Source organism: Sturnus vulgaris, chromosome 14 (genome assembly GCF_052056855.1).
Source record: "Sturnus vulgaris isolate bStuVul1 chromosome 14, bStuVul1.hap1, whole genome shotgun sequence".
Lineage (NCBI taxonomy): Eukaryota > Metazoa > Chordata > Aves > Passeriformes > Sturnidae > Sturnus > Sturnus vulgaris.
Genome location: NC_142256.1, coordinates 2,354,171 through 2,498,349, shown reverse-complemented (window position 1 = coordinate 2,498,349; position 144,179 = coordinate 2,354,171). Strand labels below are relative to the sequence as shown.

The following is a 144,179-nucleotide window of genomic DNA, read 5'->3' as shown; positions in this document are numbered from 1 at the left end:
TTTTTTTTGAGACCTCTGATGTTTGTGTGTTTGTGTTGCACATTTTCATTAAATTCTTAGTTAATTGTTCTGCTCTGGGACTATATAGGAGTTGAGACATCCTTTTTGTTATTCATTCTCCTTCCCAATTGATTAAATTAGGCCTAAGCCCACACATTTTTGTAAACCAACTGTTTAATACCAAATTGTCCCAATAGGTACACTGCTTTTATAGCATTATTTTTACATTTCTCTTGAAATTAAATATGTCTTTCTTTCTAAAACAGTAATGAATCTCTTTGCAGTAATAAACACCTTTACTGAAGGCAACTTTCAAAGGACTGTGCAGTGACAGTATCGAGTTTCACTGTGAAATTTGGGACTGTGGAGCCATCACAGACACAGTTACACAGTAGGTTAGACCCTAGATGACAATCCAGGACAGATAAAAAGTAATCCTTTCCTCTCTTTCTGTCTTTTCCCTATTTTCTTTTTTTTTCTCCTTTTTTTTTACCTTTATAATGACCTGATCATACATAAACCCAGGCTATCCCACTTCCTCACAAAAGTTGCTAGGTTTGTACTCTGCCATTATTAGAAAAGTGACATTAATTTCAGGATTTTCAACCACTGTGTAAAATGAGAAAGTAGCCCAAAGTTAGAGAAACTGATTCCCAAGCAAAAAAATAAATGACTCAAAATAAAATACATGTAGCAAAAATTATTATTATAATAATTACAGATTTACAGCCCCAGTTTGTGATCAAAGGTTTCCAAAGCTGCTATCACATAAAAGCTCTGCTGTGTCATGGAGGAACATTACAGCTCCTCTATTGTTCTCAAACACAGCTCAGGTCAAAGAAGTAGCATAGCAAATCAATTAATGTCCTACCTGCCTCCCTCACTAATTAGAGACTCAGCCTCTCTCTCTGCTCTTGATATTTGAAACTTCTCAGAAGGTGAAGATTAAAGTAGCAGCTCTCAGACTTTTCCAGAGGGTTTCCTTTCTAAGCCTTGCCTTCCCTGACAAGTATGGATTCAGCTGAGGTGGAAGAACATTAGGAAATTTTACCATCTCTGCTGCTTTTATTTATTTTTATTCACCCCCATAAACACAGTCTGTTAAACACTTCCACAAAGGATTATCTTTATTGTCTTACCTCAATTCTGGTTCTAAAAATATTCAGATAATCCAGAATATTGAACCTAATTGCTGTTAAACCTAATTATTTATGTTCCTCCCTGTTCCAGGAAATGTGGCCACAGTACACCTACAGTAAAGGTCCCATCAACATCCCTGGTTTTGTAATCATCTCTCAGATATAAACCAGCATTATCCTTCTTTTTTTTTTTTTTCATAAGAGACATTCTTCAGTCCATGTGTCTGAATTCCCACTGGGCCATTTAGATACATGTTTTCTGCTCTTTCTCCTGGTCATTCCACTCTGAACAATGAGGACATCTATGTTCTGTCATTGTTATTTGGCTTCCCATATTTTCCATATCCAAGATTATGGTCTAGCAAAACTTTTAAATCCCTTTCCTTTTACTCTTCGTTTTTTAGGGACACCAGCCACCAGCACAAGGGATCTAATCCAATGTAATTATCAAATATGCAGGTTTTTATTCCTATTGCACAACTTGTCTGTGTGTAATAGAAGAATTTGCTCACCTTCTTGGACAAGCACATGATTTGCATATTCACACACAACTAAATGTAATAAATGCAATTAAATGGACTGAGCCCTGCACATGTATCACACACAAGTAAACTGCTCTGGAGTGATCAGAGCGTGATGACACCTGCTAAAAGCCTGGATATACCAACCTCAGACAAGCAAGCAGGAGTGTTTTTGCAAGAATTCTGGGTTTGGAAGGGTTAATGCAGGGCTTGAATCTCCTTTGAATGCAGCATTTATATATATTTATATATCACACACCAGACTGCACTTGCAGCGTTCACCAAAGCCAGTGGGAATCGTGGCTTCTTCCAGCAGCGAGCCATGCACACATAAACTGAGATAAAATATATTGTTTACATTCTGCAAACGTAATAATTCACAGAACCCCTGCGAATGTGAATTCACAGACCCCCTGTGAATGTGAATTCAGACTCCCTGCAATGTGAATTCAGACCCCCTGTGAATGTGAATTCAGACCCCCTGTGAATGTGAATTCACAGACCCCCTGTGAATGTGCGTTCACAGACCCTGGCGTGCTACTGCAGGACTTTCCCGCAGACACAGCCACTTCTCCGGAGCTGCTTTTTCACGTCTCGGTAGCAGCTGACCCTCGAAGCATTTTGAGACATAAGTCAGTGTTTTCTTAACCTGCCCGTGCCCTGCTGTGAGCGGGGCCAGGAGCAGCTGCGCTCGGAGTCAGAGCCCTGGGAAGGAGCCGCGCTCCCGGCGTGGCCGAGGGGATTTGGGCGCTGTCGGTGCTCCCTGCTGGGTCCAAAATGTGCCCAGCACAGCCCAGGGAAGGGCAGGGCTGACTCTGCTCTGTGTGCTCATCCTTCCAGGGTGTTCATCAAGAAGCTGGGCAAGAATAGCAAGCAGAGCCCAGCACGGTGAGGATTATTCTTGACAAGTCTCAAATGAGATACTTTATTTTTCTTTTTTCTCAGTTTAGATAATTTTTAAAATGTGTTTTATTGCTATAGGTTTCTTCATTCCTTCCTGATTTCCAGCTATCTAGAAGTTAAAAATTTTAAAAGGACGTTAGATTTAGTCAATCCCTTGCCCCGAATTTATCTCAGCCTGGAACATCTTAACAGGTTCCAATTACCATATTGGTTGTCTGTTAGTTTTATTTGAACTGGATCCGTACTCATGGCAACCTTTAGGAAGGAATTGTTCCCTGGGAGGGTGGGGAGGCCCTGGCACAGGTGCCCAGAGCAGCTGTGGCTGCCCCTGGATCCCTGGAAATGTCCAAGGCCAGGCTGGAGCAGCCTGGGACAGTGGGAAGTGTCCCTGCCATGGCAGGGGTGGCACTGGATGGGATTTGAGGTCCCTCCCAACCCAAACCATTCCGTGATTCTATGAAACTCTCACTTACTGGTCCAAAATGATCTCAATTTATTCCCAGCTGGAATAATACTTTTAAGAAACTGGTGGGGGCTTTATCCATTAAACCACAGGGAACAGTTAGCAAAGGCTTCTATTACCCAATATTTAAGATGAATGATGTAATTGCATCATAAGCTAATAAATAATTGATATCTAGAGCAAAATTCTGACATCATTCTCAAAAATGCAATTCTCTCCAGTTATCTTTCTCTATGAGCAGTTTATAGACAGAAAGGCAAATTTTAGTTCTAGCTTTTCCTAAATCTTTCTTAAATGACACGTCGAACAGTACAACATGTTTTAATAGAAAACAAGTAACTCTAGCAAGATGACTGTATAATTATAAAATACTCTGATTTTCCAAAAGCAGATGGAAAAAGCTTATGCTGAAAGACATGAGAAACATCTCTTCTATGGATTTCATGTTGAAGGAAATACAAAATGATATAATGAAAAAGGACAGAATCCAATTATTCTAATATTTTATTTCTGTCAGAAGCCAATTTTAGGCATTCCAGAGAAATGCAGAAAACCATTTCTGAACAATATAGAGACTCAATGAAAGAAGTTAAAAACCAGAGCAGGTGTTGGAAAATTGTATCTGCCCTTTTTTCTGTTTGTTGTCCAAAAATGCAAATTGCTTTTTACCAGAAATCTTCCAGCTACATTTTAGCTTGACAAAATTTAGCATCTATTCATGCAAGTGCTGAGAGAGAAAGCCATAAATGTCAGCACACAGCAGTCTGGATTTTATAATCACATCTCTCAACATCCTTCTACATAATGCCTAGGACCAGGTAATTACAGCACAATTTTTTAAACTCTCCTAATTAAATAAAATTAGGACAGAAAAAAATAGAGAAGTAAGGAAACTTACATATTGGGGCTGCCAAATATGCATAATTGGCCCCATTTTCTTTAGTAACTGAAATATATAAACGCCAAAGCTATAAAAAGCTAGCAATTTACACTCACACGTAAGATTCTTGAAAATTAATAAAATATCTCTGCTTTGTTAATGGCATAAACAGAGCTATGAAGTCTAGGAGTCTAATATCAAAATTCCTATTTGCACAGTCCTGAACAGAAACCTTTCCATGTTAGAGACACTCTCACCCAGTCCTCCAAGTTAAACCAGCACATTTTTCTCAATTGCTGTGTCCAGAAGAATGAAACAACAGAACTCACATCCTTCAGTACTTTTATAAAAATCCCTGCCCCACCTGACCTCTTCACTGGATATTAACTGCCCTTTGCTTTGTGCTGCTTTGGTGAATTTTAGGTACCTCAGGCAGGGCTCTGAAGTGCTCACATGAGCATCTGATGTGGCTTTGTACCTAAATATCCAAGTGGATGAAAACCAGAACTACCAGAGTGGAAAGACTGGTATAAATCTAAAAGGACCAGCAAAATTCTCTGGGATTTTTTTCTATAACTATGAAATAAGTGGGATTCCTACAATCTGGAATTCACCTAACGTTGTTGCACTGCATGCTTTGACAGATATTAACACAGCACCTGGACAGCATTCCAGAGTTACAAACTTTTCTATAGATTACCCAGGAATTTCAAAAGAAGGAAGAATATTCATTCTATCTTATATGAAGTTGAAGATTTTTCTTGCAAGTGTATTAAATATGCATTTCCCATTCTGGGTACTTTATTTTATTTCCAGAGCTGTCTTGGTTATCCACAATATCTTGCATCCGTTTGGGAATTGTTTGCACAAGATTCCCCTGCTGACAGTTCCCATTAGCACACATTCATTTACACATACTTTTTTTTTTTTTTTTTGGCATTTGTGAAATTCCTTTCTTCAAGTGGATATGAAAGGTTCTTCCTTTAATAGTCCCTTCCCCACAGGTAGATAAGTCTCATTCAAGGAAGCTGTCGCTCAGCATGACCATGAGATCAAAGGGCTGCAGCAGAGTCTCTGAATCTGTGAGGGGTCGCTTGTCCCCTGAGCCCTGGCTGATGTTCACATCAAATGATTGTCCAGGTCCACCCCAACCATTCTGACATTGTGGCTGTGAGAATGGGATTGCCAGGAATGCTGTCTCAGGTCAGCTTACATGCTAATCAGTCACTTCATCAATTAGTGCAAAATGTATTTGATTAGTGTAACCTCCTTCTCCCGGGCTCTAAATCACACAGAAGACCTTGGCTAGGTCTCACCACAGCTGGGGTGACATGATGACCTGCACATTCACGCAAAGTTTGCTCTGTGGCCACCAGCACATCCCAAACCAGAACTGAATCCTGGTTCCTCCGAGGACCAAGTGCTGACAGTGAACTGAGGCAGATCCCTCCTGTACACCTTGAGTTGCAGGAGCTGTGGAAACCAAAGCAGGATCTGTAGGAGAGAGGAGGTTCTAGTTCCTAATTTCTGTGAGAATGGATATCCCATTAAGGTATTCATTTCAAACCTGTGCAAACCTCATTGAGAAGGGGGAGGACTTCTGTGCATGAGATCTGAACACACTGACATACATGGAGTTTTGTCTGAGTGAAAACCAGCAGTTTTGGACTCATTCTGTAATATTTACATTAAAATGTAGTAAAAACAAAAAGTATTGGAAAGGTGGTCAAAATGGCCTAATAACTACTAGTTCACAGATAAGGGTAAAGGATACACTGAATTTATGAAAACTTTCAGTGTTAAAAAAATAAAATAAAATAAAATAAAATAAAATAAAATAAAATAAAATAAAATAAAATAAAATAAAATAAAATCCTTACCTCTATTATGGGGCACAACAATTTCTGTTCCAAAAGAGAGCTGGGCCCCCTCATGAAATGCAAGATCCTGCCTCAGGAAGGAACAGTCTGGAAGCCCAGTGCGTGGTGAACAGCCCTGGCCTCTCTTGTCTTTTCTTGATCACTAGGCAGTGTCCCCCATTGACTTTGGACAGAAAAGATGATACTCACAACATCTTAAAAAGACCTTGGCAAACAGCAGAATTAAGGTCAGACTCTGTGCCCTCAGTATTTTGTGTTATCCCAATTTTAGAGGTCTGTCAAGCAGCAGGCACCCTGAGTAGACAATTCAATTGCCCAATTTGCCTCCAATTTTCTCCTTTCTGTAGCTAAGCCTGAGCTGGGAATTCAGCTGCAAGCATTTCAACATTGATGATTCACTGTTTGAGGGACCTCCAGGGAAGCCCTGCAGTACCTCCAGACAAAGTCCTCACCTCTGGCTTTTCTTGGCTTGCAGGTTTATTACCCACCAGGGAGCTGGGAGGTATAATACATCAAAACACAACCTGAATTCCAGGCTTGTACATGTGCTGATGGACCCTGGAGCTCCTAATTATAATTACATATTCATATCAGCTGAATGAGATCCTAAGTCAGCCTTGATCCCACTCTGTGCCTCTGCACAAAGCCACAGCTGATGTTGATTCTCAACTGGAAGGATGGGAGGGGGTTCAGGAACATCCAGATGTTGTGCATTTGACTCAAGAAATCATTTACTTTCTGATGTGCAAACTGATGAGAATAAAATAATGGAAGCAAAATAATACTCCCCACCCTACAAAAAAATTGCTAATGACCTCAAACCTAAGGCTCTAATGAAAGGACAATAATGGCAATAATAATGGGAAATACTGTTTAAGAGCAAGCCTTTTTTCAATTAATGCACATTTTTACACTTTGTTTCCTCCTTGAAAGTTTGGCCAAAACAAATCTTCCTAAAGTTAATTTGTCTCAGGAGGAAAAGGGTTGATGCAGCACTACATGTTCATGCTCTGGCTTCCAATAAAAGAGTTGTTACCATAGCAAAAAGTATTGTTGCAAAGACAACACATATAACGTAAGATTAAAGAAAAAACCTCCAGAAATATTTACAATGCTCAATGACAACATAGGATACTCTGTCCTAATTACATAAAATGAAACTGTGCTACTGCTGTGATACTGGCTCATTTAAGACCCATTTTTCAAAAGGCAAATCTCTAAATTATTTGGGTTTTTTCAAAATCATATAAATTAATTTTAAAATTATGCACATCATAGTGACCTGAGGCTTGTCAAGGATTGGAAAAAAGACATGTTGTGTAAGATCTGTACACAACTTGTTAAAAAAGGCAGGTCATACCGTATACTCTGGGTTAATTTCAGGAAACAGAGGAATGGAGGGGAAAAAAGGCTGAGGAATATGAATGGAAAGACAAGGCAGCAGAAATCTGAATAGAGATGCTCATGCAGCTTAGCATGCCATCATTGTTCAGCAAGTATTTTGATAGAGAGCAGTCTTTAAAGTTTCAAATAATAAACTGTGAGGTTTGTAGGCTTTCTTAGACACCTCAGGTCACAAGAGAAAGCATGGAAATGATTGCAGGAACAGACTCCCATGTGGGAAAAGCTCGCACTGCTGGAAAGTGAAGACAGCTGTAAATGATGCAGCACCAGCTGAGACACTGAACAAGTGGAAGGGAGAAGAGCAAGACAGCAGAACGTGTGAAATAGGATGAAGAGCCAGGAAAATGATCTAAGGAGCAGAGTTTGAAGGGACTGTGCAAGGGTGAGGCTGCCAAGAGCAAGGGCAGAGGGGAGGGCTCTGCCTTGGTAAAACCTGAGCCCAGAGGAGCCCAGAAACACCTCTGCAAATGAGGGCACCTGGTGATGGACAGGGCAGGGGCTCTGCGTGCCCTGCTGAAGAGACAGAAGGATTTTCCCAGAGCCAGCCTGTGTCAGGCTAGAGAAGAGATGGCCAGGCTGAAAAAGAAACCAAGATCCAGCCTTCAGCAACGGGAGAATGCTGGGTCTGCTGACAGGAGTGAAAGGAAAGGGGAAGGCAATAGAAAGTGTAAATGTGGGGACTAGGATTTGAGGGAAATGGTCTAAAAAAGGGAATAAAACAGCAATGGGTAAAATCGGGGGTGTGAGGGGAGGAGAGTAGGAAGAGTTCACTGAAGAGGGCAGCAATGAGATGGGAGATGGGAACAAGGTGTGGGAGGCACAGGGTGAAAGCTGTAGGTCAATGGCAAATGGCCATAAATGAGCAGTTACACACCCCAAGATATTAAAATAATGTTTAAGTTCTTAATTAACCATCATAAGACCTTTGACTTCACAATGTAAGGATTATTTTAATAGTTTGTAGAGAGAAGGGGGCTATTTATGGACTCGAATAAATCCTTTTAAAAGCTTACACTGCAAATCAAATGTCACGAGGCAGAATTCCACCCCTCCAGGTGGTCAGCCTGCCCAGGATACACAACACGCCCTGCCTGCTGTGCCACTGGAAAGAGATGGAGAAACAAACCTCTTCTCTGGGTTTCAAGTGCAGTGGTGTGATGAGTATAAAGCACTTCTGTCCCTGTTTCTCTGCACTGTCTGCAGAGCATCCTTTCCAAGTATTCACTACTATTTTTTTCCACGTTTTTTATACCCTTGCCTTCCGAAATTCCTTTTGTTTCCTTTACCACTCTGCTCTTGTCCTGCCATTCTTCCCTTCATCCACTGCCCTCCAACTTTTGTACCTCAGCAAGGCAGAGCCATCTTCTTCTCCAGTGCCTTAGCACAAGCCAGGAGAAGCACAGGGAGCTTAGAAGCACCAGCCATTCCTATTTTCATCTCTTCTGACCAGATTTATTACAGCTACAGTGCAACCAGGGGGATGCAAATGCTTGCCAAGGCCTCTCCAGCCCGTGCTCAGTTTGTCTGCAAATCAGCAAAGGTGCTGATTCCACATCGGAGCGCTCTGGTGACACCTCCCAAAAATACAGTTGAAAATTCAAATTATATGTTAAAATTGTCAGTTTTCAGATTCAAAAATTAAGTTGAAGTCCTCACCTCCTCACTGCAGACCATGGAAGCACTAATATTTCTCAAAATTTCTTGTTTCTTACATATACATACACATGGCCATAATTACCTTCATACATACGCACAGCCCTGTAAACATGGGTAAACAGTCTCTCTTTTTTTTTTTTTTGTTCCTAATTCCAGTTGGAGAAATGGCTGAGGATTTTAGAGTGAACTCACAAAACTATTTGCCCAAGGCAGACAACATGGAAAATTTTGGCCAGAATGATTTAAGTTTGGCAAAGCCTTAAGCAATAGAAAACAGGACCTTATAACAGAAAGTGCTGGGCAGCCTCGTGGCAGACACCACGATTTGTGCTGCTTGTAAGACTTCATTTTCATTAATAGGAGCTGCATGGCAGGGCTGGAATACCCTGGGGCTTCCTGTCTTTAATTTCCTTTGAATATAATCGTGGTCTTAAGCCTTCCTTCCTAAATAACCTCTGTCTTTAATTAATTTTTTTAAAGCAAATTACAACTTAACGAGCACATATTCTCGTACGGCAGAGCCTCTAATTATCAAAATGACAGTGCTGCTTAGAATCTGAATTTCACAGTCATTCAGTGATCAATTCCACACGTCAGTAAGTAACTATACACCATCCCTGCAAAAAAATAATTAAATAGGATATTATAATGCATCACTGTGTACACCTACACCTTGCATCACTCGGTCACCTGGATGATTCCTGCAGAGGAGTTTTCTTGAAGAGAGCAGCAGAGAGATGCAGATGTGCAGTCCTAACTGGCCACACAATTTATGAACATTTAGAAGGTGTTTCTCAGCCCTTATTCTGGCACAGCTGTCACAAGTGCATGTTAGAGACATCAGGATGTAGCTCACCACTCATGGGTACCTTAGGCAAAATTATTCGGCTAGAAATAATTTTATATTACTTCTCTTGCTAGGAATACATTTTATATCCTTAGAAAGGATGGTGGTGTTTTGTAGGCTTGGCTTTGCAGGTTTTCTGGACTTGCAGTACTTACAAGTTTCTTCATCCTCTGGTGAGACATAGAACAGTCACTGGTTATGAAGCAAAGGACTTTTAAATATAAGCCAAATTTGTTGCAGAGTCCATAACTCCCCAGTCTCCCAGGACAGTACATTTGAAGGTGGAATATGGCATTTGGAATGCCTGCCAGCTGCTTTGGGCCTTTACTGCAGCATTAGTGCTCAGAAATTCCAGCACAGTTTCTTTATACCCCTTAAAGAAATGTGCCCGGTGCCGACCCTAAATGCCCCCATTATTAATTAATTTCCATTCTTACACACCTCCCATACCTGAGGGGCTGAGATCCAAGCAGTGAACCAAGGAAAAGTGGGCACTCCCTGAACTGCTGGGCACTTCTGAGACCACCTCCTCTCCATGAGCTGCTCCCTCAACCCCCGTTTTTCTCTTTGCTACCACATGTGCAAATCCACATTACATTTAGATCTAAGAGGAAAAGAGCCATTTTCATGGTGTTCCCCCTTTGCAGAAGCTGTCAAGACGGTTTTAATTTCTTGTTCTGGTTGCAGACTGCCTGGGGTGGCTGCAGGCTGCACCACTAAACTCTCCTAACACACTTCTTAGTGGCCAGCAGCCTTCAGTAGTTACCAACTTTGGACCAATGTTGAATTAGAACAGAATATTTCTTCATTCCTATGCCAATTTCTTTAATTTAACTATACAGCTCCTTTACAATGTATTTTTAAGATTATTCTTTGTGTGATTTTAGGGGTTTCTGTATATAAAAAAACCCACATAGCTTTTCTTTAGTGCCTAACAAAATTATACAGCAATATCCTTTGAAAAACAACTGCCAGTTGTTTCAAGTAGTTGTGCAGAGTGAAAATGAGTCTAAAAATCGTAAATCATTCCTATAATTAATCAGCAAAATTATACAACAAAGCTTTTAATCACTGCTTTGAATATGAATGAAAATTCCTGAAATACTTGAGTTGCCTTATTCAAGGTAAAGACCTGACTCAAGGAAAATTGATCCATCTTGAAAGCAAACTAGAAAATAAGAGCTACACACATCTTCATGTGTGTTAAGCTAGTCTAAATAAAAAGATGACTAACATCACCCTAGATTCAACTTTCCACTGCAATTAGCTAAAGTATCTCAATTTATCTTTCCCTGACAGTTTATGATTTTAAGGAAATTTGAGATGTTTGGGTTGTTGGGTTTTTTTTTTTCTTTTAATGGACATTTTAGCACCATCTGCTGGTGTTAAAACTTGCTCTGGAAACTAAACACCAGCTTCCTCCTTCATTTTAACTTCCTTCAGGCCTGTTTCTGGCTCTTATTAGGAAAGGTTAATTGCTTGCTTTTCTACTAGAGATCTCAGGATTGGATAAGTAATTCAGCTGAATGAATCATCCAGATGGAAGATCCCTTCTGAGGCCATAGATCAGTAGCAATACCCTATTAAAGAAATACTTCATCTACAGCCACATCCAAGGGTAAGTACAATTGGTTTTCCCTGTATAAAAATGACAACCAACAGCCCTCATTCTTTAAGAGGTAAGAGAAAGTTTTTTCCACTGATTTATTCTGGGTTCATACTGGTATTTAGACTACAGAATTATGCTGTGGTATTGGAGATTTAATGTCTGGGAGCACAGTCAAAAACTGACCTGCTAGAATTACCTCTGACTGTAGCCAGTTATATAATGATATGACTTATTCCATCTAATTCATGAAATTGCTTTTTTATTTCCTCAGACTGCTGCTGGCTCAAAGCCAGTTCCTCTTTCAGAACCTCTCAGGGCACAGAGTCTGAAAGCACTTCAGGAAATGGTCCCATGAGGTCTCAGCTGCCTTTGTGCAGCTCCTGTCCTGAATCCATGGAACACCTTCAGTGTCAGTTTGATCCCTGCCTGGCTGAAGCCAAGCACAGAGAACTCCTCTCCACAGGACTTGCCAAGTGCCTGGGTTTGAATGACAACATCACAAAGCCACGAGAAACCTGCCATGCACTTCATGGTCTCTGCAGAGGAAAAGAGGATCAGCCCACTTGAGTTTAGGCATGTCTAGCAGGTAAATGTGCCAGGGGAATTCAAGTTGTTCACATCAAGGACTCCTGTGATATGAAAAACTGGGAATAAACCTGGGAGTCATTTTTTCAGTCTTCCCTTTCAATAGTCAGCATGACTTTCAATGGCTGTACTTCAATCTCAGCTCCCAGCCACCACCATCCCTACCTGTGTGTACATCTCCCACATGCCCTGCTCTAAGGAATAACCTCCCTCCCTCCCTCACCTCTCCTCTGCAGCCCTCAGTTTCTCCTCTCAGTTGGCCTTTCTTTGTGCTGGGAACTCCTCCTCACAGGATACCCACAGTTTAAAGCTGAATTCCAGTTGCCTGAACCTTAATAGGACATTGAGAAGCAATCTCTCAAAAAAGTGCATTCCAGATTGCTGTGAAAAGCTGATGTGGAAGCAGCTGACAGGATGATGTGCCAGTTTAGCAGCATGGGGTGTCAGGATGCTATGGGCCAGCAAGAGGGCTGGGAAATGAGTTCCTTGTCCAGCAGCAGGGCTATGGACACCCCTTCCCCTACAGATATCAGTAGGCTCCAGTACAACTGGACCTTGCCATGGTCAACTTTGGCAGCAGTTACCCCATGGAGTCTAAATGGCCAGCAGACAATTAATTATCTTTTGCTTCCAGTCCCACAGATCATATTAATCAAAGCCCAAACCTTGCTAGCCCATAAATCCTCTATCCTAGAGAGTGACTGAAGACTTTCCAGATGGATGTTGTTGGGTAAGTTTTCCAAGTTGTGCTTAAAAGGGTCAAGTCAAAAAATAAATACAGTTATTTGTTAGAAAGTTTCATGTTATACCTCCCACATCCACTGCTTTGAAATGGACCTCTTAGTGTCTGTAGGGGACACAAAACCTAAGGTTCTCCTAAAGTTCCAGAAGGAGGAAGAAGGCTGTGACTTTCAACAATTCTTCTGCAGAAACAGGACCACTTCTCTTTGCATAATGTTTCACAAAATTACCTTGGGAAAAGGGGCAGTGCTGTGAGCTGAAACAATTCCTTAAGACCTGTAAAGAATCAAGGCGGGCCTCGAGTATATTAAATGTATGGATGGAAAAACTATGATCAAGAGACCCAGGCCAGAGATGGTTCCATTTGCAGCACACAGCCTCTGTGGATTGCAAAATAAAGAGGCAAATCTGGTATAGTTAGTCCAATTATCTGTGCCAACAGTGATGAATGTCAATTCAAACCCATTTCTGAATTTACTTCTTTCACATGAATATAATTTCTATCTAATTTCTGGCAATATCAGTGCGATTCAGAAGGAGGTTTATCAAGAAGAGAGTATTTGGGTGGGGAGGGACAAGAAGACTCTCTGCTGTTTCAGCAAAACACAAACTGTGGAAGCAAATTAATTTGGGCAAATTTCCCATTAAAACAAAGCCAAAACCTTTGAAACTGTCCCAATGTCCTTTCCAAAATATTTTGAACAAATGAGTTCCTTTGAATTGCAATCTACTTCTGCTTTTCAAATTTAAATGAACATACATTCAAATAAAAGGTCAAAGTTGAGATGAAAACTTTCCAAATTGCATGAAAAGAATTGCCCTGATCTCCTAGATAGCATTAATGACAGGAAGCCACCACATGCCCTGGAACTCGCTGTGCAGTGAGACAGCAGAGATCTCCTGAGCTCCACCACACTCACACAAAATTCACTCTTTGGGTTGTCAGAACACTTGAAGCAGCTCCACATCACTCCCTGTCCCTTCAGTGTCTGGTTTCATGGTCACTTTGCTAAAAACAAACACCATACTTGCACATCTCATGGATCTTTTCATGCACTGGAAAAGAAAAAAAATATTTTTTTTGCATGTATATAAAATATTTTAATGAAACAACTTCTGGCTTAATTATGATTTTTTCTACCCTAAGAAATACTAAGTTGTAAGTCATCAGTCACTCATCAGAACCTCAAATTGCAGCAAAGAATGTTTCTAAGTGTGACAGGCTCTCTCCCACCCAGGAGTGCTCCAGCCCTGTCCTTTGGGGCTCTGTGCCCTTCAGTCCCCTCATCCTCACATCAGGCTACATGATATACTGCCAAAAAAAAGTTTAGGTGGATAAAACAGACAGTTTTCAGTCTGGCCAAGAATAGGTTTCACTGGATGAACAGAGGTAGTGTTGGATCAACTGCCTAAGCCAAATATCCCGATTTGTGCTCATTCCCTGTCCATGGCTGATTATCAGACAAATCAGGTAATTAATTACCCATCTTCACCTCTCACCTAACATGGGCACGCTTCCTCCATGGCTGTGTTTGCTGCTGCTGGGAGAACACAAATAATCTCCTGTTCAAATCTGATATGATAAATTATGTTTCCTCTCAGAACTAACCCAGCTTCCTCTGGAGGCAACAATAAAAAATCATTAATAAATGATGAGAGCCTTTAACAAGTATTGCTCTGGAATTCTATTAGCTCACCTCTTAATCAGAACTATTGTTCAGATAAAATCTTTTCCTCCAACCTCTCACAACCAAACTGGGAGTTCACTAAACCTGCAGTTGGTTGGTGAGTTAATTAATTAGCTAGTTAGACAGATATTCTGACTGAAGTAACATCCAAATGTTCCATTCACTACAGCAAACCCCTACTTCCAAATATGCTCCTTACCATAAAACTATTTCTTAAGTTGCATTTAAATCAAAATGTAGTTGCAAAACTTAAAGCTGTACTTCAAACTTTTTAGGTTCATGGAGAATCCATGCATTTTTCCTTCCAAAAATTGCCTTTTGTGATCAGAAGAGTTTTCCTCTAAAGCAAGGCAAAGCTTAAGTATTAGAAAAAGGAACTACAAGTACTTTGCAGTGAAGCTGTGCTTAAGGTGACAATGAATTCAGCAGCCACAAAATAATACCTTCCTGAGAGTTTTTATTACCACAATATAACCTGATAGCAGAAAAGAATGGGCTCCCTCCCCCCACTCATCATTATGGTGAAAAAAAAATTAAAATCTTGAGCAGAAATCCCTTCAAACCATCATGAAAAGGTCTGTGCACAGCCTTGGTATAGTGCAATGAAATTAAAAAAGATGTCATGTAGCCATGTCAGCCACATCTGTGACCCATATGGTGCATGTAACAAGAGCATATGTCTGCACCTAAAGAGAACATTATATGCTGGATAAGGCTGGGACAAATGTAAAAGTGAAGTAGAACACCTTCACATTACAAACACAGTTTGTTATTTGTGTCACATCAAAGAAAGAGTCTCTAAGAATTATTGGCCTCTGAAGTCATTAAATTATGATTAAGTGAACTAAGAACTAATGTAAATGGTATTTTATACCCCAGTGAATTAAAGTATGAGATCTAGTCAAGGTGAATAAGATTTACAGCCAAAACTCATGCAACCTTACAGTAATTTCATGACACTTTTACTACTAGCCTAGATATTTTTGTTCTTGAAACAATTAAAAGTACACAAGCAAATTTTATTCTTTGGATGCTTAAAATAAACCAGAGAAAAGAGAATAAGTTGCTTCTCAAGTGGCCCGTGCACTTCTACTTTTATTATAAAAGGAACAGAAATTACGCAGGACAAATACAAACTTCAGATTTTGCTAGAAAAAGGAAGGAAAAAGAAAAATAAGCATAGTAGTATCCTCACGAATCTCTTCCATTTGGACTAAATCTGACACAGATTAAAGTCTCAAGACCCATCTCTGGCTAATCCCAAATACCTGCCTGCTAAAGAACACATTTGTTATGTTGAGACTCTATGCATAATAGAGGAAAGTCAAATCAGCCAACTCACTTTAAAGGTACTAATGGTCTTCTCACAGATTTTTATGGAAAACTGTTCCCAGGTATTTGCCTTCAAATAGAATTAAGAGTGTCCAAGCAGAAGTGCATAACATATCAATGAATGAATAGTTATATTTCACAGCTTTTCCAGCTGGAAGTAAACTCATTTTCCAGTGACAACTGTTAATCCACTCTCTTCGAGAGTGGCTGTTTGAAAGGCTCCAGGTAAGGAACAGAAACTTGGCTGACAGAAGAAAGTGCCAGATGGCTGCTGGGATGGGAAAAAAATTGAAGGGAAGAAAATGGTGAAATGTGAGTTGTAGAAATAAGGATCAAATCACAATCACAATGTAAGTAGAGAACCAGAGCCCTGGGTTTTAACAGGAGCCATGTTTGCAACGAAGCATCTCTCCAAGGCACAAACTGGGCAGCCTCAAGAGACCCTTAAAATGCAACAGAGCATTAACAAATTGCATAAATTAAACAAATAAAGAGTGCTCTTTGAACAGTCTCCTTTGGCTCATGTGGCCATACATTTTTGCACAAACTGATCCCTCGTCCCTCTTACACATAAACTGCGCACTTTTTCAATCTTTTAGCAAAACTTCAAAATTCCCAATAACATATTTAGGAATCAAAGGGATCAAAATCCCCATGCTAAAAAAGTACTAATTTAAATGGCCATGCTGAGGTAGTAGACCTTGTCTTTGGTAGAAAATGGTGTGGAAGAAAAGGAACTGTGGGGCCAAAATTTAGCTCTAAAAATAAAATATGTAACTAACTTAGGAACACCAAAGACAGAGTCTGGGTTACAAAACACAATCTTGACTCACTGATCACTTCCTTCTGGCTTTGGACACTAAAGTTAGTAACTTTAAATCTATCTCATTTTAATTTGCCTTCAGAAACACTGTCCTAAAGGAAGCTACTAATACTCCACTAACATAAGTATCTAGATTTGTATAAATTTTGGATATTTGTAGAGTATCTAGAAGCAGGGGACAAGCAGAGTAATTGTGATATAATCCCCTTATAGAATAGGGCCACCACTGTCAGCTGTGCTGGGTCACAATAGCTCAGGCCCCCATTTTATAACCATCCTGACAAGCTGTGTTTTAGGGGGGGTTCTTCCAAATAGTTACTGCTAAAGCTGTTTGGGAAATAATGAGTTCTGCATTTTCCACAGCAAAGTCAGCACAGTGTGGTTGTCCTGAGCTAGCTCAGATACCCACACTCACCACAGCCACTCTTATGATGCCTTAGGATTTTAGATTTTATATTTTTCATATATTTGGAATCCTGTAATTCTTTAGTGCATAACTCTAAACTTCATATACAGTGCTAGCTACTGTCTTCACATTTTTGTCAGACAAAACAATTCCTCTCTAGGCCTGGGAATCAAGGACATCTCAGTCTCAGACCCCGAGAAATGTAAATAAAAATGAGTTGGGGGGAGCGAACTGGGGGTAAATTACTTCATTACCTGAAGTTGTAATTGGAAGATTAACCCCCAATATGCAGATGGGCCCAACTTATAAAAGTATGAAAACCTGTGACCCATCATCCATTTTGAGTGTAGCCCCTGGGGAGTTTAGTCTGCCTGGAATGTCCATGAAGGCCCTTCAATAAATAAAATTGCTTTTTATTCCCTTAATTCTGTCTGGCCTCTGTTTTTAGGTAGCCCCAAAAGGCATCAGTCACACACTTCTGTCACCTCTTCCCAGACCCAGCACTGCAAACCAGCCTTCCAGAATATCCCCATTTTCCCTCGCCTTTCCTTCCATTAGATGATCCTCAGTCTGACTGGTATGAGAGACTTCATTAAAACATTCCAGTTGAACTGAACTCTTCCTGCCAATGAAATTGCTTTTGTGAAGAAGTCTGTGTAAAAGACCAGCACCTGGAGACAGGAGATTGCTCAGGGGATTGGTAACAGGCTGTGGAATATTTAATCTCTAGGGCACTGGCTCCAATCCAGAGTCAGGACCAAACGAGAAGCATCAGTCTCTCAGGCAGGCTGCCACACGACACCTTTAAAAACCACAGAGCCTCACTCAGGAGAGCCTCTCCAGCCCTCTGCTGAGAAACCTTCTCCTCTCTCCAGCCTGAACCTCACAGCTCAGACAAACTGGAAGGCTTTCATTCAGAAATGTGCAAAACGTTATGCCAACACAAAATAAAAGTTTTAGTGCAACTGCCTGAGCAATGCCATGAACTAGATTTAGTGGTCTTTCAGAGGAGGGCTGTGGAGGCTCATGATTTTTCTGTTCAAAAATAGTCCCTAACAATAACACAAGAGACAAACGACAGAAGTTCTCTATGCCCTGAGCAGTTATGCCAAAAATCTTTCATTTCTTCCATACCAAATCTTTATGGATCAATAATCCAACTAAAAATCCTTAATAACGGCTAAGTACAAAAAGGAGAAAATCATTTTAATGGAAATTAAAACGTAGGGACCATCAAAACTTTAAAAATCACTTAAAGCCAAATGACACAATGGAAGTTGAGTCTGTTTTAAACAAAAGACATTCCCCTGCACCTTTTCCCATACACAGCAGCAGCAGCTGCCTGCTCCTTCTCTGTGATGGTGTTGGAAAGAAAATTCCTGTGCCACTCCTTTCCCCCCTCCTGTGTTATCATTGTCCACAGAAGATTTCTTCACACCCTTCGTTACTCCTGATCCTCTCACTATTCGAGTAAAGACAAAATTATTTCCACTTGATGTTTGGTATCACTGTTCATCTCAATGAAAATCCAGTAACTCCCTCTATTAGTGACTGAGGAGGTCTGTGACTGTACAGTATCAGTGAAAGCACAGCTGGAGAAATAAAACCCATGTAAATAGCTGAAAAGATAGGTAAAAGTCTGGGCAGGGATCCAAAAACACTAAACTACAGACTCCCAACATCTGGTTCAGGGTGGATTCCAAGAAAGACAGAAAGAGAGAAAAAGAAAGACAGAAAAAAAAAAAAAAGAATTGATTTATCTGTAGAAATTTTACATAAGGTTTTCATTTAATTTTTTTAATTCATCAAAAATTTTACTCAATTATTGTGGTTTAATTTCTTCACCTTACTGCATCCTGTTGCTTCACTTCAGAAGGAAGCAGTGCCTTGGACAGGAGTTACAAGCAGCCCTTTCATACTTTCATATTTTATAGTGATAAAAGCAATTACAGGTAACAACCTCTAAACTTATTGTTCAGTCTCTCACTCTTTTCAGCTAGAACTCGGTTTGTGACACATGCATGAGAATCCTATACTGATTTCATGGCCTTTCAGATAAATCATTACAACAGAGCTAAAACCCTGTCAGCTCCTCAGCCTGTCTGAGCAAACCCCCCCTGGCTATGCACCCACCTGGGCTCCACCCCTGCTGTGTGAGGAGCATTTTCTGCTTTGAACACTTTTATTAGCCAAGAGCTTCTGCTGAGGACTTCAGAGACAACATAATTTTCAAAAGCTCGTAGATGACTTAAAATCATAAAAGCCCTCTGTTTTTCAGGGATGTTTCCACTCTTAACCTGAGCCTTTTCCAAACTCCTGCCTCCTGAAGATAAAAGAGCAGATCACCCATCCCACACAGGACTGCCTGTTCTGGCCACACAGAACACCCCAGGCTATCAGTGCTGTCACTGTGCCCTGCTGCAGGCAGGACTCTTCCCTCCAACTGCTGCCAGTGGCATCCAAACCTCAAAAACTGCACCCACAATCATCATTAAATGCACAAATGAGATAATAAGAAGCTCTGAAAAGTGTCCAAACAATTTTGAATTTGCCTACTTTGTGCTTCAGCACTGCCTCACTCAGTGCTGAGCCATGAGTGTTTGTGTGCTTTCCAAGTGTTATTACATACAAACACAGAAAGATAAATAAATTCACATGGGGTAACTCTGTGATTCTCCTGCCTGAGGACTAATTCTCCACTACATTTAGGAAAGGAGTGCATTTTCCTACTTTCTCCTCTCTCTAAACAGAAAGAAGGTTCAAGACAGAGTTCAGGACTTGGCACTGAGCAAGTGCACAGCCAGGCTGGACACGACTCGTCTCTTCACCACTGCTGTGCCCTGGCCATGGACACCCCAGGATATATTTCCACCAGAAAACCTTTTATGCAACAAGGTAGCACCTTCCAGGTAGTACAGACTGCCAGGATGATGACAGTGGGCCACCACTCCTGCCTCTGAATCTGTCATGAGCTTTCCACTCAGGAAAGGAGGCAATGACATTACTGAAAGGGGAATCTTCTTAGGGCAGTGACAGGTAAGGAGGAGATGAATTCTGTCCCTCAGAAACAAAGTCCCTGAGAAATAAGAAAACTACAGTCCTTGAACATCAGTGCAATTTATTCTTTAAGCAGGGAGCCTAAGGGCAAAAATTACACATGCATATTATTCAAACCTGAATTCTTTTCTTGAAACTCTCTTTTAATTGTGCCAGTTTACAGGACCATCTTTTCTACCTGCTCCCAGCTTGCTGCCACAGAAGATCAACTTTGTCCCCCTGCCTGCCCTTCTCCTGCTCACACCCTCTCACTTCCCCTTCAGCTCAGTCCTGGCTTGAAGTGACCCTTAGGAAGCACACTGAGCTCTCCGGACCACCAGAAAACAACTGACTTTCACTCTGAAAATACTTGACTGATGCTCCACTGCCCCAGGCAGAAGGAGGAGAAGAAAGCAGCTTGCTGCATAGTTGACAAAGCATGAGTGCTTTGAAAAATGACTGATGGGCCCTCCACCCCATACCTTTGTGCTACCCACATCAGTCTACCTGTGTATTTTCACACCCAGGCACCCAGATCACACACTGAACTAAAGGAACCGTCCCAACTGAGAGAGGCAGTTTCAAATCAAATAGCATCTCCCTCCGGGATACATTAACACCACTTCATAATAGAAGGGACAGAGAAGCTGCATGAAATGCCCTGCTTCAATCCAACACCTTTTACCCCATTTCCTGCAGTTCTTAGATTCTTCTGCAACCAAGTAATTTGGCAGAAAACTAACTCCAAAACACAGGACAGGACAGAAAGTTTTCACCTGAAGTTGTTTGCAATAGGTGGAAAGTTGGTTGGTTTGGAGATTGCAGGTACCAGCTGATACACAGCTTTGGGTTAAAAATGGGGAGGAGGAGAGGAAAAATGTCTAAATTCAGCCTTCATGACTGGCCCCGTCAGGCAGAATTAATTAAAGAATTTCACAAGTAGTCACATTAGACTAGGTAAAAATCTAGCATTATACAGAATGCATTTTTGCAGCCTACGAGGCACTTGAAAAGATTAATTAAGACAGTCAAAAGCAGATTTATATCCTTCCTTTACAAGGTTCCTGCTTTATAGGCAGATCTCTATACAAACAGGCCAAAACCCTCCCAGAGACAGACCAGCTTCATCCCATGCAATGAAGGCAACACACCAAGTCAGGCAAAAGTTGAAAGGAAGTCCCTTTTTTCTACATCTCAGCCCTTTGGCTTTCCACCACCTGGACACCACTTTTAAAACGATGACCTCATCATTTATCATTTTACCTTTCATTGCTTTACTTAATACATGACCTGCTCAGTAAAATATTTGCAGACTTGGTACTCTGGTGCTTTATCCCATTGCAAAGGCACGCATAACATTTCACATCTCTCTCCTGCAGGTGGTCCTCTGTTCTGACTCAAGGCCAAGCAGAATATAAAGTTAGGCCAGTTCAGCAGTGTAGGGGAAGGGATCTGAGCTGAGGGAGGGGAGTACAGTAACTAGAGATGCCAGTTGTGGCTATACATTTCAAAGATAGCGCTAATTTATTTATTTGACTTACAGTGACCAAATCCATCTGTCCAGTACAGATGATCTACCACAAGATGTCTAAGAATCACTACAAATCAACATTTCTTTTATTCAAATTGTTCACATATGTATCAAGGAGCCACAGAAAGGTGTATTAATGGTCCAGTTCTTTCAGGCAACTCCACTCCATTAAATATTATGAGTACACATGTCTGGGAAGGAGAAATACAGAGGAAAAGAGTTTCCCAGTTTATTTTTAGAGTGTTAAACAGTGCAAAACATAATGCATTTTTAGGCAATTTCTCCTTTTTTTCTTCACTCCAATAAAATATTTCCTGTGTTAGATGATCTCTCTCGCCTAATAGTTCTACAGCAGATGATCTGTTTGCAAGTATCTTCAGACACAGTGATTTTGATTTACAGCCAGCAAACAGAATGTATCGATGGAAATACAGACAGAGGAGTTTCAGTGCAGGCAGGAGGCTTTTCTTTGCAGCTTATTTACAGAACACATTTGCCCAACTGGTTTTGATTTCTATTTATATTCCTCACTGAGAACATAGATGTGAAATTTGGTACTTATGGCACTGAGAGGTCCTGGGATTGTTGCCACTCTCAAAGATGACACCGTGAACTGGGGGCTCAGTGACACACAGGTCCCTCCCAGAGGGATTCTGACCTTTCCAAAAAGGAGCACAGCAAAGAAGAGTCAGGAAGGAGATTGCTTCTGAAGTCCAGCTTTCAGAAACACATCCCTTCAATTCTGGTATAGAAGCTGCCTGAGCAAGGGCTGGCATGAGAGCAAAAGGGCAGATGCAGAGACACACAGGTGACAGAATCTAAGAGTGAAAAGTGCTTTACAGAGCTCTGCATTATGAAAGGCTGCTAAGGAAATTGTTGGGTCCACAGTGACTGACTTCCTATTCTTTCCCTTCTTTTCAAAGCCTCAGCTATTCTGTTCTCAAATTAAGATCTGGCTTCAGCTTTTAGAAAGACATGAATAATAATAAAACCATATTGCTGCACATATGACTTATGATTAAGCAGCTCTCTGGGTTATATACAGAGGAAATGTCTGAAAAGGCACTGGCTGACACTTATCAGAGAATTTGGAAATGGAAATTACAGCAAAAGAAAGTAAATTAGCCAAGAATTTAAAAAGAAACAGGATATAATGATCAAATAGATGACATCAAATTAAAAACCCAGATCAGGAACCAATGCACTGACCTCAGGAAGACATGCTCTCAAGCTGGTGACATCATATTTATATATGTCCTATGTCATTCAGACATTTTCTGGTGCTTTCATTAAAGAGACAAAGCACATGATTTTGAACTCCTGGGGTTTTTGTCTGTGTTGTATATCATCACCAGTTTTCCAGGGCTTTTTAGGTTACTGAAGTAAGTCCACATTCATAATTCTGTTGCTCAGATTCTACTTCATGTCAGTGTCAGAAGGCAGAGCTTTCCAGCAGTTTGCTGATTGTGAAGAAAGAGTACAGCATTTTTCAAGACATGAGTTAATGAGTCACAGTGTTTGTGTTTCCCAAATAAATTAATAACAACAACTAACAATTCATTCCTAAAGTTCCTGCATGCCCACAATTGCAGTGGAAGCCAGAAATGCTCTGCAGCTCTGGAAAGGAAAGCTGTCCTGTGTCCTTTCCAGCAGAAATTTTTACAGATGAATCCAATGGTGGTTAAAAGGGGACACTTAAAATCTTAGGAAACCAAATTTTAAAATTAAAAATCCTAAACTAGTAAAACACAATATGCTTGTTTATAGAACAATCTTCTGAGACTGTTACTCCCTTTGCATGCGCTACCTGCCATTAAGCAGCAACTTCTTTATTTATTAAGGATAATGAATTGACAGCACTATCATTAGAATTGTTAACAATTATTCCCAACAGAATATTGACAGCATGGTTAGAGCAATCCAAGTAGAAAAATGCTCACTTCTATGGAATCACCAGCACCTGGCAAGAAAAGCTGAAACCTGAACTCATGTCCTGGATGAATATTTTAGATGTTTGTAGGTGTTATTGGTACCTGAAGCACATCTGCATGCAAGGATCTCAGAGGTTTGGGGGGCTGTTTGTTTGGGGGATTGCTTTTGGGGTTGGTTTTTTTTTTTTAACAAGCTGAGTTAGCATTTCCTTCTCCGTGGGAAGGGAAGAGCTGGCTCAGGACAGTGCCCAGGTTTGCTCAGCAGGAGCAAAACCAGCAGCAGCCTCGTGTGAGCTCAGCCTTCCAGCACCCAGCGTGCTCCCATCTCCTGGGTGGGCAGCTCTGAGGAGCTCAGTCCAGGAATGTACAGTAACACACAAAGCCACCGTGGCTCCTGCAGCTGCCACGCTCAACTCTGCCCTGAAAGAAACCCCCCGAGCGTGGGACTCTGCTTGGCCACGGAAAGCAGAGCACTGAGCCCGCAGCGCGGCCGTGGGTCCGGGCGAGGAGCCGGACCCAGGGCAGCCGCCACTTCACCTGCGTGGGGAGAGGAAGGCAGGGCAGCCGGGGTTATGTAAGCAAATTCCCGGCTGGAATGTGCAGAATGTACACAGAGGGTGTGCCGGGCAGGCCGCGAGCTGGGGGCCAGGGAAGAGCTCCCCAGCCCACGGGAGGTTTGCAGGTTCCCTGGCAGAAGGCGCCCCCAAAACGCAGCTCGTGGTCTCTGCGCTGGCGGCTGTGTGTGCCCTCGCACTCAGAGACACCAAAGTCTCATCACAGAGAATTATTGAATGATACTCGGATAATCATGAATAAAACAGTCAACATTTCTCCAGTGGCCTCATCTCCTTCCTGAAAGGCAAGACTTCTGCAATTGTTGGCAAAAATAGTGCAGGCAAGATATACAATCAAAGGTAAAGAAAAAATTTCACACCGTTTCCGGAGCAGTCTGGGTTTTAGGCTCTTGGTTCTTTGGATTTTTTCCCATGACTAATTAACACATCCCTCCCTAAAATCTACTCAAAACCCCAAGCAACTAAAGGGAAAAAAAAAAACATTTCAATATTCAATGAGTCTGCTCTAACCACTCAAATGCTCCTTTTGTTTTTCTCCTCAGGTGGCACTTGAAGCAATCAAACCCAACTGGTAAAGGTATTGAAAGTAAGTCTGCTTTAAATTTACAGATGTTTGTAAAGCAAGTACTTATGAAATCATGGAATAAAACCTCATCCAGCTGAGAGACAGATTTATCTGACTAAAAAAACCTAGGGATCTGAGTAAATTTGTGTGTTGAATACATTTACTCTATACTTGACCACTGGCTTTGCAAACCTGCTGTGGGCATCCAAAGTGTGCCTGAATATCCTCTGACTTCAGTACAAAGTGAGTCAGGGGCAGAATTCCACTCCTGCACAGCTCCAGCACTGCATCCTGTGAGTGTTTTGTGACTGCCAACAAGAAATCCGAGTTAAACTATCTGCAGTGGTACTTGAACTAGCTCTACTGATCAGAACTAATTATAAGAAAAGTTCACACATTGAATGTCAAAGATGAATCCACAGAGGAAATATAACACATGAAACACATGTTCCAGACATGCTGTTCAAAACAAATCTGAAAAAAATAAGGTCAAAGCACCTGGAATATTTCTCACAGAGATTCTGCAAGCTAAGTAGTGAAATGGCATTAAATAAATTACATGGTTTCAGATTACTCACTCTGCAACTACAGACTACAGAAGAGTCTGGCTCTTTGGGGTACCTGCTGGAGCACAACAGAAGTGTCTGGAGAAACACACAAAGAAGAGCAGAAATTCTCAGTACTGTGTAACTCTTGGCCATGACTTGCTTTGTTTCATAAACAGTAGTCTCTTCTTCAGGAGCAGGATGTTGGGTGGACTCACTGAGCAGTTCTGTACTGAGAAATTGAGAAGCATTAGCAGGAGCTGGACACAGACATGCTGGTTCACAGGTTTCTCTGAAGCAATTTCACACCAGCTCTGTGCAGAATTCAGTGCAGGACTGGGCACTAAGGTAAATTTAATTTAGAACCAGATGTATTTCCCAGAATTTGGTTAATTTTGCAGGTCCAAAGCTTCACACAATTGTGCGACCACTGTTTCCCGAGGTAACAAAAGGGATTGTTCACCATACATTCAGCTTCTGTTAGAAAAGAGATCTCAGATTCTTCTGGAAATTTCATATTCTCAAGTGCCATTTTTCATAGGAATGGCCTCGTTTTTGAGTTCATAGACAGCGGAAAAAGCAATAAAACCTTTAGATGCGAGGTGATTTGTCATCTTGCTAGAAATACTTTACCACAATTCTAATTCACCACCATCCCAGGAAAGGCTGCTTATAACACACTGAGAGCCAGCTTGGGCTGTGAGCCAGCAAAGCACTCCAGCATGATTTCAGCTTTCACTGTACCACTGCCTGGAGTGAGATGACTTAAAAACCATTACAATTAGAAAGCCTAAATGGGTTGCTAATTTAGAACCTTGGTGTGAACTTCCTAGAGTGAGTATCACAGCACACAGCTACACCATTTTGAGTTTATAAAGCCCTACCACATGGCCCAATCTGAGTAAGGCCCTACAGACCAGCTCCAGGTGAAATTAGATGGGAATGGACAATACTTGCAAAAGGCCTTCAGCAGAGGCCTTTGTATTCAAGAGTCTTTTATCCCACTGTAGGTGAGAGTATACTTTATACATCCCAGGAGGAAAATAACTTAGTCAGAAAGCTCTCAAGGAAAGATAAAGAGTACAGACAGAAAAGCTATTGTGCATAAAGCCAGGTGGAATCATAAGTCTTTCTGAAAATGCTGAAAGAATAAATCCCCCTTCCACAAACTACAGGAAAAGATGTGGTTCCCATACATATCTGAGTGGCAAAGCAACTTCCCACATAGTCACATCTGCCTCCTTTTTCCTCTGTTCCATTGCTTCAATTCTGCCATGAGAGTAAACTCAAGAGGGGGCAAGGGGCTGCATAGGCACCTGGTCAGGGCAAGGAGAAAAGGAGGGAAGAGGATTTGTACCTTAGGTATTTATATATGAATTTGGCTTCAGCCTTCACAGCCTACATGCCTTTGAACACTTTCTGTTTCTTTCTGCATTCTTCACTGCTCCATTTTATTTATTTTCACCTTCTGCTTCTCAGATCTTCTGCCAGATTGCTTATTTAATTCTACTTGTTGCACTGAAAACACCATTGTTGTCATCCAAATTAATCCCTGAACATAATAAAAACCTCAAAATAGCTCAGACAACCAGTTTTCCATCCTTTGGTCTCACTTCAAGTACAGTATAAAAAGCCAGGACTTGGGAGTTCTGACAGTTTACACAGGACCAGTCCTAGGTACATGGCATTTTAGTAGGCACAGGAGGCTTCTCCATCTCCACCAATCTTTTCCTTTTGCCAGCTGAGACTGCTCAGAGTCCCCCATCATTTCCAGCCCAGTTATCCCCTCTGCCCAGGTAATCCATTGCAAGATTTGATGGTTTTCAAATAAACTTGGTACTTTTGAAATACTGCCTTCTGTGACAGGTTAGTTGAGAAGCAAGATAAACTAAGATTATCTTTGCTTTTGGGATGAGAGAAGGGAAGCATCTCCTCAGAGTCTGTGCTGAAGCTGCAGGACACTCTGGCTACAGATTTCCTGCTGGGTTTTCTATGTTCCTCTCTGTTTAAACAGAGTGGGGAAAAAAAATAGGGAAAATAGACCAGGAAAAAAAACGCAAGAAAAAAGAAAAGAAACACGATAGGACCAATATTTTCTCCAAACCTCTATTGCCATTATCTGCCCTCAACCTTTTTCTCTTGAAGTCTTCCCAGAGATGAGAAGGGCTCTGAAAAGACTAAACACCCTTTTTCTTGCTGGCTTTGGCCAGTCTCTCAGTCCTGTGTTTTTAAAAGGATAGCTCACTGATTAGCCTTCAGTGTTTTTAGTTTCCTTGATTTGAACTAGATTGCAAATAAATATCAAAATGTGAGCTTAAACAATGCATCAGTGAGAAAAATGTTCACTTGAAATATAAGCAAAACATTCACACAGGGTATAATTATTTTTGAAGTTGTTTCTAACTTTTAAAGGGCTACTTTAGACCCATTCCTACAGTCTCCACGACTCCCATTTGATTTTTTCACATAGAATTCACAATTATTCCTACCATTTATGTCATCCAGTAGCACTTCTAAATTAGAAAACCAGACTGAAACTTCAGCAGCCTGTCTGAGTATTAACCAATCTTGGCTCCTCTGCTCTGACAAAGCCCTGGCTGAGAGATAAAAAAGAATCACATACCTTACTTGTTAAGAGCTATTCATGCCAACTCTTCCTCTTGCTGCTCTGCACTAATCACAAATTAGAAAGCATTTTCATGTTGTCAACACAGAGACCTTATGTGATTACAGATATGAGAAATAAATCAAAAAAGTAACAAAATCTTTGAACGTATGCTTATGCTTATTTAGCAAAGAATTAATTGGCCAGAATTTATGCAGGCTGCTCTCCAGTCTATGGATATGTAAGATGCTATTTTAGCAAACAGTGTCTTTTTTAAAGTGAGTCTTTAACAACAAAAAGCATGTTAAGTTAAATCCAAAACATTTGAAGCATCCCCTTTTTACAGTCTCTTGATTTTGCCATTCACTGATTTCACTGCAGTTTTCTGCTTCACTTTCTGTTCATACCAGGTTCCCTTTTTAGCTCTGACACTAAACACAGCACGACTGCATTTAAATAAAAACATGCGGTTTTTCCAGGGGTATTGTAGATTTATTTTCCAGCTCACAGATATTCATGCTCATATCAGACTCTGTAAAACACAAAACAAAAAGCCTAACCCACATTTTAATCCTAAAATATCTGCCAGCAGGCCTTTAATCCTGAGAGATAAAACCAGGATAAGATCATTACATGTATGCAGAGCAAAAAGCCCTCCTAAAGCTGTGGGGAGTTTCCCTGAGTATTTTGCCACGCATTGAAATAGCCAATTGCTCCAGGAGGTCTGAGGCACGAGCAAAAGTTCAACACTGACATTTCCAGCCTCAGCAGAAAAATTATTCTGTCATTTGAAAAAGTATTTACCACCTTTTAGCTGCTCTTTACCAGGGCAGTGTTTCTATCCTCTCAGAGCTGCTTAAGAGGGATACTCTTCCTTATTTTAACTTGGCTGCCATCAATAAGGGCTAACTGATAGAGAAGAAAGTAATGTGCATAGCTGCCTCTCCACAGCTCTGGAATCCTTTGAACTAGGAGCCCCTCAAAGCTTTCACTGAAAGGCAGATTTTTGCACTTGGACTGGGGCTGATATCCTTGAAACCATAATATTTACATTCTTTCTCTTTTATATTGCTTTTCCTAAATGCTTCCACGAGACAGTTAAAAATAGAAGGTGAGACACTCGAGCTGCACAGAAGGCAATCTGTGCTCCCCGTGGCTTCTCCGTGCCTGCTCCTTTTTGATGAGTAGGGGAAATACCTCCTGGGTCAGTCCTGCATCTCCTCGTGCTCCTGCCAGGGAAGGTTCCTACACTGCAGCTCTCCACCCTGGCTCATGCCCAGCAGCCTGCAGGATCTCTTGCCCACGTTATGTAATGAAGGATGCTGAGAGCTTCATGTGCTGACCTGGAAAACTCAATTGGCTCTTCCCTGAAGGATCCATTTGAGATCCTGCCTCAGTTTATCTGACTTCCACATCTCCTTGCCTGCCATCCACGCCCCGTGCTGGAGGTTATCTGACACTGCAGCACTTCAGCAAAATTTCAGGACCTTATTCGTTCCTACTGCATGATGTCAATATATTTTTCAAGCAAATTGAGCTGTCTTTTCAATGTCACTTTCTTAAGATCTCCTCGTAGTTACTCATCTCTTGAATACTGAAGTCTAATACAGAAAGAAGTTTCATGCTGTCCTCGGCCTTTCCTTTCAGAAACTTGTGATTTGCTTACCTTGGGGAATCTCCAAACTCTAACCAGTGTGGGAAGAGCAAGACCTGTCACTCATCTTGATGTAAGATACAGCTGAAGGATGATGCACAGAGGGAATGGTTCTTGAAATCTCTAGTATCAGTCACCATTTCTTTATAAATAGTATTGCTATGGTTTACAAAGCAGCAATGTTCACATGCATCTGATGTTTTTTCATTGCAAATGCATTTCTTTCCTATAAATAATCTTTAGATCTGTTTAACTGTATTTCAGCTGTGAAAAGGAAAATGTGATTAAATGATTTAACTGATTTTACTTCTTCCTTGCTTTATTTTGTGACTGATTTTTTTGCCGTTCTTTATGCTTGATTATTCTTTCATTTTGTCTGTCAAATGACCTCTCAATTTAGATTCCTCCTCAAATCCAGTACTTTCTCCACCACTATGCTTTCCTTTAAATGTAACCAGCGGCTTGGCTCTTTTAGGCTTTAAATCTTCTCACTAGGCCTACACTTTCAGTGTTTGTTTGTACAATATCTGATTAATTTGCAATCCTTTGAAAATTCTTACTAATACTTCAGTAGTTTTTTTTTTTTCCCCCTCACACTTAGAAGATGATACAATGTTTGTCTTTTCTGAAGCCAGAGAGATAAAACAGTGATCCATAACTCCGTGGACAAAGCACTGTGGAAAAATTAGGTGGTTTCAGCCAGAAAAACTAACAATCAAAAACTTTTTGGCACGTCTGAATTTTAACTTAAAGCTGCAAAATACATCATTTGAGACAGTTTCAAGTCTTGACCAAATCTTTACTGGAAATTACAGTAGCAAAACAAAGCAGAGTCTCCTGAGACACCCTTACATCTCAGTTAACAGAGTTAATCACCTGGCAGCTTGCAAGCATTTATTTCACGTAAGAGAGAATGTTCCAGATGATTCTGGAATTTGATGGAAAAGATTGTTGAATTCAATAATATTCAAACTCTGGCAGCATTAGCCAGTGTCAAACTTGCTGGGTCCAAAATATGATTTCTCTTCAAATATTATTGCCTTCTCATCGAGTTTAAACTCCGTGAGGCTCCAACTTACTCTTGTTCTCTGCGAGACCAACTGGCAAGAAATTTTACCAACAAAACCCAAACAATTCACCCTGGGGCCTCACCATAAACAAAGTCATATATGAATGCTATTTTTATTACAAAAGCTGTAAAGATTTCCTGGAAGCTCATCTGTGAAGCTGCAGAATGCTACATACCTAGCCGAGGTTTCCATCATACTGCCTCCAACTCCATGGACTTTCCAGGAGACAGGAAAATTTTGAATATCCTATTCCAGCAGTGGTGCTTAGGTTGAAGGAGAGTATCATTAGCCAGAGTTTAATACATTTCTTATTCTGATCAAGAATTAGTTTTTTTTCTTCTGGAGATGGCAGTAGCATCTATGCACAGATCACTTAATTGCCTTTCTGCTTTTTCATCACTTAATTGCCTTTCTGGAGAGAATAATTAATAAGTGGGAGATGTGACAAAGAGAGAGAGACACTTTTGCAACATGTGACAAGCTGGTTTCATTCTCCCTCCTCTCCATTTTACATCCTCAGCACAAGTCATGTCTTCATCTCTTCTCCAATTTGTTTGGCAATCATGGCTGCTGTCAGACACCTGCACACACAGGTCACAAGCTCTGAAAATCAGTAGGTGCTCAGTTACACAATTCTGATGAAGCTGACCTTTTCAAATAAATTGATTTGATTTTTCCAGCTCAAGTTTGTATCAAGAATATCCCAGCAGATAAATATAGCTGAGGAAATAGAGCCCAAACACCATATGGGCAAGCTGCAACAATGCCATTAATCTGCTCACCTGCCTGTCCTGCCTCCTCCCACCCCAGCCCCACATCAACCCCAGATCTTTCAGATGTCTTTAATGTTTAGTTAAACAAAGAAGGTCTTTTCCTCTGTTCCAAGTCTTTCAGTTACTTGCCTAAATAGTTCTAAGTGACAGTTTTTTGCATATAGCTCTCTGCCTCCTTTCCAGCATTATGCAGACCACCCAACACTCAGCTCCTTTGCCCTCCCTTCTCCTACAGCTGGTTGCACCTTGGGTTGAAATTTCTCAGAGGATCAACAACACCACACGTGTTCACCTTGTAATAGATTCAGCATGTAACAGACAAAGCCCTGATCCTAACTGGTCCTTGGATGCTATCAGAATATGAAGTGACACCATATATTTTTGGTTTTAAAATAAGCTTCTGATTCATGCTCCCCCGGTATTGGCAAGGCCACGTGAGTGTGACAGAAATAAACCGTGTGACCTCCATATCAGCAGGGGATCTGCTTCAGGTTGTGCTCAGAGAGCAGAAATGGGAGAAGGGGGAGCCAAGCAGGCAGCACTTCAATCTCTCTCCCTCTCTCTGCTATGCCTTACCCTTCCAGGGCTAAGCTTCCACCCTCCAGGCCTTCCTTCTGGCCTAAACTTCTCTTTGCTTCACAGCGTCCTCTCAAAATATTTCCAAATTCTACAAAATAAGCAGCTTTAGTCTATTTTTCCTTAAAATCTACATCTGAGTGTCAGAGAGCAAGCTACTGTCAAGCAGGCAAGCTCTAAATGTCTTTCCAAACAGAGATTACTTTGTTGAATAAAAAGCATTTCAGAGCCAAGGAATGATCATGTTTATTTTCTTATCTCCTTGATGAAACAGAACTAATTTCTCTCACGTTCAAAGAGATTGTGTTCAGAGAGAGCTTCGTTTTTAGAACTTCAACTCCTAACATTCCCATTAGGTTCTCTGCAGTTTAAACGTCTGCCAGCAAAATACAGACAAATCTGTTGGGTGTGGTCTGATGCCCGTCCAGGAGGTCTCTTAAACCATATATTTCTAATGCTTCTAACCTATGATTAAATCAATCTAAAACAACAAAAGCTGTGTGAAAGGAGAAAAGAACTTTATCTAGGAATGAAAGAAAATTCAATCAAGTGTCATTTTCTGAGATTTAAAAAGTGTTACATCTCCCAGCAGGTGCTAAAGGCAGGAAGGCCTCACTCAGTGATCAGTGCTTTCCCTCCTATGTACAGAGCAATGGGTTCTGCTCCTCATCTACAAACCAAAAGAGCAGTGAGCAGCTCTTCTAGTAGAAAACATGAAAAAATGTGCCTTAAAAAAAAAATTTAAAAAAAATTAGAAAGACAAAATAGACCCTTCCCTAAAAAACCTCACTTGTCCTTTGGAAGCCTTTAGAAATCCACTTGTTACTCTTTTCCTCATGTTCTTCATGTCCAGTTGTAGAAATGTTGAGAATTACAGGGCAGTAGGCAGGTTTGAATTGTGTGTGTGACATGATGCACTCATCTGTGCAGAGCTACAGGTTTACTTACAAAAGAGGTACAGAATTTGCAATGATAGTGTCACAACATTTTAGGGGAATACAATAACATGCAACTGCTGTACCTCAAGTCCTTGAGATAAAAACTACCAGCAAACATGCTTTTCAGAATAACGATGTTTCTAGCTAAAAAAATGATGTACTGATTGCTCTGTAGTGGCACCAAATTACAGCATCCTCATATGGGGATCCTGCAAATAAAATATCCTATACCAGGAGCTCATAATAAGGGAGTAAATTCACAAGTGAGCCTGATATCCTCCCTCTGGGCTCACCTTCCCCTGGCCTGGGCAGTGCTTCCATGGCACCACATGGCCTTTGCCTGGCTCTGCATCATGACAAGTACAGCACCTCTGGGCCCTTCTCTTGGCTCTGGAAGTGTCCTGAGGACACGGCTGTGCCCTGAGCACCCAGCCAGGAGGACAGAGCCCGGTCAGTGCAGAGAGGCACCAATAAACACTCCAGCAGCCAGGCAGCTCTGCTGCTGTCCCTGTGCTCTGAGCCCTGCCCTGCTGCATCCCTGAGGAGCCAGGCTCAGCCTGAGCAGGGAGGTGGATAAAAAGGATCACTGCCTTATTTTGCTCCATCACAGCACATTCCTCGGACCCCAGCCCTCAGGGGCTTTACTGAACTCGCTGTGTGCTACACACACTTGGCTGTCTCATTAAACACCACGTTTGGCAAATCCTACCTGCCTTAGGCCATGTCTACACGGTAAAGCTTCGCCAAAGTTTTGCACACCCAAGGTCAGCTCAGGGCATGGAAAATGCACATCCTGTAGCCGACACTGTTACAAAGGTGGGACTCTGGGGACTTGATATTACCTGTGCTAGCAGCAGAGTCCAGGTGAGTGCACCTTCTGCTGTTCAGAAAGGTGAAGTCCCTAACCCACCAACAAACCTGCTGGCAGAATATGCTGTGCCTCCACGAGGTTGTCTGTCCTGCAGCCACAGCACAATAAATAGCTTTTGCTGGGTGCTCAAGACATACTAATTGCAAGCTCTACCTGTAGACTCCCATCTGGCATCTCTTTGTTCACTTTCTCTTCCTTATACACCATAGAGCTCCTTAGCCTTTACTTTGGAAAAGACTCACAGTTGCCTCAGGATGTAACAGAAATTCTCTGTGAATTTTTCATGTTGTGTTTACAAAATACACAGGTTAAAACATGCTTTTGGAGCTCAGTTTCTTGCAGATATCAATTATACGAAGGCTCTTTTTGTTAAAAATACTACCTACCTTTCACTGAGGGAGACACATTCAATACCAAGAATGCAAACTGATGGGAGCCAAGGGAGGGAGTGATAGGCAAAGAGGGCAAAAACAGGTCTTTGGGATTGTCACTGACACATCATGACAAACATTCCCAAGCAGGTTCTGTGCAAAATAAACTGTGCCCTTCCTCCTTAAAATAAACATCCTTGATATACTTACTGAAACCAGGAATGTGCCATTATTAATGATAATGTAGTGCAGGAGACAGCTTTTCTTAAGGTTACCCAAAATATTTTTGCTGCTTCATCAAATGTATTGTTAGAGCTCACCAAACCCAGAGCTGTGGTGCACCTGTTTTCTCTCAGACACATCTTATTTTTCTTCCTTGGAAGTCCCAGCTGGCGTCCAGGTTTTCTTAAATTGCTACCAGAGCTAATTGCTAAATTGCTACCAGAGCAATGCCCCAGAAGATGGGGAACTGCTTTGTGCAGTGAAAGGTGAACAAATGAGTGCACTCAGTGGACCAGAATGGCCAAGGAGAGACAAAGAGCTGGTACTGAGAGCTGGGTGGGAGGGAAGAGGGGATGTGACAGCCAGGCAGGTAACCACAGCAGTTTCAGGGGATTTGCTTTGGGGGTGCTCAAAGCAGGAACATTTTCAGGAGGCTTGGGGGAGAAAGGAGTAGCTTGGGGCTGGTAAAAAGCTGGCAAACAGGTGGTTCTGTTGGGAGTCGCTCAGCTATGAAATCACAAACCCAGGGAAAATATTTACTGAAGGCCAGATTTGCTCCACCTGAAGGCACAGAAGGCAGTCTGTTTTCTTCATTTGTTTTTTATTTCTTTTACTTGTTTGGATGCTCTGTGATATTATTCCAATATTATTTTTAGGTGGTTTCTCATTTAAGGAGACTGTATTCAGCCTAGTGGAATGGCTTCCCAGCCTCTGAGGCTTCTTTCCTCACAGAAAAATTAATCTCAAAGTAGGAACTGCAGCAAACCCAGCAGTGGAAAGAGCAAATGGCCAAAGCTAAGAGTAGGCAATGGTTTTGAACTCACATCCAGTTGGGGAAGAGAAACAGAATTCAAATCCCTCAGCAAACTCACGACTTTGTTGAAAGTCTTGCAGAGAAATTATTGACCACAAAATCATGTATGATGGTAAAACCAACAATAACAACCACTAATAGCCTGTTCCGAGGGACCTATAATATTAAAATAATAGCGATAATTTAAAAATGTAAGTAAAGCTGGGCAATTGTATGCACACACAATGGAAAAGACTACTTTCCTGTGATATTCATCTCAAGAGGCAATATCAACATTTTCACTCTCTGGCTTCAGGAACCACATCAGGAAATCAAACAAATATTATCCCATGTGTGCAGAGAACTTCTTTCTTCTTGTAGCAAGCAAACAAAAATTATTTTCTTAATAAACATTCAACAGACAAAAGCACTACTGAGAAAGATCATAAGAGTAAGAAAAAAAATCTGTGATATTGATGAAAACAAAACTTTCCACCTTTCCAGTCAGGAGTGGCTGGAATTGACACACATGGATTACTTATGGCTGGTGTTGCACAGAGTCAGCTTTGCAAGATGCTCTGTGGATGGGACTGAGATGAGCCTGTCATGCTGCTGGGGACACTTTGGAAATTACCCACAAGTAACAAATCCAAAGAAATAGATGATGCAACCACACACATATAGGCTCGAAATTCCCAATCAAGGCTAGATAGGATTCTCTTTGGGGATGAGATCTCAAGAAGAAAATGGCTGTGCAGGACAAAACTCCCAGGCTGATAAATTCCAAGGCTTGTCATTTTTCAGCAAATACAGCACTCGAGGGATTTCAGGGAGTACCCCTAGAGAGCCTGGGATGTGCTCCCTGAGTGCAAACCTGCACAGCCTGTTAGAATGTGATGGGTGGTAGAGGGGACACAACTGGATGAGAGCCTCAGTCCCAGCACACTGGATGTAGACTGTGATCTCTGAGAACCTGAGCACGGGCAAGTCATGTTAAACTTTGTCTGCATCGTGTTCCCATTGATTTTACACATTAAAGAGAGGTTGGGATATTGCATTAGCAAGCAAGGAAAACAGCATTAGAGATGGGCTTAAGAGTAATTCTAGGGTGGGTTCTTAAGAGTCTTCAATCCAAAGACCCTTAGTTGCTACCAGAATAAACCACCCTGAAAACAGCACGGGGCAATTGTTGCATTTTTCTGAGCAGAGCAGCATCTCTAGATTTGTATTTGCCAGGTTCCCCACCCTCATTATCTCCCTCATGTTAGGGAATGGAGTCCTCACCACGCAGGATTAGTCTCTCCTATGAGGGTAATTACATTGCCAAAAATAATAAACAAGCAATAACCATTTTAAACTTAGGAAGATTTAAAATGAGATTCAGGGAAATGCTCGTTCCCTGCTTTCATTTTCAGGAAAAAAAAGGAAAAAATCTTCAGGGGAATTAAGGGGGAGAGGGTAGTTCTTCCCTAGAGGTTCAAATATATCTCCCAGGCAGCACAAAAAAAATGTTGGTATTCTGTACCACCCAGTGCCTGCCCACTTCTATGGTTGATTACCCCGATAAATCAGAAAACCTGTTTGTTACAGACTCTCCTTCCATTACAGCTGCTGCTCTGGTTAACATCTTCTGAATCATCCAATTCATCAGGATCACATACATGGGGCTTTAATCCTTTGATTTTTTAAGTTACTTTGTTCTGAATTTTTCGCTTCATCCCCTTACTGACAGAGGAACTGGATAAAGATAAATAAGTCATAGTAGCATTGTTTTTCTGCCCTGCTTTTTATTCTTCAAGGGGAATAGGAAGGGGGGAGAAAATGAAACTGCATTTTACAGTTCTTTAGTGATATCACTCAGTGTTGATGGTGCAGCCTCAAATTTGAAGAGTCTGAAAACCAGTCCTGAACTTCTGAAGTACAGTCAGCTTCCTTGGGTTCTCCCAAACATTAAAATGCTATTTTTTTAAAAAACGTATATTAATAGACAAATAACCTGGTGGTTATTCCAAGCCCTCCATCACTGCTATGCCTTTCAGTACTAATTTCTGTAAAAGGAACAAATCCGGGAATTGAGTTACAGCTGAAGTGTAATAGCTACATAAATTATAGGGAGTGTCAGAGTGGGAAGGGAAATGGGGAACACAGCAGGTCAAACACTTGCTAATGGGCTCTCGAGTCATTCACCTGCTCAAATCAAAATCAGACGTGAGTACAACCCTGAAAGGACACAGGAGAATTTACCTCAGGGCACTGTTTTTCCCAGCATGATTCCAGGATTAATGCACACAAACACCCCCATGCTCATCCCCATGTCCCTGGCAGTCACTCCCAGCATGTATCTGGTCTAACCCACCGGGGCTGACTCCCTGTGTGTGTGCCAAGTGAAGATTATGCTTGAGAGCAGTGACAACACAAACCTGCACCCCTTCAGGAGACTCCAGCAGCAAGGCCAGCTCCTCCCCAGGGAGGGCTGAAGCAAAAACAACGAGATTCCTGAAGGATCCAGCTTCCTCCTCTGCCTGCCCAGCACCCAACACATGGGAATCCCAGCCCCTCAGCATGGCCACAATAGAATAAATCATAATAACAACTGCAACTCGGGGCAACACAAATCTCTAACGGTGTTCCAGTTTTACACAGCACATGTATAACATACACACACGGGAGAAAATAAAGGTGATGACTAAACCTTGGATGGTTCCATGGTTTATTATTGATCTGATATCCTTTGTTTTGAAAATTGGACAGAGTATTTCTTAGTGGAAGTGACCCCTACGGAGGGTCCTGAAACTGAGTTGTTCCAATCTTAGCAAATTTCAGGTAAGATTTCAAAATCTAATACAAACTATTTATGAGAGCAAAAGATGAGAGAGAGAGAAGGAACATCTCTAATATTTTACATATCTCATGCTGGAGAAGCCTCACATCAATGTTTATAAATTCTTTAAGAAGGAAATACCACAGCCTTCCTTTTGTATCTTCCTCAACTGCTTTTTTCCATCTACTTTTTTCTCTCCTTTACTGAAAGGATGGCAAAAACATTATGTCATGGCAAAACATTATGTCATTGCAAGGAAGCATTTTATTGAGCAGAATAATGGACTCAAGATCTGAATTGAAGGGTACAAGTGAAAAGTATCTGTCTAGTCATATTATGTCAGAAGGTACGAGGCCTTAATTATCTAGTTCCTATAATTATGATCCAGGATTTTGCTTCTGAATAATTTCACAAGAGCCATAAGGAATTACAGATCCAAAAAGAAAACTTCATGCCATCAGCAAAAATACAATTTCTGGCCTGTCATACATAGAATAGAGAAAGACAGGCAAAGAAAACATAAATAAATGAAAAAAAACCACATATACACAAGTCTTTCTTCAAAAATCTGGCTGATATTTGCTACAGAAAGATTAAAAGAGCTGACTTTCATTAAGTTTATCTGGTGAATTAAGCTCTCAATCAAAATATTTTGTACTAAAGGCTTTGAACTCTTGTGCTGGTTGGACATAGTTGCACAGTATAAATCTCACTAGTGGAAAATCATAAAATAATCAGCTAAACTTGAATAGGAAGAATTTTGTGAAAGTCTTCATAATCAAAGATAGCAGTTTTTCCACAGTATCTCTTTACCCCAGAGCTTTCACTGAATTAAACAGATTGACAGAAAAGGTAACTGCATTAAAATTACGAGAAATATGGAAATAAAAACAGTAATTTAACTCTCAAAATTCAAGTGGTGGATTGAGAGGACAATATTGGTTTCAGGAAAAGAGAGCACGCTCCTTTTATCAGAAAATGCCACCTACTTACTATTGTAGAACAATTCCCTTTAAAAGAACAGAAAAATCCAAAAGGAGCAGCACCATGAAACATCCACCTCCAGCTGGGGAGCAAACACAGGCCAGGGCCAAATAACAACTGTAAGGATAAAGAAACAAGGCCACACTAACAGAGACAAAAGCAGCACATGGAAAGGTGACATAAATTGTCCAGCAGGAACATTTACCAGACTGTGACAAAGCTTGGGCTGCAAACAGAAGTGGAATTGCTCAGAAAACAGACTGGGGAAGATGACACTGTTTTTTAGAATCACTTGTTGAAAATAAAATAGAAGAAAAAACACAAACAGTAACATCTCTGAATATCTGACTTCAAAAATAGAGATTGGACTTGCTAAAGGTAATTATTGTTCTTTATAAAACAGGGAAGACTTTTTACTTTTAAGTCTATAATTAGACTTCAATGGAAAGTTACATTCTAAGTACAAGAAAATTGCCAAAGTTTTAATATAATGTGAAGAATAGAACAATCTTTATTCAAGGCTGCTCTGGACACATGTTGTATTTTAACAAGTACTTTGCACTGGAAAAGTTCTCAGTCACAGCAAATTTTTAGTACCACTGGAACCAGATATTTCAAAATATGTAGAGAAACAGATCATTGTAAAAGAGACATCAAAAGGTTTACCTTGAAGCTGTCCAAGGCATCCAAGTGCAGTGGGGATAAGAATAACACAGGTCTACCATTGACCCCATGTCCCCCACCCCATGGGATTGCTACTCTTGGAGTCCCCCATGAACGTCCCTGGCTGATGGAGGCCCCAGTGAACCTTGGGTCCTCATCACATCATCATCATCATCATCATCACTTTGTACAGCTGGCACTCTGTCTTGCAAGGAAGTCAGAACACATTCAGCTCAGATATTGAATTTCCTTTCACCTCTCCAGAGTATGGTGTTTCCAGCTCAGGGTTAAGCTTGTTTGCAGTTCCTGGGGAAAAGGATTGCTACAATTGCTGCTGTCTGTGCTGTGCATGGCTTGTGAACAAAGAACTCTGGTTTCTAGGGCTCTTGCAACTCTTTAAATAGTCACTCCCTCAACGAAAATTTCCTGAAATCTAACCCTCAGATGTGAACCTCTTGAAAATAGGGGATGAACAGCCTGGATTTAAGCCCTCTGAATCAAGTACCATGCTTCTTTGGTTTTAGTTTATCCAGACCTCAATTCAGAAGAAACACAGATCTGATTCCAGCATGACCAAAGCAGAGTCTTGCCTTAGCAAATCTCATCCCAAGCTGAAAGGATTCTCCGTGAGGGAGAAAGTTACTCCTGCAAGATTTCTGCCAATTTCTACTCCAATCATGCAAGGTCAAAGGCAGGATTTCAGGAGTCAGTAATCCAGACTCAACCACATCAATCTGAACATGCAGACCCAAGCTAAACACCACCTCTTCAGGACCTCTGCAATTCCACAGCACTGGGAACTGGACATCTCTGCAATCAACAGAGCCATAAGCACTTCATTAAAAATTGCAGTGCTTTCTCCCCTGTTTAAATGCAATTGCAATAATGTTAAGATATTCTTTCATATAATGCACTAGTGCAGACATTCCATAAACACCTAATCCTGCTCAGAAAACCTTTATTAAAGTTTAAATTTAGCTGCCATTCTCTGCTACTTTCCAGCAAGCCAAGGGACTCTCTCCAGAGGCAGTTCTGATTTTCCAGACAGTCGAGGTCTACAGTGGTCAGACAAGAACCTGAACTTCGGGAACTCTGCAGCATTCCCTCCAGTCATCATAAAGCAGCTGTGATGGGTTCAAAAGGAAGTTGTATCAGATGGGACTCGTGGGAAGTTACATCAGACCTTCATTTGCCCAAAGAAGGTCAGCAAGTCAGAGTGTTCGGAGAGAGCATGCAAAACATGGCACACATTGCAGGGTGTGGATAAAAAGGAAGGATCTTTCATAAGAAAGAAAAATAATTGACATGGCATATTTCATCTGACTGCAATTTTTCCCTATTTCCTGGACAAACCAAAGCCCAGAGAAAGATAACAATTTGCACACATTCATGCACAGAGAGTGTATCAGAACACATATCTCTTGCAGGACACATCCTCTCTGTTTCTCCACTGCCTGGAAAGGAATAACTAGAGACTCTGTACTCCTAAATCTCCTGCTTTATGTGTTGTTATTATTATGTTTATGTTTGTTACCTTACTGCCTGAAAACCGAAGTGTTTCTGACTGCTGGTCTTTTTAGTCACAAAGCTGGTTCCAACCAGCTGGGAATTATTTATACCCCAGAGCTGATCTGTTGGTCAGAGACAGACAGGAGATTGCAGTGTGAAGCAGCAAGGCCTCCTGGCTGACTTCCCAAGGAAGAGGTGGATCCTCTGTTGTGGCACACCCAGCACCTGTTGAGGGACACTGATCTCTCAGGGTAGGGGGTGCTGGCCCAGCTTCTCCTGGCACTCCAGAAGGAGATGGCCTCATTACAGATTTGTGAGGGCTGGCAAGTCCAACATCTACTCAGGTTCTTTGCAGTACTGAAGAGTGCAAAGCCCTGCACCTGGATCAAGGCACCCCCTGCTATCAGCACAGGCTGGGGTGTGCAGAGCCTGGGAGCAGCCCCGCTGAGAAGGACTCTGAGGTGCTTATGGATGACAAACTGGACATTCCCTGGCCACGTGCACTGGCAGCCCAGAGAGCCAAGTGTGCTCTGGGCTGCACCAAAGGCAGTGTGGGCAGCAGGTGAGGGTGGTTTCTGCCCCTCTGCCCCGCTCTGGTGAGATCCCACCTGCAGAGCTGTGTCCAGCTCTGGGGTCCCCAACACAGGAAGGACATGGACCTGTTGGAGCGAGTCCAGACAAGGTCACAAAGATACTCTGAGGGCTGGAACCCTCTCCTATGGAGACTGGTGGGATGTTCAGCCTGGAGAAGAGAAAATTCCAAAGAGACCTTTCGGTACCTAGAGGTGGCCTATAAGAAAGATGGATGGGGTCTGACTTTTTAACAGGACAAGGTGCAATTGTTTTAAACTCAAAAAGGATGGATCTTGACTAGAAATAAGGGAGACATTTTTAATGACAAGGACAGTGAAACAGTGGCACAGGTTGCCCAGAGAGGTGGTGGATATTCAAATCAGGAATATTCAAGTCAGGTTGAATGGTGCTCTGAGCAACTCTGATCTAGTTGAAGATGCCCCCGCTCATTGCAAGGGGGTTGGACCAAATGGCCTTTAAAAGTCCCTCCCAATGCAAACTGTTTTATGGGAATAAACCCTGCCAGTCTGCAGGTAACAGCATTAACCATGTTTGACAATGGAAAAGAGATTGAATTATCACTTGCTATTTGTAGCAAGGTATCCTCTTTGCCAGATTTCTATACACTGTCAACACACACCAGAGTTCTACTCTGCCTAAATACTTGATCCAGACTAATTGGCAACAATGGAAAACTAAGCAGGCTTTGACAGCACAGCAGAAGTCACCCAATAATCCTTTCTGACAGCAATACAGTCCCCTAACTGCACACAACTGCCAGGGGTGAATTTTGGGGACAATTGCTCCCTGAGTCAGTCAGAGAAGAGTGGGACCTACAAATCATGCTCAGATCAACACCCTCACTTTGCTCTGGAAAAATCAAGCTCAGCATCTCTGTCTTTCAGCTCTTTTACCTTCCCACTGAAACTACCAATAAACTGGCTTATTGCAGTTCTGCCTATGAATAACAACAACAATTCAAGAAACCGCTGGCATTTGTCTCCCAGAAAACATGTATGTGTTCAGCAGCTCTTTTCACATCAGTTACTGCAACACAGTAGGGTGGTTTTGTTCAGCCAAGAGGTTGAATGGAGGTTCATTAGGGTGAAAACTCACACTGTTACTTAATAACCTCTCTAGGGTCTGAAGGTCTCTTCCTATCTCAGTATCTTTAAAATCCTCTGTAATGTATGTAAGTCTGAATTCTCATAGCACTAGGAAAGCATAGATGAGGTTTAGGGAGACCTATTTAAAAGGAGAGATGAATACACCAGAAATTCTATTCTGCTGTTGAAAGCACACTGACCTTGAGGCTCCCAATAATGTCCAGAATTAGCTTGTCAGCAGCCCGGAGATCCAATCTCAGTTTTCATGGAACTGTTCCCAGAGCAGGTAGATAATGCCCAATCTTCAAAGTAACTATGTCTCAAGTTTATCAAACAAGCAGGAAAAAAAATGGCACACCAAAGGGCCTATTCACTAAAGAGTGGCTTACACGAATCAGCCAAGCATGTGAAGATCTATTTTTCTTGCTTGGGTGACATAAATGTTGCACTACAAAGGGCAAGAATACAACTTGCGAGTAGATCAGGTGGGTTCAGCATGGCCAGAATGAATTATTTCAGCCCAGTCACAAATCTACTTTGAACATCTGAGTTTAGAATTTGATTCAAGTATTAAGTTCAGATTTGATTAGCAGAGACCAAGAAAAGGAAAACTATGGGAAAAAAAAAATCTAATGAGAAATGTACACTATCTCAGCAGCTCGAGAAACACAAATTCCCTTAAGCCAGTGTAACATATGCTGCACATTTCTAATCCATGAATGAAAAACTAGATGCTTCAGGGTTTATTTAGACAAAATTTAAACCTCCTGAAAGAAACAAAAAACTACAGTATAGGCTTGGCTCATATGAAACAGGCATAAGGCCCCACCATAAGCATTGACTTGGGTCCTGCTATTTCTTGCTGTTCCCACTTGGTATAATTAGAAATACTGTTACTGAGAGAAAAATTAAAACCACACAATTCACACCAGCAAACACCAATACAAAGTAGCAGCAGAAACAGACTGGGTCAAAACTGCAGCCTGAATGCATTTGTTTCTATCTGTAATAATAATAATTATTATGGCAACACATTGTATTTAGGATATAAAACCAAAATCCTCTCCCAAGAAATGACTCATTGTCTTCACTCCCAACTATCTACGAGATTCCTTGGAAAGAATTTGAGATACTCAATGCACAACTCTCTTTCATCTCAAAAAACTGTCAGACCCTGCAGAGCTGCAGGGGAGTGTTTCACCACAACCTCACACCTCTCCCTGCACCTCCTGAGAGCCACTGCACCTTTGTAGAAGAGAAAACACCTCAGAGCTTCAGGTTAGGCTCCCAGGATTTCTGAGCATTATGACAAAGATGGAAATTTCTGAACATTATAACACAAGTCAAAGGAACTGAGCCAATACCTATTGAACACTTGTGGAAAGCTTTGCATTAACTTTCTTCATGGTTCACCTTTTTGCACTCTTTTCCAGGATTATTACAGAGATACATGACTAAAAGCTACCTTGTTTCATCACTATCTCTACAATAGTCATTTATAATGATGCCAGTGTTCCAAATGCAATTCCTGGGATACATCCCTAGAAATACAATGTTTTTTCTTAGGCTTGGCAGGTCTACTGATGTTTTATTTGCACAGACCCAGGGTTCACACCACGGCTCAAATCATGCCCAAATGGCCTCCATCATTCGACATTTATTTCATTTGGTGCGTACTAAACCCCTAGAGAAGTCACACTGAGAACAGTATTTTTTAAAAAATAGTGTTTATCTCTCAATTTGAGCATAAAATATAATGTTCAAGAGCCAAAGGAATTACACTGCATGTGCACAGAAAGCAAATTAATGTACCTTCTGAATTTGCCTCTGGTTTCAGCACCCAGAACACCTACAGCTCAAGACTGTGTGACACACTTAATCTCCTCAAGAATATAATTCCTTGAAGGTGGAAAATAATTCACATTTTAGCCTAGATGCACTTCGGTGACTTTCTACCATGCAGGTAGAAAGAAGATCTGTCTTCCCAGGTTTGATATCAGCTCTAAGTACTGTAAAATTAAGAGTATTCAAGTCTTGCTTAGTCTTGACATTGTCGAAAACAAAACTGAAAAAAATAAATACTCAAAGAGAAACCATCAGAAGCAGTCATGGTTTTTACCCATTCCCTATTGTTTTTTACTTGAATACATGGGCCAAATCCTGCAAACCATGTTTATGGCCATCTCTTCATTTTACAAAACCCCATGTCAGCTGCAGCCATTGAAAATGTGACTGAGAACAGAGCAGGTTTAAGGCCAGCCAAGTTGATATTTCATGTAATCTTTCACAGTGATGAGATCATATTCTACTACCAAGCTAAGACTATAATCAAGATAAGTCCCATTTGTAGAGGGACCATGACTGACACATTCCTTCCATCTGCCTTAATGGCATAATCCTGCTTCTACAGCAATCGAGTATCCAATGTTTTTTCTACCATTCATTGGATTTTAAGGGGAAAAAACCCTTATTTTACCATTTCATACAAAAATAGAAGAACTAGCTAATTTAATACATGGAATATTGTTTAAATCCCAGGTCTAGTTTTAGCTTGTGTAAATTTAGCTAATTTTCACAGTGGCCCACAATCTGCTTAACCCTGAGCACGTGGCTGCCTCAATATCCAGAAAAAGATTTTTAAGAGCAGCTCCCTTCCTGTCTTCTGCAGGAGGCTCTGCTCAGACACCCCCTGAAGAATTGGCACTGCAGACCTTTGTGCCTGGTTGAGACTGCTCTACCCAGCTTCACTCAAGCATATTTAGTTGTCAACCTGCAAACAGGCAAATGTGTTTGTAATTAACAGAGTCCTTCATTTACTGTATATAAATCAGGAAAAGGGAAAGATACTGTTAAATGAAGACAGCTATCAAAGGAATTACTTTGCTTCCAATTAGGTTCATAAGGCAAAAGCCTTTTCAATGACCAGTTTCCGTTGGATCTAACGAGATGCTCTCATTTGTTTTGCAGGGGTCCAAAGATTAGCCCTTCATTAGGGCAAAGTTAAGTGAAATGGCTAATTTAAAACTCATTCCCCTACGCCATAGATTCTTGTCTTCCTTTTAACTGAGAGGATTTGCTGGTAGGTCATTTATCTTCTCTGACAGATGCTGCCATTTAGCTCTGATCACTTTGGAAAGTGCACACACACTCAAAAGCAAAAGATTTCAAGGAAATTCTGTGTCATGGAAACAAGAAAAAAAATGAGTTTCATAATGGTGGGGTTTTTTAAGACGTTATCCTGCCACAGTAATTAGCCAGCTATATTCTGCTTGTTACAAACTCTCCTTCATTTTCCTTTTTCCCCTGTCTGCTTTATATTTCAGACATAACACTTAAAACTAAGCAATCACTCCAACAGGCACAGTCAGTATTTGACAGAGTAGATAGATTTTCAAAAAGCCCTTATGAAGCACTCTGGAAATTCAGGTAGGTAGACTTGACACACAACAAACTTTCCTTTCAAAATTTATTAAATGAAATAACTTCAAGTGAAAAACAGTAACTCTCACTATTTCTGGCCCTTAGCAAAATTTTTTTCAGTTGAGAGAGCTCTTTTTTTTTTGTTGCAAACTTTATTTCAGAAGGCTTCAATAACGAAGAAAACAACTACTTCCACAATCATGTATGAAGGAGAAGCTTTCTTGCCCTAATTGGGCACGGGAATTGCTTCCACCCTCCCAGACTTGTCCCACTTCACTTCCTGGCTCCAAGGGCTAAAGCCTGGGTGTTCTCTGCAGAGGCAGCAGCCACACTCAGGTGAAAAAAATAAAGATCTTTCTCCAGTTCTTGAGCATCCTTGCAGGTAAGCCATGCTGTTACTGCATGAATGAACACAGTCAGTGCCATTGGCTCACTCTCACCACACCAAATGCCCTCAATAGCACAGTGGTCACACATTGCCTCTCTTCTCTGAGCTCTGATACAGAGTTTCTCTCTTACCCCAAAGAAAGCTGAGCAGAAAGATACTGATGCTGTTTCACAGCCATGTGCTATTTGATTAAATCCCCATTTGTTGTGTTCCTTTGCCACCCCTTTTCTCAAGGCTGTATCTCTCACACAGCTGTTCCACATTGAGTTGGGGAATTCATTTGGAGACTCAGGGAAGCAATAGCTTGGCAATTCCAGCACTGCAAAGGCAAAGCTGAAATGCCTTCACACAGCACCTGCTGAGGGGACCTTTTACTGCTTTCATAATATGGAACAGGAATTTGGCCCCAAGGGGAGGATCTTGCTGTACACATGCAAAACCCCAGGTTCTGCCTCATTATAGTTATTGGCCTCCCAATTAACTTGATTCCTGTGAGAGCTGGGAGGAAGGCATTTTGCTCACTGAGATTTCAGACTCTACGGTTTGTGAAGTCTTTTGCCTTAAGGACGGTGTATATCCCTAATTGTTTGTCAGCAGCAATTCAAAATACTTTTCCTATGCCAGTTTCTATACACAGCATCACACCCACATTTTACAGATAGGTAAACTGAGGCACGGGCCAGGACATCTCTCCGTGTAGTGCAGCATGTCCGTAATCCAGCCCTCAAGACTCAAGGCACTGTGTGCAATCTGCTTCAACATAGTTTCCCTGATTACTCAGGTATCAGATAACTATTTGTACATGGCTTTATTAAGGAGTGCCAGAAACACCCATTCCTGGAAACGTTCTGTGTTTGAGAAATAACTGGGATGCCCAGTGCACTGTGGGTTTAATCCAGATCATCTAAAATGTCTTTTTGGTACATCATTCAGAGTCATCCATTGGCAATAGCATCTGCAACAATAGGATACTTCACTTGCAATTACATTAACAAATGTAAAAATGCCTGAAATCAAAGTTATCCTCAAAATAAGCTGTGTAAGACTTGCAGACTACTTAATATAAGCAGCATCTGTGATGCAGCACATACCTACAAAGTGTTAAACAGTGCTACTGTAGTAAAACTGTCAGCCTTGATTATTTAAAAGGTGTCTACCTGCAGGCTTTGCTTTCATTCCTTGTTGTTATTAGTACATCCCACATGTCTGACCAGACTGGCCAATGCTATGTTCATATTACACTTGGCCCCTGTTCCTCATTTATCAGCCATAGAGACAAAAGCTTGGCTTCCCCTTTCTGAACAACAAAGATTTATTCTTGATGGCATCCCTCTGCAGTCAAATAAAATCCTTGTATGCATTTCTCAACAAATCCACACCAATGCCATAAACTGACACGAGTGCTACAGCCAAGACAATGACTACTTGTTCTGATAAAAGGTAGGGATCCTGCAAGTGCTGCAGTTGATTTTAACATAGAATAGAGTTGACATTGCATGAGCCATAGTTTCCAAGCTCCCTTGCTTCCTCCTGTCCACCTCCTTCCTTCAAGTCTTTCAGTTCTGTCTGCAGCCCTCATCTCATTCTGCACATCTGCAACTCCCATTTCATCTCATGTCTAGTCCATATTAATTCCTTGCATCACTGAGAACAGGAATACTACCTAGTCAATCTCTGCAGCAGAGTTAAACAGTTTATGCAGCCTTCACACCATGGCAGAAAAATGTTTATGCAGTCTTTGTGTTTCTATAAAACATTAACGTGCACAAAGCGATATGGGCTTATGGTGCCTGGTGGACACGGGGAGTAAAATACTCTTAAATGTTCCAGAATCTGTCCATTCACAACCACTAAAATAACTTGAAATTTTAAAGGGAGCTCTGCCTGATTCAGCAGCTTTTAGCAAGTTTTTTAAAGCAAAACATTAAAATAAATACAGTCTAGATTACATTTGATGTGAACTTATAGGTGAGATTTATATTGCATATCCATATGAATTGGACTAGCCAAAATTTTTCAAACCATTTTGCATGCCTCGGAGAGACAGAAAGATAAAGATTTTAATTTTCTCTGAATGGGCCATTACGAGCTGTGAAATTGCTCGCTGTTATCTACAGCAAAGCTCTTTGTGGTCTAGCTGTATTTGTTCTGCATAATGAGCAGAATGCCAGTGGTTTCCATCTCCATACAGCTCCTCACTCCGGGCACTCCACAGACACGGCTGACTACCTTTGCTAGTTAAAAATGGAGTTACCAGAGGCAAAGAAGATTTAGCGGTCAAAACCCAAGTCTGCGGCAGAGTCAAGAATAGAATTTCAAGCTTCTAAACTATTCCCAAAGGCCTGTTTTAACCACTACACAGCACTGTGCTGGCAGGGTGCAACCACAGGTCGAGCTCTGCGCCAAAGGGAGAAGCCGTCTCTGGTGCTGCGAGCTCCACGCGCGGTCCCGGGCATGTGAGCATTTCCTTCCCATCCCCCAGACCTTTACGGAGCTTTTCGTGTGTGTCACAAGAGAATAAATGCCTGAGCCATTATCTGCCCATTCCAAGAGTTCAGAGAATGTGTATGACATCATGGGCATGACTCCCCCACTAATCACATTATATGCTGTTTAACTTAACACTGCTAAGCTTTGTCTGATAACATTGTAAATACCATTTTATTGCAAATTAGATTATACAAACCTCCTCAGAGTTTAGGTCAGTTCTTGCGTGAGGTCCTTGTTTCCTCCTCCTCTCTACTACCCCAAATTGAATCATTTGGTGCCTAAACCAAGGCATTTCTACAGAAGGAAGCACGAGAAGAAACAATGGCTAAGTCGGCACTGCAGATTGCAGTAAGTGGACAGAAGACTCCACACATCTGTTCTTTTTCTCTCTTCCCTTGGAATAAAATCAATAGGCTTTGTTTTTCCCTTGAAGCTGTCTGGATTTCATTACAATATTCCTGTGAGGTAGCATATATCTGAGATCTATCATTTCCTTCTATCAAGCCTAAGCTGAGTTATACCAGTTGGTAGCCACAGTGCTCTTCTCCTGGCCTTAAGGTTTCAGATTCGTTTATAAAGGAAGCTGCAGAAGTGTTGTTTTATTTTAATTTTTTGCATTTGATTCTGATTTTTCTAATGAGAGAACCAGACTCCAACTACACTAAACCATAGCTCCAGCATGATTTTCAAAGTCATTGCCACACTGATGCTCCCAAGTTTTTGAGAAGGATACTTGAATTTTCATATTTTGACTCATTTAATGCTGAGGGAGATATCTGAGAAATTTCTAATCTTTTAGAAAACTTCAGCAACAGGATTTCCCAACACTATTGCATGAGAAGATGCCCCACATCTTTCTTCCCTAATTTTATCAAGGCCATAAATGTCCCATGCTAATAAAGCAGAGGTCTGAGAATTCAGACTTCTGCTTGTTGCTCAGGACCCTACACATCCTCAGGGTAACTTCCTTGCAGGACATGGAGTTAAGGAATGTTAAGGGAAGTAAACACAATCCAGGTGACTGAGTGCCAGTAAGGCACCGGTTAACTGCACTCAAGGCAGATCCTCATGTCCTTGAGCAAACCACCTGGCTTCTGCATTCCTGCATGTTCCCATCTGGAGGAAGGCAACAGCAACAAACTTTGCACAGCAAACTGCACAAACACAGCAAAGGATGCTGTAAAACAAACATTTTGAGATCTCACATGAAACTCAATCTACCAGAACTGTGATTACTAAATACTGCATTTATGATAGGTTAAAGCTATAGAAACTGAGTTCTGTTAACTCCTGATTTCTCAAGACAGATTTTAAGGAAACTCATGTTATGAAACTCAAGAGGCTCTCCTGAAACAAACATTTCTGTGGGTGTCAATCTGATGTAAGCAGGTCTGTGCTCTCTTTACTGTGTCCTCCCTATACCTTGGCTGTTTGCAGAACTCATCACAAATACACCTTTACAGTGTTTTTCTCAGCCTATTCATTCCTCTCTCCACAGAGATCTAGTGATGAAGCATCATGATTTGTGGGGCAGTTGGTTGCTTGACTGTGGAATTATCATTTCTCTAACCAAGTTTGCAAATGATGTTTTTTTAAAAATGGGAGAATAATGCTGCATCTTAATTACCCGATTCATTAGGGAAAAGAACAAATTTAGTAAGGTATACTGAATTAATATACAGAAAAGAATAATTACAGAATAATTATCAAATCCGGTTATATATGTTTTTCAAGTTTTTATGTGTCTCTTTCTAAGCATTCTATACAAATTAACCCACAACTGTGCAAAGGAACTTGAGTAATGTTACTCACATGAACAGCAGTAAAGATGAAAAGCTTCAGTCACCAAAAATGCACAAACTGGAGCCTCTCAGCATAAGTAAGAGAAAGTTTTTTTGGTTTTATTTTTCCCTTTTTTTGTCCCTCTATTCTTCATTTTAGGATGTCCCATCTAATCATCCACTTTTCTATAATAACTCTGCGTTCAGATTCCTAACTCCACCTCACACACCAATATATTTCAGTTTTAGTCTCCAGTGAGAGAACCAGTGTCATCCCTAAAGACAGATACAGAGATACTGGGCCAGAAGTCCCAAAGCAACTTGACCACAGAAAATTACAGACTCTGTTCCACTGTGTAAATCTGTGCCTCAGTCTGAACTGCCACAGTACCAAGAGTTGCCTAAGGCATTGGAAAGATAGTCCCAGGTGAAAGGGTGATACGAAGGAAACTCAATGAATATTTGTACTGATGTTCAATACAGACACCCACAGCTATATTGTAAGGAGAATGAATTTAAGGCAGCAGCACAGATGAAAATAACACAATGATATGAGGATTAACTGATGATCCCCACAGGCATCCCAAGGGAAATTGCCAGGCCATTAACTTTGGTATGAAATCCAGGTCATGAACAAACCTTACTGCAAGAATGAGAGACTCAGTGACATAACTGGTGATCATAACCAAGAGAAATAAATGTTTGACGTCAGGAATGTCAGTGCTCCCTACAGACTCAGAATAGGGTCTGTGATGTGTCTCCTGATGCTTCATAATCCATAAATGATCTGGAAATGCTGTGGGTAGGTGGCTGATGATACAAAGCCAATGGGTGTTAAAATAGTAAATTTAACTCAAAGTCCATGGATAAAAAATAATGGATGAGGAAAAAGCTATTCTTGCCATACTTTAAATCCTCTATTACCAGTTATGAAAGAAATCTTGAAGAAGTGATCGTTCTCCAAAAAGACCAGCACAGTGTCAGCTGTCAGCATTTCTAAACTATCCTGTTTAGAATTTTTAGAAGAAGAACAAAGCAGAAAATGGTATCATTCTTCTGAATAAACCCACAGTATTCCCACCTCTTCAACAGCAAGCACGGTTCTAGTAATTGTGGAAATACAAAGCCACAGAAAGGGCAAGAAGCACAGTGTACCAAAGCTGCACAGGAGGTGTTAGAAAGTCTTAGCACAAAGAAAGCTTAAGCAAGCCAGAACCCTTCAACCTGGAAAACAAGGATAATAACAATTAAGTTCTAGACAAGCTGTTACAGCACAGAAAAAGTAAACAGCAATGATTATTTTAAAGTATTCTTAACAGAAATAATAGGGCACCAACTCAAACTGGCAGGCAGCAAGCAGGTTCAAAAGCAAACAAAAGGAAGTTCATTTTCACACAATGCCTAATGATGTTGTGGAACTCATTGCCACGGGATGTTATGGCAGCCAAAAATACAAGTGGGTTTTTAAAAAAATGATTAGACAATTTTATGGAAAAAGGTCCATCAAGGAATATCAAAAACAATGATACAGCTGCAGCCTCCAGCTCAGGAAGGTCTCTAAACCAGAAACCACTGGAAGCTGGGAGGGTTTACCAAAGGAAGTATCACTCTATACTCGTCCTGTTTTCCATATACAAGTTATTAACCATTATCAAGAGGCAGGATATGGGGCTAGACAGACCTTTGCTGTGACTCTGTTTTGTATTTGACAAATACTCACTGATGCAAATACAAACACACACCCCACCATGGTCACAAATAATTCCATAAGCTGCTACCGTTAAAAGGTGCACACTTGGAAGAGTAATATCATAAAGGACAGCATTTTTTATTTGAGGAGGACTAGAACCAGTTCTTGTATTTAATTTGATGTGTTCTGTGTTTTCCAGGGAGGAGTTGCAGTGTTAACCTTCTTTTTATTCCCTAATTACAGCAAAAGAGGCAAGCTCCAATTGAGAACCAGCTCTAAATGTCACCTGTTAAGCCTAATGACTCAGTGGTCCTGTAATTCAAGCCCAAATCTCCAGAAAAAAATTACAAGTGGAGACAACAGTATTATGCACCACTTTACCCCAAAAAAGGAGACTTCCCCATTCCTCAGTCAGCATTCAGCACTTGGAGATGTATTAACATGAATAATTTGAGTCAAGATTCGAGCCTGTCCTTAGCCATGCCAAGGAATCTGCAATTTTCAAATGGGACAGAACCACAGCAAAACAACCTACCTGAGGGTCAGCAAAGCTCCCATGTTCATTTGCACATGACGTTCATTTGCACATATTTGTCCCTGACTTGTTTCTCTAAAGACTGCAGATCTCAGTTACAACAATCCTCTTCAAATGGGAGTTGTCATGAGTCAGAGTTGAGCCAGAACAGTTCTGCCTTTTACTGTTAAGCCACACTGGGATAACTAAAATCAGCAGATCCGTGTTTGACACCAAGCTATCAATAACTCGAAGAGCTGGGTACTTCCTCATGTGAAAGTCACATCATTTATTTAGACATCTGATTCCAAGACCCAGGTAGGCAAGTTCAGAGCTTTATCCTTTAGACCCTTACCTTCATTCTGCCACCAATTCTAAATGTGTCAAAACCCCATACTTTTATACCTAATTCAATACCTTGATGGAGATTCTGTTGACTTCCTTCCACAAGGCAGAGCAGTGAGATCCCTCAGGTCAGGCACTCAGGTTTGTTACGCGCTTGTTAACGCAGTATCCAGCACAAACAGGATCTAGGGCCTGGAAGTGCTACTACAAAAGATGATAATAATAATAGTAGCTTAAGTAAAACCAATCAAAGATAAAAGCCAATAAACCATCCTCTGCTCCCCTTAAGAAAATTTGTTTATTCACCCCCTCACAAAGGAGGTTGCCCTATTTATCTGCCCGGAGAGCTCAGACATTCCTTGCATGTGCAGCACAGATGGTCAGCACACCACAAAAGGCAGAAAGGCTCACGGTGGACGTGTCTGGTTTCTGGATATACAGAAACCTGGTCAGAGCTTCTGCTCCAGCAGGGCTGCTATGCATCCAAAATCCCAAACAAATACAGAAAGCCATCAATATCCTTTGGACAACATTTCTTAGTGGAAAAGGAGACCATCCAGGGAAAAGGAGCTGCATGGTGACCTTGGTTGTGAGTCTTAATTAATTAGTGTACATAGATTTTTGTGAGATCCCAAGATGGGAGGTGCTAAGGAAGCAGAAGTATTATTTATTAAAGCTCAAGGCTCTGCTGTTTCTTTATCCTCAGATATTCTTCACGTCTGTTTTTGCATTCATGGCCATTGCTATTTCAAATTATTTCAGCTGTCTTGATCTTTTCTTTACCAAATGGAATAGCCCCAGGCAGAGGATATGCAGTATCTAGTAGCTCACATACTGGGTTGGCTCATTGCAGTTATTTATCTTATTCTTTTCTAATTTATTTACTGTTCTGATCCCAGTCCCGCTCTTCCTTTCATTTTATAGCCAGATACCAAATGTGGCTGCTCTCCATGGATAGAAATTACTCTGACAGTAAATGCCATTAATATTTTTACTACCTCACTAAATACACTTCTACAGCATGTGGAAGGGGTCTGCAAGGTCTGTTTTAGCAAACTGGGTATAAAAATAATTGCTAATTTCTCTGAAAACTGAAAGACAGAGCAGTTTGGCAGTAACCATTTTAGTTCCCAGGGTGGGCAATACAAACTGTAATCAAAGAATAAATTTGGGGGAACTGAGAATCAACTGAAACAAAGCAGAGCAGAAAGTTAATTTTGTAACACTCTGTGTTCTGTGACACAAACTCCACATAAGTTTTTGTCCTCCTTTAAGAAATTACTGAGTGCAGAACTGTACTCTATGTCATACATGAAAAAAATCGCTAAACTTGTTTCTGCTTTTGGAGGAGTCATTCTAGCTTTCAGTACTTAAAATACATCCCTCTTTTTCTTCAAAAACATAGGGTACAAATCTCTGCTTTTTTACTCAGCTTAGTAAAAACATAAATAAACCAGGAAATTAAAGCAAAAAAAAAAAAAGAAAAAAAAAAAGAAAAAAAAAAAAAAGAAAAAAAGCTACCTTTTCCACATCCTGTTGTGCCTAAATAGAACATGTTGTACCAGCATGTATGATTTCTCAATAAAATGTATCTCGGACACTTCAAAAGCTGACCATAATCAGGAGAGTTAAGTGAGGAATGTCAGCTTGGATGGGGATTGTGCTGCTTTTGTTGTACATTAGTTAAGCACGCAGGTTTGTGGGTTTTTACTTTATCTTGGATTTAAGTGTCGTGTAATTGAACTCTGTTACCTTTCTCAGTTTCCTAAGTGTTCCACTAAGTGCCTGTGGATTTGGGTTTAAGGATATTGTAGACAGATCCAGAGGAGACTGAAGTCTGTGGCAGAGGCCTCTGCAGATTTTGGCTAGTCCTCCACTGTGGAAACTAGGTCTTCCTCTCACTTCTTAATCCCCCTGGGATCAGCCCTCAGACATGTGCAGAAATAAGGATTCAAAAACATGAATTAGCTATGGAGCCACAGGCAAACCTCACACATCAGCAAAAACAGGTTTCAGAGAAGAGTGTCTTTGATTGTAGTGGGATCATTCACTTTACATTAATTTTATGCATTAAATTCACAGCCTTTACAGGATCACATCCTTAACAGCAATTCTGGGTTTGGGGTGTCCAGTCAGCTGTGTCTGGCCACTCCCCATCTTGGACCTGTGTCATTTTCACCAAAGCACAATTTATTTCCTTCAGTTACCTCATCACACCTGAGTCTTCATATAGATACTACAGCAGTAAACCCATAATTTTTGCAGTGGGGTGCTTGAACTCCTCAGACAGTGGTATCTCCATGTAACCAAACATGATAAACAAATAGTCAACAAATGCACTTCAGTAGATTTTACTACCTCTGAAACAGCCTATATTTCTATAAAAACCATGAGTTTAGGCTCCATGTGTCAAGTTCTGCATCAACACCCCTTTTATAGCCACAGCTCTGACAGGAAAAACCACCCCAAACCCCATTTAAAAACCAGACTCGTCACCCACTGCAGACACACAGGCGGGTGTTTCACATCACTGTATCACAATTTCCTTCATGGCTTCACAAGAGAACACTGCCTGGGTCTGGGGGAAAGGACCTGAAAGCAGGGACCACTTTAACTGACCCTGGGGGGTGATGTGGGGAGCAGCACCTTACTGAGGGGAAGAGCTCTGCTGAGGGGAGCCCCACCATGGCGGGAACCCAGCTGAGGGGGACAGACTTTCTCCACCATGGCAGAAATCCGCTTTGGGGGAATCCACTGTGAGGGAGACACTCTCCGAGGCGAGAGACCTGCTGAGGGGAGACCCATCAGGGCAGGAACCGGATGAGGGGGAGAGACATGCTGAGGGGAGACCCACCATGGCTGGAACACTCTGTGAGGGAGACACAGTCTGAAGGGAGACACATATTGTGGGAAGACTCATCATGGGATAGACTTGCTGAGGAAGAGACCTGCTAAGGGGACAGACACTTCAAGGGCAGACCCACAATGGTGAGAACCCTCTGAGAGCATATCCACGGTGTGGGAGACAGTCTGAAGAGTGAGACCTGTCATGGCGGGAACCCCCTGAGCAGGAATCCACTGTGAGGGAGACACACTCGGTGGAGAGAGACCCACTGAGGGGAGAACGCACCATGGGATAAACTTGCTGAGGGAAGAGATGCACTGAGGGGAGACTCACAATGGGAGAAACACACTGAGGTGGAGACACTTTCTGAGAGGAGAGACCTGCTGAGGGAACACCCACCATGGTGGGAACCCTCTGAGGGAGAATCCACAGTAAGGAGGATACTCTCTGTGGGAAGAAACCCACTGTGGTGGGAACCTACTGAGAGCATATCCACAGTAGGGCAGACACTTTCCAAGGGGAAAGACTTACTGAGGGGTTAGATCTGCCGAGGGATAGACTATCTGAGGGAAGAAACCTGATGAGGGGATAGACCCACTATGGAGGTGCCCACCATGGCAGGAACCTCCTGAAGGAAAATACATTGGCGGGGAAAGACTTTCTCAGCCGACAGACCTGCTGAGTTCTCCTCCACCATGTGATAGACCGGCTGAGGAGAGACCTACTGAGAGAAGACTTCCTGAGGGAAGAGACTTGCTAAGAGGAGCGAGACACACCGCAGAAAGATCTGCTGAAGTAAGAGATCACGTAAGGGGACAAACCCGCTGAGGGAATACCCACTATGGGGGGACTCGCTGAAGGGAGAGACCCTCTGAGAGGATACCGGCTCGGGAAGAGACCCCACGATGGGGATACGAGAGTAAAATTAGAGGAGTGGAGGGTTGGTCACCGTGGGGGAGACCCGCTGAGGTGGACATCACCGATGCCTCAGCTCTGCACGCTGATGCCACCCGGAGGAGCCGCTGCAGCAGAGCGGGCTGGTGGCTTGGGGGCAGTTTTGGGTGCTTGTGGTTGTTCGTTTGTGGGGTCTCTGTCCCCTGGTGGGGCACGACAAAGGGCGCGGGCGACACTCCTCTCCAGGGACACCACAACCCAGCCCCGGGCCCGGGCCCACCTGGGCCCCCTCAGCACCCGCGACGGGCCCAGCGCCCCCGGGCGGCGCGGCGCGAGCAGCAGCGCCGCCTGCCGGGCAGGGCGGGCACGCTCCCTGCCCTCGCTCCCTCCCGGCCCGTCTGTGCCCGCTTCCCCCCGGTTCTCCCGCTCCGCTCCGCCCGGCTCCGTCTGTCTGCAGCGCGGCAGCAGCTGCCGGCACAGATACGGTGTCTGCGGGCCGGGAGAGCGCGGAAACACCTGTTTCCAACATGGGGAAGGTGGGGAGGGAGAGCGAGCGGCGCTGCCCGTCTCCGCCGCGGGCTCCCTCCCCTCCCGCCGGCAGTAACCCGGCCGTACAGCCCGCGGGATCGCCTTTCAGAAAGATCGCATTCCGATTTTACACGTTCGGCTGAAAAACGCGTCTCGACCCTCTCCTCACGTGTTGTTTTTTTCCACCGTGTCCATTCCGGGGGATGGTGGGTGGGGGGCACGCTCGGGGCTGAGGCGGTGGCCGCACCGACGGACCTGGGGCTTCCGACAGCCCCGGAGCCACCGACCCACCCGTGGGCTCCGACCGACCGCCTCCGGGCCGGGGATCGCGGCTGCGGAGCCGGGAAGGGCCGGGAGCGGGGCCGGGGCTGCCGGCGGTGCGGGAGCGGGTGCGTGCGGGGGCTCCATGATTTCATCGTCGGCTGGCGGGGACCTGCCAAGAGCTGTTACGCCTCACTGCGATGTGTAGCTTTTTCCTGCCATTTTTTTCATAATAAAAGAGGGAGTGAAGCGGGCCCTTTTTTTTAGGGGAAAAAAAAAAAAAAGACCAAATGGATCAGAGGAAAGGGGGGGGGAGGGAAGCAATAGCCAAAGGGGATGCCAGTGAGGTGTGGCTTGCATTTAAATATCCAATATGTCAATGTAAGGGGAGTGTGTACGTATATAAAGTGCAGTTCGCATCCGACGGCGGGACACTGGATCCAGCGATGGGAGGCGCGGGCGGCGCGGGGCCGGGCCGGGGCCGGCAGCGCGGGGCCGGGCGGCCGCAGCCCGCGCTCTGAGCGGCCGCTCTGCCCGCGCCCCCGGGGCCGCTCCGCTCCGCGCCCATGGCCGAGGTGGGCGGCTTCCTGGGCGCGCTGGACCCCGACCTGCACGGCTTCCCCCCCGCGCTGGGCGCCGGGCTGCCCCTCGCCGACTCCCCCGGCTTCCTCAACGAGCGCCTGGGGCAGATCGAGGGGCGGCTGCAGCGGGGCTCCCCCACCGACTTCGCTCACCTCAAGGGCATCCTGCGGCGGCGGCAGCTCTACTGCCGCACCGGCTTCCACCTGGAGATCTTCCCCAACGGCACGGTGCAGGGCACCCGGCAGGACCACAGCCGCTTCGGTAAGGGGCCGGGGGGGTGCCCGAGCAGGTGCCCCGCGCGCACAACTAATTACCCCGCTAATATAAATCATCCCGGGACGGATATAATTGGCCTCCTAAACAAATGCGCTCACTCCACAGCAATGCGGGAGTTTTTATTTCCAATTTCCTACTCTCCCGGCGCTCAGCCTTTCTGCAGGTGCACTAAAACGTGCCTTCGCAAGAGGGGAAAAAAGTAAAAAAAAAAAAAAAATTTAAAGAAAGGAAAAAAGAGGACGGTGACCAGCTTTAGGTGTGCCTCTGAAGTTAGTGGTGAGGGAGGCAAAATAGAGACGTTCCTCGTTGGAATTTCTTGGAAATTCCTAGGTTGGAAAAAGAAATTCCTCGCTTTTTTTAGTTGTTGCTTTTTTTTTTCTTTTTTTTTTTTTTTTTTTTTTCTTTTTTCCTTTTTTAAAAACTCCTCCTTTTTCTGGAGTCTGGAGATATTTGTGAGCTGCTTTCTTTTACATGCATGACTTTGATTAGAAGAGCGTCTCCCCAAAGAGGGCAGGGATCTGGAGGGGTGTCAGGAGCTGGGTTTAGGAAAGTTCTTGGAAAGGAAAGGGTGAAGCCGAAGAGGGAAAAACACTTAGGGGACCTCGGAAAGAAAGAAGATGGAACAATAGGCAGAGCACTGTGGATTTACCTTGCCGCCCGGGATACAGCTGGAAGACTGCAGTGCCTGTATCAGTGGCATACAAGAGCAGTGACCTCTAATGAGACTATATGTAATCTTCAAAAAATGCATCCCAAGCCACAGGCGAAAGAGTACAGTCAGTTTGAGCACAGTAAGAGAAATTCCCGCTACTCCAGCATCTAGTGCAGGTGTCTGTATAAGCTATCAACAAGTCCCATGCCAGTGATCTCAGCTATGTTGTCAACAGGTTGCAAGACGTGCTCGCAAGACTTTTTATAGTTTTCAAGTGATTTAACTCCTCGGTGAAAGGAATTCTTTTTTTGCCTTTACTTGTTTGCAACCAGTCCGTTCTGATAGTCTGGGAAGTGCTGCCGCTGCTATTGTTGGAGGTGTAAGGCAGGTTTTTGGAACAATTGGGGAAGCTTATCTTTCCATAAACACCAGGTGTGTGCATGGCATGTCCCTGCCTAAATCAACAAGAAAGTCATAACCCGCGGGTCAGAGTCAGGTACTAATATGCTCGTGGGGCAAGTGTTCTTTAATTACCTCCTGAAAACACCCATCTTTTAACCTTTCATGCTGCAATACGCGATGGGTTTCCACGTTCAAAGAGTTGAAAGCAAACCCATTGCATCTGCTTGGTTTTAGTTCAAGCTGCCACGTAGTGTTTCTAGTCTATCAGTTCTTTTTCCTTACCTTTGAAAGAACTAAACAGCCAGTTTCAAATGCCAGCGTTTGTCTCAGGTCCATTTTTTAATAAAGATTGAGTAAAACAAATATATTTTCAAACTTGGAAAAAACATGTTAGACATGCTAAAACTTTTCATAGATTTTGCACACTGAAGCTTAAGTCACACAGTGCTTTCAATAAATCTAAACATTGGCATTCCCTAAGTGTTTTAGCAGTCCGCATCCAGCTCCGTAAACTAGACCAGACTTCAGATATTATAGTTTTCTGCTTCAGGGTTTTCCCAGAGGCAGTGTAAAATAAATAGTTATTTGTTGTAATTGCAAGACAAAGCCCCAAAGGATTAGACTGGAATCCTTGCGTTCAGATCAAGTTTGACTAAGCCTTGCTTCAGCAGAGACTCAAAGCAATAATGTATTGGCACACAGTATTCACCATCTGCGTTCAGTAGCCATGAATATTTAAATTCCAATGTTACTGGTATGGTTCATATTAGGATGTCATGTATCGATGCATTCCTAAATTTTGCATGCAACAGTCAGGAAGAAGTGACTTATAACAGGAATAGGCAGCCTGAGCAATTCTGGGGACTCCAAAACTGAGGTGAGGGACACAAAGGTAGACAAGGGGTTCAGGGAAGCACTTTAAAGCTGCCTTAAATCTTGGGGCATCTGCAAAAATACTTAAAAATCCAGGATGAAAGCCATGTGGCTGGAAAGTGCTCGATGGTACCATGAGCAGATAATTAATGTGCTCCATGGATGGCTGTCATGCCACAGCCCAGGCACGTGTCCAGCTGCAGGTGGGATGTAGGGTAGAACTGGACTTGGCATCCTCATCTCTTAATTTGGAAGGGTTTCAGGAATACACAGGCAGTATCTGCACCCTCCCATGTACAGCCATCCCAAAAGCTACCAGATGTGCATGATATCCACATCTTCCAGAGAGGAAAATAGCTAAAGCCCTGCTGATGCAGAACAGAGTCACAAGGTCCCAAATGTGAGGGTTAAAAAAGAAGAGATTCTTTGTACCACAGCATTTGGGGGTGTGACTGTAGGACACAGGGCAGGTACTGGCATCATCCACCCACACTGCCTGAGCAATCATAGGAACTACTGCCTCTTATCTGTCAAGGACTGGAGCCTTCCTAAATCACACCTGTCTTCTGGAATGTGGTATTTTATACTTGTAGAAACACAGATTCTTGCAAGAACAATGGAGTGCAGCTTATTTTTCCTAGAGGAGCTTTAATGCAAAATGTGGAAAAGCCCTCTAGGTTTCTTGGAAGAAAGCTCATTCTCGCAGTACAGAAGTGCCCAAATTCACTCTCTGAACTGGCAGCTCTGGCAAGGTCACCCCCAAAAGAATAAAGTGTTTTCCAAAATGTATCTGTCTCACTGCATCTGCTCAGAACCTTCCTCTACAAAGAAATAAAGGACGATCAAAATCTGGAGGGGGTCTGGACTGACATTAGCACCCCTATGACAATTCTTCTTAGAATGAAACTGAGAGAAAACTGCCAGGAAAATCCCTGCCAGGAGGAACTGCTCCTTTTCTGCCTCACATCTCTTTTACAGCAGCATTAAACAAGTGAACCCAACAGTGCTACTCACTGCAGTGGAGGAGAGAAACAGGCCTTGAGGTTGCACAGCAGACAAATAAAGGCAGAAAACGAAGCTCTTCTGGGGTACAAACCTGCTGATGGATATGTTACACAAGACTCCTAGAGAAGCTGCTGGGACCTCCAGAGAAAGTTTGGCTGTAATTTTGACATTCAGACTACAGTGCACCTGTTGCTGAACAGTTGTTGAGGTTTTTAGCCGAAGCTTTAGGTTTGTAGCCATTAATACAACATCTGATGTTTCTGTACCCCAGCTCCTGAATACAGTCATGTAAGAAGAGACAGGTGCAGGGAGCTGAATTGTTCTTTGAGGGATGGTTTAGAGTAAGGCGAGAGTGTATGGGTCTGGCCATGGCAAAGCTCAGGAGATTATTCAGTGCTTTGGTGGTAAATGAATCCAGTGAGAGTCTTAATCAAATCTCTCCAAGTCTTATCTGGAAAGGCTCAAGGAACAAAGAGAATGAATAATCAAAGTGAGGGAAAAAAAAGAAGCAAGTCCTGGGGGAAAGAAAAAAAGAAAGCAAAAGAAAAAAGAAAATCATGCTCTACCACAAAAACACACCGCTACAATTGGAAAGAGAATTCTTGAGCTGGCCCAAGTGGCCACTCCCTGTGCTGCTGGAGATCAGATGTACGAAGCTGCAATTTTGTCTAGAATTGGAGTGAGTTAAGGACAGGATGGATATCCGCCCACATATTTTCAGCTTCACTCTGTCTCCTGACTTTTGTGGGCTCAAGTTATGTTCTTAATGCTCTTTCAACATAGTCGTCTTCCATGCATGTCTCCAAGTGCCACTCAGAGATCAGAAGAGAGGAGTACTAGAAGGGATGTTGTCAGAAGAGATTGTCATGGGCACACCTTGGAAGAAATTTCATTTGCAAAACCCATATCTACCCAACCTGCACCAGGTGAGAGATGTCTCCTTCCTTCTCAGAGAGGGAAGATGCTGATGCTGCTCCTGGCTTGGTCCTTCCCAGTTCCTTGGAGACCTGGATTCACGTGCATCATAGAGAGCATGTGTGTGGGCATACTCAAGAAAAGATCTGGGTTCCCCTGCCTTAGACATTCCTCAGTTTCTCAACAGAACCAGCAACATTTTCCTGCTTCCCAGAAGTGACAGGAGACAAAAAAAGTGCTGGTGCTGAGGACTGTGTCTATACCTACAGGAAGGTCCATCTACCCTTCTTCAGTTACCTGATACGTTTCACTTGAATATTCCTTTGTCTCCAGCCTGGGGAAGAATCCCCCATTCCTGGGTGTATCTCTGTACTCCTCTTTTACTTCTTACGCTCCCTGTAGTTGTCCATCTTCCCTCACTCCCTTCTTTTCAAAGAGTGGCTGTGGTAATTTCTGGTCTGCGGATGGGAAAAAGCATTCAGCAGTTCAGTAACTCCCTCGTGTCAGAACTGGTGGGTAATGAAGGGAGGAAACCACCCCTCATCCTGCACCTCTCTCCTCCCTGTTTGGGATTCTTTTCAGCTAAGAAACCACAACAACTACCGAAAAGGGCAGAGCCTGTCTGGCTTGGAAAGGCTGCCTTCCCTGCCTGTGCTGCCTGTTCCTGCTGTTTCTGGAAGCAGGATGTGTCCCCAGGCCAGGATGTGTAGCTGGGCATATTTCAGCCTGTAAGATGGCTGCTCTGGTCCATAAAGCATGCTTTGTGGTGTTTGTTTCCCTGTTTGTCTTTAGGACTTGCCTCTCCCAAATCCATATTTCATGTCCCCTAGCACCAGCTGTTTTCAGGGAGGGTTGGATTAGATGCACAAGCCCCAGCCTGGGCAGGGGAAAAGGAGGACAGAAGGTTTGATGGAAGGCAGGAATTCCTGCAGCCAGCTTAGCTGCCAGCACCCCAGGATGAGTCTGTGCTGCAGGAAGGGGGTCAGGGGTGTCTGTCACTGTCTGGGCTGTCCTATACTTAGGCAGTGATGTGGTGTTGTCTGAGAGTTGTCACATTCATGCCCCAGGCTGAGGGGTGACCCAGAGCTGTGGCTGCCACTGAAGTCAGCTGGCTCAGGTGGCCACTTGTCACGCGGTGGCTTTAAACCAAGGCAATACTTTTAAGAGGAGCTCTGGGAGGTAACCCGATCAAAGGAGCATCAATTGCCCAGGGCTGGATGTTTTGGGAGCTATATTAGGAGAGCTGGAGCCACTCTAAAGGTTAGAACAACTTTCCCCTCCAGTCAATGGAGACATGCAGTTGTCAGATGAGATGAGGAAAACCCTCTTCCTTCTGCCTCCCAGCTAATTAATCCTGCACTGGAGACTGGCAAAACTGCCCGTGACCTCTACATAGGTAGTGTGTGAAATCCATAATAAAACAGTCCCACCACTGCCTTCAGGAAGCCTTCCTGGGAAGATTGAAGGTCCCCACCACTTGTGGTGTTGGGTAGGGGCCATTTGTTTTTAAGTGCTTCACCAAAGGTTCTCCTGTTACAAATCTTTCCTCCATTGAAACAGCTGCCAGCTGTGGGGGTGCAGCAGCCAGACCCTGCTATTTCTTTCCAGAGGAAATGAGGCTGCCCCTCATTTTTAAAGCATCTGATACCATCATAGCAGGCTGCAGCCCATGGGTAAAACAGTTGCTCATGCAGGAAGGGGTTCTGGCAGTAACAGTGGCAGGGGGTGACAGAGAAAGGACTGGCAGTGCCGCAGCTCCAAAGGCTGCAAAGGAAGATGCATTTTTACCTGTGTGCTTTGAAGCTGAATTTTATCCCTATGGCTTATATATACATTTTGGGTTGGCAAGTATCCCACTGGAGTGCCAGGATGAAGATGGTCCTCACGAACATCTCTTCTAGCACATTTAATTTCTTTTTACTGAACCCATGACTTTAAAACCTGTGGGACAATCATCTTATTCCAGAAGACAAAATTACACTCCTTTTGGTGAAGAATAAAACCCAGCATGGTAACAGCCTTCTGACATTGCTAGTGGCCAGGCACAAGATTCTACATCTGTCTTCTTGGTGATAATGATGAAAAAATCCAAACCCAAACCAACAAAACCTTGCAAAGCTTTTCTCATTAGCAAAGATAATCCCTCTTAGGCAACTCAAATTCACAATGCTGGGGAGAAGCCCAGACTGGAAATCAGAAGATTGCACGCAGATGAGACTACAGAGTTAAGAACTGTATTGTTACTGGGAATGGCTGGTTTGTTTTTGTTGCTGGAGCCTGATGTTGGTTTTTTTTTTTCCTCTGTATGATTTGCAGTTCTTTTCTTTTTTAGGGATTTTGGAGTTTATTAGCCTGGCAGTGGGGCTGGTGAGCATCCGTGGGGTGGACTCCGGACTCTACCTCGGCATGAATGAGAGAGGCGAGCTCTATGGGTCGGTAAGTTCAGGCTGGGCTGGTTCCACCCTGTCCCACAGCCAGCACTGCAGCCTGTGGCCATGTCACAGGCCCCCCACGTCCTCGGGGTGCCACTGATCTCCATCCTACCCTTGACACCACTGCTGTTTTAACATAAATGATACATAGGAAATTTGGTTTGAGGGAGGACTCACTCCTGCTGTGAGAGCCCCCAGCAGTGCCCAGCCCCCAGACATCACACTGAGGTTTTGCCTTTCAAAACTGGTGTGGCAATGGGCAGATAAAGGCAGGGAGAGATCTAGCATAAAGCCAGGAACTGTTTATGTGTTTTCAGAGCCTGAGTAACACACTAGTTATATTCTCCTCGTGGTCAGGTCTGCACCTATCTGCAGGTCTTACCTTTGTATTACGGCTCTTTAACCAACAGAAGCTGAAATTGTGGCCTTGTGAAATTGGAGTATTACTGTAAAATTCTCTGTAACTCCTTTTAGGAGTTTAGGGCTGCTGCTCATGATTTCCTAGAAGTGCCTTTTTCAGGCTAAAATTTTCCATGTTTTGACTAAAAGCCCCAAGTGTAAACTCGTTAAGTGTTATGACTTACAGTCAAAATGCCAGGTCTTAACAGCTGGGCAGAGGTGCTTCCTACAGGTTCATTTAACTCAGTTCCTAATTATTTAGCTAAATTAAGGGTAGATCACAGTAAAAATAAAATTAAATAAAATAAACCAGTTTTAAACCAAAGCAGAAGGCAGAACTTCCTCTCACCATCTGATAAGCCTCAGTGTATGAGTTAAAACTCATGCACTCTGCACACACATAAACTGTTAGAAAACCTTTGATTGGCAAACAGCAAACCATGAGTTTAGCTCATTTTTCCTTGTTCCATTTCCACCTGAGACTGCCACAGACCCTTCCACCATTTAAGACACAATTGCTGATGTTTATGTGAGATAATTGCCCAGAGAAGCTGTGGCTGCCCCTGGATCCCTGCAAGTATCCAAGGCCAGGTTGGATGGGGCTTGGAGCAACCTGGGATAGTGGAAGGTGTCCCTGCCCATGGCAGGGATGAACTTTAAGGTCCCTTCCAACACAAACCACTCTGTGATCCTCTGATCATCAGGTACTGCATGCATCAATAACTGTTCTTTTCCCACCTCATTTCTGTAACAGGTTCTACCCTGCACAGCAGTTAAATGCAGAGAAAGTGGTTAAATATAAAATGTGCAAAACAGAAAAAAGAAAAATCACCAGGATTCCATAAAACACAAAATCTCCTGAAGCACGCTTCAGAAAGCAGAGCTGGAGCAGCACCTCTCCTGTCAAACTCTAAGGCTGCTCAGCAGCTCCTGGAGTTTCAGCTTTCACTTGTGCCTGCTGGAGAACATGAGCCCATGTAGCCCCCCCTTCTTTGTCTTCAAACCCTGCAGCTCTGATTGTGAATCGAGTTTCATGATGGGTTAATTAAATTCTAGAGCCTGTGTTCATGTTACAACACAGAAACAAAAATAGGGTAACATTTTACAGCACTGAATCTGGAAACAGAATTGACCTGAAGACAGTCATGGGAGCTGTCCCTGCCCATGGCAGGAGGTTGTAATGAGGTGATCTTTAAGGTTGTTTCCAACCCAAACCATTCTGGGATCTTGTGCACCAGGCAGGACGCTGCAGGGACACACTCAAAAGGCTGCTCCAAACTGTGCCGGCGTCACGAGCCAGGTCCCCAAATAACCCTGGAGTTTTAAAATCTGGACACGTGGGTTGTACAATGATGGCTTTTGGAACTCAAAAGCCACTACAGTATTCTTAATTAAAGGTCCATAAAACAGTGCCTGACAACAGCATTAGCATTACAATGGTATTTTGGGAGATCACAGTACAGCGGTATTTTTAAATCTTCAGCAAGTTTATTATTTCCCTCTGTGCCAATTTTGCCTGATGCCTGTGTTGATGCAGCCAGAGCCAGCCATCCCCACAGGACACGTGGAGTCCCCTCGGGACACAGAGCTTTTCCTCCTGTCCCTCTTGACCTCGTGCCAACATTTCTGTAAAGCTTCCCAAGGATTTCAGAAATGCCACTAATACCTAGGGCAGCAAAAGTCATGGGCAGCACCTTGCCTGCTGCCTGTGTGGTGTCAGGTTCAGTGGGGACATCCCGGGGTTTGGAAAGCAATAAATCACACCTTGCAGAGTCACCCCAGACTTGCCAGACATTTTCCACAAACACTGTACTCCAAACTGCCCAGTGGAGCACAGGGGAATGGGGGCAAAGCAGCAGCCAGAGTTCAGCCAGTCATCAGGTTCCAACGTATTCCAAGTAGATGGCATCCGAGAGGAGGGAAAAAACCCAGCCTGTATTTATTGACCGATCTGGGAAGAGAAGCCTGCAGCTCCCTGGGTCTCAGATGGCCAAGGCTGTGGCCTAGGACTTTTGGAGGGCTCACAACTCACCTCAGGCTTTATTTAATTAGCAGCAAAACATTGAAAACAGGTTCTGAGCACAGGTGAGCTGCTGGATTGTGTTACAAAACACATCTACTGCAGGCAGTAACATTTACTGAGCACTCCGTGTGCCACGGAGGGGACACATTCCCTGCCCGGATAGTTTACAGCAGAGGGACAGGGGCTGTAATATTAGAGCTCTCTACACTTGCAGGCTGCCCTTCAGCTGAAAGGGCTCCCAGTCACCCCTGTGGTATGGGATGGGGTGGCTGGACCCTCTGTGACAGCACAGCAGGGCTGGTAAACCCACCTGTGTCCTCGTGGGGCAGAGGGACAGCCTCGCTCCCCACTGCAGCTGGGCACGTGGAGATGGGAGGGAGAGGGAAGGAGCACTGGACATGAACGAGAAGTCCATCATCAAACAGCCACTGCCAGGAGCCCGCTGTAAGGGCTGGATGGGAAGGCTGGCTGTGGCTGTGGTGACACCAGTGCCATCTGTCCCCTCATGCCAGCATGAGTTGCAGCAGCCACACAACCTCATCACGTCACCTATCACCACCCTAAATCTTCCCTGGGGTCTGACATCCCACGTCCCTCTGGCTCTTGTTACATCCTCCCACCACAGCTCACTGACACTCCAGGAGGTGAAATCCTGAGCAATGCTTTCATTCCCATCTCAGTGCATCCAACTGTGTGCCCTGAACTTCCAAAGCAGTGCTTGCTCCTGTTTTCCTGTTTAGACCCTTCAGATGTGCTGCTTGCTGTTTCTCTCACCCAAAAGGTGGGATTTGGGATGTGTGGTACCTTGGAGGGGGCTGCTGCAGGGGCACGTGTCCCTGCCTGGTGGCACGACCACCCCAGCAAACTCAAACTCACACCTGGACAGGTTTGGAGCTTTGCTGTGTGCTTGTCTCATTTATTAACGGAACGCCTTTGCAAAATCCACACCCACCTTCTCCTGCTTTTGTCTCCTTCCTCCTGCAACTCCAGAGGTCCTTGGGTCTTGACTTGGGCCCATTTCCAGCTCTCATCCAGGGGAAACATCCCCGGCAGCACAGCCCTCATCCTCAGGGGAGCCAGGAGAAGGCAGCTGGGAAAATGCTAGAAAAACAAAGTAAGGAAGGGTGGCAATGTTTTCTCTTTTACCTTTTTGACACGAGTGTCTCTTTGTTCCCCTGCTGCGTTGCCCACGGCAGAAGAAGCTCACCCGGGAGTGCGTTTTCCGCGAGCAGTTCGAGGAGAACTGGTACAACACGTACGCCTCCACCCTGTACAAACACCCCGACTCGGAGCGCCAGTACTACGTGGCCCTCAACAAGGACGGCTCCCCCCGCGAGGGGTACAGGACTAAGAGACACCAGAAATTCACCCACTTCTTACCCCGGCCTGTGGACCCTGCCAAAATCCCTGCCATGTACAGAGACCTCTTCCACTACAGGTGATGGTTCCTGCAGTGTCAGTGTACATACCTGGGCTCCCAAGCTTTTTCCCAGAGCACTCTATTAATAGTCATTCCATCATTCCTGTAAGCGTAGATGACCTAGGGAAGCACTTACATTGAATTCAGACACTGCTGTTCCTCCTTGTTTCCAGTGTATATCGAACCTGGGTTATTTATGGGGCGGGGGTAGGGGAAGGGAGGGAACCCTACATTTAATCTTACATTTTTGTTCACTTTCGTTACCTGGTTGCTACAAGAGAGGCTGAATATTCAATGTTATGGTTGCTTAAAGGAACGAGCAGGTCAGCGAACCTGATCACTGGGGAAAAGAAAACCCCAAAACAACCTAAAAATGAAGAGAAGAAAACAGAGACCACAGAACTGCTGCAGATGCTGCTGCTGAGCTGGGATAGCTCCTTGCTAAGGAAAAGCCTTTGAGTGGTGCCCTGCTTAAGCAGTCTGGGAGTTTGCCACATGGATGATGCTCCATGGACTGGTCCTGATTTGTGGGGTTCTTCCTGCTGTTGGGGTGGGAATGGGGCGAGGAACATTATTCAGATGTAAGCATGGATACTGTGCATAAGGACAAAACTATTTATAAAATGTATATGATATTTATTTTATATATTTATTTATTTCAAAATAATTTTATTTTTAATGAGAGATGCTATGACCGGATTTTCATCAGGAAGAATAAGGTCCTACTGAAACAGGAAAAAAAATGAGTTTTAAGAGCTTATCGGCAATAAAATTGTCTTTATATTGTAGATTTCTTGCTAGCCCTTTTTTTTTGGCACTCTTCAACAACTAACCCAGTATTCCCCCAGCAATATGAACAATAAATCCACCTCAAAAAAGGGCTTTGTGCAGTAAAGATCAGTTACCTAAGCACCAAACTCCTGCGGGAAGATGACATCAAAACTCAGGTCTGGGAAACCCCAGCTCGGTCCTTGGGGCGTGAGGCATCTCCGTGGATTTACCATCCTGCTCAAAACCAAGAGGACAAACATTTGGAGCATCTGCTATGTTTTGGATGGACCCATCAGATCTGCAATAAAACCAGCACATCTTCCATGAGATTTACCTGCAGCACCATGAAAAATCTGTGGAGAAATAGAAAGCAACAACAGCAATTCGAAAACCCCTGGCTTTTAGGCAATTACCGTGGATGAGGATCATCCCTGCAGGCAGTGCTTGGATGTTCATGGCTGTGTGGCATTTTTTCTGCAGAAGCTGCCTGGTCCCACAGTCTTGTCACCTTTCCTCTCCTCCAACTGGGCTCAGCAAACCTGATGGCATTTGGCAGCCCTGAGCCAGCTCCCTATTCCCAGCTGGTGCCCAACAGTGCCAAGGAGCCCCAGAGCCCTCCTCCAGTCAGGCCAGGCCAAGGACACTCATGGGGAGGCTTGGCTGTGCCAGCACACTAGTGACACTTGTGCCACACGTCTGTTACACTTGGGATGTCACAGACTGCAGGGAAAGCCTCCAGCAATGGTGCCAGTTCATGTTCTGTCCCCTGATCAGCAGAGAGGGATTTCAGCACACGGTGGGAGCAGCAGTGTGTGGTTGCAGAGGCACGGGCACTTTGCAGCACCAGGAGAGGCTGACAGCAAACAGGATTCTCTGGAGCGTGCAAAAACCTGAACAACTACAGCTGAGGTGGCTCTGGGTTTTCCTTATCACAACTGCTTTGTCCACAGTGTTGTTTCTTAACCTCCTCCTTGCAAAACCATCGTGGTAAAATCTCAGCTCCTTCATCTTCAGCCTGTGAATTCCCAGGACGTTTTCACTGGCCTAGAGATGATCCGCACACCAGCTTCTTCATGAGCTACCTCACTGATGGAGCAGCAGCCCTAGAGCCCAGCTCTGCTCCCGTCTGTCTCTCGCCCTCTGTGCCACCTCCCATGTCCCTGCCACGTCCCTTCGCTGTCCCGGCGGGTCCAGCAGCCACCAGACGACAGGCTGGGGTTGGCAATGAGGAGATTACAGGAGCTTTACCTTCAATGATCCAGACATGAAGGCATTTAATCCCGTGTTTGAAATAAAAAGAGTTTATTTAGCTTCTTCCTCTGAGTCACTGCCGAAACATCTCATCCCCGGCTGTGTCGGGAGCTCGCTCGCTCACGAGTCCTCAGGTGCACTTTTGACCTTCCCCTGCAGGGAAGGGAAATCCCTCAGCCCTCGAGCCTCACTCTGCTCCCTGGGATGATCCTGCTCCCTCCAGCCAGGGCTTTCCATTGTGCTTGAAGAGAAATGTGGTGGTTAAGATCCTGCACCTTTTCAAAATGAAGGTCAAAACCTGATCTCAGCAATGCCAAGTATATTTTTTACCAACTCCAAAGGGAGATGATTTGGCCCGTGAGGGCAACATTGGACTTGTTCTTCTGGTACCCAACTCAAAGAGCTGCTGCAGCAAAGCCTCCTGCCACAAAGGGACACACAGGTACCAGGGATGCTGTAAAACACTTTTTCAGGATCTGAGTTCAAAAAACTCATACTTGCAAAAAGTAAAATCCACAAAGAATTTACTGGAAACCCCTTGGTAAAGACTAGTGTCTTGTCCTGTGTGGGGCATTCCTTAGATGGGGAAATCCCACCCAATTGGTTCTTTCACAGGAATTTACTTTGTTTGGTTCTGGTTCAACAAAGCAGCTGAAGATGTGAGTGACCTGAGTGACCTGGGAACTGCACAGCAGCAGAGGGAACCAGCACAGACATTGGGTGCATTTTGAGTGGCACAGGAGTGTGTGATGCACAGCAGGTTTGTGTGGACACTCTCACCTCTCCACCCCATCCCATCTCCCTTGGCCCAGCTGTGACCCCACCTGAAGAAGCCAACTGCTCCTTTGGCTTGGAGGTGTTCCAGGGCTGGCTAACAGACCCTGCTAGGAAAGTTTGAGAGGAAAATATGTTTGGATTGCTTCAAGCTAACAGAATCTTCCAAGTCAGCAAAAGGAAATAGTGTTTATTTCGGATCTCAGCTCATGTAGATTCCATGGGGTTCAAAGTCACAACAGCCAACAGGAAAACTTCTCTCAAAGGGGAAGCAAAGGCTGGTGCAGGGGGTGGCTGTGACCCCCCAGAAACCCCACTGTGCCCCTGACCCCAGACCTGTTCTACACTCAGGACTGTGGGTCTGGAAACACCATAGCAAACAGGACAAAAGGCATCTCTTCAAGCCTTCTCCTTCCACCCCAGAAGGGTGGGCCTGCTCCTTGGGAAACATAATCCTGGGACAGCTGTGCAGAGCAGGAGCGAGGAGGCTCCAGCAAAGAGGAGGGAAAAGTGCCCGAGTCTCACTATGAGGGTGCAGAAACAGAGAGGAGCTGCCTGGGAGAGGCCAACGTGGAGCCAAGCACAGCAGTGCCTTTATCCCTGGCTTTGGCCCATGATCCAGGGCACAGGGATGGATTGGATGGATTGTCTGGAGACTGATATACAAGTGACAACATCTACTTGGAGACCTCGCTGCCTGTAGGGAGCTCTTCTGGGTGGAATGCATGGCCTGGGGCTCCTTTCTCCAAAGGAGAGAGGAGCCCCCAAAGACTCACCTCCTGTAGAGAGAGTGATGGAGAGCCCAAAACTGCAGAGGGAATCCAGAAACTCGGAAGAAATCCAGAAACTGCTGGAAGGCAATGAAGGTGTCCTGGTGTTGTCCCACTTGGCTGGACATCCAGAGATGTGCTGCTGCTGCCAGACTGTGGCTTTGATGTTCCTGGAAGGGCACCCAGGGATGGAGCATTCCTGAAGGAGAAGCTCGTGTTGATGTGGAGACAAAGACATCTGACACCCCTCGGGACAGTGCTGGTTATTGCTTTTTCCAAAACAACTGCCCCAGAGCTGCTGAATCCTCATGGACAACACCAAGGGTGTCACCTCATACCTGCACTGGGTTTGAGCAGGAGCCCTGGGAAGCGAATTCCAAGGATTCTCAGGCTCTTCCCTTGCTGTGCCAGGAGGGATCTGGCAGAGATGCCCCCAAGCAGGGCAGGTCACCACACCAGACGTGGCCAGGGCACGTGTCCTGAGCTGCTGCTGCTCTTGGGCATGGGCGAGAATCCAGGGAAAGGAGCACCACTGTGTGCAACTGAACTCCTACAGCAGCTGCTGTGGCTGTGCCGGGCTTTGGGCGGTGCCTCAGGTATCAGTTACTGCCTCACTTTCTCAAGCGGTTTTTGTGCACACAAGGCCAGGGTGGTGGCTGAGATCAGACCTTGGAAGTAGCCGAGCACAGACCCAAGGGGTGACTTCACCTCCCCCTGTACCCACCTTCCCTGAGCCCCTGCCCTTCTCCAGGGCAGTGTCCCCTCTCGGGCCACTCCCCATCCCAACACTCTCCTCCAGTGACCCCCAAACCACCTCCTCCCTGGGGAAAGCAGGAACAGGAGCTGTGGTTGGATGCAAGGGTCACACACAGGATGAACTCATCCCACTCATCCCAGCCACACACGGCAGGGCAGGAGCTTGTCCAGACCCTTGACAGCAGCACAGCTTTCCCAGACACGTTTGGAATTCTGCTGGTGCTCCATCCCAGGCCTCATCCCCTGGGTGGGTTCCAGAGCACAGAGGGTGCACAGGGGGTTATTTGACACCTGGGCAGGTCTGGCAAGTTCAGACACCACGTGATTACTGGTGCCGGTGCTGCAACACCAGCATTTTTCCAGACTCCTCCAGCTGGGAACATTTAGGACATTTGGCTTTCCATAAACATTGAAAATCTATCCAACTTCAAAACTATTTTTTGCTTGAACTGATGAATTTAGCTTTATTTACTGTGTGCAGAGTGGTTCTGCTTTTAAGATAAAGGCAAAAGTTGCTCAGGCTGGGCACAGCTGACACAGCAACGGGGCTGGTCAGTGTTGGGACACCTCAGCACAACATTCTGGACATGGACTCACTCCCAACCCAACACAGGCAGCCACATCCAGCCTGAGCTGCCCACTGCCCCCCATCAGTGTTCAGCCAAGTTAAAAGTCACAGGGACATTTAAAACCACGCTGCCCACAGGGCCCCTTGGAGCACAACTCCAATATTTTCACCTCAGACACCACTTCCACCTCCCTCAGCTCCACCAAGACTGGCTGTGCCCCTGAGCAGCCCCAGCACTGCCAGGGAACGAGCAGAGGGCAGCTTTGAACACAATTATTACACTTTTCTTTACATAGGGAAGGGGGTGTTTTGCCCAACAGGTGGGATTTGATAACTAAGGAAGGGAGAAGTACAACTACGAGGTTAAAACACAGCAGCACCTTATTCTGATAGTGACTAAGTAGAACTTCACCTCGCTTTTCACCATCTCACTGCTGGACACAACTCATTTCATTTTTAACAGACAGACTGGCAGAAGCTGCTATTAATAAACTAATTTGAAAATCTGGACTACAGCTGTTTTCCTTAAAAGAAATCAATGGCTATATCCACTAAAGTCATTGTAGAAAACAGTAAGAGCTTCGACTCACAGCACAGTTCTCCAAAGACACATTCCCAGGCTGAATCCCTGTGGAGCTAATGCTGGACTGTGAAGGTAGCACAAGGCACACTGATGTATTTTGGTCACTTTATTAAATGAGATATTAAATAGTTTAAGTTTCAACTACTAAAACAGCACTTTGAATGGTGAAAACACAGATAGTATATTGTCATACTTGAATGCTTCTTCTCTTTTAAAAACACTTTTCCAGTCCTTATATATATTACAAAACAGCCTTATAGGAAGAGGGGACACCTTCTCTATAGCACTTAAGATATTTAATACAGAACTGAAAAGCCATCTAATAGAAACAAAGGCAAGTCTTCACAGCTGTATGATTTCAGCAGCCAAAGCTGGTTGATGGACTGAAACATTACTATACAACTGGGACAAAACATATACAATATCACAATACTAAGCAAAAACGCTTTACATCCAAAGGAATAAACAGGTTACAAAATGTGGATAATTTAGCAGGCAAAACTGTATTACAAGCAACATTTTTATTTGTCATCTTAAGCCATTTTTATCTAGTTAAAACATCTAAAACAAATATAAAAATGAGCCTTTTATTATCTTACTGATGTATGTTCTGTCTTTAAGTACTGGTTAAAGCCTGATGTTATACTCAAAGCACATCGTTATGCAGCTAAAATGTCGAGTGAGAAACGTAAGCAAAGTGGTCCAGGTTTTACTTCAATGCTTATCTCGGATTCCTTCTTGTGCATTAGTCTTCTGTTATCCATAGGTTTGTCCAGGATGAAATAAAATGTGCCTTTCAATGTTGCCTAAAACTTCCACATTTAAGTCTTTGAGTTACTGTAAAACTCCATTTAACATTCCCAGGTTTGGTAGAAATTACTTCTCTTATTCACAACACGTAGGAATATCGGTGACTGTTGCCCAGAGTACATTTGCCTTCAAATGTTTGTCTCAACGTCTCACTTTTGTCTCTTCTAGTGCCAGCACGTCTCTCTTTGCTCCCTCCCCAGATCAGAGTTAATTGTAGGGCTGGCAGAGCACTAGAACACACTGAGGGTCTTTCCTGGTATCTTGTCATCAAAGAGTCCAAGACAGAAACTTGTCAGCTGGGTTTGCAGCACCCAACCAACCTCTGCCCACGTCACAAACCAAGTGTCAGCCACACACTGACACATCGTGGAACATCTGCATGTTTAGATGCAAAACTTGTCCATTCAGGGCAAGAACTCAAACTCCTGCAAGGAACTTCCCAGAAACCAAAATGCTTTTAGTTCATGCCAGCATCAGAAGAGTTCAGCACCATCCAGAGCCACAGCCTCCATCCATTTCCAGAGCCCTGTGCTGTCCACACATCACCACCTCCATGTTCCTGCCACTTACTTGTGCCCCCAGATTATCAACAGGGTTTTTTGGGGGGTAAGAAGCAACCAAACTATGAAAAGTAAAGCCCTATTTGTATTTAATAAGAACTTCACAAGCACAACAAGTGTGGGCAAAGAGAGTGATAATGGTATAGAATAAACCCGAAATTTATCTCTGGCCTACATTAAAAAAAAATACAAAACAGAACAAAATCAAAACCAAAATCTCTTCGTGTCCTAACCCATGTTTTCACACAACCGAAGGGATGGGGAGGAGTGCATAACCACACTTCTATCAATAAAGCAATTTCATGCTCCTGGCAGCTCTAGGAGTTGCTACAGCCCTTTCTCTGTATGGAATTTCAATTGGCAATGGTTGTGCCACGTTAAAGGGGGTTCTCTGACAAGGTCTGACCCTGGCCACCATCACCATTCTACCCCCAAAAGCCAGGATTGAATTGTGTTGGCCTGTCCCCCATCGCCGGCAATGGGAGGAGACAGAAGCACCAGCGTGAAGGAGTGACCAGAAATGTGCTTTGTGCTGGACTCCAACCTCAAGGAAAAGCATCTCCCACATCACCAGCTGCTACTCCATCACATGGAACTGAAAACAAGAAATGGCAGCAGACTGGGGAAGGCCCAGTCATGTTTAAGGCTGGATGCACAGTTCCCTGTGCCTCAGAAGGTTCAGAGCAGTAGTAATTACGAATATTGCACTCAGTTCTGTTTCAGAGAGTATTTTCAGCTCCTGTTCCATTCAGCAGAGATGACCCATGAAGGAAATTAGACTATTTCTGTAACAACGTTCCCACTAATAGAAAGAAATGAGTAAGCAGAAAAATATTCCATAATTTGAGGAATCAACTCTAATCAAGAACTCAGCTGTTTACAATTCACATATGTCAGACTGAACATACAGACCTGCAGTCCTTCCTAAGCTTCCCAAAGCTTTGCAGCCATGAAAAGCAAGCGTAGGAGTTTAGACAGGAAACCTGTGGAGATGCTACTGTAACAGGAGGACTTGTTTTCACTGAAAACAACTTGTTATCTCCTGTACTCAACATATGTAAGAAGATTCTAGGCAACATCACTGACAACAGGGAAAACATCGTGTCCTATTTAAACGAAGCTGAAACACTAATATGGAACATGGCATTTAAGGGGAGCAACCAAACTATTCTTTTTAATTTTTTTTTTACAGTTGAGTTCTGTTAGGCCATTGATTCCTAAAAAAATAAAAGTTCTTTCTCTGATTTAACAATCCTTTAGGCTTTTAGTGCAAAATCACATTGATTTCCCTTGGGAAGGCCCTGGATTTTTGCCTCTCATTGGGGGTGGTGCTCGTTGTAGGGGTGGTGGCTGCATCCCACCAGACACTGACTGATACATTCCTCTCACATCTATGCCTGGGTAGCTGGAAGGATTCATGATCAAATTTGGAGGCTTTGGCATCATGAGGTGGCCCATGGCTGCTTGCTGGTAGGACATCTGCTGCTGCTGCTGCTGGTTGTACTGGTGCTGGAGCCGCCTGTTCATCAGGATCCTCTGGACACAACCGATTAACTGTGGAGGGAAAGCAGAGCTGGCTGAGTGCACCACCCGTCCCCCTGCTCCCAGGATCAGGTTCAGAGCTGAAATCAATTTGTTAGGGACAGCATGGCTGGAGGAAAAAGCCCCATTGTTATCACCATCCCTAATGTGATGGCATTCAGCAGCCCATTACTGGAGAAACCATTTAGTAACAGCATTTAGGGCTCAGTTCTCCCGAAGACTTGGCTATTGTGTTGCAGGCAGCATTTCGGTGAGTTTCCATGGCCACATGTACTCTACTGTGAAATTATTCCCAGGTATAAGTTACATCATCATTTGTCAGGTACCATTCATCTTCCCTTTGAAAGTCCCGCCTGTGGACTGTCAGTGTTTGTTTGCCTTAGAGAAAACTCTTCCCTCTGACATCATCTGGGCAACTTTCAGATTCTGCAAAGTAATTTCAAGCTAAAACAACATTACCCACACTTTCTAAGATGTGTTTCCTAAGTGGCTGGCTGAGCTCTGGGAATCAGATTTCTCTTTACGCCTCATGACCTCGCAGCAAAGCACTTCAGCTCAAAAACCTGGCGAGTGCTTTTTTATGAACTTCTCCCATGTCTCCTTCACTGAGGCTGAGCAATGAACCCCAGCACGCTGCTGACCATTCTGTGAGGGATATTTATGTGCCTAAACAGACACTTGTAGCTCAGGAATGAGCACACACAAGATCCTCATTCAAACACTGACAGTAGGTAAATAAATGTAAGATCTTTTACCATCTGCTGTTTCCCGAGGACGTCGTTGTAAATGGCTTCTCTGCGCTTCACATCCAGCTCCTGGCTCGCCTGTCTGTTCAGGGCCAAGGCCTGCACCTGGCTCTCTGTCAGGGTTAAGTTTTCTTTCCACTGAAAAGCAAAAAAACCCAAAACCTTCTTGGCACTGGTGGTTTGAACAAAAGCCTGATGGTAATACAGGCACAGTTGTTTGCATTTGCACCAAGAGTTAAACCAGCCCAACTTCCAGTCAGTGCAAAACTGCTTCACCACAACCAGAACTAGGAGTTATTAGTTCTTCTAACTGTCCACAAAATCCAATAACTACTTGCCTGTAATTGCTATTCTGATTTCTAGAAAAGCAGCATTTTCACAGCAGGGCAAATACTTACAGATCTGAACTGCCACTCCTGTAAGGCTCTGTGCCAGCTAAACACCACCAAGGGTTACTGCAGGGATAAAGGTCACTACCAACTGGAAATGCTGCTCATCAATAATGCAATTCATTAGCCTGATGACCATTTGCAGCAGCAATAGCTTTGTTTGATAATGTTTAATGTTTTCTACTCCTGATCTGAGCCCAGGGTTACCCACTGCACTCACAATGGATGAAATGATGTCTTCAAGGGGCTGGATTCTTGCTGCAGCCACACTGTTGGTTGCTTCCACCACCTTCTCTCTTCCTTGATTAATGAGGTCCTGAGAAAACACCAGAACATCAGTTATAAAGCACAGAACCACCAAACACATTTCTTCCCCAGCCTTCTTCATCTTTCTCTTGTACATACCTAGACTTCAATTGCCTTTCTGCTCTCAATATGCACAAGTCAATGAGTCTAAGCTGCCACCCATCTGAATTTCAGCACAGAGTAGTTGAACAACATGTATAAACCTGGCAATTTGTAGACAGCATTTGTAAAAACCTATTTTTGTAGCCACAGGTTTTCAGACCAGCACAAGGATGCTAAAAACCCACGTAAATTTTCTATCATACAGACTTGAAGATTACAGTTACAGTTTCAAAAGTGGTAATTAAAGTCTGCAAAGAATGCAGGTGAGGCTCCAGAATCCCAACAGTCTGCCTAGGTATAGGTTTATATACATAAAAGTTAAATTTCAATAAAGCTACATGCAAAACTCCCCTCCCAAACCTCTAAATCAAAAATATAAAGTTATTTCAGACTGACATCCACAATTTGGGACAGAAAACCCCTGCAGCAACACAGGCACGTTGTGCTCCTTACCTCCAGCTGTTGGTTGCTCATTGCTGACAGAGCACCCAAATTGTAAGGAATATAAGTCTGAGAGCTGAAATTTGTGGGCATTGTGTTGGTCCCTGTTGGCATGTTGAAACGCATGGTCATGCCCTGGAAAACACAAAGTGCACTTGTCACTAACTCAGATCATTCTGTAATAACCACACAGCCAAAGCAGCCCCTAACAGGACCTGAACATTGATCATGGAGGTTTCCAAACCTCAGCTCAGAGCCCCATTTCACTCACAGAGGAATCCAAGTCTTGAATAATCTCTGAGTTTAGCTTGTCAATATTTGATACATAAATGACCACAGCTTATTAGGACAGCTGAAGTTGGTTAAGAGAATTTTTTATATTGAAAACCCACTACTTAATGGTGAGTTTGACTAGCCTGTAATGAAATTCTGAAGAAGTAAAATGCAGTTTATTAGCAGGAATGTAAAGCTCACTGCCCATTTGGATTTCTCATAGGACAATTTCAGATTTTACTCTTCATCTCCCCATTTCTTTTCCCTCCCCAAACCTTTTCATCAGTTCACTCAAGGTGGTCTGTGGCAATTTACACACCCACTTTTTGTACTTTTAGTGGAAGGCTTTTGAGGGTGCCTTACCCACTGAAATTCAAAAGGTAATTTTGGGTAACACCAACAAATCTGAAAGAGAATTTCAACCTTGGTGGCATCTCATTAACTTCCCTTATGACCTTGCCAAGGGTAAAGGCACAGATTTTGTTTTAGCACCACAAAGAGCTTTGGTGCACCCCACACACCCAATGAGTGGGGCTAAACCACCATCAAATGTATCTGACAAGATAAAGGGCATGGGCCAACAAAATGGGAGCAGGATTCCACATTATTTTAATTTCAGTGATTTCTGTTGTATTATTAAATATTATTTTATATCTTAATGTGTGTATTAGCTAAGGAAGGTAACACTGTCACACAGAGCCCCTCAGAGGGACACCCTCAAATGGGAAAAGAGAGATTACACAGGACATCAGTTGAGTTTTATCATAAATTAGAAAAAAAATGCAGGTGTAGAAGTGACTTGTAATTAAAGTAACAAAGCAAACACACAGAAAGAACCAGCATTGAAGGAGCAAAAAAGACACAGTATCTCCATTTTTCCTATGTCAAGATTTGCTTTACATATTTATTTCTTGGTCTATAACAAAATTTAATTATTCAAACTGAAAAGGTAATTGTGACTCTAAAAAAAACCTGGAAAGGTTATTTTCATATATATAAACCAATTAAACAGCTTTACCTTCTTTTCTGCCTCATATTCTGCCCAGGCTGCCTTCCTCTCTTCTTCAGTGAGTTCCTCTTCCTCCTTATGGTCCAGGAGTGAATCATGCTCGTGGTACCCAACTATGTACTCCTTGTTGATCTGGAGCAGCTCTGCCAGGATCGTGTCCTGTTCAAAGGAGGTGAAGGAGGAGTCACTCAGCAGCTCTGCCCTGTTTGCTCCCCGTGTCCCCCCTCCTGCTCCCTCCCCATTCCACACACAGCAGCTCTGAGCACTCCACAGCACAATGAAACTTGGAAATCATTTTAAAGTACAATTTTCCTCGGAGGGAGAGCAATGGATTAACAATCTGTTGCAGAGATGACAATCCAGTCACTTAATAAACCACAGGAATGCACTCAGATTCCACAACAATAAATGCACCTAAATAGAATGGAAAGTGCTCAGTGGCTTTTCCTTTGCTTAGGCTGGAGAACAGACAGGACCCATCAATAAATCTGCATTTATTAGACATAAACAATATCTCTACAGCTTTCCAACACTGAGCAGTACTTTGGGACCAACATCTCCAATTTTTTAAAACCTTTTTGTCTGAAAGTCAAAGCGATGCTGCAAAAGATGAAGAAAAAGATCCCTACAGGACTATGAAAAACTGCTCCTGCTGCACCTCAGGATCTCCTTTTCTAAGGTCATTTCTGAAGAGGGCTTTTTACATGACTTGTGTGGCTGATGAGCTTCATGAATTAAGGAAGCTCCAACACACCTCAGCATTCAGGCTAAAATTCCTACTATGAAACCATCACTGAACCACTCCTGAGAGGAATGACAGTCCAGGAGCTCCCTGAGCCCCTCCAGCCCCAATCCTGCCCTCACTGTGCCAGGGTTTGCACAAGCAGGGCCCCAGCCTGTCCCACCCTGGCATTTTATAATCACAGCTGAATGAACAGTGACAGAAAAGCAGCACCCACAAACAAGCAGATTTTTGCAGCCACTCTGGGAACTGCTGTGGAAATTCTGACCTATCCCAGCAGCTACACAAAGCTGTTTGTTTCTGTGTGTTTGAAAAGTTAATTACATTAAGCAATTATCAATCAGCTGCTCTTTGTCCCACCCTTCTCCTTCGTGGTGTGAATCATTGTCTTCATCACCAGCTCCTCCCAGCACAGCCCTCCAAATGGGCTTTAAATTACATCCAACTGGGTGTTTGCTTTTCTTTGGCTAAACTTTATTTTGTGTTGACTTTAATGATGGGAGCCCGAAAACAGGGATGTGAAATAAATTCACATTTAATTCAATCTTACAATAAAAAATACAATAAATTCACCTTTCACATAAAAAACTGTCAGAATAATTATTTCTTTATATTTGTTTAGCTTGTTGATAGAATAATGATTATCAGTTGGTTTGTAAACTTTAGGAAAAAAATCCTGGTGATCAATGAAAATATTAAATGAGACTGAAAAATGGGTTTGAATTTTAGAAAAGACATTTGTCCTTTTAAAATCCTGATGGAAATTAAATGCTATGGAGAGATCAGTGTATTAGAAAGGAAATCTTCCATGAAGGAATGCAAGTCATGCTGTAATTCACAGGTTTTTCTCAACCAGCTGAACATTTAATACTAAAGTTAAAAATAAAAAAAAATTAAATAAAAAGCAAATTCTCCTAATCCTGAGATCAAAATTCACAAAGTTGTCCCTGAGCATGGAACCAAAGTAAATCACATGAGGTAGTATATAATACTGATATACCATATCCAATTGAATCTGAACTATGATTTTAATCTGCTTTTCCAATCTGCATTGCATGACCTCAACTCAGCCAAGTTTTCATCTCACATCAATAAAAAAGTGACTTCAAGTTTAATTCCCTGAATGAGGAATGGGGAATGAGCCAGGGCAGGGGTGCAACAGCAGGGCCAGTTCTGAGGGACACCCAGTGCCCCAAGATTGCCTTTGTCCACTTCATGTTGACTGTACTTAACTATTCTGTCAATTATGATGTCCTTATTTCTACACTTCAATACAGCAAAGGTGACAAGTGAACATTCAGCCTTAAGACACCTTTTTGGACTGAAATTCCAAAGCAGCCCTTTCCAGCTGGGCAGGGATAGGGGATGAATGAAATCAAGCAGTAGAAATTAAGAGTAAATAATTCATGTCAAGCACATCGATATTACAAATATTCTGTTAACTCCAAGTATCTGCAGATCTTTTCTTATCTCTACTAATGGTCCCCACAGGAAGTTGAACAGGAGACTAAAACCCAAAAAGTCCTGGCAAAGGAAAACATGGATTAAGGTGATTCTGACCTCCAGTGCAACCCCACAGATGTGTTTTCACAAACTCAGGCTATGCTGGGTATCACCAGCACCCACTCAGATGCTAATTTGAATTTTCCAGAGTTTCATGCAGTAAAACTTCTATTCATTCAACATGAATATGAAAAAAGTGTCTTTGTTTGTTCTGACTTAGAAGTTGGGTCTTTTAATGAGTATCTTTCTCTCACAGTATCAATTAACTGAGGGGAAACTCCTCCCCCAGCTCATTATAGATCTGTTGTATTAATGCTGGATTTTATTGTGTTTCCTGCTATCCAAGCAGCCGGCACTGCTCTACACTAAAAATTTAAACAGACCCACGTTGCTTTTAAAGCACAAAACTCCTGCAGACGGCCACCACTCACTTTTGGCAGCATGGGGGTGTCCCTCTTCTTCTTTTTCTCCGAGTTGGGGTCGTCCAGCAGGTCAGGCTCGAAGGTGTAGAGCTCGGTGAGCTCGTTCATGGTGAAGTGCCTCTCCACCTGCTGCTGGTCCACCACCCTGAAGGACAGCGACTGCTTCGTCACCTGCCGGTCGTAGATCTTGTCCTCCATGGTTCCCTGAACACAGGAGACACAGACACACCCACTGCTCACCCACAGCAACACTGACAGGTAGGAAAAAAGCTAAAATAACAACCCAGCTGTTCTGTTTGCCTTGGTTCCCTGACCCCTTTCGAGCCCTTTGTTCGCTGAGCAATAAAAGAAAAAAACCTGCTGGAAGCAGCACAGCAGGAATTGTGCATGGGACAGATGTCATCTAGCTGTTGGCTAGAGGAAGAAAATTGGTCTTTTAGTGGTGTTTTGAAGAGATCCAGTTTTGCTTCAATTCCCCAAAGTAGGATTATGACCAAAAAATGGCAATTTTCACAGCATGTACCTTATTTTGCTGCTTTGAGCAGCCTGTAAAAAGGAAAACAGATACCATATCACTGTGGTGGAGGGCAGAGGGGAAGGGAGGCAGTCAACTCTAATTCACCACAGCTGTGTACAAAAAAAATTAGATCTTTGATGAAAAAAAAAAGGAAAATTACTTATTTTTTGAAAAAGAAGATGACTGAGAAGGACAAGAACAGCACAGCCTGTTCTGAACAGCCTAATTTAAAAAGGATATCAACAGTTCAAAAGTGCACAGAGAAAACTACAAAAATAAACTGAAGCCTGAAGAAAAACCCCATTTCTGACAGTAACGTGTCCCAGACAAGGATCTGCTTCAGCTGGATGGAAAGGTGACTGGATCAAGGGTAAAGTGCTACTGGGAAAGGTCTCCAGGCTCCTCTGTCACACCTGAGGAACCAGCAGCTGAAGCAAGGCACTTCTAACACAAATAATGGCCTTACATAAAGCACAGATCAGTGCCCACCTGGGTTATTACCCATCTTTAACATCTGGAGGGTGTGATATGAGTTTTCAAGTCAGGACTGGATGGCTTTTTATAAAATTAACTTGCATCCATGTGGTTTCACTGCAGCTGGACCATCAGGGTCTGCAGAAGGAGCTGCCCTGGGCAGGGCTATTCCCTAACACCACCACCATCCTCTGCAGGGACTGCTCCATTCAGGGCTTTTAGTGGTGTGCAAATTAAAAAGGCTGAGACTCCTGCTCTGAGTCTGGGTCTGGAGATGTGAATCCCTGCTGGAATTCCAGAATTTTGGTTACACAAAGTGTCAGACAAGGGGGACTTTACAGGGTAATGTGTAATTTATTTGACCATTCTTTCCTTTATGAGCTGCTTTTCAGTGACCAAATGCTGCTCCAGATCAGAGCTGGAATATGTCTGCATCACCTTGGGTCACTACCTACTCCAACTCCAGCCCAAACAGGGACAGTCCCCACAGTGCCAGCTCCCAAATTTGACTGCAGGATGAAACAGCACAGAAACTGCAGGCAGAAACCTACCTGAGCCAAAAACCTGTACACAAACACAGGCTTGTTCTGCCCAAAACGATAAACCCTGAAGATGCTCTGGATGTCATAGGAGGGGTTCCAGGAGGCATCAAAGATGATGACTCTGTTAGCAGCCACCAGGTTTATTCCCAAGGAACCTGCTTTGGTGGATATGATAAACAAGCGGCCTCTGGAACAGAGAAGAGTTGCAAAATTGGAGTATTTTGGAAAATAACTGTTCCTGCGTTGCTGGGTTACTGTGGAGCTGTTCATATACTGAAGTAACTCTAAAACTTCATTAAAATAATATATTAAGCATAAAACAGATGCAGATTTTACAAGGACAACACTTTTAGCAAAACATAAACTCCCAAAAATACACATCAAGGCCTTTTGCAAATTAGCTGTTAACAAAAACTGGCAGGGAAGAAAAAACTTTGGGGTTTGCATTTTCAAGCTCTAATGAAATTAGTTACATCAAATTAAACCATAATTTTAAACAGACAGATTCCATGCCATTGAAACTCTTTCCTGGCCTGCCAACTTTCAGGGTAACTCTCAATGACACGGTCTCTTTGATATACCTGGGTTTTTTGAGATTCAAAAAATCTCACTCAGGTTCACCCTGGAACCAGCTCTTGACAGACACCTGACAGAATAAACTATTTACAAGTCTTAACACTGGATTAGTTCACTTCTTTCACTTTTTTTCCCCTGCACATTATAAATGACTGCACCATGATTACATACTTCGTTTTTTAAACAAATCTAGGAAGGTGAAGCTCCTTAGCTTCATTCAAAAACAAGTCTGTACCTCTCTATCTAAATCAGAGTTGAAAGTCCCATTTTGGAGGTGCAGTGGAGGGCTGGGAGCCAATCCTGGAGGCAGCTAGAAGAGTTAATTTGCTCCTGAGTGGCCCAGGGACTGAAGCCTCCTGGCCACACCCTTCCTAGGGCCTTGTATCCTTGAAGTAATTGCACTAAAAACTCTGTCTCTGAATTAAACTGGTTCCAATCTAAAGGACAATGGAAAGAGCAAGGAAAGTCTGCTGAGTACAGTGGGATTCATGGGAAATCAGTAACACATTGCTGCACGTTTTCTGTGTGAGTTCTGATCATCATTTGCCTGGTCCTGAGGTCATTGAGCTAATAAAAGTAATAATAAACAGGGAACAAAAGAAAGAAAAGGGGGAAATAAAGCAAATGTATCTCAGGAGATCTCACCTCACATTAGTTTCATCATTAAACTCCTCAGCCCATTTCTTTCTGGACTGAGCTGTGGTTGAGCCATCCAAACGATAATAATCAATATTTCTGAACCATTTTCCTTCACCTGTAAATGCAACAACCAAGTTATGAAAATGCTGATAGTGTAAATAACCAGACTGGTAACCAATTGGAATCGAAAGACAGAAATTTATAATTTAAAAATTGTTCTGAGGTTAAATTGAAATTTAAGTATTTGAAAATACCTGAGGTTTTTTTGGCAGAGGGAAGTCCTCTTATTTTTCACACTTTCTAGCTGTATTTATAAATTTGCAGAGCTATGCCTTAACTTGGAGCCAAAGTTAATTTTAGAAGTCCCAAAGATGTTGTTACATCTCATCTTTAGGTGCTGTAGCACTAATTGCACTTTTCCAATAGAACCAGGTCGGTTCACATTACAGCACCAGTGTCAGTCAGCCTCCCACACAACCAGCACTGATAAGTCAATGATCCAAAGGAGATTTCAAAGGTCAAACTCATTTTGAAATCCAGCAAAATCTTTGGGTTTAATTACCCTGTGAGTTGCAGCAACTTGTCAGATTGGGGGAAAAATAACTACAGCTGATGGGGGATTTTCTTCTCTCCCCAGTTCACAGTAACCTTCCATCCATCTTCTCTGGTCATTAAGGTGTATGCACACAAAATTAATATCCCTGAGCCATCAATCATAAAGAAATCAACGTTTTTGGGAGCAGAACTGCTCAATTCAATCCATCATGAGAGGCAGATTGGTGAGATGTGTCAGGAAAGGTGAATCTTGCTATGCTACATCATCTAATTGCTGGCCAGAACTACCACCCAGAAGTCTTAAAACATTATCTCAGAATAAAGGCATAACTCCTCAAAAAGACAATGTAATGTAATGTCTGAGATGGCAAAATTCAGACTAGGAAGCAAGAGGCAGGAACAATAAATCTGTGAGAGACAGATACTGGAGATCTGCAGTCACCATCACTGAGCCACTTTTCCCTTTTCTCTAAGTGCAAACACGTGGAAGAGCTGGATGAGAGACTGGAAAGGAAAGGCAGACTTGAAGGAATTCTTCAATCCACATGTCCTGGGAATGAAATTCTGGCTAGGGAGGAGCAGCATCCTCAGGAGCTCTGGGAACTCCTAGTGAGAAATTCCATGCCATCTGATCACCACCAGGATAATAATTCAATACTTGCTCCCTATGAAATCCATAAGCCAGCCTGCTGCTGTACATGTAAAGTCTGAATTCACATTTTCCATATTTTGCATGCTGGTTTAAAGCAGCCTCATTTTCCTTCACTTTCTCTCTCCCAGGAGGAAGGATTTGCCATGCACCAGAATTTAAAATCCTTTTTGTGCAGAATTCAACAAAATGCCTTCTCTCAGATGTGAACATTTAATCTGCTTAGGCTGCAACGAGCATGGATGATAGAGTGAAATCAGAGTCCAAAATGGGCTCCTCCAGGGGAGCCCAATAACCCTGGCAGCCTCAGGGACAGTCCAGAGCATGCAATATCCCACTGAAAACACTGATTTCAAACCCATTCCCTGGGCATGACTAGAGACTTGTGAAAGAGGTCTGAGCACTGCAGCTGTTGAAGGAGACACTCACCTTTGTAGATGGAAGGCTTATCTCTATCGGATTTCTCTCTGTTAGCCAGTTCCAGGAAATCTTCTATCAAATCCAGAGATATTAGGGATTGGCTGAACACAAGGCTGAAAAAAGAATTTATTTATTTATGAATTTATTTTAATTATTATACTGCTTCATTTTTGTTCCTTCCTCCCTCTGATACAACCTTTGAGACAAACAGAACAAGTCTTCAGTGGAGCACATGTAGGTGTGGGAAGATCCCTGAGAAAAACGAGTGCACCATGCTTGTCTGCTTCAGAAAACAGCTCCAGCAGAATGAAGAGGGGATGGGGAACACTGTCAGACTAATATATTCCTAAATATTTAATAACATGTCCAGAACTTACACTTTGTCTCCCAGCTCCTCTGCCATTCGAAGAATTTCAAAGAGCAGCACCATTTTCCCAGAATGTTCCAACACTTCAGCATCTGCATCAGTGACAAAATCTTTATACCAGTCAGGAGCTGGGCTACCAGGATTGGAAGAGGATGTAGCTTTGCCTATTAAAAAAAAAAAAACCCGAAGAAAAATAAATAAAAATCAAATATGATAAGAGTGACTTCATTTAAAGGCTCTGAATGTCTGAACTACAGAATTGTTCCTTCATTATTAGACTACACTGGTATGAAAAAGAGTTAAAGAGGCAAAGAAAAAACAGCCTTTGCACTGTCAGCAATTACAAGAGTTAAATATGTAAGGGATGCAGAGACAAACTCATCCTGCCTATAATGTAAGTCCTTTAACACAATTAATCTTTGTGTGTAAATGTTTTACATACACACCCTCCACCCCTTACACATTTATAAAACGTCATTGGGATGGGGGCAAAAAAAAGACTTCTCACCTGAACTGTCCCAAAATTTTTAAATTACTTATGGAAAGAGATTAGACACACATGAAATAACACAATCAGCAAATTATCTCTGTGATACCAGATACAGACAAAAGCTAGATTTTTACAGGGAAAAAAACCCAAAATTAAGTGTGCAGCTGTAAGAAATCTGAATAACAACTTTAAAAGTTGTATTCCTGCTGCAATGGATCTGCTTGCTCAGCATCCAATTCAAATTCCAGATGCAACAAATTATGACAGATATATTTCCTAATCTTCCCATTAATCTTCTAGGTTATATAACTTGGTACTTCTGAATTAAACCATTTCACTGCCTCAAAACCCGTGAGTTCTAAGTTGACACCCCTTGTTTATATAAATACATAATTAGATAAATACATAATTAGAAGTAGCAGGAGCTGTAACTATGAATTAAGGAATTTGCCATTCTGCCATAGAGCAGAATTCCTGACAGCCCTCTCAAATGGCTTTTTGCAAAATGAAGCTGCCTCACGTTTTCATCACTCTGTGTTATCCTCACCTTCATCTGACTTTGTTGATGCAGGGTTGTTTGTAAGATCTTCTACATTTCCTTCCCCACCTCCACGAGATCTTGAATTCCAGACTTTAATAACTTCAACATCATTATCACTGCCACTCCCACTTGAGCTACACTCCTTCTTTGCCTTTTTCCCCTTGGATTTTTTTTTCCTAAAAAGCAACATTATACACCTCGTTATTTTTTTTAAGTCCCCCTGAATGAAAACATGTTCTAACAGATGCATAAAATACAAAAGAAACATTCACTTTATAGAAATCAGTTCTGTAAGGGAAACAACACCAACAAACGAAATAAAAGGTCAATTACTTTGTATAATCATCAGAACTTAAGCTCATGGAAGTTTCATCAGAATCTGAAGCTATGAAGTCATCCATGCTGTCTTCATCAAAATAGCCCTCAAAAGAGAAAAAACAGAAATTATTAACTATGTTCACCCAGAAGCTTTTATTAAACCTTTAGCCATCTGCTTACTCTTCATTTAAACAATGGCAAGTCCTACAAAGGCCTGGCCTTGCAAAATGTTTTAAGAATGACAACATACCCAGCAAGAAAAATATGACAAAACCAGCAGCAAAATGACCCTGCAGCAACAAAGATTTCCATTAATTTGACGAAACTTTACCTAGAGTTTGGCAGAGCTTATTTGGAAACTTCTCAAGTGAGAGTATTTTGATATATCTAATTTACCTTATTTTCTTTGCTAATATAGTCCAGCTGCAAACACCAAGGGTGAGTCCAGATTCTGCTCAACATCTGGAAATCCTGGAACAGTTTAGCTCCAGCTTTGCCTCTTCCACCTTCATTGCCACCACCTACACCTGACAATAAAGTTCAGGTTTTAGAGTGAAGCCTGAAGTGAGTTTGCCACACTCAGCTCCCCTTTGAAGAGCCTGGCAGTGCAGATCTGAGTGTTCTTTCCAGCTGCACATCATACTGCAACATCTCTTGTAAAAGAGCTCAAATTACTCACTCACAGCCATTTTTTTCTCCTAGTTAAAGTTGTCAAAATTAGATTTTCTCTTTTTTCTTGATAATGAGAAACATGATTATATTTTTTACATAAAAGCACATTGCTCCCCAGTACAGGAACGTACACAAATCCTCTTAAAAAGACAGACATGTCTAGGTTTTGTAAAAGCAGCCCAAGGTGGAAAACACAGAATAACATTTGTATTTAGGCCTCAACGAATCGAACTCATCTGAGCTAACTTTAATAACCTGCAATGCTGTAGAATAAAAACCTACAAAACCCCAGCCTGCTTGTTTGTTGACCAAGCACTTTAGTGCATGGGACTAGGTTCAGAAAGTTGATTTTCACCTACCAACTGTGGCAAAATGTCCCTCATTAAATGCCATCGGAGCTGCAGGCACATACCTGTCAAATGATCCAGGTAATACTGGTACAGCTTGCACTGGATCGGGGTCATCCGCACCTCGAGCACGTACTCGTATTTGGGGGGCAGGAACTTGGTTAATGCTGTGTAATCCTTCCTCTGCAATTTTACAAACAGTGCTTTCACTCACAAGAAACATGGGAACGACTCCTGACAGCTTCAGGACTTGTGGTATCTCAAAGGACAAAGCACTGTGGATCACTGGTGGTGACTGTGGTGCTTTCCAGCCCCGAAGGAGGAAAATCAGCCCAGGAAATGCAATTCACTGCAGGGACCCACCTGTCCCACTCAGGTGCTTCTCAGGCCAAAGTCTGTGACCTGCTAAGTCCTTGCAAAGTTCACTGCAACTCCAGGAGCTGCTCTGGGAACTGCTTTTGGGCTTTTTTTTTAGAATACTAAAATCTGATTTTACTTCTTGTTTTGGGTTTTTTTGACTCTGACACTACTCTGTCTCTCCACTCACCCAATGACCACAAGAGAGAGCTGCTCTCTATGGACAGGATCTGCTGTGCACAGGGCTGGGAGAAAATCCATGTGGGCTCCATCCAAAGCTTTTTTTATCTAAGGTGTATAAAGTAACAAGTTCTTCACCCTTTTCAACCTCAATAATTTTCCTTCTCTCTTGTTTTCCATTGTTCTTATTCTCACAGATCAGAAAAAGAAACCTATTCAGAAATAACTGACAAACTATGGACCAGCAACTTTCTGTGCAGACTTTAAGGCATTTTTTAAATGTTCATATGGAATTAAAGTAGAATATTTCAGAGCAACTCATGTCCTACTCTACATAAAAATGTTCTTGTCTCCCAGCAGGAAATACCTGTATCCTCTAATACCTGTATTTTAGAGTACACTGACATTTGGAGAAAAACTATGAAGTTTTTCTAGTCACAAATAATGCAGAGATCTAACAATCAAATAATTGTGAAAATAAGTGAAAATATTTAAGTTAAAAGATTTATGGAGCTCTCATATCAGAAGTTTACAGGCCTTGGGGGATTTCATCAGAGCGAGACAAAAATAACTCCTCTCCTTCCCTGCAGTTAAATGAAGTGATGAGTTAGGGACAAACTGCTCTCACCTGAACACAGCCAGCCAACATCTCATAGAGGATGTGAGCACGTTTCTTCATCACCCTGACATCCACCAGAGTGGAGTCTGCACACTGCCCATTCTGGATGGGATTGATGAATCGATTCCGGAATTCCTTAATTGAGCCCAGCAAATTCTCCTTAATGAAGTTAACCATGCAGTGATCTAGGAGAAACAGATCAGACTTGAGTGGTTCAAAATGGAAAGTACAGCACTGGGATTAATGCAAACAGAAAATGAATGTGTCACATCTAAACAGAGAATTCTAGCAGGCAGCTGCACTGTTTCAAATCCTTTTCTTCCAATCAAACTAAATTTATCTTCTATGGCTGACAGGCAGAAGTGTGCTGGAGGAAATAAAAGACAACTACTCACATTCTATAAGATTATTCTGCAGTGGTGTTCCTGTCAGAATTATTCTTCTCCTAGATCTAATAGAATTCATTGCCTTAGAGACAGCTGATGCTTCATTTTTCAATATGTGTCCTTCATCACACACCACGAAGTCAGGACCTGGAAAGAAACAATATTAAATCTCTCCACAATATCTCATTGCCACAAAGAACCTGACAGCCTAAAGTATACAAAATTTGTTCTACCAATATTACTTAAGGGTTTTTTAAACTCTTTTTTTATGTGTTTTATGGTGATATTTTTTAGCACTGATTGGGTTCTCACTCAGCCTTTGCACTCAGAGCAGCCACTCTGGTAAAATCAAGGCTGTTATTTTAAAGCTTTCATGGCAAGGATTAAACTCAGCTTTGCAGCATATTCCTGTTAAAATGTTCTATTCCTGCTGCTGCTGGCTGTGCATGGCTGCACTTCCATCCACCCCATCAAAACTCTGAAAAACTTTCTTCTCTCAGCTTTAGGCTGCCATCTACTGACACTTGGGCAATCCCAAAACACCCAAAAACCAGGTAACTGAAATTTTTCATGAAGGCAAGAGTATCACTAGGGGGACAGAGTGCAATCAGAAGTCTTAGATAATATAAAACACAACTAGATTTGATCTGAATTACAGACAAGTGAATTGCCACCTTGCAGCTGGAAGTCACCTCAGGAATGTCCTCAGCTTTCTTCCAGGAGATAAAATATCAGTCTGGTTTAAGTGAGCTGCACAAGGAATGTCAAAACCACACAAAACATTCCCACAGTATGCAAAGCAACTCTAATAATAAGATAAATAATACTCAACTTGGCAGAACAGACTTTCTCTTAATTGTTTTCAGACTTAGCACAATTTCTGGAATTTCTTTCCTTGAAAATGAAGTAAAAGATATTCTAGGATCCAAGTAGTAACTCAGAATAAATGTTTTACCAGCTCTAAACCTGACCTCAGTTCCAGCAGTCTCAACTCTGAAAGCAGCTCATGACAAGTTGCTGCACCTTGGAGAAAAGCCACCAGCTGGGTTCAGCAATTCAGCACTAAAAAGGCCAATATTTGAGGAGCAAAGGAGGATTTGTCAGCAAGGACAGTTTAACCTTTTATAATTTACTGAGAATATTTTGTCTCAGACTAAATTCAAATTGCCTCGTAAAGAATAAAATTAATTCTTTTAAAGAATAAAATTCATTCTAGGGCAGTGATCAACAACAGAGAATTAATTACACCTTTAACTACACAGACATACCAGTGCCAGTCACCTTAATCATTTTAAAGTGATTTAAAAGTGATTTGCATCTTGCACATGAAGAGAAAGGAATCATGACGATATTTCATTCAAAGCAAAAAACCCAAACAAAACAAACCCCAAACTTCTGAAACAAGTCTAGAAGACAATTATGAAAATCCACTGCAAATGCACTTAGGCTTGTCCAAGCCAATGTATTTCTGAATTTTCCCACCTGCCACAGAAACATTTCCCCACATTATTTCATGACTTTTGTACCTTCCCAATTTTGACAGAATGAAAAACACTGAGTGTCTACACACAAAGCCTTCCTTTAATTTGAAGTTACCATGTCTAACAGTGACAGATCCTTTCTCTAGTCCTCATTTCATTAAAGACTGTGATTCATTCACAAGAAGTTAAAAGAAATTAAATGTAAAAAAACCACTTCAAAACCTGCTGTGTAAATGACAGTAAAAATATGAAAAAAGCCCAATCTCAGTACAATTATTCATGGTTTGTTTGGCAGAAATGCAGCACTGATATCTTGAACTAACATTTTGGCTGCAGTTCAGCAGCAAGGATTTTCATCCATTTGTGGGGTTTTCCCTTGTTCTTCCAAAACACAAATGCAAATCATTATGGACAGAACATTCCTCAAAATATGATAAAGGAATGTAAAGTTTAAAGGGACCTCAGGGGATCATTTAGATCATTTTCTCCATCTGAGATAAGGGTTATGAGAAAGGGGCAGAACCTGACAGAAGTGAAGAAACTCCACAGCCTCTCTCTCGCTAAAACACTGTGCAATAATACCCAATTTGCTACAAATATGAATAAATCCTGCCCTTTCCTTTCTCCTAATCATGTCAAAACCAGCTGACAACACTCCTTTCATTAACCAGCTCTTAAATGGTGGAAAATTTGTCAGTTTGATTTTTTTCTAGGTTAAAAAGCCCTACTCATGCAATCCTTCCTCAAAGCCTTCATCTTCTCACTCTTCTTACTGTACTTGCACATGTTAATATACTGAAATACATAAAAGATAGATATATATAGATATATACCCACAGTTCTCCTGTGTGTACAAGAACTTTATACTACTGCCAATTTAAGAGAAGTCTCCAAGTTAAACAGTGCCAGAATTTTTGTTAGTAGGAACAAGAGAAAAAAAACCAACTTATTCAAGTGCTTCAAGCAGAACACAGCAGTGATCAATAACCAACAGCCCTTCAGCAGTGGCACAAGGCAGCCTGGAAACCCTGCATGTGTATAAAATCCTGCCATTCTTCCACAGAGCAGAGCTGGTTAATTAATGAAATCACTTCTCCACCCATAAACTTTGGCTAAACCTTCCCCCTCTGCTCCCCTTGACAGTGAAACACAGGATTCTCCTATACAGAATCTTATCCCAGCAGTATTCACCAGACATCTCATTAAATTAGCACACAAATCCCAAATTTGCAGCTTTCTGGATGGGAGGTGCTCCCAGAGGTCAAGGTTTCCCTATTTCCATGGTTCTCTCCTGCACTGGAAGCTGCAACTGTCCAAGCTGACCCACCAAGTGCAAGAAACAAATGAGAATCTTGCAATGTACATTCAGCCAATCCAAATGGCTCCAAAAATTCATGGGGAAAAACACACAGACACTTCTGTCTTTCTACAATTAGTTAAAAAGGGGTGAGGCAACATGAAATGCCCTCAAGTTGTGCCAGGAGAGGTTCAGGCTGGATATGAGGAAAGATTTCTTCACTGAAAGAGTGATTAAGCATAGAAGGAACTGCCCAGGGAGGTGGTGGAGTCATCACCCCTGAAGTGTTCCAAAAAGGAGCAGACATGGAAGATCCTGTTTGCTTTAGTGGGCATGGTGAGCCTGCACTCGACCTTGGAGGTCTTTTCCAACCTTAAAGTCTCCATGATTCTACAAAAATAATTAAGGAGTTATTTCAAGGCTGACTTTCCCAATGGTCTGATTGCACTCTAGCAACCAGTCCTGGAAGAGAACAGAACAGAGGCTCCATGTTCACATGGAATTATTCAAATCTGTGAGGGTCAATGCTTTTTAGCTTCCCAACTCAATTAAAACAACACAAATCCATGACCTAATCCCAAGCACTGCTCTGTCCCAGGGTCTGAAGAGGTCTGCAAGGAGAACAAGAACACAGCAGGATGTAAAAACCATGGGAGGGGACAGGCAAGGTTACACCAGCCACTGTCTCCTCCTAACATCTCCCAGCCCAGGATTACACAAACACAAATCCATCAAGGGACAATGCTGCTGTAAAGACACACGGTAACAACCTTTATGTTTGCACTCCCTTACATTTTCCACCAGGAAAAAAACCCACAAAAATCAATTACTGTGTAACATTTTATTTCATCACTGCAGGAGATGAGCCACTATAAATACAAAATTACTGCCCTGTCACCACTACTTTGAGACAGCAATTCACACATTTTCTCCCTTAGCTTTCACTTCCTTGATAATATTCTCAATAAATGCAATATCCTGAGACAATCAGATACAGAATAGCACTGACAGAACAGGGTCCCCCCTCTTTTTTGGTTTGTTGTTGGGCTTTTTTTGTTTCTAATAACTACAGCTTAGGTAGGAGGAGTCAAAAAAACCCTTAAGCAAGAAGTGCATTTCCTTCACTGCTTAAATAATGTGTGTGGAATCAACACATTACATATCAACAAAAATAGTTAAAATAGTTCATCAGCTGCTCTACTGGAGCTTCCCTGACTCCACAGCCATTGTTTGACTTAGTCAAACTGGCAGAAAATTAATTAATGTTTTAGCTGCTGCAACAGCCTTTCTGCAGAGCTGGAGATGCCAGTTGCACTTGGCCAATGCCAATAATCATGAAGTTATTTTTCCCCTTAGAATGAACTCTTCTGTCTGTTAGAGCAGAATTCACAGCTCTGCTTTAGTGGGAAACTTCACAAAATCAAGCTCAACAAGTACAATTACCAATTAGAAAGTGGGGAAAAAAAAGAAAATCAATCACACATTGTCAATGTAAAGTCCAGTCAGATAACTAAAATTCAAGAAAACCCCAGCTCCATTTACTCTGCCTTCCATACCTGCATTCTCAAGGAGAAATACCAACAGTACAGCAAAGCTGTAAAAACCTTTAAAACCAGTTTTTAAGACATTCTGCATAACCCTAATTATTTTCAGGTATCAGCTACCACTTCGGAATTTGTAGAGAAATTTTGCTATTTTGGTGAACCTTCCTGATCCTAAAATTTTTAGTCCTTTTTGGTGACCACCTGAGAAATCAGTTATATCAACTTGGAATACTTTCAAATGCTTCCATACATATTGACATAAGTTTGCTAAGTCCAGCCCAGCTCAAACCAGACATCTGTTTCTCAAGACTGAAAAAATAATAAACTGCTTTATCTGTATTTCCTTAATCAGCACTTCATTAACACTTGTTGTTTCACACTTCTAAGGTACATTGAATACTATTTTCATTTGAAGTTGCCTCCTCAGTGGTAGATTTCCATCAAGAACAAAACAGTGGTTGTAATAAATTAACAGATTAAAACAGCCCTGGGTCCCCAACAGACACCTCCAATTACTTTGCAAAGAAGGCAAAGCCAGCAAACAAAAAAACTTAATAAGAAAAGTTTCAAGAATATATTCCTTGTATTTGATTTAATAGAAAAGACTGTTACAGAAATCTATTTACAAAAGCAGATGGGGGAGATTCTGAACAAATTTCTCTAACACAGCAAAAGCCAAAAAAGAAAATCTGCTGAATCTTACCAACACTGTTTATTTCCTTTGCTCATATACATAAACCTGGAAGTCCAAACTATACAACCTGTATAAATTTTCACTTACCTGGGTCGACTAAAGCTTTATTAAATATTTCTTTAAGTTTTCTACTCTTCACATTCCTGCCTTGTGCCAGGTTTCGATACATCTCGTAGCCAATGATCATCACACCTCCCTCATCCTGCCAGTGCTGCAGCATGTAGCTCCTCTCCTGAGGCCTTTTCACAGTTGCCAGCTCATAGACCTTCCAAAGGGGAAAAGAACCCTTTAATTCCTCTTAAAATATTCAATAGTGGTCCAATTTTTAATAGTTCTGATACATTAATGCAAGTTATTCACATAGTTAAAGCACATTTCTTAGCTCTTATTTTAAGTGGTGGAGCTTCCCAATTATGCAAATCATCAGTTATATCAGGAAGAATTCTAAGTCTCTTACATCTAGTTTTTCCTCATCTTCTAAACCTTCTTGCCATTTTTCAAACTCATTCAGCCAGTTCAAGGCAGTGTTGAGTGGACACACGACCAGAGCTGTCCGAAAATCCAGCTTGTCACACAGCAAGACTGTGTGGAGAAAACTTACTACCTGCAAGAGAAAAAACAGGCAGAACACCAAATAAACACCAAGAAAGAAAGATAAATGCTATCTATTCAATTATGTAATTCTATTACCAACAACAGTCACGTTTAAATATAGCTTTTGGTTAGACAAATAGAATTTTTGATGAAATTTTCAAACAGGTGTATTTGGAGTTCATACACTCCTTACTCTGTGTTCCATGGCTGCACACATCCTTCACATACTGAGATCCTTTTGAATTGCTGAAGGATTTCATCAAGAATCCCCCCTTGACATTTCACCAATCATTTCCATAAATTAAACACTTCTATCAGGTTGTTTTTAAGCTTTCTTCCAACATTTGTCCCAAACATAAAATAAATCCACGGTCACGTTTCTTAAAAGTGAACTTCAGTCTTAAAGCAGCTTCCCACACTTGTTTCAAGGTATTTCAAGGCAAATGCTCTCAGCAGAGCTCTGCAGCAGGTCATGGCAGTGTTTTCCAAGGATGCACCCTGCAGTCAGCCTGGCTCTATGTTGAGGGTGACAACATCTCCTCAGGGCTGGGAAAAACACAAAACCTTTTGGTGTCACTCAATGCTTCTGCTGGGCTGCCTGTTCTGAGCAGCAGCAAACAAAGGCAGGACTAGAGGAGAGCCAGTGATCCCATGGCAGCTCCAGCCCTCTCACTGGACTCTGGATTTACAACAGCAGAAGTTCTTTCTGCACCAAATCTTGGTATCTGGCAACTCTGATTTAACAGAGGAATTTTAAACTGCATGACTGTGCTTGGAATGCTGGGCAGAAAAGTGCTTTTTAAAACTGGTGCTTCTGTCTAAGACAAAATTACCCAGGAAGTCTCATGACTATAATCCTTTGTCCTGGCCAGCAATTCCCCAATCCCCTGATTCCCCTGATCTCTGCTGACATCCTGCCCTGCAGTTGGCAAAGTCTGCTACAGCTCGTGGCTGCTTCAGCTCTTGTAGGAGCTAAACAGCAAATGGCATCACAGAGCACAGCAGTGACTGGCAAATGGACACAAATGGAAAGAACAAACACCTCAGCTTCAAACACCAGCCTTCAAAATGGTTTATAGTGAGAGATGTTTCTAACCATGGCTTTCCTTGCTTATCAAGAAGTTACAGCCAAAATTACTGTCATTAACACATCTGGATCACTCTAAAAATACCTGCTGCTCTAAGTATTTCATCAAACTACATGGTGTGTAAAGTGTAGGTGGAAAAAGTCCCCTACATAACAGTTCTGCAAAGCACTGCAAATTTCCACTAAAAGGTGTCATTAACTCCCCAAGAACTACACCACCTAAGCTAGGATGTAGTCTGTAAAAATGCACCTTGCAAAGGTGATTTTTGAAGTGTTCTGTAGAACTACAGGCTGTCAAAATACTGTGTCTGTCACCCCCATTTCCTTAAACAAAGCAAATTTTTAGATATGCTGGAGCTGGAGATAAAATCCTGCAGTGCACCAGCACTAACCACAGCTGCAGCTCGGGTTTGAACTGGTCATACCATGAGTGACCTCGGTTCCTCTGATCATCCTCAGCTCTGTGTCACTCAAAAAATCCCCAGAAACCTACCAGCATCTGACTTTACACACAAGGTCTGGCATGAAAAAGTAAAAACCACCATATCTTATAAGCTTGTACTTTATCAGCAGCAAATTAATTTTAAAGCAGTCAAGAAAATAAATAATTTAAGGAAAAAAAAATGAGGAGGACAAAACCACAGCCTGTTTAAGATTATTGCACAGCCTTAAAAACAGGTTCCAGGTGTATTTATTTCCTTGTTCTGCGTTGCAAGAGAACTACACAGCACTTGGAAATAAGTTTTGTTTCTTACCTGTAATGTTTTCCCCAGGCCCATACAGTGAGCAAGAATGCAGCCAGAGCCAGGAGATGTCTTGGTTTTTTTTACAGATTCACAACAGCAATCCCACATGAACTGAACACCTGAAGCAAATTATTGAAAGTTTTCTGATTAAACATTCATTTTATTACAGTTCCCCTGATAAGAGACAGCTGTGATCACTGAGATCATGATAACTCTTAGGAAAGCACTTGTCAGGATAATTTTTGATTCATTTCTGTCCAGTGGGATGATCTTTGAACTTGATTATATTCACAGCTTCACTGAAGATGTGGCAACTGGGTTGGAAAATACTCCTGTGAGGATGCAATTGCCTGATCTTGGGGACATGGAAAGGAAAAGAAATATTCTGGCTTTGTCAGTTCAGGAGTTTTTATTATTCTAATTCAGCCTGCATAATGTGCTGTGCCCCTGGGAAGGAAAAATTTCTTTTTTTTTTTTTTCTTTCAACTCTTTCCTTACCATCTACTTGGTGTGGTTTCAGTCTGGTCACTATACTCCTGTGAACCTGCACTAATGGTTCTTTGGTTTCTTCATCTTCATCTAAAACCAGCTTGGTTGTAATGGGACATTTCAGAGGTGAAGCATCTTCAATCTCTATCACCTGGTAAAGAGAAACAGGGCATCAGAGGAACATTCTCACATGAGTAACACCCAGCATTTGAGATACTTCAGATTTACCACAACTGGGAGTCATAATTTATTAAATAAAGAAAAACTTTTAATTCTTTACTGCATCACAACTTACTCTGGCACTGAAGTGAAGCAGCAGGGACGTGGAACAGCTTTCTAAGGTCACAACAGTCAAATAAAACTTACCAAGGTCAACCTGCAGGAAACTGCAGACAAAACTTGGGGCTTACAAGGCTGTATGTAAGCAGTTTTCAAAAATCACACTGAGATTGAAATTTATCATCTTACACATCACCAGGAATTCAAGTTCACAGAATTTTCCACAGAAACCAGACCATACCTCTCTCAATTTCTCTCTCTCTCGTTCTCTCTCTGCTATTCGTTTTCTTCTTTCTTCTTCTTCTTTAAGTGCATTTTGTGTTTCTGTTCTAAGCTTATCATCTTTAATAATTTTCCTGATTTTCTTCCTGCCTTTTCCAGGAGATTTTGAGTCATCATTGTCCTCATTCTCAGAGTTGCTCTATTAGAAATTAAATAAATACACATTAGCAAAAAAATCATGGCACAACCCACCAAACCTTTCTTTCTTAGACAAGCTCCCACAAATTCTTACACATGCAGGTGAAGTTTGGCTAATAAGAAAAAAATGCCTTTTTAAAAAGTCTGACAAAAGAATTTCCACCTTAACTGTAATGTATTCTGAGATACCAAAGATAACCCCAGCAGTGCAAAGGCAGTATTGAAGGTACTGTTATCATTTGATAGTAGCTAATGATTATTAATAAAGCACTTTTTTCCTGCTATAAGGGTGCTAAATCAGATTTACCCTTACCTACACAATACAGGAAAAGAAACCCCAGCACTACCAAAGCCTTAATCTACAATTTGTCTCATCTGCATTTAGATTTAAAATTCCATTTTGCTCAATATCATACATTTTTATCAAGATCCATACAGGAGAAGTTTTAGTTCAACATAATGTTTTACCTCCACAATGGTGGCATTTTACAAATTTTAGCCTGAATTGACATTGAGAAAAGTTTTAATTTCTTACTGTCTTTTGTGCAGAGCTGTTTGAGATACCCTGAGCAGCTGGCAGAAGAGGAAATCCCTATTTATTATTTCAAAACATGATACAGCACCTTATTCTCATTTTCACTTGATGAATCCTCTTGAACCTTTATCCTCCTTCGTTTCTTTTTCTGTTTGTAGCTGCGCTGGTTTTCTTCTGCCTCAGCTTTTTTGGCAGATCTATTAAAAAAGCAAAAAGGCATTATTAGTGATTAACCATAATAAACCTCTGCCTCACTGAAAAACAGTGGTAAAGGTGTCCTGCATCAGTAATTAATAACATATGCACTCCTTTTGTGCAGGTAGGGCTGACTTCCAAATTCCTTCCTGCTCAGCCCCCTGGACACACACAGCAATGAGAAAACCCTACAGAATCTCACAACTATAAAGCATTAGTTTTATACTGCAATCCACCAGCAGACAGTGGTGTATTTGGCATTAAAATGTCCATTTCTTTGTTGATTTTTTTTTTTCACTGGCTCAGCATATTGTTGTGTATCCCCTACTGTGGTACAAATTCAAAATTCCCACATTTTCTGTGAAATAAATTAACGTTCTATAATTCCTACAGACAAATATCATCATGGGTTTTAAAAACTGCTCCAAAGCGTTTTAACTTCTAAAACCCAAAACAAACAGAGGGTAAGCACAGTTCAGTTTTATTCATACCTTGTCCTTGGCCTTTGGTCATCCTCAGACTCACTGACCTCTTCACTCACTGCAGACTCGTGGAACTCGGAGTCATTTGAGTCATCACTGCTCACTTGCAAAAGAAAACAGCATTTATTTTATTTCATGGTGCCTATCACTGCAAAGCCAGCAGCCCCTCACTGCACAACAAACTGCTTAAGAGCAACAGGCACTGCCAAGGCTCCTTTCAGACAATATGGAACCCATATATATGAGAAGCAAGAGGGATAAAAGGGGTACAGAGAAAAAACCATGAAAATTTAAGCACTGGTTGAGTCCTGGTGGGTGACTTATTGTGCCACAAGCCTTGAGGTCCTTGTGCATGAACATCTACATTTATTTTACAAGCAAATGGAAGAGAGCATTAAATGATGGAGGAGAACTGTGGGGAACAGTATGGAACTTCAGAAAACAAAAGGTGATTTTTAGTGAAACAGGAGCTTTTGTTTCAAATGCTTTACATGTAATTTTATAACCATACTGCAGGAAAAAGGGCCCTTATTTACACACAAAATATAAAATTGCATCACTACATTTATGGCTTGGCATTTCTATGGGTAATACAGGCTCAAAGCTGCCTCAAAAAGCAATTAAAAATAGACCTCAAAGAGCAGCATTAGCAAAACTCTTCCAACCACTCTGAGGAGCTGTCACTGGCATTTTTAGGTAATGAAGACACCAGCATGGCATTTAACACCTTTAATTTCAGCTTGACCTTGAACACAGAGGCAAGTTTAATTGTTTTATGAATGACAAAGCTTAAAACATGAGTAGATCTCCATACATGGGGAAAGGTAACATTAATAACATAAGGGCTAGAAAGGGCAAACTGAAATCAAATATATTGCTCTGTTTGAGGGCAGTCAACTTCAGAGGCTTGCACTGAAGAGCCCTGAGCTGCCTCTTATCTGCACATTAATTCAAAGGTAATTTACAGTTATTCTTCCTGCATGAAATACTGTAGGTAGAGCTTTAATCCCATAAGGGAGGAAAAGCATGAATATGCAAACAGATAAAAATGAGTTTTCACGGAGGAAAATGCTAAACAAATCACTTTGCATCTTTTATTCAGTGGAAGACCACAAAAGCTGGCTGGCCTTAGTGCAACACAGGGATCAGAGAAGCCCAGTGCACCTTTCCTGGCCAGGAAACACCCCCAGGTTCTTTGTTCCTGCCTGCAATAATGAAGTCCCAGCACAGGCTCATTTCACAGTGCCATCTGGTGCTCAGCTCCAGCCTGCTGCACTGCAATTCCAGCAGGGAGACATTCCTCAGGCACTACTGCCAGTCCAAGAGAGGAATTACATAAAAGACAAGACTGATTTCCCCATACTTAGACATTCTGGGCTTGCCTCTGCTCTTTAGGATGGATACTCTAAGAGTCCACAGGATTAATCCAATTCAGAGGATACAGCAAGTGGAGAGAACTGCACTTGTATTTGACATTTCAAATAAAGCTATTCAACGAAAAAACATGAGGGAATTCTAGATTTCATACACAAGGAAATTTATACAGGGATTTTAAAATCACAACAGTTGAAATCTCTATTCTGACAAGCTCTGGATTTATTTTCCAGAAGCAAGTACTTTTCATGACCAACAAAAAGATGTGGCTTATGTACCTTTCCTTCTATGTCTTCGCTTCCCTCCTTCCTTTTTGTCTTTTGGTTTCACCACCTTCTTTTCTTCTCCAGACTCCCCATCACTCACAGTGAGTTTGTGCCTCAGCAGTCTGTGCCTGTATCTGGGCTTCTTGGATGTTTCTTCTTCCTCTGAATCCGACTCAGAATCACCTTCTTCCTTTTCAGACTTCTTGTCTTCCTTTTCCTTCTCTCCTGTCACACACAAGAGTCAGTACCACATGCATACCAGTCACTTTCTTATCTTACATAAATTGGGCAAGAATTAAAATCTGAATGAATTTAACTTAATTTTAACTGAATTTAATTTAATTTAAAATCCTGTGCCTTTCCAGGGAATTACAAGCAACAACATACTAAACATTTGAGGAAACTGGTGTTTCCCACTGCCTGAATGCTTGGAATGCCTGTTCCAGTGAGTGTGTTAGCCAATTCTCTCCTGTGCACTTGTAGAACTTACTGTTCTGTACAGATAATAATCCCTCACAAGAAGTCCCTAGGACTTCTTAATTGCTTACAAAAACCAGAGTATAACAAAAAATGAACGTACAGAGCACTAAAAGAGATTATAATCCTCATGACCACATACACTGGCCTCTATGTGGCAACTACATATCAAAATGAGTAATATTTTTTGCTGAAAACTTTTAACAATCATCATTTTCCCAAGTGACCCTTGAAATCATGACAGGTGCCACTTTTTCCCAGATGCTTTTTTGGTGCTTACCATCCTCTCCTGTGTTTTCAGTTTGCTTTGCAGGTTTCTTTTTTCCTTCCACCGGCTGCTCATCTGAAGACGTATCCTCATCAGAGGAAAGATTGGCTTTGATTTCTTCTAAAAGCATTTTCTTGGCAATTCTTTGAAGTAAAACAGAAAACACTATTTATTCCATTGTTCAAGTACATCTATGAACGACAAGTGTAATCCTACACCATTCAGAACTTCAAAAAAAGGGCTGAAAGCTGAACAAAAAAAAAAGACACGTGATGAAAAGTCATTGTGGCAAGACAGGATCTATCAGCAAAAATCTCACATTAAATGTAATGTGTTGACTTGCTTTTAGAAAGCAGGTTTTCATAAAGCTTCTTTAAAAGAAGTTTCCTGCTTTACAGCAGACTTGAAATGGTTATAAAATGTACAGACTTAGAGATTTCATTTTATTCATGGTCTAGCTGGATAACTAACCACAAGCCCTTGCCTTACAGCAGCTCCTGAAAATCCTTATGTGTTGACATCCAAAAAGTCCGACCAACACTACAGGACCTGAATTTCAGATAAAAGTCAATCACCTTATTTCCTGCTCCACAAACTGTCCACTCAGCTCCCCATGACTTCCCTGCAGAACAAGTTTTCAACTAAAGCACAAGTGACTATGGAAAAATTATTTCTTTACATGCACTTGCAACATAAAAATCTTGTCTGAGTCTATTCAAGGCAGGTATGTCAAAAGCACAGGAAAACAGTGGACTTAGAGTATTTGTAGTTACAGGGGAGAAAAAAATAAATCAAGTCTTCCTCATATAAATATCAGGAATACTACAGTTTTCATTGAGGTCATCCATCTTAAATGACATGTGTTTTCTAGGTGAAACCTCATCTGTCTTGCCTTTTGGGAGAATGAATGCATGCTGTGTGTACATAGCTCAGGATGGGAAAGCTCTCACACCAGTCAAAACAGCAGCTCAAAAGCCATGGAACTGAACCCCAAACCAGGCTTCACTTGGGAACGGCAAAGGAACAGGGATCTCTCAAGCAAAGCTTCCTATACAACAAAAAACTGAGTCGTTGTTTCTATGGAGCACTATAAAATAGGATTTTAACAATCAGTGTTTCATTTTCCAGCCTGCAACATGTCCCTAAAACAAAAAAAAATTTCAAAGGGAATCTTCCCAAGCTGTCTTTCCTGACACTCCACACAGTATTTTCTCATTTTTGAGCAACAGTGTAGTTTTTTAAAACACTCTCACACTAATTTATTCGGTTATTATTAAAAGATGGAAGCAAAAAAGTTTAATAAACATTTCAGATTGTTCAGTGAGTCAGACCATCCATCAGCATCCAAAACACACCCTCCCCCCTCTCTCTTGAGAAGAAAAAGCTGATTAAAATTTTACCAAGCAGTAAACCTTGGAGAACTTCAATTCCACATCTATCAAGAAATCACAGCATGAACCCAAAGAAAACTTACTAAAGTCCACAGATAAGTAACATCCTCTTGCAAATGCTTTTTGCATTAGGCCCTCCCAGAGGATATTTGGAAAAGGGATTTAGGGTTTGGTTGGTTGTTGATTTTTTTTAGAACCCAGCACATCACGTTTAACAGCAACAGAAATAAGCAGATCCTCATATAAGAAATTCAGACTCTATTTCTTCCATCTCTTAATGGTCAGAACTTTTTTCTTCAAAATGAAACTGTTTGGAATGTCACAGGCTGGCTTCCTTTAACAGCTTTTAACATAAATTATTAACCTTGACTCCTACTCCAGAAAATACAGAGAGCAGTGGTCTGGCTACTTGCCTCGTTTAACAAAAATCCAAAGTTTTAGAAAAGAAAAAAAGCCTAAAAGACTTGGAAAAAAAATATTGAAACTGAATTCTGAAAGTCCTGCCTTTGACTTATTTTGGCACATGCATTAGCAAAGTTAACACAGCTTGTGGATGGCAATACTTACCTCTACACAAGTCACCTTTAAAAGGCTGACTTTGGTTCTTAGCAAAACAAGACCTTCATTTTAATTTGTTCTTTAATGAAGTATTTATTTTTTTTAAGAGGAACAGGAAACAGCAAATGTATCTAACACCTAAAGAGACCATGCACAAAATCTAACATTCAAAACCAAGATGCTCTCATTTTCCTATTAATCACCAGCATAACCAACAACCAGATTGGATAAACTGAGCAGTTGCTAATTATTTACAATAATATTGATTAAGAAGTTATTGCTGTGATAGAAAAATAGTCCTATCTTTTATCTAGGATAAAGACTTGCAACCAAATTGAGGTGGGACTGTTTGTTAGTGAGAAAAGCTGCATTTTCTTCAATGCATTTACTGGCATGAATTTAGGCAAAAAAAGTGAGACATTATTAAGATGTTCAGGATTTAAAAGATGCCCATTTTTAATTAACTACATATCTGATAGGAATGATTAAGTGTAAGCAACATTAGACCCAAAGAGATTAGGCCTTGTGAAAGCATGTGACAAATGACTGATGTAACAAATAGCTTCTAGGAATTATTATAAATTGAGTACTGCACTCTGGAGTCTGGGTTTCAATTAAACCACAATGGATGTTGACCAGGATAACACATCATATTTCTATTTTATGATAAAACCCATTTAAAAGTCACCAAGTTTCTAAGCTAAGAAACTTCACGTGGCAGCCTTAACATTTTAGTATTTGCAGTAACAGCAGCAAGAAAAACAAGCTATGATAGTGTGAAAATTCCCTCACTCATATTCTTCCAGAGCAAACCATGGAAACCAAAGGGCACTGTAATATGTTCTCAGGTCAAGGACATAAAAGATTCTTGGCCATTCAGATGTAACAGTTGAGCACCAGCAATGGATTTAATTAAGAGGCACAGAGAGCCATATGACCTCCAGCACAGGGTTTCAGGCAGTAAAGAATAAAGCAAAAAATAAAATAATATTTTAAAATCCCTGCATTTCACTCATTCCTGCACTGATCTGCTGTGACCTTGAGCATGTCATGTTGCCCCACTCCATCTTATCTAAACTTATGGTGACATTTGTATGAAGGGCACTCTCCCAACACACATTATCCAGTGCCTCAACCTCAACCAGGACACACAAAACCAACTCCAGAATAAAATAACAGCACACATGCACAAGTCTGTATCAACTGGGAATTAAAGATATTTCCCCTTTGTAAGAACAACACCAGCAGAATACATTTCTAAGCAATGAATTGATTATTATAGATTTTTAAATCTTGCTAAAAGAAAAGAGTTTTCACAAGAGGCAGACTGGAAATTACCCAGGGGTTGCTTAGTTACACTGCAGGACTGCTTTAAAAGCTCCTTCAGACATTGCAGCACAACTGGGGCAGCAGGTGCAACCTCTCAGGATGTGGAGTTAAGCCCCATGCTAATTTGCACCATTTTTGTTCAAGAATTTTACAGTGCCAATACAATGAGATTGTTCAAAATCTTGGTGAGACAATGCTACTGTTGTAAAAATCCGTTTTCTTAAAAAGCCATGGTTTTAAATTTTAGTTCATGATTGTGATGTTTTATTACCAATTAGATTACATCAACTCACACTCAAGTGTTCATAAATACCTACTTTTATATGCAGAAATAAGGTTGCCCCATACAAGCCCTTGGGTGGGGGAGGATGGTGGGCCGTGGCTAATAAAATCCACCAGAATTCTAGCTAGAGCTAGGTTCAAATGGGCCTTCAGAATACTACTAGAAAATTTAGAACCCTTTAAAATATATTTTAAGACATTAATATTTGAATGAAATGTCATACATGTCTAAAAAAAAAAGAGTGAAAACTGCCAAACATCTTGTTCTAAATACTGTGCTGTCTTTGTTGGAAGAGGCTGATTTTCAAGCTGTCAGAGTTGGATTAAATTAAATGCTTGGACAAGAAAAACGTTTTACAAAAATTTATTGCAACCATCAAATACTTAAAGGCATTCTGCATTAAATACACTATTAACTTCTTAATAAACAGAACTACTGCAAACATATCAAACAGTACCATTTAAAAGATCAGAAGGACCAATAATAGTTACACAACAGAAGATGAAAGCATACAGCACTGTATGGCATAGTATGACCCACTTGGATATTGCATTTTGGCAAAAAAAAATTATTTCAAGGCTATTAATATTCATGTCATGCACATCCTCAGGTATGCAAATAACAGAACATCTAAACTAGAGACTTGCAAACAGGAGAGTTCCCACACTACAAACACCCAGCAGGTACCAGGTACCCTCTTTGGCCTGGAAGAAAATAGGCAACTTCTCTGAATCAGTAGGTAAACTATTTAAACACTTTGTGTTGAGTAAACAGAAGAACAAGTTTTTTAACTTCTCGAAATTTGTTCCATCTTTTTACAGTTTATAGCTCTGATTTTGGTGCCAAGTACAACACATGATGAAGGCAAAGTCAGACTGCATTACCAGTTAACATGTCTGAAGGTTGACAACACTGTTTATTGACAAAACACCTCCCCATCTCATAAACAGATGTTCAAAAGATCTCCTAAATAAAAACTTAACAAAGAGGCAGTTTCAAAACAAAGTACAGAAACTGATTTTTAAAGCCCGAATTTATATTACTATTTGTTATCAATTAGGTTCATTCATTTCCCAACACAGCTCTTACACTAAATCATGACTGAGTTCTGTCAGAAACGTTTGTGCTGTAAATACTGAACTTCTGACAAAAGTGTATTGGTTTAGTTATCAAACAGAAACTCACAACAACAACAAAAAAAAAGAAAAAAATAAGGGGAAAAGCAAACTTCAAACAGGACTGAAATTAAAGCAGAATTTTTAAACATCTTGTTATACTGAAGTTTACATGTTCTGCTTATGACCCTGTGCTGTCAAGTCCCTAAAAAGCATCTTTAAAGAGCTGAATTACTGGGTTAAATTTGATGACTGAAAACTCACAAGAACTAATTCAGCAGCAGCATTTTGATGCCAAACTGAGGTCCGTAAAGGAAAGTGTTTTTCAAATTTACTTCAGCCACATATCAAAACATACAACTCTGTGAAACAAGGATTCCATATTCTAAACTAGTAAGGCTCAGAAGCAGAAAAAGACTCCACCAGCAACTGGTCCCACACATGCTATATGGCCAAAACAACAACAACAAAAAAAATCAGTTTCTGAAACACTGTATAAAAATTTGTTGAGCAGCTCTTCAGTCTGACTACAGTAACTTCCAAAAAGAACCTGTGGCTCAGAGCTGAGTGATACTTCATGTTGTGCATTTAGGAAATGAAGCTTTTACATTTCTAGCCAGGCTAATTTTGATAGCTACAATGGTACTGGTAGAATATGACAGGTCTTAGCTAACTGTATCTTACAGAAATTCTTTTTTATTGAATTCCAAACTGAAGCAATACAGATAAGCCACAATTCTGAAAATATCTATGCAAAGACTTAAAATATATAATTAGTCTCTTTGATACCAGTTGAGCCTATGCACAGTGCTTGTAGAATCATGGCCTTAACTCACATTAGTCACTTCAGGTACTTTTTAGTGGATTAAAACTCAGTTGAATTAACAGCTGAAAATATCTAATACGGTTTTCCCCACATTTGTGCTTTCTCTTTATTGAGAAAAGGCGTTTCAATTAAAAAGCATAAGAAGTAACAGTAATAACCAAATTAATTCTGAAAATATTTCAGCACTGCATATTGTACAGATGCAAACTGTCCCCTTCTACTCCCACAACTAGCTGAAATTCACATTTAAGCAGCAGCAGCAGCTTTTAACCTGCCTGCAAGATCCTCACCACCAACCTCCCCACGTGCACCACGAAACCCCAGTGGGCCAGCAGTGCTTTTAGAAGAGCCCCTAGCCAGGTGTATCAGCTACCACTTTTAGACATTTGCTTTGCATTCCTGGCTCTGGGCCTCTGTTTTCTGGCCCCGCGTTCACACTTGCGGGAGGCGCGTGCGCGAGTCTTTACGGGGCAGGCGGCCGAGCCTTTGACCCCCTGCTTGCTCCTCCGTTGCGCCGGTTTGCGCCCACGCCTAGGGTGTGTTATAATCGTTTCTAAGTCCTTACGGAGGGTATCATACCTATTCTCAGGGTCGTCATCATCATCATCTTCCTCCTCCTCCATTGGGATAGTCCTTGATAGAGCCTCTGCTTCATCTCCTGGAAGGGAAGCCCGAAAGAAAATGCTTTAATGTGTGTAAATCCAATAATAAGCAATACATGGCAGCACAATAAACACAGCACGTGAACTGCAACTCCATCAACAATCCCCGTTTAAAAACAGCTTGGCAATACCACTTTTCTACCAGTTACCTGTCTTGACAAATAAAAATAAATCTAGTTTTTCCAATTTTGCTCACTGCTACATACCACTTGCAACTCATTCCTAATTACATATTGTGAATTTGGGATTTTACACCAAAACATAAGAGACTCAATACTCTACTCAGGAATTAGAAATAAGGTTCCTAAGAAGTTATTTGCTCTGTCAGAAGCTCCAGTGGTGAGTTTGTGCAAACTGCAAAGAAGGAACAAACAAATATGGGACCGAATTGCTTCCCAAGCCCATGGGTTGCCCTGCTGCCAGGAGAGAAGTACTGGAGATCACCAATCCTCCCTATTTTTGCTTTCACACTAGGAGTGTGTGTAAAGAATTGTATTTTGAGAATTCCACATGCTGTCCTTACTGCAAATATCCAAACTCAGCTGCACGACATGGCACTGTCTCATGTACAAAGGACATCACGACCAACAGTGTGGGACATGTGACAGAAAAGGAACAGCACAGTGTGAATCCTGCCCTTGAGCTCCTCTGCACTCTCTGGGCTGGACTGAGGAATTTGTATTTAAATTTAAATTAGCACATTCCCAGGCCTCTCCCCTTGCTTTTCTCTCTCTTTTGTCTTGTATGCAAGTCAGATAAATCTGCTAGGTAGTGAAATGAAGGGAAAGAAACCTCGCAATCCTAATGAGCCGAGATCTTCTCACTCATAATTTCTGTTTGTATTCTATCTGTGGGGACTGGAGGACTGGACTAAAACTACACTGCAAGAAGGACACTCCAAGGTGATCACAGAAAGTCCCTCATGTAGATAAATAAAAGTATCCTGTTGGTTATACCAGATCCTAAGTTTCATTCAATGATCAATCTACATAGCTTATTCACAGAACAGACTCCTTTATTTTATTAATTCACCTATTAAACCAAAAGCAAACTGCAGACAAAGGCCACATTCTTCTCCTCTGAAAATACTCTAACATAGGCAGAATTTCATAAAATCAAATGATAACTCCAACTCTACTCCAGCTCCATTCTCAAAGCAAAACTAACTCGAAGGTCAGCTCAGTTACTTCAGGGCCTTGGCCAGTCAAGTTTTGAGCATTTCCAAGGACAAAGATTCTGAAGTTCAACAACAAGGCAACCAGTTCCAAGCTCTGACTATGCTCCGTGTAAGAATACTTCTAGTATCTCTTAGTTTTCCTTGATAGATGCTGTATCCACTGCCTCTCATCCTTTGGGCACACATCCAGCTCAGCCCCTCCTAAAACTGCCCCTGAGGTGATTTGCAGACAGAAATTCAGACAACTCGTTTTTAGCATTCTGTCTCCAGTCTAAACCAAGCCACTTCTCTCAGTCTAATTCTCCTGTCAATCATCCTAAATCTTGTTTAGTTTGTACCCTGCTATCCATCTCTCCAATAACGACCCAATCTTCCCATTGTGACCTGCAAATGAAACAACAGCTCCCAATGCCTCAGACACCTTCTGATATATTAAAACCAACTTTCTCCTCTTGGGCTATCTCAGTACCAAGTCCATCAACTGTACATGAGCAATTCCATTTTCAAGGCATTTTTCACTGTTGGTCCAGTAGTGCTATGTTGGAACTCTAAAGTTCCACCAAGCAACTTCCCACAAAGTTTGGATGTTTTGAACTTTCTGTGCTGTCAGGCACTGATCCCCAAGGGCACACTACTTTTGATGGCAGTGTTATTTTGTTAGCTAAAGTGCTGAAAATTTTATTTTGATAGTAATTAATTTTGTTAGCTAAACTGCTGAGAACTGTGTCACTGAGTGCCATCAATTGTCTGTCTATAGGAGAGCTTTAATGGCTGTGGCAGCAACCACATGCAAAAAACCATTTCATTACTATGCAAACCATGAATTATCTGCGATCTCCCCCAGCAGTGACATCACTGGGGAAAACACTGATAAGGCAACACTCAAGGAAAAGCTCTACAAGTCCCAGTATTATCTGCACAGGGACACAACATATGAAATCGATAAGCAATGGCAGATTTCTAAGTAGCTGTTCTAAGACTACATGGCTCTTGTGAGGCATAAAAAACATTTACTTGATTTTTAAATGTATATTACAATGCCACAGGTCTCCAGAGTCATCTCCAGTGCACAGACAGGAGGTGATAAATTTGAGTTCACCACATTATCTACTCCTTCCAACCAGCTTCTGCTAAATAGTCCCTGGGCAGCTGAGGCAAGGGCCAAGCTTTGGAAAGCTGGACTGCAAGGCAGTATCTGTTGTAAATACTGCCTAGAGCTTCCAAAGCACCTCCATTTACAGTGACATCTTTTTTTTCCTCAAGGCACAAGCTGAAATCACAGAATCTTACAGTCACAGCATAGTCTGGCTAGAAGGGAACTTTACAACATGTGCTTCCAAATCCCTTATCAGAAAACCCAACAGGCTGCAAACATCTAAACGTATCATTACCAACTATGAGCATTTTTTGCTTCTAGATGATTAAATGTCACCCATATCTTACAAAGTTCCCCTGTTAGTATTTTAATATGTGTACATGAACATCTTTTGCACACCTGATGACTGACAAAATCCTGCATCAGCAGACAGCATCAAGCTCTCGGTCACCGGCCTGATCTTCTGCTCGTCGCTGCTTCCATCGCCTGTGGAATTCTGATCGTCATTCTCTTCCTTATCAGACGCTTCCTTATCAGACGAAGAAGAGGAAGTGACAACCACCTTCTTTTTTGCCACTTTCTTTTTTAAGTTGCTCTTTTTACTTTCTTTTACTGATCCTCTTTTAACCTTTTTCTTAGTGTCTTCATAGGACTCCTCATCAGAAGAAGACGAGTCATTCTGTTCTTTCTTGGAAATTTTCTTTTTGTGGCTTATTTTTTTCTTTTCTTTCGTGTCAGTTCGCTTTTTACGCCGCATGGCATCATCATCAGAACTCTCCTCTTTTTGGGGAGATTTCTCAGTATCAGAGGATAAATCAATGCGCACTCTTTTAGCTACTCTCTCTCTCAATTTCCTCTTTTCTGTTAACACGGGCTCCTTTTTAATTTTGTCGTTTTCAGAAGAATTGCCACTGCCTTTCTCTGGAGATGACTTATCAGGATCAGAAGAGGAATCATCTTGTTCTTTCTTGAAACCTTTCTTTTTCAATTTTTCAGATTTCTTTGCTTTGCTTTCTGAACCTTTCTTGTTCTTGAGCCTGTCTTTTGAAGATTCCAACTTGTGCTCTTTCTTTGCCGATTTCTCAGTACTCTCAGAAGAAGAATCATCCTGTGTCTTTTTCTTTTTCAAATCCTTTTTCTTAACTTCAGGACTCTCCTCCTTCTCCAGTGAAGACCTCTCAGCATCAGAAGACTCATCACGTTTTCCCTTTGCAGATTTTTCTTTTGAGTCTCTGTTTATCTTGTCCTTAGCAGCTGACCTCTTACCCGTTTTCTTATCTTTAGAAGAGTGATTAATTTCCTTCTCTGGAGAAGACTTCTCAGCATCATCATCTTCAGAAGATTTCCCTCTCTTTTTCTTCAGATTTACCTTTTTCTTACTGCTAACTTTGTTCCTCTGCTCTTCTTCAGAGGAATCATAACTATCATCTTTTTGTGAGAATTTTTTCTTCGATTTTTTTGCAGCATCAATTTTACTCAACATTTTTATCTCCTTTTCCAACTCAGAATCATAGTTTGAAGAATCAGAGTAGTTTTGTCGTTTCTTTTTAGCAGCAGCAGCATTTTTAGCTGATTTGCCTCTTTTAGCATCTAAATCTGAACCGGAACTGGAACTTTTCCTTTTTCGTTTCCCATTTTCATCCTTTACTGGTTGACTCTTTTGAAAATCTGAAGCCTGCTGATTCTTTGCTGGCGCTTCACTGTTGCTCTCACTGTCTGAGGAGCTGCGACTCATCATCCCTGCTTCTTTAAGGACAGCTGGCAACTCATCAGAGTCTGAGCTGTGATCTAAGTCATATGGCTTTTTGGATTTGGAAACTTTCTTAGGACTGGGACCATCAGCAGTGCTGTCAGATGAATTTTTTTTATCGTTTTTCCTCCCGGCTTGCTTGGATGGTTTCCCCTTCTGTTTTTCATTGCTCGTGTCGTTGCTGTCCTCCTCTGAGTTGGATGTCAGGGGGCTGATGTCCGTGGGGCGCCTCAGTGGGGTGGTTTTGACACGTGGTGACCTCCGGAGATCCGAGTCCTCCACGGGCACAGCGTCGTTCTCCGTGGAGGGCTCGCTGCCAACGCTGTGGTTTTGTTTCACAGAGTCACAGTCTGCTGCCCTAGCTTGAGATGCATCGACGTCTTGAGATGCATCAACATCCTGAGATGCATCAACATCTTGAGATGCATCAACATCCTGAGATGCAGCAACAGCCTGAGATACATCATTGTCTTTATTGTCCTTTTCTAGGCTGCTGTCTTGATCATCAGCTTTAACTGTGGACTCTGAAAGGGAAACTGGAGTCAATTTTACAATCAGTTCTTTTGTTCCTTTAGCCGACGATTTTAACTTGGTACCACCTTTGGTGTCTTTCACAGGAGTGTTTAGTTTTGTATTTGAGTTTGGAGTCTCATGGTCTGCTGCTGTGTTTCCACTGTCCTGCTCATCTGATGGCATCTGAATCTCCATAGCAGATTCCAGAGTCTCAAAAATATCTTCAGGAACAGACGAGGGGATGGACACAATATCCATGTCCAAAGCCTCTGTACTGTTGGGCTCATACTGCGGTTCTTCATTTCCACCAGACTTTTTCTCTTCCTCAGGAGCTGCCTTGTTATCTGTCTGTTCCACTGAGGGAACACTTTGATCCATGGGCTCATTGTCAGGCTGCTCTGACACAACTTTTTTCTGCGTCTGTGTGGCAGCATCCTCTTTTAATGCAACACGTTCCTTTCCTTCATCTTTTTTCACCTCATTTTTTTCTGATCTAACCTCAGTTTTTTTCTCTTTGGTATTTTTATCTTTGATTTTAACATTCAATGCTTGAATCTCCAGGTTCAGGCCTTCTTCTAGAGACAGATGAGCTTTTTTCATGTCACTCAGCACAGATTTAAAAGCTTTCAGCTGGCACAGTTGCACAGTTGGGCTTATTTCTACATTTTCTGCAGCGTTTTTCAAAAAGCTTACAAAGCTAGAATTCAGATTTGTTGTAGTTTCAATGAGTTTTTTTGTTTTCTTAAGCAAGTCTTTTGGCACCATTAGTGCTTTATAAGAATATGTTAATGAACCTGAATATGAATTATCTAGTTTTTTTTCTTCCCCATTACAATTTGCATTGTTTTTCTTTGGAGAAAACTTGACTGCGTGGTCATATATTTTACTTTTTTCATTTTCAACTTTCATCTTTTTTTTGTTTTGTTGAAGTAACTGTTCTAAATTTTCAAAGACACTGTCACACGCAGTGACCAAGTCCAACAAAGGCTCTGGATGGCAAATATAGCAGTGCCACTGGTTATTTTCATCAAGGATAGTCGAGAGCTCCTTTCGGCCCAGGTTGCGCAAAATGCACTTTTTACAGAAGGCGTTATGGCAAAAGTCACAGCAAATCAAATTTCCACCTTCAGCACACCACCTGCAACGAGATTGAGAAAGGTCAGAGTTGTCTCCATGTCAACAAGGTGATACATTATGAAGTTCACGACGTATTTAAAAATTCAGATGATGAATAGATAGCCATTATTTGAAACCATTACTGAAAGTGTGTCTGAAAAGCTCTATGGAGAATCACAAAGTCAGAAAATTCATGTATTAGATTAACAGCTCACAAAGCTGAAATGGTCAGTAATTTTCAAACACAATTTCAACACTGATTTCTTTAAAGAAGAGAAAAAATAATTAAATCTTATTTTCCCTGTTTCTTCTGAAAATTTGTGATTTATTTTACAGCAAAATTAATGAGCTTCAGCCTTTCTAGCCTTAACTCATGTATTACTACTGCAGTACATGAAGACAGAAAAGTGGTGGACAATGAGCTCATAGAAACCACAGACTGCACAATTTTACTGAAGTACACATTTAGATATTTGACAGAAGGACAGAGAAGTGCTTTGGTATTTCAAAAGTGAGAGATGCATCTGGAGAACTGAGTTTGTCTGGCTCACAAAGTTTAGAATGTCAGATTCTTTCCCCATCTTTAAGGTGGCACGTTATTTAGTTAAACTTGTGGTATCTTACAGGTGTTTGTTATTAGATTTCTTTATAAAATCTTTTCCTGTTCATTACTAAAACAGCAAGCAAACAGTTAAAAAAACCCTGGGGTTAAGTATTTCTTGGTGACAAATAATTGTTAATTCAGCTCTTATGTACTTGTCTTTATTTGCCAATGCAACAATTGCAAGAAAAAGATCCCCAAACCAGTAGAGCTGTGGGTGTTACTTCAGTTTTTATACACATTCCATTTTGCACACACTGCAGCTTCTGTACACTCTCCCATTTTTGCACACACTGCAGCTTTTGTACACTCTCCCATTTTGCACACACTACAGGTATTGTACACATTCCATTTTGCACACACTGCAGTTGTTGCACACTTTCCCATTTTTTCACACACTCCAGGTTTTGTACACTTTCCCATTTTGCACACTTACCTACACTGTTCATCCATCCCATCTGAATCACGACTGATGTCATCACTCATGTAATACTTGTAACAAGTCTGTAAAGAAAGAGAGAAGACAAGGAATTCTTTATTGAATCTCAACTGGGCTTCAGCAATTCATTAGATTTCAGCATGCATTAGAAGCAAGCCAATAAAAGCAGCAGCTGCAAGGTCTTCAGCATTCTAAGCCTTTTACATTAGTTTTAATCTAAAAAACATCTTCCATGGTCCCAAACCGTGACTTATTTAGATGGCTCAAGGTTTGTTTGAAAATTAAACAGCTTTTGTTTGATGGCTGCATATTTGTGCATTTTAGAACATCAGCTGAATACTTCTCCCCAGTCTGAATGATTCTTCCATCTATTTCCTAGGTAAATCAGCACCACATCCTCCCTGACACAATTAATCCCACATAAATGACAATTTTCAGCTGAATGCTCCTTATGTTAGGCATGTGATGCCAAAAGGCTTTAGATAAAAACATCTTCAGCATTTATCATGATGTTAACACCCAAAAATTCCATTTCCATGTGAAAACAAAGCATCTTCATTTGAAAATTTGGTAATGGTAATAAAAAAATACAAACGACTCAGCTAGGAGTACTGAGGGCTTCAGTTGCTGAATAGTTGACCCCAAATTTTAAAGGTTTGGTGTCATTTTTTTCCCCAGCTGTTACTGAAGAATGTTCTCCCAGACTTGTAGCTCTACTTTGAACAGGCATTAATACAATTCACAATGCAGAAGAGGCTTCATCACCTGAATTGACAATGATGATGCTCCATTACCTGGAACAGACTTGCACATCTGTTCAACTAAACTATCCAAACAACCAAAATCTACATAAAACCCCAGTAAAATCTGATGTTTAGACACTTGATGGAACATTTGCAGTCAAAGGAAAACAGCTTCTCAGGTCTGGGACTTTTGCCTAAGTAGGAGAAAAATAAGGGCAGAACTAGGCACAGAAATAATGGAAGAGCTAGAGATCAGGGGCTTCCATTCCTCCCTCTCACATTCACATAAGGCCATGTTCAACTAAGTAAAAACTGAGAAAATCAAGGGAAACACAACCCTTGATGTGATTCATGTAAAAGAGCTCCCAATCAAGAGCTGCTGTTGAGCAAAACACCCTGACCAGGTTACAAAAATGACCCAGGTCATGGTCACACTGCAGGAACACGGGTGTGCAAGGCCAGGACCAAGAGCTGGGACTCCAATGGAGATGAGACAAGGTCACCTTGTGAGCTGATTCTTGTAAAGCACATTTTGTAAAAGAAACAAGCCAGAATGCAGAGAAGAGCCAGCACACCAGCCTAGATGGGCATGGCTGAGAGAGTCTGTCAGCTGAGTCTGTAACACCAGTGAGGAGCTGGGAAGGAGGAGGAGGAGCAGGGAAATGCTACATGTACATTATAATACAGAACTGTACCTTTAGCAATATCTTTATAAATACAAAATCTCCACCATTACAGAAATATTCAAGAGAGATCTCTGCAGCTCTCTGAAAGTTAGCAGAGGTCTCCACAGCAGGAGGCAGGGACATTTCCTTCCTGCCCTGTCCCACCTCTTCCCTCTGCAGCCAACTCAGGGCCTGTGTGGGGCCACCAGGAAGCCACACAGCTGAAGATTCAGATTATAGACTAGAGCAGCATTGCAAAGGTGCCGTAAATTAAAACAGTCCAGAAGCTGGCAGAAACAGAGATGGCTTTGAAGCTGCTTTTCTGCTCTTTATTTCAGTGCTCTTCTACATGGAATGTTTTACCATGAGATGAAGACTTGAATCTGTTCTTAAAATACATTATGAGTAGGCAGAAATTTCAGACAGATCATTTAACATTAAAAATTCACTAAGATTATACCCTTAAAGCTGTACAAGTAAATAACAAAGAAACCACCACCAGTTTAACTGGGATATAAGAAAAAAGGAATATAAACTCGTAAGTATATTTGCCTCTTTTTCCCCTCCTTTTAGTTTCTTCAATTGTAACAGCTAATGACTGAAAACTTTATTGACTAATGAACAAGAATTACACCCATAAAAATCCTACTCAAACCAACTAATACGACATTTTGCAACAAAAACAAACAGAAGTGTTTACCACATACCTTACAAATAAGCACTTTCAGTGTAGGGTGTCTATAGATTGAATCCTTTTGAAAATGGTTCACCTGCTGCCCACAAGCTGTACAGCTCACAATTCCATGGAGTCCTTCTTCTATGGAGAGGATTACAAACCACATATTAATTGTTTTCATTCTTATTTAAGAACCCTGTATGTACCTATTGCATTTTCTTGCAATATTCTGGCCTGTCAGGCTTTTTGTTTCTGCACCACCCAGCACCAGAGAAAAATTTCTGTAACCATTTGCCATTTTAAGACTGAATTTTCCCCTGATTTCTATGCTTCACTTGTGGTCAAGATACAATTCTTTTCCCTTTGAGAGGTTTAAGGTGGGTTAACTGGTCACCTCATGAAAACACACCTAAATTAGAGTCATCACTAAAATTCTTTCAAAGCAGCTCTGATATTCTGGGCAATGTTCCCCATTTAATCTTTCTTCAAACACCACTGCAATTCATGTTTGTATTATGGCATTTCTTTCACACACAGTTTTAGTTTCTCGAAGAAAAACACATTAAACTCTTAGAGAAAATGCAAGCAATCCTTGTAATAGTGACTGAAAAACCTTTTCTCACATTTTGTTCCCTTCTCAATGGTGGTTTTTGGGTTTTTCTGAAACTACAGTTCTGCTGTAATCTGCATGTTGTCCCCATGTTGCTGATTGCCCCCATGGTGTGTGCATCACTCTGCTGCTTAGCTTACATTTGGTCCAAAAAGCTTTTTTTTTTTTATGCCAATCCCCCAATTCATTTCAGAAGGGGTGAACTTGGGCCTGGCAGGCTCACTCCATTAATTAATACTTGGAGACCTTTTTGTTGTCAACAGCAGAAAAAGGAAAATAATTTATCAAAATTCTGCACTTCCAAAAGTCCAATTTGGGATCAAGCAGATACAGGTTTGATGAGATCACTTAACTGCAACCTGGCCTTTGCTGTCATGCTCAGTGATTAAGTCAATAAGGAAATCAACTCAAACAGTTGAATTTAATGACTACAATCTGAGTATTTTTTCTATTTTGAATTAAATCATCACTACCCCAGAATCAGAACCAAGCTCCAACACCAGCACGTTAAGGAACTGAATGAACATTCTCAAGACACAGTAGAAGTTCCCAGCAATCTGTCACTGAAGCACAACCTCAGATGGCTCAGGGGGCAGTGAAACAGCTGCTCCACACTAATTCTGTGAAATTCTGGATAAAATTCTGGATACAGGATGTGTGCACTCTCCAGCTATTCCTGACTGCACATCATGCAGAGCCTGTGGACCTGCAAGCCCCTTTCAGGAACTCCAAAGCAGCTCAAAGCCTGGTTTCAAACCCTGCTGTGACCATGGATGAACACACCCATCCCATCCCATCCCATCCCATCCCATCCCATCCCATCCCATCCCATCCCATCCCATCCCATCCCATCCCATCCCATCCCATCCCATCCCATCCCATCCCATCCCATCCCATCCCATCCCATCCCACTCCTCGGGAAAGAATCCCACACTGCAGCACAGAAGTCAAGCCTGGCACACACCACAGCTCTTAAACTGCTGCAGGATCACTGAGGGGCCCAGCCAACCCATGATATTCCCTGCCAAGCCCTGAGCCATTTCCCTCTTTTCCACAACCAAGGGGAAACACTACAGCCTCTTTCCTCAAACCTGCAAGCTGGCAGAAGGAAAAGGGAGAATTTATGAGGCAAAGCTTAGTAAACCATGTTACTACTACAAATGATGATGATCCAAAGAAATTAAACTACTACAAATTTGTTAATACTGAGAAACTACTTGGTTAAAAACATTCCTAATTGAATTTATTAGCAAAAATACAGCCACAACCATGCTGCAGACACAAAACTTGAAAATAATGACACAATTCCTCTTGCAGTCTTAGATAAGAGTATTTGGTTGCTAGAAAAGCAAGAATTCTGCTTCTACCACTATTTCTAATACACACAGAACATAGAATTCCTACTAGGAATGCAAACATTTAAAATATATACATATGTGTCAGGCATAGTAGAGTAACCAGTCCAGATAAACAAAGAAAGGCCTGCAAATTCCCTAGGGATGGAGATCAAAAAAGCTGGAAGGGCAGGTGATACAAACTGCCTTGGGATGCAGACACAGGCCACAAAGCTCAAACACAAGTGTCTTCTCTTTTAACATTGTACTCCTCAAGAGTTCTGCTGGACCATATGGAGAATTGTTAAAGCACAAATGGAAAAAAGCATTCTTATATGAACAGGACACTTTGCATGAACAAAACAGAACCAATTTCTGAAGTTTGTAATTTAGAGAAAACAAAAATGCCCAAATTGTCACTGACACCACGAGGCCAGGTGTATGCACAAGCACATTTCCACACAGTGACATTTCACTCCCCTTCACCCACAGAAACAGCCCTCAGTAAATTACTGTAAAAGAGAGCAAGGATCTCAAATGATACAATGGGAAGGATGAAGAGTGTGTGCAAGAGCTGTTTGTAAGGATTCCCTGGCTACAGCTGGAGGTGTGTGAGCTAAGATATTGCCAGCAGGGTTAACAAAAATATCTACCTTCTTATTGGCTACATTATACATAATCCTCCCTCCTCTCCTTTGCTTTTGGGGAAAAAAAAAAGAGAGAGAAATTAATTTCTCTTAGCATTATAATCTGCCTAACTTCTCAGTTTTAGCAGCAGCTCTGGAAAACCAGCTGACACAGTAGCCTTTCAAAGGTAATCCTTAGAAGGGCCCACTGGCAGGGAATTTCCCACAATTACAAAGCAAAACAAAAAAGTATTTATATTGTTTGAGGGTTTAAGATTTTTTCTTAGCTCACTGATGGATAATCTGCCCATGCATGTCCCTGCTCAAACATGGTTGCTTTCCTGGTGAGTCAGTGAATGTTCCTGTATCAATGGAGTTGCAATTCCTTTAAAAAAGGAATACCTGTAACACCTGATTGCAACCAAGCAACTGCACCTAATGAAGCATCCTATGCCTACTGAAAATAAGCAGCTTAATGGGAACTAATCTTAGCTTTCACTGCTGCATTGCAGGGGCAGCAATGGAGGCTAATTTCTATCAGCTAAAATCCTTAATGAACAAAAAGCCAGAAGAGTGGAGGTATTTTTAGTTAGGATAATTAATCAGAAATATGGACAATTTTTAGATGTACCAAATGTGGTCATAAGCAACAATTTAAACCCGTTTCAACAGATGTTTTAAATTGTATTTACCTCCACGCTTTTTGGGAGCTTCAGGTTTCATTTTAACGGTATTTCTGCTTCTAAATTCAGGCCCTTTAAAATCATCTTTGTCTTCATTCAGCACTGGCTCAGGCTGTACAACCACTGTACCTAGAATAATTTTATTTAGAAATTGGAAACCATTACACATCCAAGTGAAGTGCAAAAGTTCTGATTAATAAAGCCAAAAAAAAAAAAAAAAAAAAAAAAGTGCAATCTGTTGACTAAAACTCAACGAAGTTTTGAATGCACAGATGTTCACAGAAAAAAAAAAAAAGAAAATAAAAAAGGAACCAACACCACACATTTCAAACTACATCTGTGTTGCAGCTGTAGGACAGAAGCCAAGGACTGAATGGGCTGAGGAGCAATTCTGCTCTTTCTGCTCTGCTGTGGCACGTGCAGGACAGGACTGTCACAGTGCTGGGGGGTGCAGGACAGGAGCTTGTTACCAATAAAGGACATCATTTAAATCCCATGCTTTTCTCTCTTTTCCCCCTTCTGTTCAGTTTCCCTCATCTTCACTTATTTCAGCATGAAATAAATGAAAAAGCATTAGAATAAAACCTGCTTTGTCTTTAACAAGATTAAAAAATCTGTTTCATTTCAACAAGTTTTCATTTCAACAAAGTACTAATCAAAATTATATGAAGGAAAAAAACCATCTTTCCTATTTAAGAGCCCAGTTTTTTTGTGAGGGCACTAAAATAATCTAATATTCTGAAAAAATAATTTTAGAATGACTACTCTCAATACTGCTACTCACACAGTGAACAGCAGCAATTTTCCCTCTAACTTTCATAGGTAAGAAATGGAGGAATAATCCAACTCACACTGCTGCTAAGAGCAGAGGGATATAGGCCTACAGTATTAACTGTTTCTAAAAGGTGCTTAAAAATAGATCCAATAATGGCATTTTTGCCCCTAGAGTTAGTTTTGCTTTTGTTGGTCTAACTGCTAATAACCTCAAAGACAGAACAGTAAAATAAGACCTCCAAGTGACAGTTTGAGATTCCTGCAAAACAACAGAATAAATAATTTCCCCTGTTTTGTGATGTTTTACACAGATATCAGCAGGCATTAGAAATTAAGCCACCAACACATCTTTGTGCATCCACAGATTAAAATCTGCTGGGTTCCAAACTGAAAGTGCTCAGGTTCCTCTTTTTTGTGGACAGAAAACCAACAGGACCTTCAAGAGGCATTTTATAATATATGTGCATTCCAGTGAATTATTTATGCTGCATCAGAATCTTGGCTAATTTGCTGAATTCAGAAACAACAACAACAAAAAAAGAAATTACCTACCTTTAGGCAAGCTTTGCATATCTACATCATTCTCTGAGTTCTCATTTGAAATATCTTCATTTACAGTTTCATCTACGATTTGTTCATCATCTGACCCAACATATTTTGTTACGACTGTAGGTTTCCTGCAAAGACAGAAAAAAATCCCCTTTTTCTGACAAAAAGTACAAACTGCAATTCAGGTAAGCTTTGCAAGCAAAATACCATATGAACTGTGAAAAACTAACTAATTATTTTTGAATTAATTAAAGGCATTATGAACTGGGATGCTCCAAGTTATTATTATACAATTGTAGGATAGTTTTAATAACCTAGTTTGGAACAGGATTCCTCCCTTCCCACATGAAACAGAAGTATATACTAATAAAATCTTTTTGCTGTAAAATCAAGGATTGATGTGTTTTTAAGAAAATCACAATTCCAGGAAAGAAGTCTAAATGAAACAAGTGAATGTCTGCTCATGGATTTTATCCATCATTCCAGGTTTAAGAGGCAGCACAAAGAGAACACACAGATATTAGCAAATTACAAAAAGCATCTTGGCAGAAGAGATGCTTGCAAGGAAATAAAGGAAATGCAGAAAGAAATGAAAAAGCAAACTTGAACAAAAGGATCAGCTGATAGAATTCCACACACACAATTTAAAAATGAATCCATAAAAATTAATGAATTTACTGTGTCAAAATGGGAAGAAAATAATATAAAATATGGAGCAAATTTTTCAGTAGTCTGAAGGCAATGCATGAACTACTGCAGGATACTGGTTTTGTCAATAGAAGGTACGGGATGAGAAGTGGATGAGTGAAAATCCCTTTAGTGATAAGACAGGAAGCAAAAAACAGGACTAAAATATATATAAATGAAAAGACTTCAGCAGGACAATGGATTCAAAAGATGAGGGAGAAACTAAAGCCAAATATAAAGCCACACTTGTAAATATGGCATCAAGACAAACATAAAAAGGAGAGTGAAGAATATTAATTCCAGCAGACATGATAAAATAAAGCAACTTGGATAAAAAGGACAGTGAAAAGAAATAGAGACTTCTAAAGAGCAGTACTAAGGCAGCTGCTCAAAGCTCAACTGGGATTTAATAAAAATCACAGAGGACAGAATCTGAGTGAGCATCAGCTGAGAGCAGATGAGGAGGAGTTTGACTGGACTAAGTCTGCTCTTACTTGGAACACAAGTAATTTGTCTCCTGTAGGTTCAAGCAGTTGGTAAACAATTCCCTCCATACTTTTTAGATCAAAGAAGGAAAAAGGATTAAGCAGGGATACAGCAAATGGCAGTTTCTGCACAGGACAACTCAACTGCACAGTCTGATGCTGCATCCTCCCAGTAGTGAAGCACATGAAACCTTTTATTCTGTATGACCAAAGTACATTTTTGGAAGAATCCTACGTGTACAAATAGCAAGACTAAAGGAACTCTTGTATAAACTCCTTTGTCCTGAAGATATGGGATAATCTTGTCTTTGTAAATAATAATCAAACTTTAGCATCTTAACCCTTCATCTTGAGAAATGGTTTGAATTTAAACATCTCGAATTTTTTACCAGCACTCCAAAATTTCATGGATTTATACTGGTGTGGACCAAAAATATTTGACACAGTGCACCACTTTTCTATAGCTACCCACACCCAAAAAGTAATTCATTTGTTTTTATTTTCCAAACCAACCTTTTGGAACGGGATAATCCTAATGATTTGGTTTTTTCTGAAGAACTACTTCCCTAGAAACAAGAAAAAAATGTAAAAGTCAACACATTTATATCTAAGGGAACTGTAAAAACAGTTTCTTGCATTAACTGGAAAGTTCAGAAATCACCAGTGCCCTTATTAAAAAAAAAAATAAAATTAAAAAGAGCAGCAGGAAAAGCAGTAACAAGTGACAATTTCAACAGTCATGCCAGTTCAGTTAAACTGAATCTCTGGAATTTCAGGTCAGAAATCAGCAGCTCCCACAGGTCTGGGAGTGCTCTTCTTGCTCCATGAAGAAAGCTTTCCCCTTTTCCAACACCCCTTGCAGCGGGCTCTGGCACCCAGGAGCAGCAGCACCCACAAACTGCCAGCAGAGCAGACTCTTGGTATGTGGCTCATGTGCCAGAAAGCACTGAATGCCTTCAGAACAAAACTCATTTTTTCAATGGTTTTTGTACTCAGATCACAACTAGGTCTGGAAAATACCTGAATTTACAGCAGTAAAGACAAACTAAGGCAGTGTTTTCACTACAGTGTTAAGATCTTGTCCACCAGAATGTTTCCAATAGGAGAACAGACAGAAATAAGAAAAATCTCTAGTCAGTTTAACATAGATCCAGTATGTCCATTTTAATTTTTTTTTAAAGGAAGCATATTTGCCTAAAGAACAACTAAGTACCTACTGTTACCCGAGTAACAGGGTGAAAGGGGATGACATTAATGGGAGCTTCTGACAGTATTATTGAAGTATTTACTGCAAAAGCAACAGAGTGAACTCAGCCACTGGGCACTAGACATGCAACCAGAATTCAAAAGTATTTTTATTCCTACCTCATCCCTGTTGTTCTCCATTGAAGCTGGGTTTCCTTTAGGTTCTCTGTTTTTACCTATGGAGAAAAATTTAAAAAGTCCACTGAAATGCAAGGAACATCAGAAGTTCTTCACACTGCACATCACAGCATTGTTCATGTTACACCAGCCTGGACAGAGATAACTGTGACTTCCAGAGATAAACTGCTGCACAACAGAAAAGACATTATACTGTGTGGCATAAATTTTACAGAAATAATTCAGAAATCTCTTTCAGTTCAGTCTCTGGGAGCCTGGCTGTTGGTGAAGAAATATTGAAGCACTGCAAGTGCAACTGCACACAGAAATAATATCATTTGTGCATTTTTGCTGATCTCTAAGAATTTACTACAAGTATTTTGTCTGACACATCCTGACATAAGCAACAAAGTATTAAATCTGAGATCACGGAACCATAGACAAAAATCCCATTTGATCCAAGTTCTGATGAGAATTCCTATTTCTCAAGCTTGGGAACTGTGGAATATAAAGCCTAAAGACCTGCAACCTATTGGACCTGCTCCAGTCTACCAGTCCAGGAAAAGGAAAGGAAAGTTTGGAGTTCAGTGATTGAATTATTCTTGTATGAAGTTGCTGCAGAAGTTTAGGAACAGCAGGATTTTAATAGATGCTACTGAGTAGGAAGTATAATTACAGGATACTTATCAGGATTATTTGTGATTTTAACAGAAGACTACTAGCACTGCAACCTCTTTACACTTAAACTTCAGTCTTGGGGAAAACCAAGCAATTTACTTCTACACTTTGAAAAAACTGAATCACTTAGAGAATTCAATGCTGGACATTTGACCTCTGCTGAATTGAGTAAATTGCAGGGAAAACCATCCAGCCATTTCCACATGTGGAGGAGGAAATACAAAATGGAAGCAGACAATGTTTTGGGCCTTTTTAAGTACCTGAAACTTCTCTAGACCATTACAGGCATTCCCTGTTGTGAGGGAGGACATGAGATGTGGAAGGAGGGTGACATTTCTGCTAGGGTTTGGATACTGCCCACCTTCTACTCTTGACCAACTTTTCCCAAGTGATAAACCCATGGAAAATACCAGCTTGGAGAGCTTGGCAGAGTTTCCCCTGCTCTGGCAGCCCCAGTGAGTGCAGACTCTGCACTCAGACTGGCAGCTGATTCCATGTGCCATTCCAAAAGCAGCTGAACTTGCTGCAGTGCCAGTTTCTCCATGTGCCCACCAAAGGACCCTGAGTGCTGCCCTGGCTGCTCCTGCCCAGCCACTCCAGGGCTGTCAGGGAGCACAGCTTCCCCTGGGACTGCTGCTCCACTCTTGGAACAAGAGCAGGCAGGCTGGCTCTCCTGAGCTCTCCCTGGCTGCTGGCCATGCAGTGGAAAGCAGGGAGACATTTCCAATGCAGAGGGAACAAAGAACATTATTAAAGCTATAAAGCAAATATTCCTTCCTGTTTTAACTGACCTCTGTGTGTGACAGGGACAGAAGTTTAAGGTATGAAGTTATATCAGCTAACACCCAACTGATTTCTAACATCCAGCCTTCCTGGGCCACACTTCACCACCTTCATCATCATCTCCCTCCTCACAACACTCTACCCAACAGTTCACATATGCTCCAAATGCTGGAGCAAAACAAGATCCATTACTAAAAAAATGTGATTTGGCCCCAGTCACATCCATAACTTCTGATTGTAATGAGCACCCTCTGGATTAAAAAAAAAAAAAGCAAGCACAGTTGCTAAAGACATTTTTGTTATGCACAGAATATTGGGGAGGGAATTTGCACAGTAAATTCTGGCATTTCCTAATATTTAAGTGTTTAATCCTGACTCTTCAACTTTAATACGTTCTTTTAGATCTCAAAACCAACACTAAAACATGTCTGCCATGAATTTGCAAGTGCATCCATTTCAAAGACAATCTGTGTTTTACAACCTGTGTTTTACAACAAGGAACCAAATGCTAATTTTCAACTATAAAGGAGAAGATTTCTTTTTCCCAGCGTGCTCCTCAGCAAAATTTCACTTTGAGATGCATCTCCATCACAGTTGATTTTACTGTTCTGCTGAAGCACCACGAGTAGTTTCTTTTTTCTGTGCTAACAGTTCAGTTTGATGCTGACATGAGGAGGTGAGTGCCACAGGCAGCAGACTCTCTCTAAACAAAACATTAAAAGATAAAAACTACACGCCAGAAAACCCATGGAAGATATTACCTAAGACAACAGGAGTTTGAAAATAAACTCTATAATACAGCCAGCACACAATCTTCTCCTGCACTCCACCACACCAACACAACTTTTAGCTCATTAAGCAGCAGAGATCGAAAGGTTTTGTACCTGTATCCAGTCCAAGTTAAACTAAGAAACAAATTTAACCAGTTAAATTTGGAAACAGATTTTATTCAGTATTGACATGAAATAATTTCACTTTTAATCACTGTCATCGAGGTGTTTAAACTTTATTATCTATTTCTAACTTAGAAGTAAAAATTTCCAATATCAATTCTGGCCTCGTTAAGACTCGTTTGGTTTTTTTTAAGTATTATTTTCTTTTCAAATGTTTCCAGATTATATGAAGAAATCTTTTTCAAATTACTATGAAAGCATAATCTCCAGAACTTCTTCCAAACCTACAAGGACTGCAAAAGTGTTACAACAGCAGAAAAACCAAGACATTGCATTTATAAATTGAGGAACACTGAACAAGGAACTCCTGGCACAGCAAACACCTGTGTGTTTGATAGCTCGTGTTTCAGAGAAGGGAAATTATCAGAAGATTAGATTTTTTCACCATTAGAAAGACCCAGAACAGAAATAATTACTGTATCAAAGGCCTATTGTGTATTTATCAAGCTATCACCACATAAATCACATTAAGACTTGGTGTAATTACCCCAGTGAAGTGTGATATAGTGAAATACCAACACCAAGTTGACTTTAGAATCCCATATACATTGAAAATGAACATAAAATGGTTTTTTACCTATACTTTTGTTTTTAGGTAATGCTGGAGGAGAGTTTGCGTCCTCAGATTCTTCTGATGAGTGAGCCAAGAAGTCATGGAGTTTCTGTACCAATGTAGTCAACTTGCTTTCACTGTTAAAATACAAGTAATACTCAGAGTCACACATCTCACTCCAGTTTATCAAGCTTGAAACTTTATGTTTAATCTCAATTAATACACATCCACAAGAGATTTAAACATTTGTTTCTGCCTGAGTACATCAGAGCAAATAAAAATCACGTCATTTTTGCAAATACTGAGTGAAATAATAGGTGCAGCCTTATCGACAAAAAAGCATTAAAAGTCAGTTTGAAGTCATTTTCACTGCTTACAATTATTGACAAAATTCAAGAAAGTCTGAGTGATAATGCTGCTATGACATGAAGACAGCAAAAAATTAATACTCTACTTGTCAGAAGCCAGATAGGTAAGAATAATAAAATCTTTATCACTAAAAAAGGCACCTTTGGGATATAAACCACTAGAATTAACAGAAGGGTTTCACCTGCAAACTTGGAAACAACCAGATCCACTGAATAGGACAGTGAATGTGTTCAGAGTTCAGTGAATGTGACAGGCCCACTGAATATCAAAGTTTGCTGATGCAAAACTTTTATTAAATCTACCATCACATACATGTTGTGTGGTGTTCATTTTGTCAAGAAACAACTATGCAGGGCCAGATCATTCCTTGATCAGTTTGTTTGAGTGCTGATGATTAATTCCTAAAAAATAATCCCCTGGCAACTTTCACGAGACACCTTCAGACCCCAGGAACAGTCTTGGGTACATTTACTGATTACAGTCAAAAGCAACATCTCGATGCCAGGCTTGCCTTAAAAAGCTGTTCCATTTCATAACCTCCATGTTACCCCCTGGCGTTTTACACGGTTTATTTCTCCCAAAACTCCTAGAATTTCCTAGCACGAGGCTTTTCCAGCTGTCCTGACTGAGCCGAGGGTGTTCAGCCACTGCCACTGAGCTGTTTGCTCCCTCCCCTCCTTTATCAGCCCTGTGGAATCTGCAGCTGATCTGTCCTGACTCATCCCCCCTTATCTGCTGCTCCAGACGCTTTTCCCACTCCTGACCTACCCAATCCCCAGCAGAAGTGAGCCCAGATGAAGGAGAAAGGCTTCCCACCCTTCCCATTGTTTGTTTCTCCATTAATTTCAAAATAGTCTTCTAATTGCATGAAGAAATTACATTTTCTGTGCCTGTTTTATTAGGCTTAAGAACTTCTGAATATTCACCCTGAGCAGTCACCTTTACCATCACTACTGTTTCCCTGAACACATCCATTTATTAACTTCTGACTTTCAATTTGTTATTGCCAGAAAAAAATCTCATTTTATCAGGAGGACTTGCAGGTGAGTGCTCTCTTGAGCCATGAGTGAATATCCTCACATCAATGCCAGTGACTACTCCAACCAGTGAAAATAACCACATAAAACAGCATAAACCATCCATTAAAAAAAAAAAAATTATCTGCAATTTTTTTAAATCTCCCGAGGTACTCAAAATAAAACAAAATAGCACTTTGCAATGAAAAGATTTTCTGCATGAGTGAAGGGCACTTTTCTTTTGAGACTACACATGTACCATCAATCACTGGAGCAAGTCTGAAAGAGCAGAACAAAGCTCTTTAACTCTCAAGAGTACCTTAAATTTTTTCTCTCAATCTGTCCAAAAGTCTTTTCCTCTAATTACTGGACTCATGCTGCTACACAACTGCCAGTTCCCTAATCTTGGGCTTCCCTTTTTCTCATGGATGGAAGGCATACTTGGAAAACATTACAGAAGATGATAATGGTACTCTGCAGTCTTAACAGCTTGCATGCTCTCCTTTAGAAAGGAGATTTAATGACAATTTACTCGCATTAAGTGAAAAAAAAATAAGAGTTGTTCAGAATTATTTGATAGTAAAAGCATATAAAGAGAGATTTTATATCCATTCCAGATGGTCTGAAGAAATAAGGCACATTTAGAAAGGCCACAAGAAAGTACATTTTTGGTAGTAAAAACCAGCAGCAACAAAAAAGCCACACATGTGGAATTCTGCTCATTTAGTTTATAAATAGCTTGTTTTGGTAACAGCATTTTAGAAAGAAAATAGGAGCTATCCATGAGTTTAGCATTACTGTTGTCAATACAGAATGAATTCAGAATAGTATGCATGTGTCTTTGTGACTAATACTTGGAACATTATCTACTACCATTCATTAACTCTTATCCTAACTAATGTAAAATTATCATTTTCAGAGCAAAATGTTCTTGCTGAGAACCAATCAAAAAGATGATATACAAACTAATATTAAAAAGTCTTTTCAACTTGCTTTTTCTCTTGATTATTCATCATTTTGTACTATAAGCTTTTGTTAAAGAATACCAGGTCAAATCTAAGTAAAGGTGTTACACTTACTATACTTCACTAGAGAGAAATGTTAATTTAGGGCAATGCTTTATCTGGTTTTGTACAAAAGTGATTTTATGTCATTCATTTATACTTGAGAATAATAACCTATTATTTCTGTTTAAAGCTTCTACTGCAAAATGCTGATTCTTTGCAGTACACACCCAGTCACTGCGAAATTGATCACAATCTATAAATGCGTGGTTTTTAATAAACATAGGAGCCTAAAAATGCCAAACCATCTCTGAAGCACTAGTGAGGCAAGCAGGCTCCTCTACACTGACAGTCCCCACACTATTTATTAGTGTTTTCACACCTGAGTTTTCTAAGCAAATGGCTTCCCCACCACTCTGGAGTTATTTCAACACTGTTGAGCTTAATTAAAACACGACTGAAAGGGAGCGTGCCCTGCTATTATTGATTTGTGAACCTGATTTGTGACCTTGGGAGCTACCTTGGAATGCACCATTCCTCACCTACATTCAGAGTGAGTGCTGCTAAAGCAAACAATAATTGCCTGGCCTTTACAGGATAACAAAACATCTAGAGTAGGCAAATCACCTATAAATGAGTCTACAAATAATTAGAATAAATAAAGAGCCAGACAGGTTGTGTCCTAATCTAGACATAACATGCTTCATTCCAGCTGGCTGCTGAGTGCTGTTCCCTGGATGTTCTTACCTGTACCAGGTTTGTGTGGCCAGGTTTTGGTAATGGGGGGCTACAGAGGTGACTGACTTCTGTGCTGAGGTGCCAGAAGCTTCCCCCATGTCCAGCTGAGCCGACACCAGCCTGCTCCAAGAGGGACAGGCTGCTGGCCAAGGCTGAGCCCATCAGCAGTGCCCGTAGTGCCTCTGGAGTTATGTATTTGGGAAAGGAAAAAACCTGCTGCAAAACAGCAGCTGGGGAGGAGCAAATATGCACCCTGCAGACACCGAGGCCAGGGGAGAAGGGGAGGAGGCACATCAGGGTCAGAGGAGAGATCCACCCGCAGCCCATGGGGGTCCACGGGGGAGCAGAGACCTCGCTGCAGCCCAGGGAGGGCCCCACCCTGCTCAGGGTGATGCCCAAGGAGGCTGTGAGCCCACGGGACCCCTCTGCTGCAGCAGCCCCTCTCTGAACCCCGTGGGATGGGAAAGGACCACGCTGGAGCAGTTTGGGAAGAGCTGCAGCCCACGGGAAGCACTCCCATGGGAGAAGCCCATGGAGAACCATCTCCCATGGGAGGGACCCCACACTGGAGCTGGGGAGGAGTGTGGTGAGCACAACCACAGCCCCTATTCCCATCCTCCTGCACTGCTCACCAGGAGGAGGCAGAGAACCAAGTAAAGTTGAACCTGGGAGAAAGGAAGGGATGAGGAGAAGATGTTTTAACACTGGGGATTTATTTCTCATTACCCTACTCTGATTTGACTGGCAAAAAATTAAGCTGATTTCCCCAAGCAGTCTGTTTTGCTTGTGACAGCAATTGTTGGATAATGTCTCTGTCTTTCTCAAAACCTGAACTTTCCACTGTGCTGTCCCTCCCGTGCCCAGCTGAGGAGGGGCAGTGACACAGGGACAGTGTCACAGTGGGTACCCACCACGACCTCACCCCCCTGTGCCAGCTGTGCTTCCCCAAACCAAATCACATCACCTTGCACAAAGAAAATTTCAACCAACAGTTTTCATTTGGATCCAACTTGCCACACATTGACATGATCATATTTCTTCTGAAGGCAGGTGAGCTGATAAAAATTCATAACCAGGGCAGTGGAAAGAGCAGCACTGCCCACTTCAGCAGCAAAGCCGGGACATATTGGACTATCCTCTGAAACTGCACTGAAAAGCTTGTTATTGCAGTCAGCTTCTATTTGCTTTCTTCAGACACTTTAAAAATGGAAGTGGAGAATGTCCCAGTTATTGTCAACATCTGGAACAATAATTTGAAAGCTGCATTTTCTTTAAACAAACACCAACTATTACTCTAAACAAGTGTCCCTCATCTGCATTTCAAGTGGCTCCTGAACGTGACACAGGAGTCCTTTCCAGCTTTTATCTATCCCAATCTTGACAAATATGCTTTTTTTAAACCATATGCCTTCCTTAAGTTCAATACTTGTAGCTTGAACTATTTTAAAAGTTTAAACATAGAAAAATCTTATGACAAATTTTTTAAATTCTTGTTTACAATTGCTTCAAATTAAGTCTCAGTCGTTTTCCACTTTTGAAACTGAAACTGCAGAACAACTATTAAACAGACAAAATTAAACAATCCCTAGGAAAAATAATTAAAGCAAAATAAAACCAGATGTACTTTTAAACTGCCAGTCTGTAGACTGCTACCCTCTGCTTCCAACTGTATCCCTGTGTGAACAGCAGAAATCCAACAACCCACAGTAAAACTTTCAATATTTTATTTAGGATAGTGGGAAGTGAGACTGCTCCTAAGCTTTGATATAATCAGGCCAGTATTCTGTCACCTGCAAGTCCTCATAAAAGTTTTTCCTGATGAGAAGGAAAAGAGAATTAGCCCAATTCAAAATTTTCAGTTACAAGGGTAGAGCCTAGATGGTTGTTTCACATAAAGTATGTCAATATTGTGGCTGAATACACATGAATGAAATAGCTTAAAGTGGTGGGAAAGAGTGAGAGAGGATAAAACCTCCAGTAGGAGTTATTCTACTTTCTTATCCCAATTTAAAAAATTGAGTGAACACATCACACCTTCCATGTCCTAAGAAACCTACTTCTGTCAGAAAAAATACAAAACCAGAAAACAAAATCAGCCTACCATTATATTACTTGAACAAGTAAAATATGGTTTTATAATGGTGGGGAAGCAGAACACTTCATCCCAGTGTTCGTTTTTTAACCCAACAATGGTTTTCTGCAGGTAAAAGCACCATGGCACTCTAAGTCACAGATCAGATTCACATTTTGGACCTTACTTACACTGATACACCAATTCTGCCAAACCAAGTGAGGTTTTACCCTCGGGATTCACAGTCTGATCGTGTTGGCATGAAGCAGCTCTACTGCCCAAGGACACAAACCCTCACACCCTGCACACTCACTCCTCTCCTTTCTCCTCCACTCCACACCAGGGACTCTGGAGCTCCTTTGTAGCCCCAGCACAAGCAGAGACAGCTACAGGAGGTGACCCAGGACAATGTCCAGCCAGGTGCCAAGTGACTCCTCAGATGGAGGCCCCACAATCTTTCTGGGTCAGCTGCCCGTGTATGACCATTATCAGAGTAAAGCATTTCTCTGGTGTTGAGGAGGAATTGTACCACACTGAACTGACTAGATCAGATACATCAGAAAATACCTGAACACTAAAGCTCTGACTGAAAAGACATGGAGGCATCCAGAACTTCATCAGAGATTCTGTACCTAACACTTTGCTAACACACACTCACTTTTTTACTTTGTTTAGAACTGACTTTTAATCCACAGAGACTTAATCAAGTGATACCTGGTACAGCTGAAGACACTCAGTGATGTGGATGAAGTAATTTTGGAGCTTAAATACAGCATAACAGGTTCAGACAAGTAAACAGAATTATCTTCCTCCAGACACACAAGGGGAATGAAAAAGCAACAGTACAAAGTCACTAAGAGACCCTTTATTTTGTTTAAGGAAGATTACACAGTTTCTTTCTCTTAACATGGTGTGAGTTATCACGCTTCATTCACTAAGAAGTGAAAATAAAAAAACTTTGTCTTAATTTTGCCTTGTGGGTTTGTGATGATGTTGCTTGTTTGGGTTTTTTAAGATCCCATTAAAGAAACACGTTAAAAACAATCTCATTGTTAGGTTGGTTTCAATGCCACACTGCAATGTAACTTCAATGGAGAAATACCTTGCAAGCTGGAAAAGACTGAAGCCACCACCTGAAAATCTAAACACAACATTTTCACCTTTATGAGATAAAAATCATGTAAAGTGCACACCTTACTCAGTTGATTCAGGAAAGGAAGCTCAGTTTAGTACACATAACACACAAACCAAGCTGTATTTAAAATCTTTAAACACACTCTGTGAGAAGGGAAGGGGGGGCCCCACAACAAGGGCACCCCTAAATCTAAAAATGCCTTTTGCTTCATTTCCCTTTTGCTCCCTGGAGCTGATCACAGGTTCTCAACAAAACCTCCTTCAGTACCAACTCTGCTGAGAATCAAAGCCTGGCCCTTCAACTCTCCCACATGCTCCCAACCACAGCTGCCACAGCTTTGAGGGCTGCAGCTCATCCAAAGCTCAGGTTTTCATTTTACAAGATAAAAGGCATCTCAGCCTCAAATTTATTGCTTATTTTTTAGTTTTCCTTTACATGACAGATGCATTTTCCCAACAAAGCTTCTAGGCTGAACCTATTAAAGCCTACAGTTGGACCCACTCAGATAGAAATTTCTACAACTATGCAGCTTTTGGACTTGCAAATGAACTGCTTCAATGGCATTACAGCTGACATTGGTCAGCAGCCTGTGTCATCAAGTTCTTGATTTTTTTCAAGGTTTCATTTCTTTTCTAACAAAAAAACCCAACACAAATCAATCCATCACACACCCTGAGTGACAGCTACATTTCATCACAGACTATGAAAGCTTTATGCTCCTCCTTTAGTAAATAAATCAGGACACTTCACCTCGTAAAGTCAACATAAAACCTTCCATTACATTTGCCACTGAGTTTCTACAATTTCTTCTTTCTCCTGCTGCCACACCAAGGGAACAGCCTGCCACTGACCCATCCATGAACTCATTCGTGTTTCCAAATGACCTGCAGGCATGAGCTGAGCTCCAGCGATACAAAATGTGATTTCATGAGGTTCAGCACTATCCTTAGGCTTCCCCTTTATAAAAGACACTTCTGGTAATCCAATTTAAAATGTACTTGGTCACAGGCTACAGACATTTGTTTTTACGGTGAACACAGCATATTTTAGCATTACTTTGGTATTTTCTTTTGGTGAGGTATAGGCACATATAAAGCACTCTCTTCCACTCTTCAAGCAGAGGGTACAAGGAGTTAGTCTGTAACAGAACTGAGAAATTCAAATTTCAAACTCTCACAATGTTTAGCTCATCCTGTTGCAAAATTTGTATTACACACGCCTCTGACACACCAAATTGCTTCCTAGGAAATGAAGATATCTTTAGTTAAGCCCTATACAGACCCTGATACAAAGTTTGCAGAGCCCTAACAGACAATACTGTACAAAACCACAAACAACGAAGTCTCTTCAGCAAGTTTCTCTCCCAGAAAACTTAAATTAGTGCTGCAGATACTGGTTCTGGGGCACACCTAGCACTGAAGATGACACAGTTTTGCTCTTCCTCAGCAAGAAGCAAAGAATCTGCCTATACCCATTCCAGAACAGTGTGGAAGACAGAGAACTTTCACTGTCCCTTTAGGGAATACAGAAGATTATGTGTTGACTTACTTCCAATTATATCATCCTGGCATCAAGTAACACACCTCAAACAACCCTGCAATATCACTCAGAACAAAGACATTCAACTGACTCAAGAATGCAGACAATTTAATAATAACTTTAAAACCAAATGACCAATATCATAATGTGAGGTAAAAATTCTGGATTAAAAAAAGCCCAAGATCAAAGCCTATTTTGCCAACTTAAAAAAAAAAAAAAAAAAAAAGACACTACATTCACTGACTACCAGATAGTTCAAGTAAGGAAGATTCAAAACTTGTTTTCTTTACTGCTGTGCTTATTTTGTACAATGTATGAACTGGTAGGAACAGGTTAGGTCACTACGACGAAGGTTCATTCCTTCCCTTAAAAAGGAAAGGACAAGAAAAAAAAGTTTTTGGGGCAAAAGCTATTGAGGCATCTTTCTAAATATTTACAGAGGCAGCACGTTTTAAAAGTTTAAGAAGTTACTCAAGTTATCATCATTCTAAATGTCTCATTCGGGACACAGGAGACTCCTAGGATCTTAATATTAAATAAAAACATTCTTGTAACAAAAGTTTAAAACTTCTCCAGAAGCAAACTAGTATTGATTGATGATTTTCCTCTGAAACACTGGAAGTCAATCTTCCACAAGTGCTAGGTGTAGATTTTCCATCCAAATTCTTTTTTTTGCACATCATCCCAAGAATTCTAACGGCAATTCCTCAGTCCTTTATTTCCGCACACCTCTGACGTGGACAAAACTGCAGAGAGCACAGGATGAAGTGACAGAAACACAGGCAGCTGACAGCACTTGTGAGAAATGGGAACAAAAGAGGAAGACAGGGTGTGTTTTTAATTTCCTTCTCTCCAACTCCAGTTGTAAGAAGAACTGGACTGGACAGAAATAAGGAAAAGCCCATGAAATGGGTTCACAACTCTGAAATGCTGGGACCCTGCAGGGCCATGTCCAGCTTCTGGCACAGATCTTGTGAAGTACAAACTGCTCAAGATGAGCTCTACACAGGATGAGAATTGTGAAAACATTTAAAGTTTGTGAACTGAAGTAAAGTTTGGAGTATCAAAAAATTGTTATGTCTACCTACTTAAAAGCAGTTTGTTACAGGGGTGCTTACTCTGTGGGCAGATCCCACCCAAAGACTGCACAGGGCCTCAGATCTATGCTGTCCATGCTTTCTGATTTTCAAGATGACAAATAATCTGAAATAATCCCATCCTCTCTGCAGGTAATCTAAGAATTGCATGGAAAATGTATGAGCTTCTGTATCCTCTTCCTCCAAAGCAGTCCCTTGCTAGTAACGCTAATTGTGGCACTAATAACAACATAAGAATATGGAAAGGATTAAGTACAAACCCTGCATATTATAGACCAGGAATAAGTGGTTCCAAAAATGACAAACGAGATTCTGGACAACAGGGAACAAAATATGACAATCACAATAAAACAAAAAGCAAAGCAAAGCAAATGGAAGAACGTTTTTCAGAATATAAAATACTAATGGTGACTGCAAACCAGACCATAAATATTAGTAACTCAGATCTTTTTGCTCTACAAAAATCAAACTCTACGCTTGATTTTCAAGGGCTGGAGAAGAAAAAGGAGAAAGCCCCTTAATTAGCACTTCATCTACACAACAAAATAATCACTCCAACAAGAGAAGTCGTTTAAACTGTCAAAAGTACTTTAGGAACAAAGAGTGCAGAAAGTGGGAGTAGGAAGGATAAAGGATGAGAGATAGACAATCTCTGTCTTACAAAACAAGTAAGAAAATATACGCAGAAGAAACTGCTAACTGCTGAGAAGTCATGCACCAAATAATGTGTATTTGCAACGCTCATGACCTACATCAGCATGTGATCAACTTCAACAGTGACGATAATCATCAAAAACCTCCTTTTTCTAGATTCCTAAGTGGAAATGTTAAGACTTCAAAAGCAAGCAATATAAAAGAGGAGAAAACCCACCATCCCTTCAACTTTTGTGTGAATGACACAGTACTTATGAACTACTCAACATGAGGCAGGAGGTGAAGATACACAAATAAGACCGCAGAAAAAACTTTACCCAAGGCTCAGCACTAAAGCCAGTGATGAGTACTAAAGACACAGGGACGCTTCTCCAGCACGGTTTGCAGATGTGTGCAGCGTTTGTGAGGGTCAAGCGCCAACACCTCATGGCTCGTGTAGCGCCTCAGGCACGCGGGGTGTCTGTGGGTGATGGACTGCGGGGCTCAGAGCCCGGGGATGCGGACAAAACCGAAAGCGCACAAAGACAACTCTTCATTAACAGTTTAACATGGCGCCTCTCTCAGCCCCACTTGCCGGGCGTTTGTCGGTTGCTGCCGTTCTGTGCCAGCCCCGCGGCCGGACGGAGCGGCCCGGGCGGTGGCGGCCGCAGCCCGTGCCCAGCGCGAGGCTCGGGCGGCGGCTCGGCGGATCTTCCCCGCCGCGCTCGCACGTGGGGCGGGGGCCGCCCCCGGGGCCTTCCCGCCGCACGGCGCGGTCCTTCCCGCCCTCCGCGCCGGGCCCGGCCCCGCCGCCCAGGCCGAGCGCCGCGCTGCCCTCCCCGCCGCCATCCCGCCTCCCGCCCGTCCCGCCAAGGCTGCGCCGCGCCGGGCCCGGCCCCGCCCCACCCCGCGCGGCCGCCGCGGAGCCGCCCGGCCCGGCCGTACCTCACGGGCTCTGTGGTCATGACTCCGCCGCCGCTGCTCGGAGCGGAGCGGCCGCCCGGGCCGGGGCCGCGCTCAGGCGCTGGGCGCAGACAAAGCCACGGCAGCCGCCATCGCCAGCGCCGCCGCCATCTTATCGGAGGGTGCCTGAGGGGACCTGCCTCCTGCCGCCGTCCTCCTCCGCCGCCTCCCATTGGCTCATGGCCGCCTACAGCTATTTTCTGATTGGGCGGCGCCGCGCCGACTGTTGCTAGGGCAGTTTACGTCACCATCCCAACCTTCCCCGCCCTGATTGGCTGGTGCGGTGCTGACGTCACGCTGGCGTCATGGACCGAGACCCGTGACATCATTTCGTAACAAAGTGCACTGACACCTATGCCCAGCAGGGGGCCCCAGCGCGCGGCTGCGGCCATGGCGGCGGGAGCCAAGCGCTGACACATCCCGGGGATGGACAGCGCAGGACAGGAGCCGGTGTCACACCGGGGACACGTGTCACTTCAGTGCCGGAGAACCGCGGCCTTAGGCGACTCCACAACCTCGATTCAACCACCGCAGGTTCATCACAGCGTTTGGACACGTCACCCTTGTGAAAAGTAACAGGGTAGCAGGTGCCCAAACTCACAGTAGCAGCACCACAACTACCCTCCTACTCCATAAGGATGCCCGGAGCAGCTCTCCTGCCCCGTGAGGATCACCACAACCACCCTCCTCCTTCAACAGGACCACCAGAGTGATGCTCCTGTTTTGTGGGCATCACCAGAGTGACCCTCAGCCTTTCCAGGGATCACCATCTTGACCTTCCTCCTCCATGGGTATCACCAGCAAGCCCCTCATCCACTACAGGAATCAGCCCTGGAACTCCAAGCCCACGAGCGAGCTTGGGAGCAGAGTTTCCCAAGCACAAGGACAGCAAGACAGGGATAACCTAAACCACACACAGGCTCAAGGTGAGCAGCCCCAAGTAACTCTGCCCGGGGCAGCTTCAGCCCAGCTTGGCAACAACTTTTCCTTTTTGATCAGAAAATTCTCTAGATAAGGAAATGCCTCATTGGCAGCTACACCGAAGTATTCCAAGACAATTTTCCCTGCTGGTACTAGCAGCTTCTACACTCCTGTCAGATGTTAGAATGTTGTGAATGAAAGGAGGAGGATTGGAATGCAGCCCTCTTCAAGGGAAAGTTGTTGCAGGCTTTTGTGAGAAGATGACTGAATGCAGCAGGCTGGAGTTGTGTGTGAGCTTCCATCACCACACAGGACCAAAACAGAACAGACCACCAAAGCCAAGCTCAGTATCACACAGAATCTGAAACAGGTGAAAGGTATTAGCCACTTACTGTAAAGAAAAACAGTTTTGAAATTAATATATTTTCCTGCAGAAACTAAAGAAAAAATGTACCTACTAAACTGGTTTCATAAAGCAACGTATGAAACATGAGAAAATACCCAAGCAAATCACCCCTAACACCCATTTCATTCTGTGATAATTGAGCCAACAGCACTTTCACACTTCAGCACATCCAAGCTTTCACATCTCCCAGGGAAATTCTCCAAACAGGTCTAAACACAATTTGCTTTAGAATGTAGAATTTTACCCAAAACCTGTACCCTGTATCTGTTGAATTCAGTAATAGCAGAGAGCAGATTTGGCAGCAGCTTTTTTACCAAACTCTGTCTCGTGTTGGAGAAGATCAAAGCATTACCTGCCTTCTCACTCGATTTAAGGAGGAGAAAAAAATCCATATTAACTGTGACAAATTCCATTAAAAATTGCAAAAAGCCATTCTAGGTGTTCTGCCACCAGTGAGATGAAGGAAACAGGAAGTATTACCCAGTCTTAGTTCTGCATTAGGATCCCAACTGTGTGATTAAAATAGGAACACAAAACATTCGTTTTCCTCCTCAAGGGATTTAGTCAGCATTACCAAGTAATATCCCACTGATTTAGAATAACATAGATTTATTACTATTGCTCTCTAATATTTTATTCTTTCACTATTTCCTTGGGGAAGGTATTTGAAAGCAGTTTAAAAACTCAAATTTAATTGCCTCCAGTTCATAACTTCTAGCTGAAGTCACAGATGAGAAAGGAAACCTACTGTGAGAAAAGGTCGAGATAAAGTAAAAATGGAAATGCTTCCAATGCTTCCAGAAGACAAAAACCTGACATTATCATGACATTGTCAAAAAACAGATTGGAGAAGCACAGAATCTTTTTGTACACTGAAATCTGTGTACAGGCAGATCATGAGTGCATCTGCAGGGAAACACAGTTCACATCCAGCAGACCTGCACCCAGTTAAGTTTCCCCAGCACATCCCCCTGCTCCAGCAGGCTTGGCAGAGTCAGGATTCAGAGCTCAGCATGCAGGACAAGCCACTGCAGAGTGCCAGCACAGCCACTGTTTCTCTCCATAATGACAGCAATTAGTTTTCTTAAGTACGTATTACCCTACTTTTAAGGAACATGGCTGAAAGACATCTATAGCTATCAATTGACAAGAGGATATTTTAATAACTTGATGTGCTCCTGACCTAGAAATACAAACTACATATACATCTCTTTCATATTATTATCTGTGATAAAAGTAGCACAATTAATCCAGACCAATAAAAGGCTATGCTGAAATTAATTTTGTAGGAATGATCAAGATCTGAGCTGTTAATTGGAACAGGTTATGTGCAATAAAACTCTCTTATTCCTCAGACAAAAAGCATGATAAAAGTGAAAACAGATGATGCTCACTCAAGGGCCTGGGTTTGTTCTTTGTACTGCTGTTGCTCTATTCCTCTTAGGAAAGTCCAGAGGAATGGTGTGGAGTCACTTGAGCAGTGGTTTGCAGTTGAGAATTAGACTTTTCCAGCCCGAGAAAATAGCAACTACCAAGGTCCAACACAGAAACCAAGTTCCAGTACTTTCTCAAATCCTTTGTGAGAATTGTTTCTCACAGCAGATGGAAGTACTTGGAAATTTTAACTTCTTAAATAATCTGATTTCAGTTGAAGTATTTTTCTATTATAGAATTGGTATTTTTTAAAACAAACTACCACAAACCACTGCCAACGTGCCCCTGGAGGAACACTACAGACTGTTCTTCTCTCCCAAACAAGTTTGGCTACAGGATGCCACAATTTGGCATCATCTGATGTCATGGGCAGCATATTCAAACAAGCAGAAGCCACTCACATATCTGATTCTCTTTGCATGTTCCAAATGTTTTGAAAGTTAAGCTGACTTTCTTCAGTACTTATTAAACTCCAACTTTGATTTGCTGGGAATCAAAAAATCCCTGCTATGCTTTTACATATTTTGAACAGGGCTCAGAACAAATCTTGCTGTACATCTGCTTACACTTCCAGTGGTTGTGACTATAAAAGCATCTGCATCTTCCTCCTGAAGTCCCTAGCCAGCCATCATCTCATCATATTCCCCAAGCAAGCACGGCCACCCCCCTGTCTGCCAAGAGGCTGAACTTGTTCTCACCCTCATGGCCAAATCTTAACTCATGGCCATCACCAGCAGGGGATTAATTAGGGTTATTTGCATAAGCACCAAGAGCACAGCAGATGCAGAGCTGAGCACACCTTGATGGAGGACAGGGCAGTTCTGGCCCTGAAGAGAAGGTGCTCATGGAGCAGCTGTAAAAGGTTTAGCTGCAGGCATGACCACCAGGCACCACTACCACAGAATTCCAGAATGGTTTGTGTTTGGAGGGACATTAAAGCTCTCCCTGCCATGGGCAGGGACACTTTGCACTGTCTCAGAGTGCTCCAAACCCTGTCCAACCTGGCCTCGGACATTTCCAGGGATTGAGGGGCAGCCACAGCTTCTCTGAGCACCCTGTGCCAGGGCCACATGAAAATCACATTCTGTGCTGAACACTAGAATGGTTTGAAGGCAGGAACATCCAGTAAATTGTACATAATGCAAACCATTACACAGATGAATCAATTTACATTTACTGTCTTGTCCTGTGCTCGGTGCAGAAAGCTCCCTAAATTATTTCTAGCTCCAAAATATCTTCTCAGTACACCACAGCTCCTTCTCAAAAGCAGAAAAAAGCATCATTCACTGAGGCCAGCCACATTAACAAAACCAGAGAGTCCACTTTCAGCTGCAGAATACACCATTTCCTCCCTTTATCACAAGTGTTCTCTCAAGGTGAGCTTTTAGGGCAGTCCTGAGCTATTTAATGATTCACTTTCTAAAGGAGATTCCTCAGCAATTCCCAGTTTCCCCACAGCAGGTCTCAAATGCATTTCCTTGTCCACCTTTGTTCTGCTGGCCCCAGCTGTGTTATATTAACCAGCCACTGCCAGTGCCCCTGGCCCAGAGAATCACCCTGGATACCAATTAGAGCTAGCCATTATCTCTCAACTTCTGCCCAAGTCAAACCTTATCAGAATTCATCCTCTCTAAACCTGCCACTGGTCCTTGCAAACACTCCATCTTCTGCTCCACTACCACACCTGTTCCCTCCTCCATGCACTTGAGTTTCAGCCTAGAGAGCAGAAAAACTGTTGGAAGAAAAGAGCATTTTCATCTCAGCACGGGGGAAAAAGAAAAACAAAAGAGGAAAATTCCAAACTCTCTCAACATCGTGGCCCCCCTCAAGTGGAAGGCTAACATGACTCCAGCACCCACCTGCATGAGGAGCCACTGTTTAAATGTAGACAATATAGATCTGGATGGTTTTAGAAGG

At 41.9% G+C, this 144,179-nt stretch overlaps 2 protein-coding genes across 3 annotated transcripts; one reads left to right on the top strand and one right to left on the bottom strand.

The window, feature by feature from the left end:
* The first annotated feature begins 58,283 nt into the window (after nucleotides 1-58,283).
* FGF16 (fibroblast growth factor 16) lies at nucleotides 58,284-69,512 on the top strand. Its single transcript, XM_014877235.2, has 3 exons — nucleotides 58,284-58,588; nucleotides 64,783-64,886; nucleotides 68,501-69,512. Exons 1-3 carry the CDS (start codon nucleotides 58,312-58,314, stop codon nucleotides 68,744-68,746), a joined length of 627 nt encoding a protein of 208 aa, XP_014732721.1. The 5' UTR covers nucleotides 58,284-58,311; the 3' UTR covers nucleotides 68,747-69,512.
* Nucleotides 69,513-74,288: 4,776 nt separating this feature from the next.
* ATRX (ATRX chromatin remodeler) lies at nucleotides 74,289-139,632 on the bottom strand. 2 transcript variants are annotated; one of them, XM_014877104.2, is made up of 35 exons: nucleotides 139,484-139,632; nucleotides 128,961-129,073; nucleotides 125,973-126,028; nucleotides 125,121-125,173; nucleotides 123,439-123,563; nucleotides 122,122-122,241; nucleotides 118,891-119,000; nucleotides 116,773-116,840; nucleotides 112,756-115,757; nucleotides 110,001-110,079; nucleotides 103,932-104,062; nucleotides 103,187-103,399; nucleotides 101,544-101,637; nucleotides 100,946-101,054; nucleotides 100,144-100,323; nucleotides 99,633-99,774; nucleotides 99,144-99,253; nucleotides 97,165-97,311; nucleotides 96,795-96,972; nucleotides 91,701-91,838; nucleotides 91,315-91,490; nucleotides 90,215-90,332; nucleotides 89,527-89,657; nucleotides 89,146-89,234; nucleotides 88,819-88,988; nucleotides 87,792-87,945; nucleotides 87,424-87,527; nucleotides 85,797-85,905; nucleotides 84,585-84,762; nucleotides 83,052-83,246; nucleotides 80,385-80,534; nucleotides 79,106-79,228; nucleotides 78,465-78,560; nucleotides 77,865-77,993; nucleotides 74,289-77,121 (listed from the first exon to the last, which is right to left on the bottom strand). In XM_014877104.2, exons 1-35 carry the CDS (start codon nucleotides 139,501-139,503, stop codon nucleotides 76,843-76,845), a joined length of 7,389 nt encoding a protein of 2,462 aa, XP_014732590.2. In that variant the 5' UTR covers nucleotides 139,504-139,632; the 3' UTR covers nucleotides 74,289-76,842. The 2 variants fall into 2 exon arrangements, with proteins under 2 accessions (XP_014732590.2, XP_088029086.1); XM_088172960.1 differs by lacking the exon at nucleotides 122,122-122,241.
* Between the last annotated feature and the right edge of the window lie 4,547 nt (nucleotides 139,633-144,179).

Bases quoted from the DNA above. Each gene is read 5' to 3' on its own strand.
- ATRX (XM_014877104.2), bottom strand. From the start codon at position 139,503: ATGACCACAGAGCCCGTGAG. The intron at 110,080-112,755 runs GTGTGCAAAAGA...CTTCCCTTCCAG, and splicing joins AGGATTTTGTCAGTCATCAG to GAGATGAAGCAGAGGCTCTA. The intron at 77,994-78,464 runs GTGAGTGCAGTG...TTTGCTTTTCAG, and splicing joins AAGACATCATTTCATCCATT to TGGAAAGAAAACTTAACCCT.
- FGF16 (XM_014877235.2), top strand. From the start codon at position 58,312: ATGGCCGAGGTGGGCGGCTTCCTGGGCGCGCTGGACCCCGACCTGCAC. The intron at 58,589-64,782 runs GTAAGGGGCCGG...TTTCTTTTTTAG, and splicing joins GCAGGACCACAGCCGCTTCG to GGATTTTGGAGTTTATTAGC. The intron at 64,887-68,500 runs GTAAGTTCAGGC...TGCCCACGGCAG, and splicing joins GAGGCGAGCTCTATGGGTCG to AAGAAGCTCACCCGGGAGTG.